The sequence below is a fragment of the Cygnus atratus genome, chromosome 4 (genome assembly GCF_013377495.2).
Source record: "Cygnus atratus isolate AKBS03 ecotype Queensland, Australia chromosome 4, CAtr_DNAZoo_HiC_assembly, whole genome shotgun sequence".
Classification (NCBI taxonomy): Eukaryota; Metazoa; Chordata; class Aves; order Anseriformes; family Anatidae; genus Cygnus; species Cygnus atratus.
Window position 1 is genome coordinate 22169699 of NC_066365.1, and position 144179 is coordinate 22313877.

Here is a 144179-nt window from a genome sequence, read left to right on the forward strand (position 1 = left end):
TCTATGTCAATGTGACAAATTGTAGAAGGTGTACTACAGAATTAAAGGGCAAATGAATTAACACAAATATTGGGAAGCAAAAGAAAATCCTGACGGATGTGTGTTCTTTCGAGGCATCAATGAGCAAATAAATATGACCGATCTGATGGATACCATCTGCTTCAATTTCCAATAGCAATAGCAAGTTTGGACCAAACTTGGATTAAACTACTTGGTTCAAAAGACTAGAGCCTTAAAGAAACTAGACTATCATAGGATAAGAATAAAGTTCCTCTCATGTATAAATAACTGGTTGAAAAAAAACCAGAAAAACAGAAGTTGTCAATCTTCTCAATAAGGAGAGAGACAACAGGCGAATACCAAAGAAACCTGTGCTGAAGCCTGTGACATTCAACATATTAAAGATTAACTACAGAATAAACAATTTACTCAAAGCAGCAAAGTTGAAAACCAGATACCAAAAAATGCATCAGGCCTGAATAAACAGACAATAAGATGGCAAAAGAAATTAGGCTGATAAAAACACAGTACCTGACATAGGGAAAAATATCTGAACTTTATATGAATAGGTTCTGGATGAGTTACTGCTTTTCAGGAGCAAGCTATTGGTGTTCCAATAGACAGTTTTTTATTCAAAATCTTGTCTGGAATACTGTGTGCAATAAAGTTCCCAACTCCAGAGGAACACAGTAAACTTGACAAGCTGGAAAGATATTAAAGTAGAATTATTTTTGTGTGAGGAACAAATGCAGGAGAAAAAGAGATGAAGCATAAGAAACACTGAAACACATAAGAAACATCAAAACACACAAGAAACACCGAAATACACTTGGGAAACAGATGTACCCTGTTCCGTTTCATCATCCTGATGAAACCATCAGGATTCCATCATAATGAAAAAAAAAATCACAATAGCCAAGTAATTATTTGCTATTATGTTAATAACAACACAGTTTATTACTACTTTGGCAAGCTTTTTCTTAATCAGGAATTCAACGTAGTTCCTGTCCCTAGATGGAAAACTGAAAGGACATGTTTACTTGTAGAGTGGGATTATTAGTGAATTCGGATGTTTGACTAAAAATAGTTTTTAATTCTTTCATGCCTTTGTTCTTTCATTTCACATACTTCTAAGAATTAGCTCTTATAGAACTAGTAGAATATTGAAGACAAATATCTAATGTAGCCCTTAACTTACAGATACATAGTGTGCTAAATTTTCATCGTATTGTGCTGTAACTAAATCTTGTGAGCACCAGACCATAAAATGGACATGAAGAAAGGAATAGATTGTGTCTTTGGTATTCATTCACTCCTAATCCTAATTCCTTCCTAATTCTTCACTCTCTTCACAACAGCTATTGGCAATGTTGTCTACCAATTCTCTGGCCTGAAGATATACAGTCCAGTTCTGAGTCATAGACACAGACTTGAGCACAATTTACTTCACTGTGATGAACTTCCAGCCATCAGAAATAGGTTCTAGGATTCTTAAGGGCCACGTGGTGTAAAAGCAACAAGATGTTTGCATCTATTACAACATCTGGAGTGAACACCACTTCAAAATACATAGCAAATCTCATTATGAAGCTAGGGAAAATGCATTGATTCTGCTACTACTTGGACTAGATCTCAATGACCAAAGGGCATGGGAAGCTATAAAAAAGCACCATGTGCCCAAGACTGGCCAGTAGTAGAAAGATTAAGTGGGTAAAACACACTTTAGACAATCGGTAATTACCTGACTGCAGCTCTGTCATGCTCCTCCTGCTTTCATCTTGGTTCTAAAACATACTTATTGTTGCTTTCTTCACACCAGTTTGTATTTGCTCCTTAAACAGAGTCTTTTACATAATTCACACATATATACAAGAAATAAATATTCCTCATTCTCATTGTTTACTGAAGTTTTGCTAGTACGGTCTCTGACAAGTAACACTCCCTCAGAACACTCCTAAGGAAGTCCAGAATTTAAAGACCATATCCTGGGAACCATATCCTATAAATATGCTAAGTGGAACTTACGTGCAGTATCTTCTCTGAGGGAAGATACAATGAAAGTTATGCATGGAAAAAGAAGTTTGAATTGCTGTCTTCGCACTGACTGTTTCACTGCTCGGCACTAATTTACTTCAGAACTCTACAATACTCAGATATACTACCAGATTGATTTCACATAATCCCAATAACTTGGTGAAGTGACCAGATGGAGGAAATGCTTGGTGGCAAGACTGGGAAGGGACAGAGTTCGGTAGCTGAGGTAGGACTGGAAAACCTGACTACTTTAAGCACTGCAATAAGAAACAAAACTGAAGGGTACAAGTGAATGGGAAGCACATTTCCCCCTTACCTTTACTTTCTTTCTGTTCCCCCAAATATACAGAAAGTGAACCTAAAAGTTGATGGTTCAGTGAAGAAGGGTCTAAAAATACACCCTCTCACTATGGAATCATGAAGGGAGGGTAAACCAACTTGCACTAAAATAATACCATTATGTTGTCCCTACCTCATGGAAACAACTAGAGAGAAAAACTTCCTTTTTTTTTTTTTTTTTTTTTTTCCCAGGAAGAAGCACTTGTCCCATCAAAAGAAGGTAGAAAGGTCTTGATGTTGTTTGTCTCACTCAAAGACAAGTTCAGGAACTTCTGTCATTTCTGATCACAAAGCAGAAGCAGAGTAACAGAGGAGTATATACAGACCCATGCCATACAGACCTACTACTGCTGCACTCTATCTGGAATCAAAGTGGCTGCTCTATTTTTTTTACCATGTGAGAAAGCAAAAAATAATTACCTTTACTAATAAAATTAACAGCTTTCCCTTACTATATTTGTACTGTAAGGACATATATGTGTATATTTGTACACAAATCTGTGTATCACACATCGATTGCCCTATGGATAAAACTATTTTTTATAAAATTTGAGACAGAGGAGGGAAGCTCCTCTCAGTGTTGAAGTGTATAGGTATCAATACTGATCTGGCTGGCTGGCAAGTAGCAGAGATCCTAGACAGTTCTTTCCACACTGAACTCCACTCTGATATAGGAGAGCATCCTACTAGGAAAATTTGATTACTGGACATTTCTCTTACCTTCTGTATTCTATTTTGTGCTATATTTTTAAATGATAGTAATGCAAAAATCCACATCAGGTCTCCATGAGAAAGAGCCAGTAATTTTTCTTTCAATTTTAGAATCATTCATTCGGTTCTGTGGAACATAAATTTTCTGCTTTTCTCATGTAAGATTTCACTTTACAGCAAAGACTTAACCATTTTGGTATTTAAAAACAACAGAACATAATCAGATTACTGAGAGTTAGGAAGTGCTTTCACATCCCATACTTTACATGCATTTTTAATAACCATTTGTTATTACTGTTCTGTAATATGGAAATCCATATTATTGTTAATATTGCACAAATTCACAGCTAATCACATTATAGTGCCAAAGGAACAATTATAGTATGTGAATGTGTATAAAGATTAATATACATATCCTAATAAATCTCAGCTGACCCATTAATGTGTAATGGGCCCAAAGGAGGCCTCATATCCTTAGTATATAAATGGCACATTTCTTTCCCCCTCCACTCCTCATTTTGATTTATATGTACAAACTGCCATAAAAAGGCAAATTAAGCCATACAAAAACATTCTCAAACATCAAGAGGCTAATCAAAAGCACAAACCACTTTCTTTTCTTATTATACTACAAGAATCACGTTAATATTTGACATACATGTACAATGAGCTTTTTTGCTTTTTCTTACTTCCCCTTTGGAGAATAAGGCTTCTGAAGTGGTGGGCAGGCATATGTTTCACATGCGCTCTACAACTTAAAGCTATTACAGGGGGGTTAAAGTAGGAACTTTCAGTTTTAATTGTAATTTATAGTGCCTATTTCTCAGTCTACGGCACACCTTCAGCTGTTTTAATTAAATCTTTTTTAGTTTAAAATGAAAGAAAAAAGAGACAAATGATCCTTTTTGTTATGTAATATATGCTTTACAATATTGCTACATAGTGACAATTCCTTGTCCTCCTGTCACATCCTGTCCCTTAGACCATGCTGCAGAAAAGCAATTTTCTGCCTCAAAAGCACTCTATTTTTTAAAAGTTTGTCTCTGGGCAATTTTCAGGTCTACTAGACCTGCACAACTGTATACAGATGAGAAAAACCCAAAATAGGGCAATTTATTTGATTCCTCCTCTTCAAAACATTTAGCTGAGATTGCATATCCAACAGAGAAAGCCCAACAAAAATATTCAGAGATGACCTGCAGTGACACACATCTTTTTTTTCAAAAAAATTTGCATTAAACATCTTCTCCAGACTCCTCAGATAGTCTAGATTTGCCTTTTGTTTAATATGACCTTTAACACAAATACCTCCCAGGATATTAACAGTTAATTTCCTTTTTAAAAGTGCTTGTAAAAACCGGTCAGTTAAATAAAACACTTAAGGAGTCTTTCAAAGGAAGAATAGTGGTTGTTTTTTTGGGGGTTGGTTGCCTTTTTTTTTTTTTTTGAGGTGTGCATTCATTTGAATCACTTTCTTTCTTGTCAGAAGCAAAGAACCACTTGGATGGGAAGATAAATTCTCCCAGTGTTCAGCTCCTGGTAACTTAGCATTTATCAATGCCTGAAGCTAGTATGACCTCAGTATTCTCCCGGTACACTTCTGCCCTAACACAGTAAGGACATTTCACAACGGAGCAAAGGCCTCCCCTTTATAACCATCCACATTTTGAAAATGAATTTACCTGCAATGGAACTCTTTCCGGAATTAAGATCGCTTCAGGCTTTGGACCTCAATTTGCTACAAATGTAACATTCAGTAAAGTATCATATGAATTAATAAAAATAAATAAATCACTTCATGCTATTTTTGAAAGTTCTCAAGTAACGAGGTGAATTTTCAAAACTGAAAACAAATCATAGACTCTTCAATGTCTAAAATCATTTTCAAATTGGCTATATGCACTTCTGAAAATTGTAAACCTGACTGATAGCTAGTTTAGCCCTGAAGATCTGTTTTATTTTTCCATTCCTGTTTTTCTCAATTGAAAGCTAAGTATGCTTAGTTTCAGAATTTCTTGCTATTATGCATATAAATTAAATTGTGACAAAAATCACTACTAACATTGACACCAGATTATAGTAAGACATAAAATATATTTATAGCCATACACACTTCTGATTAGGTCAGGCCGCACCAGCTAAAACTTTTTTTTTTTCCCCTGATGCAATAAGTACCTTTAGAACAAATGACTTTTGCATTTTTCTCTGACTGACATGTGAACTGGAAAGGGAAATGTCTTCTTTTTTTTTTAAAAAAAAAAAAGTGTATGAATATATGATCCTCCAGTTCAGCAGTGTATTTGCTGGATTAGCATAATTCACTCAATTAACCTTTGTGCCAAAAACGCTACCATGCTGCCAGAGGAGCACCTAAAAGATCATGCACTTGGCCCTGAATTTGCCTTTTATACTGGCCCACAAAGTCAGAACATACACACACAAACTCAGGCTGAGATAAGCCAAATCGAAAACCAGGATAATGGAGAATTTGACTTGAAGACAAATCAGATTTTCAGATAATGCTTAAATTCATGCTTTAAGTTAGCACTGAAGTACTTTGTTGGCATATACTGCTTTGGACATGCAAGGGAAAAAGACCTTTATGATTTAGCCCATTATGGCTGCAAGAGCTAGCATTCCTACAGTCAATTCCTAGAGCTGGAGTTGGAAAATCTGATAAGGAACACTTCAGCTGACACAAGAGATGGATAAAACTACATACCGTGTGAACTTTGAAAGTGGATGAAGTGGGACAGTAAAAGATTAAGCTATCTTCAACTCTCATGTCTGCTTTAGACTGCTCGAACATTTAGTTGTGCAAGAAACTTATTAATGTACCCCTCTATCATCTTGCTGGCTGGCAAACCTTCAGTTCGGTATCTGGTTGTTGTCAACTGGTCACAGCTCACTGACGATTCAAAAGTGTTAAGTGAAGACTGATGCTCTATTCGTTTAGTTTTCTTTAACAGGAATGCAGTGACTATGTCAATCAGAAGTTGCCAGGAATAAAAGCAGCAAACTGGTAATGAGAAAATACACTTGCCCCTAAATTCCACCTTTTCAGACAATTATTGTGTTCCATTTGTTTGTATATTTGCTCTGTTTCAGTAAGGTTTACTTGACTATGGAAGGTTTTACATTCAACATCAAGATAACATCATTTCAGCCAAGGAATCACAAGAGTTACTTCAAAGCAAAACCGACTATTGCCAGTGCTCTTTGATTAAATGCATGTTGTTTCTTTAACTAAGTCTTTAATAACCAAGGTTCTGGAACACCTTTTAATCATGCCTTTGCAAAGCAACCATAGAAAAGCATAAACAGAAAAGCTGTACACCTGACAGAATGAGCACTGAAAAAGAAATGCTGTCACTGGATTCAAGTGTAACAAAGTATAATATATAAAGGATATATATATATATATATATATTCTACCAGCTGAAACTCTTAAAAAGGTAATTTTGGAAAGCATATATGATTTGACAGGTTTGTATCAGTAAGATACAAAACCAAGTAAATTCTATTTCATGTATATTTTCAGTAACTTTTGTGAAGTCAAATATTATATGTTTGTAAGAAAACAAGATCTTAAGCTGAAACACGTTTTTTCAATGACTATTCAGTAAACAGTGCTGGAGTAGCCCTTAAGGCTGGGAATGGGATCCCTCTCTTCTCTGCAGAGACTACACAGACTACAAGACCACAATTGTTTTTCTTCTGCCCCTTCAATTTCCTTGCATTTTATAAAGTTTCTCAGTGCTATTGAGGAATAGAGGAGACTTCTGTGCAACTGATGTCTAGATTGTGTGTCTAGATGGAGCTCATTCAGAAGCTTCCCCCACAATCCTCATTATGGAAAGGCCTACGCATGCAGTCAGAGAGAGACAGACAGACTGACACAGCAAGGCTGGAAACTGAACATTTCGAGCAGTCTGTGAGCTGCAGCTTAAACTTAGATGTGAATATGGGCATCCTTACCTTCATGACCATTCTCGCAGTTACTCTGCTTCTATTTAGCTCCAACTCGTACACTGACAAAGATGCCTCCTTGTAGCCCAAGAACATAACACTTGCAGAATCTCTCTTTTCCCCACATTTTCTACTGACTAGTAGGCCTGACTCCGGACTCAATGTATCTTATGTTCAAATGCACCACTTGGTTCACAACCCATGACACAGAATTGGGTACAACTCCAAACAGCAGATGTTTGAAAGCTAAACAATGCCACTCTGTGATACTCATACAGAAGTCCCTTATTACAGTCACCATAAAATCTAAAAATTCAGTTTGTTATGTGCATAAAAGCAAAAGCAGAAACTGAAAAAAGAAAAAATAAAAAGCAGAAAACAAAATAATTTTCAGAAATAACCTTTCCTTTCTTCTCCTCTTGCAATAAGGTATTTGAAAAACAATAAAATACTTTATTTCAACTTAGCTGCATAACTGTAGAAAAGTAACAAAGAATAAGAATATGTTAGTATAGTAATAGTTGTTAAAGAACAAGAATATGTTAGTAATATGTTAGTAACAAGAATATGCATAATGACTTTGACCTGGATGTTTGAATAGGAGACAAGATAGTTCCTCACCTACTTGAAAGTGGTGCCACATGATCAGCCAGTGGTTTCTAAATGTTGTCACTCAAAATGTTTTTGGCACCTCCTCAGAGCCCTCTCATTTACTGCCTCTGCACAACCACTTTCCACACCTGGGCCTAGTTTGTCCCACTGCTTCACATAGGAAGTAGTACAATCATTCTCATGGTAAAATTTTTCTTGTATCCAACAAATAATCCTATCAAAACGCTTGAAGATGAAAAAATTACTTTCATGATTTCCACATGTAAATCTCATTTTTCCCCCATTTTTGTTTGCAATGTGCTAGAAGTAATTTTAATGACACATTTACCTGACGAATTGCTGGTATGTGTTATTCAAGAATTTAATAGCAATTTTGTGATTTTTATATCAATATTTTGATAACTCAGAATTTTTGAATTTGAGCTCTGAATATTTTATGTAACAATCACTGACTGGTATTCCATATTCTTATTCGTTAATTGGACTTATTCATGAGCAGTTTGGATGATTTAGCTAAACAATCACTGTAAAATCTCAAGCCACCATCAGTAATTCACTCTCATATATTTTCTAAGTTAAAAATCTTAAAAAGGTAGGAGGGGGGAAGGGAGGTGTTGATTTATCTGCTATTTGAACAAACAGAAGTTCAAATAAGGAGTTAAGAGTCATAAGTACAGTTAATCAAAATTTGCTTTTTAACTAACAGAGAAACATTAGTGGAAAAATTCTGTATCGTGTTGTCTCTTACTCCCAATGGGAGCACATGCAACCCAGCTACCTGTTAGATCTGTTTTAATGCCTGCACATTTCAGTCTCATCCAAGTCTGAAATCCCAGTCTGTATGTGTGTTCTATCTCTCTACCCGTACTCGGTAATTTTTCAGCTGGGTGATTGTCAAATGTTAACTAAATCAGTAAAGGGAAGTCTTAAAGATAATTAGGACCCTACAAGTTTCAGGGATGGAGATCCAAATTAACAACCCGAGGGAGCCAAGTTTAGGCAGAATTCAGGCACTCTGACAGGAGCAGGCTGGCCTGCTCAGCATTCTTGGAGCAGCACATGAAGCACAGCTCTTTTGTCTCTCAGCCAAAGAGGGCAATAGGAGACAAGAGGAATAGGGAAATTGGGGTTGCAGTTGAAATTGGTGACCTTACAGTACAAAGAAAACAAGATTTCCCCAGGAAATCTGGCTTTGTTAGTTCTAGCTCCTGAAGCATCATGTTTCTGCAGGTTGGCAGTTTGTGTGACTTTATTTAAAAAACAAGAGTGTTATGATTCCATTTCAATCAAATTTCTACAAGGTTAGAAAGGCGCAAGAAAATGAAATAAAAATGAAGAAAAACCCTACAGATAAAAAGAGAAACATAAGTTCTTTTATAACAGTGTTGTTCTCCCCTTTACTTAGGTGAAAATAACACTATTTAAGACTAATGGTAGTTTATACTTCTGGAAGTTAATGCAGTGTGCACAATCAATCGATATCTGAACCAGGCTGCAAGGAAGTGTCCTCATTAAGCCTTCATCTGTAGTTCAGAGCTACAGGCTTCAAAGGGGTAAACTTGCCTTTTAAGCTTTCAGTGTTAGAGCTTACACTGGATTTTTCACCAACCTCCTGAAAAAACAGTTACTTAAAAAAAAAAAAGTTAAATAACCAGATGTAGATTAATCCCATTCTGACACAATAGGGTAAAGCCAAGAATCCCACCTTCTTAACGTAAATTATAGTATGAAATTATTACTCTTATTATAGTAAGAATTATAAATAATTATGTAATATTTAATGAAGTTATTTCTCACTCTTTACCCCTCTTAATTTCCTTGAAGAAAGCTCCCTTACTCTTTCTAAAATGTCAAACTTGAACAAAATACCAAGTATGCAGAAAAGGCAAGGGAAGCAGCACGCTACTGAATATAGAACCATCTGGCAGATCACACTTGAATGCATGGTTGTTTCAAAGAGAAATTAAAACAGGAAAACATGGTACCAGAATTTATTGGCAAGTTCTGGCACTTCTTTCTAATGCCGGATGCAGCCAAAAGTAAAAAAGCCACCGTTTTCTGATCTACCAGGAATGTAACATCCTAGCCTCTACAAAGCTGCTTCGCTCCCTTAGGATGGATGAAGCAGTTGCTGTGGTCCTAACAGAGCTTATGATCATCTAGTTACGTATTATTAGTATACCAGTTGCTCTCATAAGACTTCCAAAAATGTCATTATAATTTAAAATAATGAGTTGTGATCTGTATGCCTATACTTGGAATCTTGCACGGAAAACAAGAAATGCTGAGCCTTTAACTGTTGGACTGTATATAGGTCTGTTTTATTCCTTTTTAAGGAAAGCAGCTACACGTGCTAAATATCACACTATGATCAAAGTGCAGGCTATTCCTTTCAGCTACTGTAAAACTATGCAACACTAACAGTAATCTGACAGACAACTTTAGAATAGAAGTACAATTAAAGAAGTCATTTCTCAGAAGTTGTACGCTCTGAAAATCTCCCCTCCCCTCGTGTTTTAAATGATGTGCAAACTTACCACCATACATCACTGAACTAGAAGTTTTAGAATGTGGTTATGATTAGCACAATATTACTAGATAAAGAGCTGTAAAAAAATGTATTTATTCAATTACAATATTTATTTATTCCTTCATTTTCTGAAACCATTATTACAATGATCTCTGACCCAGATGAAGACTTAAATCTTTAACCTTAACCTGACAACGATTTATCTGTGTACTCAAATGCTAACCCCAAAATATGTAACAAAGGGAGAGAAGGGAAGGAAGGGAAGAAGCCTGTTGATAAAGCACAGCCATTTATGCAATTCTGATGATTTTTTTGCCCTCTTTCTTCTCTTCTCCATACTGTCCCTGACAACTAAAAGCCAATGAAAGCAGTGACAATCCTAATGCATAGCTGAGGAACTTACCATGCTACTCCTCCTCGTTCGTTACACAAGATATACATACACTACATATACCAGCCTTTCCTTTTGCTGGAAGTGTTCCTTTGATGAAAAGGCATTATTTTGTTAGGCTGATGCCATGATAAATTTCCTATTAATACTTCTTTTGAAGTTTCTCAGATCCTTTTAATTGACATACTTCAAGTACACATGTGGTTAAGAAAAAAAATTAAAAAAAATCAAACATTACTTATCATATAGTCATAAATGATACATCACAGTTGTCTGGTTGTAGTCTGGATAGGATATAATTGCAATAATGTAGATAATACTGAAAGGCAGTTGGCTTAAATGACTCCTTTATGGAAATGTCTGTAGATTAAATATGTGTAATCCTTCAGAAAATTCCTACCTTAGATCCTGTTTGTATTTACAGCTTCCTAACTGTTCCAAGCCAGGTAAAGTATTTTTTGTATCTGAGTATATACCTTGTTGTGTTTTGTATTACAGTACTGTAAATATTCCTTACCCATGTGTGGCTTTTTCACTATCTACACATCTGTTTGCAACACTGAAAACCTCTTTAGGCATACTAGATGTCTTGAGCAGGATAAATCAACTGAGACAGCCTCAAACGACCTGAGAACTTTCTGAGTACTAAACTATGTAATTTAGATAGCCTTACAGAACTATTCCAGTTACCACAGCTTTCCTGGACTGCCCTGTGGGTATCAGAATTTCTGCAGTGCTGTGATTTCACTCTAGGCATGCTTCCCAAACCAGAAGGGTCCCAGAAAGCAGCCTCTGGCAATCTTCCTTAATTCCTCCACTTGGGAAAGTCTCATCTTGCCAGATTTGGGCATTATGATAAATTTATACCATTCCAGACAATTTAGCCAACAAAAAGCAACAGGAAGAGATGAGAGATTTTTGTTTTGCTGTCAGGAAGTATCTCTCTCTTAGAAACGGTACTGTTAAGAAATCTTTTCTACCGTTTTAGTAGGTAACACATGTTAGCATCCTACAAATGCTCATATGTCTAGAGAAATACATGTTGTTAAATACCTTACGTTATTATTAAACAGAAAAAAGAAAAAAAAAAAACACCACCAAACCACCTGCACATGCCTTTTTTTTTTTTTCCTTATACTTCGAAAAAATGGAAAACACTTAGGTCAACACAGCTTTTTGAAACAAGTTTCTTTGCACCAAGCAACTGCTTTCCCCATGTGGTCACTCACCAATATTTATAAGGGAAGGTCACTTTGAATGCCACCAGCAGATGAAAAAACAGGAGGGAAGCAGGGTTTTTGTGTCTTCACTGAGCTGGCTGATTCTGCCAAAGTGATGGCCGACATTGACATTACACAAGGGAAAGGTTGTCGTAGTCTCACAGTCCCAGCTCTGCTGCAGAAACAAAACAAAACAAAACCAGAAAGAAAATCATATGTGTAGACTTTTCAAATAAAAGTAATGCCAAAACATTAAAACTCTGATCTTTGGAATATAAATAAGGCTTTAATCTTGGCTTTGAAACAGTTATTACAAATCTACTTTAAAAATGAGATTTAAAAAGACCCCTAAGAAATTGAATATCCTTCTGTAAAATTAATCAATCACTGTGAGGGTTTAGTGGAAGGAAATGGCCATAAACATCTTATGTACTCAGTTGGTGGTAGAAGGCAGACAGAAATGACAATTCTGTTAAAAACAGGGAAAAGCTGAGATTTGAAGTGAAGATTGTATGCAGAGTATGTGGCAGGAAATGACAGGGAATTTTATCGGTGCACGTGGCCTAAGGAAAACTTAAGGGAAAGGTGAAGGATTAATGAGGGGTTCCTATTTATTTATTTATTTATTATATTTTTCTAGCATCTGTGTGAATTATTACCTATACACCTGATACGTCCTAAAAGAAAAAACTGTGATGAATAAATAAACAGCTCTAGAAATCTTCAATAGGGTCCTTTACCTTGCAGGGAATATTATCATTGGCTTTTGATACGATTTCTGCTGCAGGGAAAGACTTTCAAAGCTCAGAATGCTGAAGTATTGCCAGGCGCTCAAAGACCCCCTGCTGTGCGCGTCAAACTAAGAAATCTCTCTGAACTTGTCGAATTAAAAGTCATCTCTCTCTCTCTGCAACCCCTGCATGAGCTGGGAAGCTCTGTCCTCATTTTTTTAGGCCTTCCATGATAAACAAATGGAGCCTGGAGCATCTTTATTCTTTTCAGGCACATAATTAAAATTCTTTAAAAAATGTAATTGAAGACAATGAATTTCAAAAGGAGGTTCTAGTTAACAACGAGGCTAGAACAGTTTCAGGAGACCATATTGCTTTACCATTCAATTGTGTTTCAAAGGTAGAAGCAAAACAGCTTGTTAAGATTCTGGGTAAGTGTCTTTTATTTATTTATTTTGTTTGTACATCAAGAGGTTGCTCCAAACTTAAACATCTCAGCAGGATTTACGCTTTCTGGAATGTCATAAAACTTAATTACTGAAACAGCAAAGAGGAGTATACTATTAAAATATGAACAAAGAAAAAAGTATTCATGGTTTCTTAAAATCATTATTTATATATCCCCTAAAAAATTAAAGAATATATTTATTGAAGAATTTGTATTTTCTTGGCAAGACTCCTTCATTCATCCAAACCACTGTAAATATTCACAACCTTGCAAGTTTATGAATCTGATAATGCATAAAACACTAATTTTCTGTGATCGTTATTGCTGTGAAACATTGCAATGATTACTTCTACTAGGTATTTTTGATGTTGTCTAGAAAACAGCAAGTACTGCTAGAATGAAATTTCAAATTAATAAAAAAGGAATGGAAAAACACCACTCTGGATTTGGATACCAGGAATTACCGCACAACATTAACTAAAAGGTAGTAGAAGACAAGACTGTTTCAGAAGGTCATCTCTAAAGTCACTGCCTACAGAGTTTAAAATCTAAACCCAATGCTACTCAATATCTCTTTTAGGGTGACTTAGCACCCCTCTCTGCAGAAAGAATAAAAGGTTCATTTCACCTGTTCTTTTTTGTTTGTGTTTGTTTTATTTTTCCATACTGTGTTTTAAAGTGGTATTTATGGCTATAAATGACCACTGGAGATGTATTATTTTTAGGGATTTTCCCTAGAGAAACTGAAGATTGAGATCTTTTAAGAAAAACTACAATTCTTTTAGTGTTAAACCCAGAAAGGACCGCATAGCAAAGCAGCACCATTTCCATGACTTCTGAGCAGCACTCTACTTCTAGTTAGGGTGCCTCTGGGAGAGGTGAGACAGCACACCTGCTTTTTCACCCCTGGAGGCAGGGGCGGGGGGAAGTAGGAGGCAGATGGGTCAGCACCACACATATTCTGTGGGGTCAAGAATTGTTCTGACTGGCAGAAAGGTGCAAACAGGACCCAGGAAGCTCCACAGAGAGAGGCAATACCACTGGAGATCTAGTAGGAGCAAATGGTGGTTTTATCTACACTACCCAACAATAGCTCTGAAACAGTAAATTTTTCATCCACACTATTTAAGTCATTTATTTCCTAGGTTCTCTCTCTCTCTCTCTCTCTGTGTTTGTTGTTGTTGTTTTTGAGGAAAATCTGGTACAGCATAGGGAATAGCCCATTCCAGGACCACACTGAATAGGCAGTACAGAGTGCACCAACAGCACTACCAGTACGCCAAGTTTGGTCTTTATTTTCTGCAGTTGTCTAGCATTATCTCAGCAGGCTTTAGATGCTCAGATTCACGTGTGCCTTCACACCACACCTAGAATATGCAACATACAGCTGCACTGTTCTGCCACGCACACAGTACTTTCATAGACCGCACAGAGCCTACCCATTATGCTCTGAACTGGACAAAATACACAACCAGTAACGATCATATCTCAGACCCAGCCAGACACCACCTTGGCACACGCTGCGCAGTACGACCAAAGGCTATGTCGCGTGCTCCTACCGGTGAGCTGTCTACCAAGGTGCAGACTGCTCCTACAAACAGCCAAAAATTAAGGCAGTCCCCACTCTGCCTTTTTCTATCCCAGTATCACTACCGGGGGAAAAAAGTGAACTTCTTGGCCTTCCCTTTAGACATGCTAAGGGGATTTATGAAAGCATAACTATCAGTTCTAATTGTGTAACTATCTCAATTGCCATGAAAGCAACAAAAAGCATAGGCATAATTTACAACAGAACAAAAACATAAATCAGAAAAAAACAACAAAAAACATAAAGCAAACATACACAAATGAGTATCTTCAAGCTAATTTCTACTACAAAACTGAATTAATGAAAGTACTGTGATTATAAATAGACTGTAGAGATAGCCAAAGAGATTATAAAAATAATTTGTTCTCTTTAGAATGTGAAGGACACTAGACAAAAAGTACGATAACAAAGAGACTGCATCTGATGTTTTAAGAAAAAAATTCTGTAGCTCAGCATGAGTATTTAGTATCTGTTTGCAGAACAAGTAAAGGTTTCTTTAAGTTCACTGAGCACTCACTGTAAAGTTTAGGGAAGATCAGTAGCTTAGACAAAAGAGGCTAGTGAAATATGAGCCACATCTATGAACAAAACTGATCAAAGTCTACGTGGCTGCCAGAGTGTCTTCAGTTTATTCCACTGCCATACACATATTACTTGATTGAAAGGTGTGGAGATATAAAGCACCCAGGTTTCTCTCTACTGTCACTGGGCCTGAAATTCTCATTTGTTATGTCTGACTTCCCTTATTGATTTCTTTTTCCTAAGCATCAGTAACTGAAGTCATTTTTTTTTTCATGTTTGGGAACACATTTACATCAGAATAAATTCTTATTAATTCTCTTCTCCCCTCCAGGCTCAGATTATTATTTTAAAAGCTGCAATAACTGAAAATTATCTGTATTATTCAAAATTATCCAGTTATATGTTAATATCGTGACAGTCATGTTACACAGTCACGTGCATGTCATACACTCATACATATCTTGAGGATCTCAGACACTTTCCTTAGTAGATGGAGAAAAGAAATAATCTCTTTTCATACCACTGTCACATAAGAGGTTAACACGAATAATTTCACAGAACAATTCCTTTAAAAAACATTCTCTGCTTATAAACATCTACCTATTATACAACATGAAACTAGTATATAACTCAGGTCAAAAAAAAAAAAAAAAGATACTTATAGCAGAAGCCTCAAAGATACAGTTTTGATCCAGTAGTTCAGAATACTGTAGATAAAACTGTTGACAGGTGTTACCTTGATAATTTGACACAAAGTACTGCTATTTCAGAAGATGGCAGAAGAGGGAGTAAGTGAATGTAAACCCAGATTACATGCTCAAAGTGAAGTACAAGAGCAAGGCAATGCAGAGTATTTCAGCAGTTCTTCATCCTTTCCAGAAGAGCCTGGATTTCTCTTTACTATACTGTACAGAGTCAGGATATATCAGAATTTTAGATTTTTACAGACTGGAATGCTCCTCTTTAATATTCATGTGTCTTGATTACATAGATTAATACTTATTCATGTGTTTTGCACTGTGCTCTCAGATCATATATTCTGTAATTACAACAAAAAATAACTTACATATTTGATTTACTGTAGAGAGAAAACAGAACCAATGAGGCACAGAGGGAGGAACTCTTTAGTGAGGTTTGCTATGTGACGAGCTGTATAGACAGAATTAAAAATATTAAGTGGATTCTTAACCTCATTAACAGGTTCAGTCTCTCACATTAGTACCGACTTTAGTGTTTCATGTGAGGTTGTTATCAAAAAATAGCTCAAAAAAAGTTCTAAGAACTATTTCATGCTGCTATTGGCCCCCCACCCCCACGACTCTAGGCAATATGGCCCCCTCCCTAGAAATACTGAATATTAAAAATTATCTCAGGTGCTTGAAAATTTCACTTACCATATATTTTGACTGAGATATTAACAGATGGTTATGAGAAAAATAAATAATCAGTAAAATAGACACATCTGGTTCAATTTGAATGCTATTATGCTAATAATAATTATGCTAAATGCTAAATCCAGCTATTAGGCCCAAGGTTCTAGAACCAAGTTCAGAGTAGGAAAGGAAAAAAACTACTTCTTTTCTAGTAATTGTCCGTATATTGATATGGCAGTTACTAATAACATGAACTAAAACTGAATGAAATCTTTCTGATGATCTTTTTAGAGGACCTATTAAACTAGTACAGCATCATAAGCAGGTGCATATTAGAGACTCCAGCAAACCTGATCCCTTCTCTCCGCATAAGCAAAGAAAGGAATTGCTAAAGCTCGGCAGAAAAATATAACCCTATGCCAACAGGACTCATTCCCATACCCTGATGTACTGGCTGCTTTCACTGGGTTGCTATTCTTCCATGAATATCCCTTCCCTAACACCTGAGTAGGGGCCATGTGGTCCCTAGTTCCTCCTATTAAGTTTCCCTGCTCCAGATTTTGCTAAAATCCATGTATCAAGTCTCATTCTGTGCTCTTCCTGAAAACTAACAGCTGTCAGACCTTTAAAGAGCTTCGACAACAACTAACATTTCTGCTCAAGCAAAAGCACTCTGTATCACTTCGGTGATGTGAACGGTGCTGTTTGGATATGAAAGCAGAGAAGCCTGACAGGTATGTCTCTGTTTCATTTGTCATTTGCACGAGAAGGAAACCCACTTTACTAACAAGCTGTTTTCCGTTCTTAATAATGTTTGATGCTGTGGTTTTTTACTCTATTTAAGATGTTGTAGATCTAATGGGGCATATAACCTTCAAAACAGGTGAAGAAAAACAAAAAGCATGGAACAGCTGTACTGTAGCTAACTGCTTGCCTGTGGGGTGAGAAGGGACCCACGCCATCCTACCTACCCTCTATTTTCAAGGGTTTGTCTGTACAAAGCCCAGTGAACTCAGGCAGGCATCTTACTTGTTTGAAGTGCACCCGTTTGATAACGAAAGTTCTTAAAATGGTAAAAATCAATTACAAAAGGTTCTTACACACAGAGTCTTTACGCTGCTCTTCATTCTCATTCACAACATAGCGAATGGGAAGACAATTTATGGAGAAGGACTATAGAGATCTACCAAATACATATTTTTGTTTTTCTCTTTAAAATATGTTAACAACCAATGCTGTTCTTAAACAGTGGCATTTTTTCCCCGGATGTATTCTGCTATTTTTCCAGTCAACTTACAAGTTCTTTGAAACAAACTGCATTTGCAACCTCCCCTTTATACTGTTTGGAGTAAACCACTGATAGCACAGAGTGTATCTGTCAAACTCTGCTAAAGAACAGAACAGGAACCTGACATGGTTATGACAAGCAAACACTTCATACCAGGAAAGAACCTCATTTTGTTGATTAAGGCACACTGTTAGAATGGTGTGTTATGTCTTCATGTAAATAGGACCACGACAAAAATATTGATTTTGAAATATATTTGCAGACAGAATTAAGCCTGGAGGCAACTTAGAGAAAATGAAACACCTCTTAAAATAATCGCATGTTGCATTGCACTACTAATATCTGTATTTGAAAAAAAAATGGCATAAACAATTGTGCTAGAATTGTAAATAGTATTTTTTAATTTGAGTTTAAAATTATGCAACATGCTTATTTTGAATAACTGAAATTGATAGATCATACACTGCTTTCAGTGATGTCCTTTTATTTTAAAGGAGGTCAGTGTAATTTCCAGTTTTACAGAAGCTGAATCTCGGTTTCTCCAAATCATTATTTTCAAATATTACCTGGAGTTACTACACTGTAACTATTCTCATTTGTTAAAATCTGAGTTTCGTGGATTTAAGCAAATGCAGGGGGTTTAGAAGCATCCTCATAAACCATATTAATCCAAGAGAATAAACAAAGAAAAAATACCTATGTTCTAATCTTAAAGTTGCTGTAGAGTGCATCAATGACATTTATATGCTTCTTGGGTTTTAAGGATGGGAATTTACTATACTAAATATTTTGAACTAATTTACTAGATACACAGGATACACATTGATAATATCTCCTGTGCAACTACGGTTCTTAACATTTATTTCTTTCATCTCAGAGTATATTTCCTTTAATGTCAAACCAACATCTTAATAAAGTTCTCAGATCATTTAGTGCACTTTTCTTTTTTTTTTTTTTTTTTTAACATCAATTTTAAGCCATTCCTGGTAAGTATATGTAAAGCAGAACAATGTCTTTGTACCTGGTCATTAACAATCTGTAATTACATGATACTGTTTAGGGGCTTGGGATGACGGAACAGAGCTTACTGTTAATAAGCTTCCTAGACATTACAAATGTTAGACTAGCTGCAGTAGGGACTAACTAGTTAAGGTCACACGTTGAAATTGAGCATGGCACATGATAAATACAGTTTGTCCGAGCAGCTTTTGCTATCACATACGAATATTGTTTTTATCTAAACTTTGTGATGCAATGACAGCGCACTTGCAGTTTCACGTAACCATTCTTTTGCTAAATTCATATATTAATGAAGAATTCTCTCACAACTGAAATGACTTGCAGCATACCAATTGAAGTGTTTTATTCCTGGGTATTTTTCAGTTCTACCATGTCATCTCTAGAGAACAAAAAAAAGATTCAAGGAGACAATACTAAACTGTTTTTCACATCATGTGACTTGCTCTTATTTTCAGTAATTATTTCATGTTTGGATAATATTTCCATAACTAGCTCACGTTCACATACTGTAGATATGCTCATTGGTATTATTTTGGCATTCATTTTGGTTTCATTTCAGCTTGTCATTTTGTTTTAGGTATGTACATGCTCAATTTTATGGCAGTAAGTATATACTGACACTTCATAACTATAACATGCTTGTCATAACTCCACGTTGTGCTGTACGTGATAGTTTAGAAAATGAAGATTATACTGTCCTTTAGTCAGAACTCTGCTTGTGAGGACTGGAAAGGTTTCTGGGACCTGTGAGATACAGAGTGGTTGTTCTACAGAGCCTTCTGGACTCAACATGCATTGTACAGGTAGCAGTGAATGTGAGGACTAGCTTCAGAACCTCAGCTGATCTTCCTGTCATACATGCCTTTGGTTTGCATCTTGTTTTTTCACGTTCCATTCTTTGAAAATAATTTTCAATCTAGACGTGGCCTTTGTGTATTCCAAGATACTGGAATGTATGAGTGACAATGCCTACTGGCCCGTTGTTTCACTTCAAAGTAATACTGGCCAAAAAGAGTATGTGCTTGACTGTTTTTTATTAATACAATAAAAGATAAGGAATATAACAACATGTCTATTCGTTAGTTTAGTAGTACTCCCAGTTGTGCCTGAAAGCCTACTGAAGACAAAAGGCAACATTTTACCTACTGAGCTGAAGTCACATCTGCATTCACAGCATTCTATGCAAGCAGGACCGTGAACTTTTATTATAGAAATTAAGAATGTGTTTTAATTGTGTTGTTTTTACTTTAAAATAATGTAACGGGTAAATTTGCCATCTTCCCTCTTAATGTTCCGCTTCGATATCACAATCTTGTGAAACACTCATAGGTTCACACTGCTTAGCAGGAAAGAGAAAACAGTTCTAAAGAACATCACAAAACCGATTTGACTTGAAATGTAGTAATGAAACCAAAATTCTGTCTAAAACTTCCACTCACTTTACAGGAGGGTATGATAAACTCATGGATAAAATACATAACTCCATATAATAATTGTGGTTTGATTTGAAACACAGAAAAGGACTTCAGGACCATCAGGTATGGTTACTTGCTTCTATGGAAATTACAGCAGTTATAAACCTTTCATGAACTTCCATTTCAAGAGCAATTAGAGACAAACTAGTTTTTTGTTTGTTTTTCTCTGATCGGTTTGACTCCTGCTCCAGGAAGACAGAAGTTTTACATTGTTAGTTCGGTAGTATGGGACTAGTGATAACTGCTGAGAGTCATTTCCCTATGAAGGCAAGCCTGGGTAAAGTCAGAACATTGCCCTAATCTGGTGACCATGCAACAGCCACGAAATAGGCATGGTTATACTCAGGAAGCAATGACTGATTTTAAAAAGGATTATCTGAGCTTCAATATTTCCTCTTTGAGCGTGTTAATAAAATGTGAGGTAGAATTCCAGAGTCCCCAGTCTGCTACATCCCTTGTAGCTCACTATTTTTTTTAAACAGGGCTTCTGATTTTACATTCACAAAAGAATTAAATCTTCCAATAATGTTCATAGTCAAATGTCAGTGTTAATTTTAATTGTTGAGTCTAATCATAAACCATTTAAAATTAACTTTATATATATATTGTTATGCCTTGCCTAATCTTACAAACATTTCAGATTGTTACTTCTAAAAATAGAAACCTGAAGATAGTGAGGGTTCTCACTGAGGGTTTAGTGTTGTAATTTCTCATGTTCCACAGCTGCATGGGTCTACAAATGCTGCAAGCTAAGGAATCAATATGCTGGTGATACTAGTTTAGATAAACAGATGTTTTTCCAATGACAAAATAATCAGTGAAGTGTCCTAATATGTATTAATCTCCAGCTGGGAAAATATGGACCGGTTTGAAAGGGAAAGAGTGTTTACTTAGTGCCATCTCTGTGGGAGTAATTACATGTAGGCTATAAAAGAAATCATAATTAAAAGTACACCTGAAATATCCTATCGAGCCATTTTCAGAGAACAGGTCATTTTATGTAGTATTCCAAATGACTATTTGGAATTGTACACGTAGAATCATTCTTCCGTCACATTCCCTGGCACTTTCTGAAAAACAACACAGGCCCCATATGAAAGAACAAATGCAAATACATTTCTGTTTTCATCTTTGGGCTACTGTAGATAGTATGAAATATTTATATATTTTTTTTTAGTATTTTTTTTGTCATATTTGAAAAAAATAATTTGATATGTGTAGCTCAGAAGCCTGGAAGTACAAGTATGAATGATTTCTGACTAGAAACATCCAGCACCATTGCTTCAGAAATACTTCAAGTATTACAATTAGAAAGCTGCTACATAATGTCATTAGCCTTCTGATACTGCTTTACTAACAATTAAATGTTTCTCATGTAGTACTTGAGTGACCATACCACCAGTATTTACTCTAAATGTTAGAACAGTCCTATAGTGGTATAAATAGTAAGCACTCATCTACTTATTATATGCATGAAATTTAAGCATAAGAGAAATTTCAGCCCTGAAACAAAAATTCTGTGAAATTACAAGACACAAAGACATTTTAGTAACTAGAGAAATAGTACTATCCCTAATTAATTCTTATATTGTTCTTTTCAATCAAGAATTTCACAGCTTCATTAATAATATGTCTATGTTGCACAACACCTACTCTGTGATCATTTACTACTAGAAGAAATATTTGACGTACTTCCACTACCTGTATAAAGCTACCACAAAATGTGCTCAGTTTTTTTTCTCCTTTCTGGAGAGCATTTTGTTGTGGCCCTTAACTGAATGAACCAAAAGTAAGCATTTCTGAAAACTGTACCTTTAAAAAGCTCTGAAGAATACATAATATTAATTTTGATCCTTATTCACTGAGTTACTCGGGGCATATGTACATGATATAGTACAGTGCTGTGTTCAGGCACTGCAAAGTCAGTTCTGTGAGCACTGGTATATCTACATGGCAGAGAGCATGCCATGTCACCAGTTTTATTTTTTCATCATTTTAGCTTGGCACTGTATGCAGGCTAATTAGCATTGCCTTTTAGAGAAGGTAGCTCACCTGCATCAAAGCTGCACCCTGTTGCTGCAGCTGTACTGCTCCAGCTCCAGGAGCAGCTCCTTGTTAGCACTAAGGCTCTGCACGGTGTTTCATGTACAGCATGTCTTGGTCTCCACACCAAAACCAAGAGTTTCAGAAGAGCTTAGTCATACTGAAATTAAGTGCAATTCAAGCTACTAAACTGCCTTGGCCATTTCAAACATTCTTCCCAGGATATAATGGTTCTGTTTTTCTGTAAAAGCAAATTCTAAATCTACCTTTAGATTTAGCCAGCTAGCTAAATCTTAACATTAGAAACTGCACTCAGTCATTCAGCAGCTGGTGACTATTATCGACAAATAATCCTTCTACTTTTAACACTCTGTGTTGCTGTTAAAAAGATGATAGATGTAATGGTTGCATTAAGCTGGGCTAATTTATTCCCTCTCATAAAAGCGCAAAGGACGAACTGCTACCTCTCAATTAAACCTTCTCATTCAGCACAGCATATCCAGTGGAAGAGGCCATTTCAACTGATACAAAGTACTGTAAAATTACAAGTTTTGAACCACAAAAATGAGTCACAGAAGTGATTTTCAACATCCGTTTTTCTTTTGACCAACAACCACTTGAAGACTAACATCTCATTATTAAACTGACTATAAATAGTATTTTAAAGTAGCCTGTGCTGGTTTTGATTATCTGTCCTGAATTAGAGACAGCTAAAAGACGGTATCAATTCCTATTCAGAACACAACATTGAGGGATAATTAAAAGGAATTTTATCTCAACATAAAATCGTGTATTTTTGAAGCACTCTGTTCAACTGCTACTTACACACAGAACTCTAAGTGGGATCAGCGGTAGATTTGAATGAGCTTGATCAAGCTTTTTATTTATTTATTTCACACGGTAGCCATGAAAATTGATTTCCCATTTTAACAGAATAATTAATATACCAGTAGAAGCTTGGTTATATTGTACGGCCTTCTGGTATTCAATGAAGGGTGAAAACCTATTTACGTATGTTGAATCAGGACAATCCAGTCCAGAATGAAAGCTCAATATTTCAGAGCCAAATGTAAATGAGATACAAATCAAAATTATTTCCACAAATACTTTAACAAGTTATTTTGAATCATTACTGCATGCAAGAGAATTAAGAACCACTTAAATATTCTGTGGATGTTAATGGTAACATCAAAACTCATCACTATAAATTCTTCAGCCAGCTACACATATAGCTTAATCATTAGTTCTTGTCTGAGAAAACATTTTATAGTATTTTCAGAAGATGAGAATTTTCAAGCTATTTCTCGGGTCTTATTTTCTAAATGTGATACTTGATCACACACCTTTAATGTGCAACAGATGCATAGGCAATCCCTTGTAATGGCCGCACAGGGCATTCAAGGAATGGAACTCACCGGTTGTTCAGTGACTGAGATTAGCCATGAGTTCTCTTAGCCAAGTACAGAATCATTTGTTCTTGTTAGCACATGTGGAACTTGGATTCTTTCCCTCTTGCTGATGAACTCAGACTTAAAAAATACACCAGGCAATCTTCACCTATAAATGGGAACTTAATTTAAGGATGTGATCCATGCAAATTAATCTCATCATTTTCTATTATGAGATTATCAAAATTAACAGATACTAATTCAAAAGTAGTCTATGTATGTATCATATGGTACATATCCTTTAAGGGCAAAAAAAATGCAGGTATGTATTTCAAGCGTAACACATTCCATTTCATACAAAATCTTCACCTCTGCAACAGTTTTCTCTGGATTCTCTAGCCTACTCTTCTTCCTACAGACTACTTATGAGTACTGATAGTCAGAGAGACAGCGGTGAGATTTGCAACATAACCTATTCCACATTATCTCAGGAACAGTTTCCTCTGAAAGGTACTGTTGCACTGAAATGCAATCACAGCATATTCTGAAACATACTTTTAAACTTGCTTGCTCACTCACTAAGACAAATAAGGGCAGAAAATTATGATGGAACAGCTCTAATGACTTTTTCATAAGATTTAAATATATATAAATTGTAAGTTATTATTTTAATTGTCATTTACTCTGAATGCAATTTCTGATATGCATCCCTAAATATTATCACATAATCTTTTAAACTGTAAAAGAAGTATATTTCTAACAGCGAATCACAATCATTAAATACATCATTAGATTTAAAACAATTATTACATAGTGGAAATGTAATTCTTTGTTCTGGAAAGCTTTACAAAAGACAAGGAAGCGATACATTTCAAAAAGTGATGAAGTATGATACTACGTGTGTTCTCATGAGATGGTACCAAGTTTCAAAGCCAGCATATTAAAACACAAAATACAAAAATGCCTTCTTTATAAGTAGGTTAGAGGTTGTCTTTTTTAAAGTACTTTGTGATTTTTTTTTTAAAGGTAATTACAAAACACATTTCACATCCAACTCATATTTTTTCATGTATTTTCACATTTAAAAGAATGTTTAATTCCATTAATTCTTTTTACTATGACTGCTTAGTCAAAATTCAGAACAGAGTTTAAATGATCTTGTCATAGTTCTTTATGACAAATACTGCACTACTTGGGCATTTGGACTGTAGCGATGCTGTACAGCAAAGAAAGGGAAATGTCTCTGTAGTCTATTTTTTCTTCATATCTACAACCTGTTGGCAACTTTTTCCAATGTTTTTCCCCAGCAGAATATAGTTTCTGAAACCAAATCTTTCACAAGAAATTGTAATTTTGAGTAATTTCCTTTAAGTTGTCATTAGATGTGGATCCGGTAAAGCAGAAATATTTTGAGATTGCACTGATCCAGATCAGAATGTCTGATCTGCTGGACTGCTGAACATTTTGAAGTTCATCTTTATGGCCTCGACTACTATCATATGCTATTTGCAATTCAGATGCTGTATATCCCCTGCAAGCAAAATGCATCAGGCAGATTGGTTTGCTAGAACTCGTCAGCCTGGAAAATTTAAGGCTGGAATCTGCTTGACAGACATCTAGAAATTCATATGGGGTATGGAAAAAGTCACTTGGCAACAATTAATTCACTATCGCTTCTAATACAGAGATTAGAGGCTATTAAATTAAACGAGGTTATAAGAGGTTCAAAACAACAAAGGAGTTATACCTTCTCACACAAGTAATTAAGCCGTGAATGAACTAGACCTATCCATGTAAAGCGGATGGCAGTGGATTTGGAAGAGGATTCACTATGTGGAATTCGGCTGGGAGCTATCAATATATATTTGCCCTGTTTTTGTATTATTCCCTAGATATTCATAATTGATCAAAAACAATATTGTGCAAGACAGAGCTTTGATCTCCTCTCAGTTACTGGAAGTTTTTCATGTGTTTATGCTATACCTCAATTTTTCCTATAGCTAAACTGCAATGACAGTCCTACTAGTATCCTGACAGAACGTAAGAACATTTTTTACTGAGCCACTCTGTAGCTTTATTACAGCTCTATCTGCAGATACACAATGGCTCATTTGAACACAGTTTAACACCAGATGTGGCTCAAATGACATACTCGCAAATTCCAATTTTTCATGACCTCTAAAACAGAATATAACCCAATGAAAAGTTTTCAATTCCTGTTTCTCATTTCTTCCATACACAAGCTCTATCTCATAGCCCACAAAATATCGGAGTAACCTTATTATAAGGTTATATTATATGTTATATTGTCCTATTTCCTTTATTCGCACATTATTCAGTGGAGAAAGAGATGAAAAAATTACAAAATGGAGTGCCATTACCTTTTTTTTTTTTTCCATTTTTTTTTTTTAAAGTCTGTCTTTTGAATTATTGTGCTAACAGTTCCAGGCAAGAGGCAAGAGCAACATGGTGAAAAATTATACATTAACAAGTCTCATTATACATTACATTGTTTCAGGCGTTTCGTTGTAAACCAGACTGCCTCAATATATGTTTAACAATGTAAGCCTTCACAAAATATTAGGTCTAACAGCTATGAGTGATTAAGTCCTATTTTGTTCATAAGGAAGAGGAACTTTATTGATCGTTTGTTCATACTCCTTACTTCTTCCTATACATAACTATTTGCTAATTTTAAAAGGAATGATAATAGTTGAATTTGAACTACTGGACTAAGCTCAGTCTTAAATTGATATGTCACCTAAGGATACACAGAATTAAAGACTTATCAAAAGCAGAAAAAATAAATATATTCCTTAGTACTAGACACGCTGCATTTAAATCAGAAGATTCTGTGACAAACAGGCACAAATGATGACATGACATTTAAAAAAATGTTATGGGGAATATATATTTCAGGTAATCGCTTTTGATAATTATATATATATATATATATATATATATATATATATATCATAATATAGCACGTTCACATTTCAAGATGTGTAAAAACATTATGAATACCATTGTCTTTTATAAGTGTTACTGGTTTCCTTAGCTCTTTTGAAAATTGTCACTTACATGCTATTTAGAATAAATTATTTTGAAATTTGTTAAAAATACTTGTTAGCTCTGAAGAATTAGAAAAATACCTATATATTTAATTTATTCAGTAATCATAAATGAATCAGAACAAACACAGCACCTCATCAAGAACTTACTTCCATTAATCTGTATTTTTTATTTTGTATTATTATTGAACTTTCTCTTGAGAAAAAATGGTATCATGGGGCACTAACTCTTCATTTTTTTTTTCCTTATAAGTCCTTTAAGTTTGCTTCTGATGTAAAGCTATTGAAGTCCATCACAAAATCCCATTGATAACCAATGTAGTATCTTATTAGACCATACTATTCCTTGACTACCAAGAAAAGCAACATAAAGGGGATGTACTGTTTTACAGTGCTTCTCTGAATGAGACCTTTAGTGTGAAATAAAACAAAGATATATATTTTTTAAACTTGGCAAGTATTTGAAGGCACTTCTATGAATGAAAACACAAATGTACAGCACCTTAAGGGACTGTGGATCAAAACCCTCTTGGGGTTTGCCCTGAAGTTCTATGCCCAGCCATCTCTTTTAGTTGATCTTTTCAAATACTGGAAGATTTTTTTTAACCATCTAAAAAACCCTAACTTCAAAAGATCTGTAAAGACAATGTTATGTCTTCAAGTAATGAAAGAAGTTTGAAAAGGTTTCATCTAACAAAATGGTAACTTTTTTTTTTGTAATATTTTTGGTACAAGATTTGTAACACTCTTGTTGAGCACTCTCTTATAATCTTTGCTATGTACAAGACACATATATCATTGCTTACATTTGTAGGGACAATGACACCACTAAATGTTAAGATGAAATTTTTTTGATAAACATACTTCAAAGCAGAAATACCAGGAAAAATAATCCACTTAACCTATAAACATATATGTAGCTCTAACATTCCGAGCAGCAATTGTCTAAATAAAAACTGAAATAGAATTAAATAAAATTCAGAACATGCTAATTCAAAAGAAAATAGGTGTCAAGGTGATTCATTTGCTTTGTTCATACAACACTGAAAATATATACAATAGAACCCTTGTTTGCAAATGTTTACTCTATCAAAAACATCATTAGACTACACTTCCTAGACAGCATGCAGAGTAAACTAATACATACAGAGTCTGCAGGTGTTGATTGGACATCTCGGCTCAAAATGAGTAACACAAACAATGCTACATCTGAATTGTCCCCGTCATACTTTAGAACTAGAGTTAATGAATTCCAGAGGGACAAAGTACAGAAAATTTAAGATCTATTGAAAAAATACAGGCTGAAAAGCAAAGAAATGGAAACAAATAGACACTACACATAAGCTTATATATTTTTTGTCAGTCTGAATCAGTTAAGTTTCCCAAGGTATTTGCTGAAAGTACGAGCTCAAATAGCTTATACATAACACTATGTGAAACAAATGCACAGATTTACTGCCCCAGTTACAGCTCAATATCCAATATATTATCAATACAATGCTGCACAAGTCCCCATGTGTGGCTAGCAGAAATTCTTCGTTCTGCTTGGTGAACTAATGAAGATATTATTGACAATTAAAACCATTTGATCCTTATCAACATATAATGCTAAGAAGGCAATATTTTTCTCCACCTTTGACAAGACAGCCTCCTCTACACAGAGGAACCATAGAATGGCTTGGGTTGGAAGGGAAGTCAAAGATCATCTAGTTCCAACCCCCCCTGCTATAGGCAGGGCCGAGGAGGGTTCCTTCTTATTGTGCTACTATTTTGTAGCTGTCTGGAGACATCATCATACTATTTTTCTTTCCTGACACTTGGTTCTGGTCAAAAGCAAATACTTTGTGAGAATTTGCATCATACTTAGCAGAATTATGCCCATAGTATTTTTCATTGACCGAAAGCTTAGGCATGTGCCTTTAAAACATTGATCATAATCATGTTAAATTTACAGTTTCATTTACTATTATGTTAAATAGATCACTATGTTTCTTATTTTAATGACCACCTCATTCAATGGTGTCAGAAAAATCAGAAAAAAGTCCAATTGTAGCCTTTTTTCCAAGAATTTTCAAACAAATTATTCTGGATTTTAAAAATGATTATCTAGTAACATGCTTTAGAGACACGCCAAACCACACACACAATACAGTAACCGTTCTAAACTTCTTTAAATCTCAAAAATCTAAGAGGTTCCTAGTACTGAAAATGTGTGAACATGATTATTGTCAGTGCATGGAGCTAACAGAGGAAACGAGTGTGTGCCAGGAAATCTGCAGCTAATGTTCTCACATATTTTGGAGGATGCAGAAAACAGTCAAGTCCTAGTTTTGTGGGTGGAATAGTAATGCCTTTTCCACTACTGAATGAAGCAGCTGAAAGACAAATATATTTTGCATTAAGTAGTTTTCAGTCAGTCAGGATATTTCATGTGAAAAACAGTACACATACACACACACACACCGCAGTGAACACAAAAGGTTTGCTAAATTTCAACAGGATTCTTTGTTAGTCTTAACCTCTCTGATTTGATATCTTCCTGTGTCATAACTCAAAGAAATGCATTTGTTTATCTGGCTATTCAATTCAAAATAGCACATATATCCACCATTTTTAATACCCACTTGTGCATCAGGAAAATCTGCATGACTGCTGTAACAATGTCTTTTAGCATTTTAACACTATAGTATTACTGTAATGAATGCCTAAGAAACAAGGACTATTTCCCTTTTTAGTTGTGATTGGAAGAAATGCTCAAGTTGAACTACTCTGAAGGGTTTTTAGACATTTCACCTCCATTTTGGGGTCCACATTACCACATCAGCTGTCACAATAGTATGTGAATACTTCCCTGGTCTCACAGAAGTCCATTTTTATGCTGTTTTTTTACACATCCTCCTCAAACAGACACAAAGAAGATTGAATTGAGTCTCAGCTCGTCCTGTTTCCAGTTTGCCTCTGACAGTGGATATTATCTGATGTATATAAAAATATATGTACAGTAATTCTTCTCTGGTGCGTCTTTCAAGCTCCTGCCAACCCCCAGCACCCAAATTCCTGAGATACGAATTAGACTAATCCCCTTTTGAGCCCAGTTACGGTTTTGGCCTCCATAACATCAACTGACAATGTGTACTACAATTTAGTTATGTCATAGCATCTCAACCACAACTGCTATTCCTCTGGCTTAAAATTTCATTAGTTTCATTAATGGTCTGTCTCCTTTGAAAACCACAAACAAAGTATTTCAGAAGATCTGGATTGCTTTAACAAACCAGGTACTCCCATGTAATGCCTGACATCATCTGCCTGCTGTCACTTCTAGCACGTGTCATTACACTGCACACGAACCTCATACATCACTCAGGTCTCTTCCTCTTCTAACTTTACCTTTGCATGATTTAAGGTCAGGGATAACCCACGGCACACAAATAAAAAAAAATCATATATGTAATTCAACAGAATTAGAAATCATTAGACATGATCTCATAGCTGTACTAGAAACAGGAAAGAACAGAAGAGGAAGTGACCCAGTCTTATCTGTACTGAAGATAAAAACCACTGCCATTGTTCTGAGGCATTACTGTGAACAGGACTGAGTGTATTCCTGAAAGGGGTAAAGAGCACTGATGACCAGTAACGTTTATTCCCACTGCTACACTGCATATGAAGATAGAGGTGGCTAGAGGACCTAATTCCACTTCTTCAATAATCTCTGCAACTCTATTATTTAATATATGGAGATATAATGACTGAGCATGCTCCCCAAAGAGCCATAGGAGAAGCAGCATTATACAGTGCAGGCAGTGTATGAAACTGCTTCCTTGGCGTGTGAAACACCACCTACCCAAAATGAACACTGTGAATGTTACAACTCAATGACCACAACAAACAGGTATAAAATCACTGCCTGGACTTAAAAAGACAAGAAGGAAAAAAAAAAAGTCTAGAATTGAACTCGGTATTCGAAGGAAACTGGAAAGAAACATAGAAGAAACTTTACTTAGGAGGCAGGCTCCAACACATCTCACATCTGATAAAGGAATTTCTTATTCAATTTTTCATCTTTTTCTCTCATTTGAGTACTTGATGCAACAAATGTAGAGAAATTAGAAAGTACAGCAAGTAGTATGTTTATACAGAGGCAACCAGACAACCTAACACTGCAATTCACATCACTGGGGTGCAAAACAAAGACTTCGTAAATTTCTATCAAAGGGAACACCAAACAAGTGTGTCATCCAGTCAGTGAAATCCACCTTCTACTCAAACACTGAAATATGTTCTATCTGAAGCAATACTATCATCCCAAAGGCACCGACACTTCCAGAAAAATGTGAAAAATACCTCAACATAAATGCAGGTTTTTTTTTTTTTTTTTTTTTTTTTTTTAATCATCTCTACTCGAGAAACTGGGAGAAATCAACCTGTGTAAAAAGAGAAAGAAAAATGGCCAATACACATCCTGAGCTTCTCTTCTCAGTGGAACCTTTTTTTTTTTTCCAAACAAGAATGCAAATTCTTTCTTCCCTCCTACTGAAAACACACAATCTGAGGTTGTGATTTAATTATAACCACATAATAATCTCAATTTCTGAACAGCAACCAAACAGTTTTGCAGGATAATTCTGACTGAAAATTGCAAAGGAGTAGAAATTGTGCAGAGCCTAACAACGATGTTTCATGATATGAAGGATTCTTGTGTGAGGGAAAAGTAGAACCAAGGGGCCTTCTGCAATTTTGCATAGGGAAAAATAAAGGCAAAACACATTATCTCAATATTTAAATTTTTGAACTTCTGGAAAAAAAAAAGAAGAAAAGAAGTGTTAGGAGAGAGTTGCATACCATGTTTAATGGGATATTCTTGAGTCTCTTAGATGACTTACAAAGTATTACTGACTTTCATAATTCAATTGCTCTTTAAAAATTCTTATTGGGATTGCACCTGATTTGAAAATTTAAAAACTATTTCTCATAAGAAACACCACATTTTCTATAACTCTTCTAATAATTTAAGTAGTTCTAGTTGCAAACACAGCTATGGTAGAAATTATTAAAAATTTGCCATAGCAGTAGCTGTTTAAGCAGTTTATCAAATAAAAGAATAACTTTTCTTTTTATATAAGAAGTCCTAAGGCAAGAGCCTGACCTGGAAGGTGAAAGTTGAGAGTGGCTTCACTACTTTCATAATATTAAGGTGAAACTGAATCGAACTATGAAGTTTGCCATGGATTTTCTCTTCAGAAATGCAGAACAGAACCAAAATGCAGGATTTTCTCTTCATTTTGCTAACAAGAAATATGTCTATTCTGAGTCATCATTGTAACTGATTTCAGGATAAATGGCCCAAGACTTCCATTCTCACTCATGGTTCCTGTTTTCCTATTTTTACTAAAAACAGACAAACAAAAAAACTAATTTTCTCTAGGTTACTGACAGCAATAGACTGAGAAGGAACAATTCCAAGTGAGATATTCCCACCCCACAATAAAGATGTCTTAAGCTACAAAAGGCTACCTATGTCTACCATTACAGATATTATAAAAGTTCTACATGACTTTAGATAGTAAAGTGTTTGGAGGTAATTAAACATACAGAATTGTACCATAAACTACCAACTACTTAACTACCAACAGTTACTAACAAAATTTTTATGTTTCTTGTTTCTCATCAGAACTACTGACTGATTTCTGCTAGACTCAAGGCTAACCATGTTGTTGTTCTTGGTGAAAGAAGTGACATTAACAGCACCAAACATAATCTAATATATTTATTGAAATAAAATACATTTTCTCATTTCCACGCTTATACACAATTATGCTGAAGTAGATATGATGTAACTATTTAGGACATTCTTTCAACTGAATGCTGGATTTCCTTTGCTTGCTTCCTGTATATGCTACAAGTAAAAAATAAATCACCTTTTTGTTGAAGGCAAAAGCAAAAAATAATCTTTCTGAACCCTATCATATTTCAGATTTCACAGCTAAATTTTTTTGAGTTTGTTTACATATATGATATAAGCCAAGAGTGAGAGAAACAAATCACTTCAAAAAAAACATCCATCCTAATACTGCAATAGGTATCAGTCTATTGACTACTGATGGATGCCCTGGATGAATTACCTAGGAGAGGACAAAGGTGACATCTCTACTTTGCTGTTCAGGATGTCCACAGACTGCCTACTGCTAGGACAACTGATCTAACTTTTTAAAGTTATAACTAAGAAAACTGGTATAATTATTTTAGTGTAAACCTGTAATTAAAAATGTGTTTTGAAGAAAACTACATTATTAAAAACTACTGTTGGAAAAACACAAGACTCAATAAATATGCATTATAGACAGCATTTAGAAAGTAATTCCTCACTGGTTAAGAACATAGAATACCCTCAGAAGCAACCTTTACAACTGATAAATCACAGAAAGGTTTAAGGCCCTGCAAGACAGCCAGCGAATGTGAGTAGGTTATAGATTGAGGAACAAAAATTAAAGTCTGTGGCACAACTGTGAAGCATGAGTACTTTCTAATACTATACAATATCTGAAATGAGGGCTATATATTCCTTAAAGATTCATCCAGGGCTTTGAACAGTTCTTGGATCAGTGAATAGCTTACATAAAAAAAAAAAAAAAAATTAATCCAGCTTAATACAGGAAAGGGGAAAAAAAAGAGAGAAAGCATGTCATGACTTCCCTTATTAATCTGAAATTAATCTGAATAAATTTATTTTAATACAGGATTTGCTATTTGTGGTCTTGAGTGTTCTTTGAGATTTAGAGATTGATTCTTTTTCTTTCAGACTGTTTCCTGCACATAACTCTGCCTTTACAGAAGGCTAAAAGAAGTTTCAGCCATTGAATAGCCTCCTTCCAATTTCTATTAAAAACACCTTTCTCTGTTCAAAAATAAAGTTTGAAAGAGTGGTTCCTGATGTGTACTGGAATTATTGCCACTGGTGTCTGGTTTTCACCTTCAGATATCTACTGTTAATAAAGATATTTAAATTAAATTTCTATTAAAAAAAGACAACTTTCTAACATAGCATTTAAAAAAAATGTTCTCTTTTTCCAGAAAAGGAAACAGATGTCACGGTGGAGCCATGTTTTAATCAATGCAATTACAAAAGCTGTAGTAGAAATTGAAGTGTAACCCAAGACTCCTTTTTTTTTTAAAAAAAAAAAAAAAGGTCTGAAAATGGGAAGTGATTAAATAAGTATTTAACACAAATTATTAAAGTTCTTTTTTTTCCTGTAGAAAAAGTACTAATGCATTTTATCAATGTTTTTGGAAAAAATCAAGAATTTACTAAAGTTTAATTGCTTAATATTTTTAAAGGTAGAATTGTTGTATTGTTCAACTACATGCCTAGATATTTACTAAGCTATGAACATTTAAATAATATCTATTTTACAGTAGAAATTCAGCAGAAACAGTAGATAATCTTCTTATACTTATCTTTTCTATTTTTTTTTTTTCCTCCAAGAAGTGCAGATGCATTCAGAGGTTTAGGATACATCTATGATGTACTTGTGTTTTTCAGTAAGATTACTTCTTCCCTTTTTTATATTCACATAAAATTTTCATTTGGAGCTATTACCATAAAGGTATATTTTCATTTTGTTAGGGACTACATACTGATAATTTTTATTTCATTCAAGAATTCTAATAGAAAGGATTTAGACTATCCCTTCTAACCCCAAAACTAATCTTATTATTTGTGCAAATTCAAATCAGCATTTAAAATCAGCATGTTCAATATACAATAACTTTCTTGATTATTATCAAAGAATTTTGATCTACAGTCAAAGCTCTGGAGAACTTTCTCACTTTAACAGCAAAAGTTCTGCAGTTTCCAAACCACCAAGAAACATTTTTGCTCCTGATGTAAAACATTTTCTCTCTGGGAATGTGTAAAGTTGTAACACAAAAATAATATTAAGATTCAGATGTGCAGAATAATTCCCCAAAATGTACCCACACCGCACTATTCCAGATCATTGGGTATATGAAACTTTTCAAAGGCAGATATCAGAGCTGCCTCTCAAAATCAGCGTCTACCTGATTGCAATAAAAACTTCATTTCCTATTGTGATTTTACACTTTATAGGAAGAGATTCTGCTCCTTCTGTAAACTGTTTATTAGCTAAGAACTGTTAGCTAAACTGTTTAATAGCTGAAGAATTTCCAACTCCAAAATTGAAAAGGTAATTAAAAAGCTTTCAAAACCTTCGGAACTGTACTATTTACATCTCATCACAAAGATAGCTGTTTATTTTTTTCATCCACAATACAAGATCTTTTTGCTTGCAAAAATAAAAGATTGAATTCCCCCAAACAATCTTAACCTCAGGATCCATGGCCTAAATCCTACTACAAATAACAAGAATCTTCACTGTATCATGGTATCTATCACCACATTATTCAGGGGCCATTACAAATAAAGCTTTCCTTAATCAGTGTGTCAAATTATCATCTGCACTTACTTGGTTGCACTAAAACCTTTTGTACTATGACTAGAGATTTTATAATCTGCTGAAAATGATCCTTGTAACAAAGACTTCAACAGACTAGCTGCACAATTTAAAATTACATCTCCTCACTAAGTTTTACAATTTGTTATAATCCTTAATAGGAAAAAGTAGAAAAAATACAGAATCATCAACAGATCACTGAGGAGGTAATAAGTCCTGCAGGAGGACCAACTCAACAGGTTAGGGCCCTTCTGCCTAGAAGAATAGTACCTGAGATGGAGTGTAACAGAAATCTGGGAAATCAATAGTGGTATTCATTGTTTTTTCAGACAAAACTAACAAATATAAGTCAAAAAGAAGAAAAATACATAAAGATGTGCTTGTGCAAACAGGTCACAGTTAAACTGAGAAAAATCACAGTGGCTGTTACAGAAATCCAAAGTGTACAGAGGTTTGAAAGCCTATCAGAAATTCATGGGATAAAGCCTTCAGAATATAAGCTCCAGCTTGGGAAATCCCTGAGCTGTGGACTGCCACATGCCAGAAAGTTTCATTTTATGCTTGATCTGTTCTTATTTTTCCAAGGCACTTTTGACTGGCCACTATTAGAGACAGGACATCAGACTAGAGGGTGATTTGACTGAACTGAATTCAATGCCATTCTTTTGTTTGTATGTAAAAAAAAAAAATAATTAAGAGTTTGAACAGACTGATTTTTTTTAATGTCCATTTGCATATACTGTACAAAAGATCCATTTACAATGACTAAGGTACAAAACAATACACCCTCATTTCCTACTAACTGTTGCTTCAGCGAATACCAGTATTTCTTTAAATAGCTGATTGTTTTATTTCCTGCAATGCCAACAGAAATCTGATGTGGTATACAGCAATGAAGAAGTTAATTGTTCAGATTTTACTACTAGGAAAAATTCCTTTAGAGCAATTTACTACTACAAGTAACATCTTTGTCTTCTGAAAACAGAAGGAGGATTTGGGGAAAATATTGTTAATAAAGAAAGGAATAAAATGATTACAACTCAACAAACGTCCTTTAGGCACCATTAACACACAATTACTGCATCTAAACTGATTCACAGAAAAAGTTTTTTTGAAGTGAAACAAATGCTGTGACTTGGAGAAAACTGGGTTACCTCATGAAATATACCATTTACACAAAGTGGTAACTCCAATATCACCCTTTCACGTTAAATATAACCTACGTAATAGTGAAGAATTGGAAAACAATTTTGTCACTGCTCTCTCCACTCCCCTTTCCCTCTCCCTAGTTCTGACGACACACACCACTGTAATGGTAGGGTTAATTCCCTACAGCTTTACTAGCAGTTAGTGTGTGGCTTCAGCTGTGAACAATGGTTTCACTTGAGAAAGAAATGCAATACATGTACATTTAGAATTTATACTATATAGTATGTAAATCTAAAATGTATACTGTATGAAAACAATCAAATTATCTTTTCCCAATAGGAAAGGAACAATTGCTGCACTCAATTTGTTTTGCTGTGTTTCAGCTGGAATGTGCTATCATTCACAATTCTCTTTTTTTTTTTTTTTTTAAAGTGCAGTCTGAAGTCTAATGAAAAGCCATAGTAAGACCAAACACAGAATACCTGGAGCGACCTATCAGACCAGTTAGCTGCATAAATATCTAAGACTGCATGGTACAGATCTTATTTCCTTTACTCAGTTAATAAGCAGAAGTCTGCTACTACTATTCATCAGTGGAAGAGGAGACTATACATACATCCAGTTTTATTCTTGCCTACCATTTTAAAATTATTTCAAAAAGCTGAGTCTAAGCTAGTGTAGATGTCAGGGAAGCAGCAGCTTTCTTCCTTTCAACATCTCCTGGCTAATTTTCCATCAGGAAGTATTTTCCAAGTAAACCAATGACTTCTTTGCAGCTTAGCTGTGTGTGTTGGCAACAGCAGAGAAGCAAGCTGCTTTTATCTTCATAGTTATTTAAAGGACATACTTATATTTAATGACTTTGTTCTTGTCAGATGGACAACAGAGAAGGCTGGAAGCTCAGAGAACAGACTGAAAGAAGGGGTGGTCTTTAAGCTGCCCAGCTGCTCTATTTGCTATTAGCAATTTTCTCAGACTGACTACTTTCACTCCACTTTAAGGGAGCCGTGCAGTTGCCCTACTTAATCCTACTGATCTCGTATTGTGAAAAACGGGAAAACAATCGGCTGCATTCACCAATGGCACATTTCAGGGATGACCCCATCTTCCTTTCCCCCAGTGGCAGAAAATTGTGCAGAATACTACTCCATTCCCTCGCTGTAGGAGTGGAGAAGTATGCACCACATACTTTTCGTGATTCCTGACCAAAAGCAGTCACACCAGCAGAATTTCCCAATACAGTTTGTTTTATCAGCTGCACAGCTTACTTTGTAAAGATTGGGTTTAGCAAACCATTCTGAATACCTGTTTGCTGTTAGTTTATCCTATCAATCACTAACATTGCTATGTGCAGCCCAGTTGAGTTTATTTATAGAGGCAAGTTGATAGCAGAAGAAATTATGCAAATTCTTCTCAGAAAAATCAACAATCAAGTTTTCATGAGATTACCTACCACAAGTGATACTCATTTGAATTATAAATCTCCCCCACAATAAGTTAGGACAAAGGAGTCTTCCAAGAGTAACAAAGATCCCTTTTATTAAGCTTCAAGATGGTAGTGAATTGTAGTGTCTTCTTTCTTCAAGAGATACAAAGGGGTTACAAAACCAGCCACTAAATACTGCAGAACAGCCCCAGATTGATTTTGCAATTTTTAAATTGCCTCCCTCTCACCCCTACACTTTTTTCTATAACTAATTTGTGTGTGTGCTGGAAGCCTTGCTAGCAGAAGCCTTCTAAGGAAATGAAAAACTGTATTTGCAACAAGAAGATCTTCAACTGACATATGGTCAGAAAAATATAAGTAGAGGATACAGGTTTTCAAATTGTTAAGTATGCGAGTTATCTATAATATCATAGTTTAAAGCATTACTGCTGATTATGTGATATCATCAGTGCAAGGCTTCTAAAATATGCTATCATATTTACAATTTTCATATGGTCAAAATAGTGTTTTCATATGTGCAGAATGAGAGTGGTGCCACAGAAAGATCAATGGAACTTTAAATCAAGTGTTTGCAATAGTAATACATAGAACAAACTAATAAAGAACTGGTAATTATAACAAAGTAGGTGAAAACAGCAAAATTAATCTTAAAATGGCAATAATATTTAACAATGCTGGTACAGAGGTACCCAGTAATTTGGAAAAAAGCAAGATGACTGTTCTACAATAGTAATCTAAACAAAAACTGTTTTGCTCAATTTTATGATACCTAATACCACCTTACCACAATGATAGTCATTATGCTATAACAAATGCTGTGTTTCTACAAGGTAATTACATAATTATAAAGAAAAAGCCTTGGAAAAAAAATCCATGCAGATTTTTGTTTCATTAGGTATTATAAAGAGTAGCCAACCCTGTAATTTTCATTTGTATCAATATTATAATATTAGAAAAACAAATTTGGCAACATACTGGGGACTGTTGCTATGTAATAGCAGAGTACGTGTCAGCCTTGAATACTGCATCACTGGTGGACACTTGCACACCAAGTATGATGGTGATTTGCATCTGTAAAACTCACAGCAAACACAGAGGAATGCTACAGTGAATGTGCAGAGATCTGCCATGTTGAGAATGCATTGACACCTCTGTGCTATCATTCACTGCTGTCTCATACTACATGTTTCAAACATCATCCAATAGCAATCATTTGGACTTACTATTGTCTTTAACTGTCTGTGAATATTCAGCAGATATTCACAGACAGTTCATATGAAGCATTAGGTATTTGGTATTGCTAGGGACTTGGGTCTTTTACACAGCAAAACGCTTTGCCACATGCTTGACTTTTCATACATGAGTAGTCCTGCTGAGTTCCACTGAATGACTATTAGCCATCAGGCTTAAAAATTAGCACTAAGTTTAAAACTAAAACATATGCCTAAGTGATTTGTTGACTCAGTTGAGATGCTTTAAGGGAAGCATTTTACTGTGTGCTTGTATGTTAGTTTTGTCACTTCCAAAGTCATGCATATGTACCTGTTGGTACAAACTCGTTTTCTTAAGATTTTACAGGAACTAATATTGTATTAGTACATAGTATTCTCCCTGAAAATTCAATATAGAAGTCCATTAATATTCTAAAAGCTTTCCTCAGAGAAATACTTATTCAGATATCATCCATGGAATTGAATACCTCTTTTAACATTGCAAGAGATTAACAATGAATTTACTAATGGGTTCTGATATGAAGTTTCGCATTCCACTGCAGAACTGGAAAAAAAAAAAAAAAAAAGAAAAAAAGACAAAAAAAGCAAAGCAAATGAATTGTCTCAAAGATGTACAAGCACAATAGGTATTTATATATACACTGCACATCTGCATATTTCATGCATTTTAATTACTGTGTTATTTTTTAAAATGAAATGTATTTTCAAAGTGAATCTTATCTGTAGTGTATCCCAAAGTCAAAATGATCTTAACCAGGCAATGAACATTCCTAACTTCTGAGGTAAAGGAAGGGTTAATAGATTCTAACATGAAGGGAAGATCCAGAGAAGGAGAGCGCAATTTGTTTGCCACCAGTAATAATCAATGATCCTCTTAAAGTATTTTCATATTAAGTGTTGCAAATTCAATTCTCCTTGGGTTAGTAGAGTGTGTCTGTATGCACTGTTCCCAAAAATCTTTTCCCTGTGTAACTACACAGTGACAAATCATGAGTAATGCCAACCAGCCTTTGTAAAGGTTTTGGTAGCAAACATTTAAAAAAAAAAATAGCATGCCACTGAGGTTGTTTTGGTATTTTCTCTACCTAGTTCTTAGTTTAATGGAAGAAAATTGCCTCAGCTAGTCCCTGCCAAAATCTGCAGACATCTTCAGTCTCTAATCAAATCTCCTTTCCAAACGGTGTAACAAAGTATAAATTTTCAGATGTATTAGACACTTCTACATAGTGAACCAATCTAAAATACATAATTTAGCATTGACAGAGCAATGGTCCTAATAAACACGACATATAAGGGGACAAACTCCACAAGCTTCATGGTATACCTGGGCCTTTGGCTTTACTCCAGAATAATTCAGTATGTACAGGCTACTCCAAGAGCCAGAATAATCCATGATTCACTTATGGAACCTCAGTAAAACAGGATTTAAAAATGGTTTTGGCAACATTAAAACGATATAAAATGAATCTTTAACCTTACATTATGTTATAAACCTATCTCACTACATATTTGAAAAATCAAAAGACAATACTTAAGCAAGAAAACAAGTGACACAATGAGACATTTGTTATTCCAAACAGAATCCATTAATTTCCAGGAGGATTGAATTCACTTTTTCACATGACATTTAAGTTCAATGTAATGAATTTACCTCCGAACCTATTCCACTTAAAAATCAAATTGTTCTAGTTGAAAGTTTTCATCTACTACACACTTTTCTCTCTGAAAACAAAACAAAACAAAAAAATCCCAACTCAGCCACAGTGCTAACCCATGCTGATAAAACCACACCAACAACTACGATGAGATTCATGCTGAGGATTACTTTCAAACAGTTGGTTTCCTCATCAGTCCATTACAACTAATTAAGGAATCAATCGTGTAAATGAGATGTTCCATATTTTGGCTAACAAAGTGAGTTTCCTATATACCAGTAAAATAGCATTGATGTAAAATAATCTTAAAATCTGATGTCTGGAAGTTTAATATAGCTGTTATTGGATGGCTCTTCATCTACTAACGCAGCTAATCTAGATTTCTGTCCTTAACAAAAAAATATAAGCCAGATATCACTAAAAATGAACTCTTCCTAAAAAATTCCATTTTAACGAGACACTAACACATACATACACACACATATATATATATAAAACTTCCCTAATTTGGGATTTCACTTTCGAGTCTAAACTACAAAAAGCTAAAATAAATTTAATTTGGAATATTTATGGCACACTTAATGGTAGGAAAGTCTATGATGAAAGTGAAAACTGATTACAGCAGAAGCACTCCCATCAATGCCATTTAGCAGTAACCTCCACTGTTGTTTAGTCAATACACCTTCCAACCCTAATTCCTAGAATTCCTAGAACAGCTTTAGGGCAAGAAAGTTCCTGACACTGCTAAACTGGAACACTACTATCAAGGATCTGCCAAGAAAATGCAAAAGGATGCTGTACACAGGCAGCTGTAAGGTTTGGAGCTATATGTGTACCATATATATTTGAACTTTTAGATACTCCTACTGTCATTAAATACGTTAGTAATAAATTATCTGCGTAAAGCATACAAATGTTACAAAAATGAGAAAAAATGTTTACTTCTTTTTACAGAAATGTTTCACTATATACTTGCTCTTCTTAGAAAGTGCATAAACGCTTTAAGGATCTAAAATACATCTGTAATTTGGCACCGATCCTGCAGACTTCTTGACTTGCTCACCCTCACTCAAGTGAACAATCCCTTACACTCAGGGAGACTAAGTCTTCACAAAAGTTACCAAGTACATATTCATCTTGGTTGGGCTTTTGTGCAAGGTGGTCTACATATATATCAAGCTGTTCCAAACAAGCAGTAATTTGTGTAATATTTTCTGTTGTCAATGTAGACTCTGGAATTATGACTACAGAGTTCTTTAATCCCCTCCATTCCTCATGCTACATAGCTGTGGGCTTCATTTAAGTTGGTTCTTGCTACACCTGCATTTTGTAAAAAATGCTTTCCTTTCATCACTGAGATAAGATTACTGTCATAGACAACTGGAGTCACAGAGAAAAATCTCTATCATCATCTTCTCTGGTTTTAGAATCAAACTTCAGTCTTTCTATATAATGCCTCTGCCAAACTCTCCTATCTACAGAAACATATAGCCTCAGTGTTGCTCAGGACTACTGTCAATGACATTTTTTTCAGCTGCAAAATGCAGTAAAAGGACTCCTCATCTAGTGCTGTGGACAGACCAAAATTCTCTCCTGGGGAATGCATAAAATCTTGTGTAAATTATAAAATTCCAAACTACCACAAGTAACAATCTTCTACAGGCAGAAGGACTAGCAAAATAAACTTTTAAGTTTTTGCCATGATTATTTTTTGAAGTTGTATGCAAGCAGCTACTTCATTTTCTGCTCTTTTGTTTTGGAGTTATCTTACTTGAAGCAAATAAGAAGCAAACTGCTTCTGAAAAAAGAAAAAAAAAGTCGAGTAGGTTATTATGTACACTGATAGACAGGCTTCTTTCAGTGCACAACAGTATGAAAACAATTCCTCAAATCAAGACTGAATATGACCAGGAATTATTTTATCTACTTCTCATTAATGAGTGTTTTGAAATCAGATTTTCTGTGTATAAACGAACACATACTAATATATACTCAAACGTATATAATCATAAATACATAATGTAGTGTAAACATTCTAGAATCTCTAAACATGTTTGAGTAAAGGCCAAAAAGGAAAAATTACCCAAAAGGGATACAGGAAAAAATGCTGGATATAAGGAAAGGAATAATTTTAAACAGGCCACTAATATGCTGATATTGGAAGCTTGTTAATCAGCTATTCAGAAGCCTTCATGTTCTTGTTCTAATGAGTCACAGAGCAGAGGTGATCATAATAAGTTTTACTGGGATTGTGTGGCCAGTTTTTGCAGGCCATTACAGACACGGTTGGAAAGGATAGATACCTGGGGACTGGCATACAAAAATGTTCCACCAGACCTCTGTGCCTATGTTAAAAATACAAAGCTTGAACTTGCTTACCTCCAAAATTAACCACCATCTGCCCCAAACCAAGATATATCTATTATATATAAATTATAGTGTAAATAGTTAATATAGGTAATACAGATTTGCCAGCACTTTAGATAAAACCTTATCTGCTGGGGATTCTATTTACTTGACTTGTATGTGCACTCATTAAAAATGAACAGTAATGCTAACTTTGAGAAAGTAATGGGTGATGAATAATGAAGAAAAAACATCAAAAAGTGAATGAAAAACCTCAGAAAAAAAAACAAAAACAAAGCAAAAAACTGAAAAATTCATATTGCATCTGTAAAGAGTAAGTCTTTGAAAATTATTTGCTAAAATACATTTTGTGGTCTGTGTATTTCTCTTTATTACTCTTTACTGCACATATGTAACAGACAATACTGACAGATGCACATTTATTAAAAAATCCGTAACTTACTCATTTTTATCAAACTTCTTTCTTACTTCGTCTGTGAAAAGCTCAAGTACTATGATATGCTTTCTAACAAAACTTAGTGCATGTCAATGCTGGTTTAAGTTCAGTTAATGCAGCATCCAATAAGCCGCGTGTGATACGAAGTAGTGTTATATAAATGAAATGTATTTGTGCAAAGGCATGGGCCAAAAAAGACTTACGATGTGTGGACATATGAGAGAGAAACACCAGCCTTTTAGAGAGCTCTGACACGTGGAATCAATAGGATCTGTGACAAATGAGGGGAAACACTCCACTAACTTGGTATGTTAGCAAAAACTGCCATGTAATCAATTAGGCATGTATCTGCCAGCAGTTTTAACCCCTTAATAATGTATTTTTTGAGGTGAACATTCTAACTCAACTAAGTACTTTGGAAAGCTTAGCTTAAAAACAATGAAACTATGTTTACAATGGAAGAGTTCCCAACAAGTTTAAATAAAATCACCAAGAGTTGGGATGTAAAACAGTACTGCACAGTATCGAGGGGCACAGAGAAGCCTAAAGGACAAATTCCACAGCAATAGAGCCACCCGAACTGTTCATACCTGAATTTTGTCAATCAACTGAATTAAGATTTCACAATTCTATGACATATAAAGGTGGATGTGGCACAGAAAGGTTTACACAGGCCAGTATCTTGCCTCCAGCAGTGACCAGTGATGTGCTTTTACAGAAGAACATAAAACCAGGGCATGCATAAAGCGAGACCTCCCAGTCCAGTGTTGCATGGTGAACGGGTGACCTGTGCCTCAGGAATCTCCTCTGAGCCACACACAGTATCTCTTTCTTTAGTATGCACAGAGATGGCGTACTGCTGATGAGACGCCCACTTTCTTTGAACAGTTAACATTGTTCTTAGTAACTGTTTACATTGCCCTGGATGATCACTTATAAGACACCAAGCTTTTCTTTAAAAAAGCTTGCATGTAATTTATTCCAGCCTTCCAATATTTGTATGGAAAAACAAAACAAAACAAAAAAACTAAAAAAACAAGACAAAGACCCTAAGAATATTCCCCCAAAATAAGACTGAAAATGACACTTAATGTTATTAAAGGACTCTGAAAACTAACCAGAATCAACACTGAAAGGACCATCTTCAGCTTGTTTTATGATCATTTTCTGTGCATTCACATAGGAAAAAAAAATGAAAATGTCCAACCATGCAGGTGAACAAAACTATCCTGCTATTCCTAATTGCTACTTCATCTCACCACTTTTCAGCAAGGTAGAAGGTATTTTTCAAGTAACAGCATGTGGTTTCATGACAGACTCCACAGGAAGTTATGCTGTGAGTATTGGAGATTCCTTTATATTGGGATGCTGCTGTTGCTGCTGTGTTGGATTGTCATAACTGCTCAAACAGCATTTTCTTCTTATTTTTAGACATTGAATTCTAAAAGATGTTCTCTTGTTTATATATTTATATATACACACATGGAAAAATATAAAAGCCGTATATTATTCTTAAGCTCATGTACTATAGGAGATTAAATGTGTATATTACCAAACACAACCTACCATGCTAGCATAGGAAATTAATGTTATTCCTAATTATATTTTTAATATTGTAAAATGATCAAGCCAATGTGAATCTCCTGCTACATTTCAGTTTTCTTATTTTTTGTTTCCAGTTCTTTCATAATTTCTTATAAAACAGAATTCTGTAACTACATACTGATTTCATAAACATACACCTTTGTATTTTTTTAAGCTGAGACATAAAAATCACAAGTATGAAAGATCAGTAGCCACTTTTGATGCCTAATTTAACACGGTGTGCAATACATAAGTCATTTTGCTGAATATGGAATCAGAGTGTCAGCAGAGGTATGTGCCTGTTACAGTTCTCAACTGGTTATTGTATAAAAATCACATTTTACAATGACAATATTAAATGAATCAATGAAATCCTGAATAGACTGAAATAGAATTAGTCTAATTTTTATTTAGCAATATATATATATATATATATATATATATATATATATATGTATAATCCCGTTAATTTAAACAGAAGACCAAATGTCTGCAAAATCAGCCCTTCAATTTAGTGCTGAACCAGCAGAACACCTAAACCTAAAGGACTCTATAGTCTAACGATTTCTTACAGCTTAAAAACACACAAACAAATTAACAAACAAGCAAAAAAAAAAAGAAGCATTTTTTTCCTTGTCTTGCAAACACAAAAATACCAAATCAACCAAGCACAAACAGAAAATAAGTACATGGAAAAAGAAATTCCAGCACTGTGGGTCTGACTGAGACTGTAGATCCCCCTGGAGGTATTGGTTTTTAATGGAAATGCCAACACCATATACAGCACTGCTAGCAGACACTGTTTTAATGTAAGATATCTTCTCTGCTCCTCTTTTCCATTTCCAAATTGGCCCCAAGAGGCCCAAGATGAGTCTGTTGATCAGGTTTCTTGTCAACTAGCATTTTTAACTCGGTGTGGATTTTCAGACTGACAATATCATTCTGTGGCTCCTGTGTTTTTCTACTTATGTTTTAATTTATCACTTGAAGTAAGTGCACTATGTGGATATTTATCAACTCTCCATTTCCCTGGAGGGCTACAAAATACAATTTCCACGTTAGTTGTTGATGGCCTAAATACAGCACTCCTGAAACAACAAGGATGGGCTTCTTAATGTAGTGGGTAAGACGTCCATAAAAAAGGGGCTCTAGGGGTTGGACTAGAGGAATAAACAGAATAGATTTTACCTCAGTGGATTTGGATAATTTCTAGAAGATTTAGTGCAAGGAACTGGAACTTACCAACAATATCAGCACACAGAGTCTGTAAAAATATTTTATACCTGAAGGTCAGCAAAATATCTTGCTACATGTTAATACCTATTTTACAATACCTATTTTACATAGTCTTATCCCTTTTTAAAGCACATAATTTGGGAGAAGATTTTTTAAAAAAAATCCTTACACCTGGTTTAAAAAAAATAAACCAAAAGTTAAAAAGGTGTTTCTAGTAGGTTTGAACTAGGAAAGCTGTAACTACTGACAATGTAAACCACAGCACGTTTCCCCAGTGTTTGCAAAACTAAGTATTTCACAGGAGGAGCTATCTAACGTGACTTTAACTGAATGTCTTTAGTGAAAGACAGAAGCTTATCCTAGTCATTTTGACCCTCCAATTTGGATTAAGTAAAAATAATAAAGAAATTTAAACTTGAATTACTGGAACACAAGTATATTGTATTATTTTTTGAAACTTGAGTTGCTGGTATCAAAATGCATTTTTTTCTCTGTTGCATGTTTAATCTTCAGTGAGTTAAAGTTTCTGGCAGCTGTGGTCAGACATCAGACAACTGCACACAGAACAGGGGCAGACAAACATTCTGTACAGATTACACTGGTTCCCTACGTGCCTTCATCTCAAGGTTGAAAATCGAATGATCGACACAAAGTCCTCAGCTTCATATCTTATCTCAGATCTATCTTCAGCAACACTGCAACCCAAAGTCATGGGTACAGAACCAGCTCAATACTGACCAGATGGAAGAATGTCACTTGCTGAATTACAAATATTAATTCTCTACCAGCAAATGCTTTGGAAAATTCCCATCAAGATTCCATCATACATGAAGTAATTTCGTTTCCACAATTACTCTGTCAGTTACCTCAGTTACGGACAAAATCTATGGGAGAGATCACGAAAAGCATAAGCAAATTTACAAAATATAAAACTTCTGCCCTTCAGGACCTTTTCATATTTTGTTCTGCATTGCCTTTGGCATAGGAGAACCAGTGAGGGCACAGCAACATCTTTGTCTGCATACAGATGAAGAAAGGAAGACTTCAAAAGCACTGGGACCAAAATATCTTCGTAAGGGTAGAAAAATAGCGTAGCTGCTGGCTGTGGGGCAAGTTATCTGTAAGAAACTAGTATTTCCAACAGTTAAGAGCAGTTTAAACTTTTCTAAATATATTTACACGAATGGCCTTTCCAGTACCCATTTTGCAATCATTTTTCTCCATTGTTCTGCTAACAGTTGTTTCACGCTTACTATCTTGTTTGCATTTGAGTAAATTCATTTTCCTACTGCTATTTTCACTGAACTTATTTTTATCCACAGTAATGATGAAACTAAAGCTACCACAAAAGCATTAAGCGTACCACTCTGCAACCAATTCAGAGACTGTACTAAAGCCTTCATTCTGAGTTACCTCTTTAAACTCCAGAATTACACACCTACCCTGGAGATGGAAAGATTTAATCATTCTGCTCAAACCCTGCTAATGCTGAGGATTTTAGGTGCTCCATTATTTTACTAGACTCCAGAAAAGCAATGTCCATCTTATTTCAGGAACCTGGTTTGCTTCAACTGCGATATTACAGCCTCTTGGGCTCTTGCACAACATAATCACAGTTTCTCATTGAATTCCCACCACCATTTTTTGCTTCCTTTCTATCTCATTTACTTGAGGTCACTAACATAAGTAGTACCCGAGTTTGTCATGATTTTAAATTCTTCTTCAACTATCAATTCTACACTGGTAAAGACCTCGGTTATCTATATTCTGTAAGTGATTAACAGCTGTGCTGGGAGCTGAAGTCTGGTTGTAAACAGCAGGACAGAGAATTAAGCATAGTATGAACAGCTAAAACCTCAGCCCTAATAACCTACATCACCTGTCTCTGAGCCTCCTTTGGAGAAAATCTGTGATATGATTTTGACAACTCTGAGATACCTATTATGCTAGTAGATTTCTGTGAGACTTTAGAAAAGTCTGGTTATGATACTGATTGAACTGATGGACATACTTGTGTTCCATTCCCGATTAAACATTTGGTAAAGCTGCTTGACTTTTAAACCATTCCTAATAAGCTTTCTTTTACTCCTCATAACTGCAACTTAGCATATGTCCTTAAAAGCTCTCACAAAAACCATCACCCTAGATAAAATGAATTATAAATAAGAATTATAAATAACTCTGTAGTCATGTTATTCCATTTAAACCAATTTAGTAGAGATAAGAAAAAATGTATTAGTCCTTACTTGTCAGCTTATTCTTGAGAACATTTTAATATTCGATATTTCCATTTATAGTGGTCTTCTGGGGAATCTAGTTCTGTTTTATCAGGAGTTGATACACAGAAGAGAAACACTATTTTAAAATAACAGTTCAGAAGTAGTTATCTTTAATTTGGAAGGGAAATTAAATGTTATCCTTTTACTATATTAAATCAAATAATTGTATTTTACCAACTTATTTCCAGCTGTAGCAAGTTCCTGCCCATATCCTCAGATTTTTTTTTTTTTTTAATTTAGCATGACCGTATTTTCCTAAATATTAATTACACATGTGCAACTGCGGTAAGAGACTGCAAAAATAACCAATAACAAAAATAACCAAAATAACCAATGAAAATAATAAAAAATATATTGAAATAGGGGAAGTTGCACTGTGTAAATCCAATTTAAAATAATATACAATGAAAAGGAATGCCCCTCAAATGCTTCTAGGTCCATCCACATTTATTTATTTATTTATTTTTACAAGCAGGTTCTGTGCAGAAATTAAAACATGTCCTTTTTCACTTCTTTCTTCCTTTCTTCTTTCACTCAGTGATAGAATGTTTTCAGCATTAGACCTATCCTCTGATTAGGAAAAGACTGTGATACCTCTGCAGGTTCCCTACAGCAGAGCCTTACCAAAGCCCATAACTGATCCAGCAGCATTTGTCATCTCTGCAGTATACTTGCTGTAATTCCCCTCCTCTGGTTTTTCTTTAAAACTAGATCACACAATCTTTGAACAAAGTAAGAAAAACAAACTGTTTTAACTGAGGAAACATGACACATGGGTACTAAGCACTGCATATAATTAATTTGCCTTCCCCATGTCATTTAAAATTTTTATTCTGCATAAATGACCTTTGCTTTTTTTCTAATTTTTATTTAATACAGTTCTTCCACAATTGCTTTTTACTTCTTTAAAAATCACAAAACTCTTACAAGTATTTTCAAAATGGCTTTGCCAGATTTCTAGGTGACATTTTCTTTTGTACATTTATTGATAGTACACAGTTAAATTGAGGACAAAAATTTGCTCTGATGCTGAATGTTTTATTCACAGGTCTATCTTTTATTACAAAAGCCAGAAACAATGGTAGCACAGAATCCAGTCCACACTTAGCATAGAACTTAGCTTGAAACATTGAGTTGAGAAAGTCGTGAGTGTACAAGGGGCAGATTTAAATCTGGCACAAATAAACCCTCGGAAGTACTGAATTCTGAGATTTTAAGTAGATTGAATTGGCATCATGGTCCTGCCTGACCCACCTCTGATTCAAATGCTGCCTTGTGCTGGCTTGTTCATTTTAAATGTTATGGTACTTTAGATAGCTCTTTTTCACAAACATAAAACCAAAATTGTGGTGGGGGTATCAGCAGAATACATTTAAGTATTCATCTTTCATGGCAAGAGAAGATCACTAAATGAAAGAAGAAATTCAGGACATAATAATTATATCTTGTGACAAATTCCAGTTCTAACATAAATTTGATATTCTAAGTAGTAGAAAAACACTGAAAATAAAAGTACCAAAAGAGAACTAATTTTTTTAAATTTACATATTTCATTTGATTTGCAACCATATTATACTGCTTTATATCAGTTTTTGCATATTGTATCATAAGCTGTGCATTTATGTATGTGTTTATATATGAATGACATAAGCCCTTCATTTATTATTACTTTAAATAGGCATTTTAGATATACAGGGAATAAAAATATGAAGTATTAATCTCAGTACCAAAATTGTAATTTAAATTCAGTTTTATGTTACTATTAACATGCAAGTAATGTATTCAAAAAAAAAGAGGAATATCCTATACATATGCATTATAATTATATAACACTTTGAATTAAAACCTAAGTTGTAATGAATTACTACCTAAGTTATTACATCAAGTCCATTTTAATGCTTCAGTAAAGCGTTCATCCAGTAAGTTACTTTTAAAATATAAATCTCTCATTAAGAATGGTATTAAATATGGTTTGCATCACCTTTTTGTATCCTTGTTTCAAGATATTTTACCTGCATGGGAAAAAAAAAAAAAAAAAACAAAAAAACAAACCTTCCCAAAGATTGTCTCTTAAAATAATCCTTAAATACATACCTGACATAGCCTGTACAATTAAAAGAAGACCTGGAAATCACAGGTCTAGTGCAAACTAGTTGTGATAAGCACGACACAGTAGATGTAAGACACCGGAAAGAAACACTGTATTATTTTCCACTCTCTTACCAAATAGCAACTTAGTTTTCTAATATTAATTAATCTCAACAAAGTTATTTCACTTCAATTGCATGTTACTTCACTTCAGCTGTAATAAAAAAAAAAAGAAAAGAAAAAAAAGGAAACCAAAACAAACCTAAAAATATGGCTAATTATAATTACTTTTTTTTTTTCCCCATTGTGTTAGATCTATCTTCATTTCACTTCACAAAATATACGCTTAGGAGACTACTCATTATTTAAAACTTATAAGCTCAAAAATACAGGCGACTGAAATGGTTTGTATATGTAATTCTGTTTTAGAATTGCATACTCTATTTTAGAGCCTCTTCTGAAACCAAGATAGAATGTCAGAGACATTTGTAGCAGACTGTAAAGGGGATTTTAATTTTGTCTAGAAAGGAGGAAAGTACTGGAAATATTTACTGAGGTAATCTAAATAGTTAAATCATTTATTTCACCTAATATTCCCAAAATATGAGAATGATTCCCAGTGCAATTAAAGATGAGTTTTAGGGTTATTTCCCAGACAAGCAATAGTAGTTAAACTAACCAGAAAAAGCACTAACTTTTGTCGAAGTCTTAAAATATGTTTCAGCTTAAAAAGAACCCCCAAATGTTTAAAACCAAAAAAACTTAAAACATTGAATTAGAATTTATGAAGGAGAAATAGGAATGGGAAAGAGATACTGCTTCTGCCTGAGGTGCAAAGACCACATCAGATGCAAAGGACTAAGAAAGAAAACTGCTGGGTTTTGGATACCTCTAAAGAGAGAATTTTAACAAAGCAGAGTCTTTGCTCTGTTTCCCATAGGTTGTGGGTTAAAAAAGAAAAAAAAATGGTGAAAGGGAAAGAATCATTGTTCCCTGTGACAGGCAATAAGGATTTAATATGGCTTCTCATTATTCCATATCCCACTACAATATCCAAATTTCTGCTCTCCAACTATAATATCAAGTCTAGGAGTTTCTGGCAATTCCAATTCTATTCAGTCCAAATGTCTCCTTTAACCGAAGTTTTGACCTCTGTAAAGATTTAAGAGACAGTGTTCTCCCCCATCCTGATGCAGCCCGCAGATTGAAGCAAATACTTCAGAACTGAGATAATTTTGTTTAAATTTACAGCTCCTTATCTCATAATACTACTTCATGGTACGAGCATGTGGATCTATACAAACCATATGCTATGTATGAACTATGCAAAGAGAAAGTACACACACACCTGTGTCTCTGTGCGCACAGCATTTAACGTTGCTTAATTTAGACATAGTCTATAGTTACATCAATAGCACATATTTCACTGCTGAGTCTAAAGTACAGTATCTTCACAAAACACAAAAACCTCGTATGGGCCCTTCATTTTGCAATTTTAAAAACCTCAACTCTCAGTCCTTATTCTCAGACTTCTTATTTGTTGTGTATGCAATACAGTAATGGAAGCTTGCTTATGCCTTGTAGTATTACAATGTATGAGATTACTTCTAAAGTTATAAAACCAGTTGGGAGGGAACAAGAAGAGACTTGAGATTTAAGTGGAGACAGTTGACGGGAGGAGGATGTAAACTCTGAGGGAGAAAAAACATATAGAAAACCAACAACATATTAATAAGGTAAAAAAAAAAAAAAATCAAATTCTTCTCATTCTGTCATTCTTCTACTGAGGGACAGCAGCATATTTTTAGCTCTCAGATACAGTGGCAAGGGATGGTATGTGCACATACCAGTAAGAAGGTCAAAGGAGCCCACTCAAGTATTTCATCTTCTTATGCTCTCTTTGCTACTTGACAGGATGATGACTGCATCTACATATACCAGCTCCAAAGGGACTCTCCCTATAAGGATAAAAACTTTAGAGGAAATAAAACAGTGAAGGATATCCATAAACATGTGATAAACTTCAGGCACCTCTCTGAGGGGGATACACCTACTTGTCCTGACAGGCACTTCTAGTAGGCTCTGAAAAGCCTTTCTGATCATCTGTGTAACTTGGTCCAGGTTCCCTACTGGTCCTAGAAGAAGCTTTATCAACCAAAGATTAGCTTTCTCTTATGCCTGAGCCACGAATCACAGGCACTGATGTACGGTGCCTGCATAGCAGGTCTATTCCTAGAGCCAGCATCACTGTATACAGAACGGAGGAGAAGGTATTTACTTTGACATTGAAAAAATCCTTTAATTCCCAGTATACAGCATGGATGATTGAATTGATGTAACAATAAGTATTGACCCAGATAGGAAATACTGTTGCATGATGAAGAAGTGAATAGAAGGCACAATCTTATATTCTGCCATTGGCAAACTCAGTCCTCAACGTAAAAGGAAATGCAAAGCTTAGTTCAGCCAGAAGCAATGGAAGTGAACACAGCAGTGCAGATTATTGCTTTGAACAGCTCATGTGAACAAGCTGGTAGCAATAATACAACTGCTGCTATAGACAACAGTGACAAAGAAGTCTTTGCATGATAATCCAAGCACCCGCAGAATGAATGACAACGTGATTTGGTCTCTCTTCACCTTCAGCTGAGATGAAATGGTGTCAAGATTGCCTGGGCCTGGAAAGCCCAGGTTTTACAGTACAATCTAGATAAAGAGAGAAAGAATGTGGGCATCTAATCAGGAACATTCCTTCTCCTACAGTTACAGTTCTCCTACAGTTGAGTTGTCAGTTGTCAACTGTCAACTGAAAGATCAATACAGTACTGCAGGTGTCTGGTTCTGGTATCAGAAGAGACTAGTGTGGGTGCTAGTACAGAAAGCTCAGTTCTCCTCTCACCTTGCCTGAAGCTGGAACCACTAGCAGGATGATTTTGGCCATGGGACCCTAAAGCAGCACAGACACCCACAATATAGGCTGAAATGGGATGTAACTGTCCCAGCCAGCACAAGGCCAAAAAGAAGCCCTTAGCAAAGTCACTGTATGTCAAGGATGAAGGAAAGGCAGATGAACAGCAAGATACAGTAAAAATTGAAGGATTCTGTCTCAGTAAGATAGGGAAGCAGGCACTAGCTGAAGTATTTGTGATGTTACATTTTATACGCCAAACCCTGAGCATACAGAAAGAGCCAGCTGGAAAAACTCCTCTATGGATACTAAAAGGGAAATCTTTCTGGTCTCAAGTTGCAAGACAAGAGTGCTCACTGTAAGAATGTATTTGTGACTTACTTGAAGACCCTGCAGTATGTATTCACACTCACATATATGAGGTATAAAATATATCTTATTTTGTTAGCTTCTGTAAATATTTAGAAATATATAGAAACAAAGAAAATTAAGAGACTGCCCCAAACCTCACAACAGGGTTTAAGATACCTTTATCATCTCTAACTGTAAAGAGAAAAAAAAAAGATACTTGGCTTTTTATTATTATTGCAAGAGAATGGTAGCTTGCAGACAGGTTAACGATGAACATATACTTATTTTCATTTCTTGAAAACGTCTATAAACAATGACAGAATATTTGACTATTAAGTTGTACATAATACAGGATGTATTGTACATGTACAATAAAAACTCACAATCACCGTTATTCAATTTACTGGTATACACACTTAAATGAAACCTACATTTATTCATAATTGACACTATCCACTCTTAACATATACAACATTGTAATGTATGATTTCTCTTCAAACTTAACTAAGCAAGCCTACCTTTTTCAACTTTTAAATAATGTATGTCTTTGTAGGCTCACATGAAAAATCAACTGGAGAGAAACTGCCACAGAAGGGATGGCAGAAAAGAACTTTTGCTGCATCTTTTATTTGTTGAAACAAATCAACCACTTTCAGATTTATACCCCAGAAATGTTTTCAACACTCTTCATCATGTAATAATTTGATTAAATCTACATTAAAAGCCGCTCAGATAGCTACGTGGTACTATAAACTTTAGCAAGACCCACAGGCTTGCCAATGTTGCTGATTAAGCACAACCTGCAGGAAGACCCAGGTAGCTGAATCAACATATCATAAAATAGAAGTTGTTGAAATGCCAAGAAAAAATAAGAATTTTCTTTCAATTACAGCTCTTTGAAAACGTGTGTAATTTTAACCCCGATCATTTATCTCCCAAAGGAAAAGGGTGGAGCTTGTGAGAGGCACTAGAACTTCCTCTTGCCTTGTCTGCAGGGATGAAGCATATTGGATGTGTACTAAGACTTGGAATACCATAACCAAACCAACCCGCATGAAGAGTTCCAGGACTGCGTGCAGAATATGGAGCGGACAGCGGTGGAATGACCTGGCATATGACAAGCCCAGCTACCCTTCACTCCCTCACGCAGCCAGTCCCTGCCCCCACTCACCAGACAATAGCACCACCTGGAGAACCTTCCAGAAGCACGGGCTGACTGCTTACGCACAGCCACTTGCCAGGTGCTGTGAGGATTTCAGCCAATCAGGCGTGAGTATTCGCTACCTGCACCTGTAATGGTGGTGCTGGAGGCACCTGGCAGGGCCCCCAGCACTGAGGGGGATAATGGCGGCTATGGGGATAATGGCAGCTGAGGGAATAATTTCAGCTGAGGGGGAACAGCTGACTGTAGACCTCAAGAGTCCCTAAGAGTCTTTCACTAACTTCAGGCTTGAAGGGTTTTTAGCAGGAGGCTTAGTAAACCACAAACCATATCTTTTACTTTAAAGTGCAATCATAGAATCATAGAATCATTAAAGTTGGAAAAAGACCTCTGAGATCATGTGGTCCAACCATCTCCCTAGCATCAATATCACCCACTAAACCATGTCCCTAAGCACCACATCCAACCTTTCCTTAAACACCCCCAGGGACAGTCACTCCACCACCTCCCTGGGCAACCTGTTCCAATGCCTGACTACTCTTTCTGAGAAGAAATGTCTCCTAATTTCCAACCTAAACCTCCCCTGGTGCAACTAGAGGCCATTCCCTCTAGTCCTATCACTAGTTATCTGTGAGAAGAGGCTGACCCTCTGCTTCCCACAACCTTCCTTTCAGGTAGTTGTAGAGAAACAGTCCTGGGTCTGCAGGGCAGTGCCTGTCGTGCTGTTGTAAGTAGTCAGGTGTCTGAGTGCTGTGGCTGAGCAGTGCGCTCCTGTAAGCTGACAGACAGCTGGCCAGGCTGCCCTTTGAAACTTAGCACATTTTGGCATGTGCAGAAAAGTGATGTGCTGCCTTGAAGTATTTCATGTCTGATTAACTAACACGTGCATACCAAACACTGGCACTTGACTGGAGTTCACCTTTTTGAAGTTGAAAATGGCAGTTGGAAATGAAAAGAAAAAAGCATCTGCTGGGCAACAGCACTAACATAAAACACATTAAAATGTTAATCTTGGACAAAGAGAAAAAAAAAAATATATATGAGCTCAGAAAGTGAAGAGACAATCCACTTTCTGACTCTATTATTCTCCCATTATCAAATCTTACTCTGTTTCCCTCCCCTTGCTCTTGTTTTGTATCACCAAACCACTGAGGAACAATTCCTGGCAACTCTAAATTCAGTGTCAGTTTTTTTTTTTTTTCTTGAAAGACAAGAAGTGAAACAATACAATAACAAAAGCTGATTGACATTAAATTGTATTTGCAACACTACATTACAAGAAATGGATGGAAAAAGAAAAGAAAAGGTGAGGAAAAGCCAGAAATTAGAATTTTCATAGTGAATAAACAAGAAGTTTAGAAAATACAGTAGCAGCACGTATGCCCTAATTGCTATTATATAGTACTGTTCAAAATGAAGATTGAGTGACATGAAATAGGACAAGTCAAGAAAGAAATGTTTGTGGATGAAAAATGGAGTGATCATTCAGTCAAGGGTAATCAATCGTACCTCTGGAAATTTGATTTTCTGTAGCATTCAAATACACAGTGAAACCTGAGATCTGAATAGACTAGGAGCATAAAATGAAGTCTTAGTTTACAGTGGTTTACTCTTAGAGTCATTTGCTTTTCTTTATCTCAGAATGTTATATTTCTCAAAGGCTTGCATTTTGGGGCAAACCAGCTGCTAGATATGCATGACCATTACAGATAGAAGCAAATGGTTATTTATGTACACTAAATTAATTATCATGCATATAATTCTAAATATAAACATTTCTTTGAAGAACTAAATTTGAATACCCATGCCGAACACAATCTTCTAGACTTGGGAAAATAGAATATGCATAAAATGTTAGGAGTCAGTATTAATGAGATACTCTCAGAGAATATGTGTTTTGCCTTCATGTGATCATCACAAACATCATATGATTGTTTTTCCTCCAACTTTTTTACAAGAATGGGTGAATTTAAAAACCTCTTAGATGATTTAAGCAGATCTCTGTCTTTGCTGCTCACTATACTGAAAATTAAGCAAAGTTTAGAACACAATAAGGACTAAATCAGTATCTCTCAGTTTTAATTCTAATATCATGACAATGACAACTACAGAATTCAAATTCACATGTAATGTTGAGTAATCAAGCAAAGCCTGATTTATGTTCTCTGCACAGGATATTACTTGATGTAAAACAAATTCTGTTACATATTAATAGATACACACTACTAAATGCAAAACTATAAAGAATATACAGGCTGTGTGCTACACTATGAACACTTATCAGAAATCTCACTCTATAGAAACAGTATTTTCAGAAATTACCACAGTATAATATTCTACAAGATTAAGTTATTGATCAGAATACCTCTTTTAAAGATGATTCCTTAATGTATCTTTGACACGATGAATGTTTCAATAGAATTTCTTCTTTAGAATTTACTAAACAATGTTTGTAATTAAAATGAGTGCACATGGATTTTAAATATTAACAGTCTGTCTTTGTATTATGTGCCAAAGATGTTAAAAAGGAAATAATTTTTATTTTATTTTATTTTTTTGTATGCCACAAAGTTTTCTATTTATTTTCTTCAATATTTTTCAGTCTGGTATCTTTACACCTCAGTCATACAGTACATTAGATAGAAGACATCTCCTCTTGTATATGTGTTTTTTATTTCTATATCATTACAATTGCATACTGATATAGATATTGCTGGCATCTTTTATTATTTTCTTAGTAAGGTTGACATCAAATTTTACCCTGTGCTGCATAAAAGCCTGCAAATTCTTTAAGATCAAAGAGAATAATAATTAAAAAATAAAATAAAATTGTGTCCAGAGATAGGAGACCTCCATAATTTATTCTTATTCTTGAGACAGGACAGAAAGCAGCTCATAAGCAAGTTGTAAACAAACCTGAAAACAAATTCCATAATTATTATTTCCTTGTGTTTTGGGAAAAAGACATTATGGCATTCCTCTGGCCAATAATATATTCTTACTAACAAGGACAGTACAACCTTAATGATCTGAAACTCGTTTATCTGGGAGACATAAGATTCAGTCACATAAATGAGTTGTGGATAAACTAAGGTCACTGAGCAAAAGATCCTGCAGAGTCTATAAGCTCCACAGGATAGAAACTCTCTCCTGCAGAGCCTTTCTTCTGAGAAACAAGTAAACTCTGCAGGCTCAAACATTTCTGTACACAATATTTTAAACACACACACAAAAAAAGCAGATATATTGAAGCAGTCCTGACTGACACACCAAACTTTAAGATAACTATATGTTCTGGTTATCTCAATTTTCCAGTTATATCTGTGTGGGTTTTTTGTATTGTTGTTGTTTAATTCCAATGCTACTAGTTCGTTTCTAGAAGATTCCCGCTTACATTAAGGATTCTTCTTTGTTTTCTCCCACTTGGAAAATTCTCAGTTATATTAAGCTGAAAGGCAGAGGTCTAGAGTAAAATTTAGTATGCAATGTTAAATTTACTCTGAGGTAAAAAGAGGCAAGGATAAGTTACAGATTCAGACTTTTTCTGTATTCTCTATTGACTTCTCTGTGTGTTCCGTGGTTTTTATGAGAGAGGTAAAAAAACAGACAAGATCACCTGTGACAACAGGCACAAAATATCAGTAGCAACTGTAAATGAATGAAAATTCTTAGCAAAATAAGAAGTATACTACATGAGGATATTATTAAAAAAATGTTATACCCTAATAAGAATTTTTTTATCTATGATTTCAAAGTATTTACTTTTTAGTGGAAATAAGAGAATTTTCCTGCAGGGAATATCTGAATGTAGTGCCATCTACTATTCTAATACCCTATAATAACCAAGATAAGTGAGATTTAACAACTCTGCAGGACTGGAGTTTATATCCTGCTTGGAAATTATAAAGTACAGTAGCAGTCAGCCCTTTTTTCCTGTGGTTCCCGTGAAAGAGTTATGATGTTTATTACACACTGAGCCTTTTTACACCAACACAATACGTATCTGATATTGTTGACGATACATTTTAAGAATTCATGGATACTGAAAACAGAAAGGTTATTTTTGGATAGATTTAAATCAGAAGACGCAATGGGAAATAAGAAAAAATAATTAAAGATGTTTTGTACCCATAGATTGATTAAAACTGGCTAAAACAGGTAGCAAATATTTCAATTAAAATGGAAATTAAATGGATTTTTTTGGCATTTGTTTATTCACACTGAAAAAATCTCTCCTCACAGCTGACCTCTTGATTCTCATCAGTAGAAGAAAACTCCCCCACACAGATACTATTTCTAATATGCATTAAAAAATATAGAAGATTGTAGTGTGTTGCAGAGGAAGCTAAGGCAATCTGGTGAATTTCAGCACATCTGCCCAGCTATCCAGCCTCCACCTTCTTAATGAGCGCAGGAAGCAGGCACGGCTTTGTCCCCACTCCTTCCAACTGAAATGATTCCACATTACAGCTGTGGGGTCTGTTTGTTCATGTTAGTGCACGGGGGGGACAAGAAACACAAAAAGAAAGGTGGCACTCCCTGGCAGTGACAGAAGTGAGGGGAAGGTTGGAGTGAGCAGAATGAAAGCTTAGGTGGGGCAGTCCAACATTAGCAAGGCATAAATAGGCACTTTTGGTAGGCCTAGAGGCAGAGCTCATATAGAGGTGGACTGGACCAGGCTGATTGGGAATTTTGGGGATGGGAATAAATAATTGCTGGGCAAAGCATCAGAGGATGCTGGAGATTTTGTAAAAGATCAAACCTGACAGTTCTACATGCTTTTGGATGAGCACTGCTCTTCATGCATGCATACATACATACCTGCACATGTCAACAGATGCATCTATCTTGCAATTCATTTTTTTTTTAAATGATGGTAATTTTTAGGTCAGTCTTCCCTTGAATTTTGAAACCCTGCTGCTGACTATACTACAACTATACCTGTATCAGGGAAGATCTCAGTCTGATGCATTTTATCTGAAAATCTGTAATTCTGCACAGAAACTACTGGTATGGAAATGGCCTTAGTTTTACCACAACTCTTAATACTGGCAAAGCTAAATATTGGTATGAAATGCTACTTTTATCATTCTGTAACTTTACATATGATTTGTTAGTAAGGGAAAAACGGGGAAAAACAAAACTCAGGTTGATTGTTACTTTATTTTATTTGCAAATAAATGGAGAAAATATACTACCTAGTAGTATAGGGTTACCCACACGCTTCAGCTCAGGACTGCATTTGCAGTTAATTCACTGGTGACACGCATTCATATTGTGGCACAGTAGAGCTAACGATCTCACCAATATGGCTTCTCACTGAGAAACAGTCCTGTAATGCCCTATAGGCATATTGCTCTTCTTCAGGCCCAGAAGCACTGGTAGAATAAAATGATAAAATTTCTACTTTGGTCACTTTCAAATCTAGTGAAAAGCAAGTGCATTTGGACAGAAAGCCATTACAGAGTGCTGTAGAGAGACACATTGTTAACAGAACTTGGCTTGGTCCTTGTAAGTTTTAAAAGTGGTTTTCAGGAGAAGAGATTACAGGCACAAAGCCTGAATATGAATATAGGTTACCTCTAACCCCAGAGTTGAATATAGGTTATTGCTATTTGAGAAATTGTTTACTTGAAGACTGAGCAGCTCTGTCAAAGTAATTGAATATATTTATAGTCTTCCCCTGTTCCATCAGATCTTGCAAATTTTATTTTCACTTTATGTCTAAGAGTCTGCTGGAAGTGACTCTGGATAGTGGGTTTCCTCCCTGTTTGCATCTGAAAAATGATGTGTGCTGTGCCGATACAACAACACTGAGCAATTACAGTAACGACCCAATGCTTGAAAAGTTTTGTTACTGTCATCTGAGTTGGGAACTGCTTGAGATCAAAATACACGTGTCTACATTTATGCAAAGTTTCGCTTTGAATAGAAGTTTAAAATAAATTGATCACATGTCAAAATCAGTGGTGCTTCCTGCAGTCAGACAAAACAGGTGAGTGGAAGGATATACCAACTAGGAAATGTGTTTTGCAGAGCTTCAGATTATGATATCTAGATCAGAAATGATGAACTATAAAGATCCCTGCAAGGTTTTGTACTGCCAGAGATTTGCGCAGGTGCTGACGATGCTTCACAAAATTAATTTGCTACTGGCCTCTGGAACAATTTGTTGTAGATGACCTTTACTGCTAAAGATGAAGACAAAGAAAGGACAAGAGATAAAGATGTGGAAATCAAAACTAAGGTCAAATGAAACTTGCTGAGCATTAGACTTTCAGGTCAGTGATAGGCCAGGAGTTGTTTTGTAGATAACAGTATATAACCACATGAATCTGTGTATGGAATTAGATGGGCCTAGTAATTGTTCTAGTATTTGTCCTGCAAATTTGTTAACACAGTTGCTAAAGCAAATTTACATGTAATGCAAGTTATGTAAAAAGATCATCATTTTTCTACAGTGTTTCTTTTTAAACTCAAACATGCATGAGGTTATTAGATATACTGAAATTTTCCCTTTTCCCTGCCTGGTTCATACATGTAAATTGTCAAATGTAAGGGGACTGGCACTCATTTCTAACAGTGTTTTAGCCATCTGCAGCAAGAGTAATATAATAATAATATAGATTATTTGCTTTTTTTTTTTTTTCCAGTCATGGGTCACTTGAGTTATTTTTAAAACTGTACATTAAAGTCAAGGTTTATTCACAATTAATTAGGCATTAGAAAAAAAAAAAAACATGGATGGGTATGCACTGAGTTAAACATGTTTAAATAATCCCTTGCAGGTGAATGGGAACAGGCTGAATAAAACTTTAAAACTAACTCTCCGTGAAGGTGTACTCTCAGCTTCTCAGCATTGTACATTATTACATCTCAGTCAAAACAAAAATTTCACCAAGCTTTTTGCTATTGCACAGGAGAATCAGGTTAATTTTTAGAAACGATAGCAGATTTTCTGGCATTTAAACAAACAACAACTTTGGGTGTGGATTGCACTACAGCAACTTGTGGTATAGCAATTTATGTTCAAGAACATGAGGGAAAACTGTTTAAGAAAGCATTTTGTATATCTTCTGTAAAAAAAGAACATCCTAGATATTATTTCATCACTAGTAGCTTTACTCATTAAGATGAAGCAGGTAAATTGCTACCTGTGGCTAAAGCATCTTAAACCAAAAATCTATTATATATGTATTTGACTTTGTAAGAAGTAAGCTTCAGACTGCATTTGTCTTTTTTATCTCCATTAAACAGCAGTAGATGTGTGAACAGAATCTAGAATCCTCCCCCAGCAGAAAACAAACCAACCAACCAGCTTTTTCTACACAGAAAAATACCTACACGTTTTGCACTAGTTTTAATGTAACTGTATGAGGAAAAAAAAAAAAAGCCCTCAGATTTACAAGACAAGGAGTTTTACTTTTATTATGTGTTGTTATTGCTTTAATAGTCTCAGACTTTAGTGGCTGAATAAAATATGATTAATAAGGTATAACTGAAGTTCCCTCATCTGTTAAATCTATCTGCTTCTTTGCTGCCTATCAGAAGCAAATATTTTCAGTGATGGTCATGAAATTTAATCCTTTTTCTTCCTATCCTCTGAAATCTGGCTTAGAAGGCAATAGAGGGCAATAGTCTGTTATTACTACAATGCTGAATACAGTATACAACTGTACACACTCTCTCTTAAGAGACTTTCATTGATAAATTAATAGTAATTAATAATAATGCATTGCTCTATCTGCAAGTATCTAGGGATATTTAACTATAATGTTCCATACATTTCTGTGGGCCTATAACTGAATACTCTTTGACATCTAAATACCAGAATTAACTGATCACTTTTGGTAGAAACATATTAATATGATTGCTGGAAGTATCAGCATATAATAAAATGAGTTTCAGATGTTCATCTTACTGAATTAAGGAATTAAAGTTTACTGTGAAAAACAGAGAAGACCTGAAAACTTTGCTCCACAGACCAGAAATTACTCTAGGTAATTTACTCTAAGTAATTTCTGCTTTGGGCCAAACACATCACCTCTCTAGCACACAGATCAAGAAGGAAATCCACACTGCTGCTTCTCAAGGGCATCAGATGTACTACCTGTCCTCTGCCCAGATTCTACATCTGAGACTTTCCCTAAAGTACAATTATGATGATCTGAAATTCCTACAACAATGGTTAAAAAATTTGACAAAGGTATAAAATGAGTTTAAATATTTCAAGAACATGAAATTACATACCAAATGAAAAAGATTAAGGTGGCATAGAGATTTGAAAATATGGATAAGGATACACTATTATATCAATCTGGTGTGGTATATTAACATTTTCTGAGAGACCAGAGGAAATTATGTAATATGATTTGTAGTTTATGGAGATGTATAAGTGACCCTTGCTATGATTCATTGACCCTTGCTTTGATTCATCCAGAATCAAAGTTAAAATACAATGGAACTTATTTTAATGTATCTGCATATTTTTCTAACCTTATAAACGCTATCTAGACTATAATAGCCTTTTTTTTTTTTTTTTTTTGCCAGAGAAGTGACTATTGCAAATTATGAATTTGTAAGAATGAATTTTGTAAGAAATAAAATTTGATTTGCTAGAAGGCAAGCTAATCCTGAATTGATGTCTTGCATTATAAAATAAATGTCTAGCAGTTTTCTGGGGTGAACATTAGGTAGCGAATTAATAACAACAACAACGTCTGCTTTCCTTTTTTTTTTAAAATACGACCATTTAGAGAAATGTCAAGAAGGAAAGATAAACATTTCTGTATAAGATAGACATGTGCTAACCTGTGAAAGATAATTTGAGTAGTCAGCAAATCCCTACTGGCACAAACATGAGGAGACACTGGCCAGAAAAATCCATCTGGTTTTCAGTATGTATAACACTTCTCTTATCAGGGAAATAAAAGTGTCTCTCACTAAAATCTCAGCTGTCACATTAGCATTACATCAGTGCCTGCTAGCAACCATGGTAAAAGACTGTTAAAGGTTTCCATTGTAAATACTATTTTTCTGAGAGCTTCAACAACGCTATAAAAAGTGACTCTGGGCAACAATACGGTGTATTACGTATCTGTTAGACCGCATGTCTTCAGGCACTTATTTCTTAATTCCTCTGCTTAGATAGGCCTAAATACTAATCTTGAAAAGCAAAGCTTAAGTGAAAGGGGACAGAACCCTCAAGTCCTTGAGCACCGGGCACACAATGTGCAACTTGCGATCTGATCCTCTTGCTGGGATGCAAGCCAGAAAATGTAGTATCTCTGAATTCAAATTCCTTTGAATTCAGTTGATTTAAGCAAACCATAGTTTAAAGACAATGTTTATTTGGATTCATAGCTGATTTCATATACTTCAGTAAGAAAACTGTTCATGAGTACTCCTCCATGGTCATTTCTCCAGCTTTCTTTCATGTTCAAGAACAAGAACAAGCTGTACCACTGAGAGACTGATCTAACTGAAATATTAACTGAAAAGGGGAACACGACTGAAGGCCTTAAGAAGCCATAAAGAAGCTGGAAGAAAAAAACACCAATAGGACAAGTGTATATGGACTGAGATACAAAAATGATGATGTCTGGAAACAGGGCAATATGTAATATGGAATGTGGAATAAAGAAAGAAGAGAAAAGGGAAATGGGAAAAGGGAAAGGAGAAAGGGGAAATTGCATGGCAAATATGGATAAACATACCAGATTAAAAAGGAGGAGGAATAACCTACTGTCTATCCAAACTTGTCCAAACCAGGAGGGTAGGAGTGAGCCTAATCTGCTTTTTGATTGGTAGTGCCAAAGAAGCAGGCATTAAAAATCTCATTTAGTATGTCTCCAAAGTACATGCCAAACACAAATAATAACATTGTTCCTAAAGACTGATATTTTTTTTCCAGACGGAATTGAAATGCCATTTCATTGAATTTGCCATTGAACCTTTTAAACATTTTTGCCAGCTCTGTAGACAGTTAGAATTAATCCTTCACAACAAAGGGCAAAATAGTGATCGTAGTTTTACATTTTGTTGTTTAGAAAAAGGAAATATATCATCCAAAAAAAACAAAAAACACAACAAAACAGACAACATTAACCATCTGTGTGCATTAGTAACTATTGGTGTTGCTTCTGCAAGTATTTTGAATCAGCATCTAGCTTTCATTTCCACCAAAGCTGTTGGAGTTCAGTAGTTCAGTATCTCTGCAAACAGGATCATAAATCACTACTAGTAACTAATAACTATTAAAAAAAGAAAGAAAGGAAAAAAAAAGGAAAAGGAAAAGGAAAAGGAAAAGGAAAAGGAAAAGGAAAAGGAAAAGAAAAAAAAAGAAAAAGAAAAAGAAAAAGAAAAAGAAAAAGAAAAAGAAAAAGAAAAAGAAAAAGAAAAAAAGAAAAAGAAAAAGAAAAAGAAAAAGAAAAAGAAAAAGAAAAAGAAAAAACAAAAGAAAATGAAAAAGATTTCTCTTGGCATAGTATGCAGCAATATTAAGGTGGACAAGACTGTGCTCACCTAAGTGTCACTAGCCTGTAAGAAATAATTGGTAGAAGCCTTCCACAGAGCCCTAAGTATGGCTGAAGAAAAGTGCACTTTTAAAGTTTAATGCTTTGGTCTCATCTATACAGAAGCAGGAAGCTAGTGACTGGATGAATGAATTTTGCCTGAGAAAGGGAGAAGGACACTTAAACGCTAACAAGACAGAGAAGATTCTCATGAAAGAAGAGGACAAAAAATTCATTAACATTTCAGAAGTGGTAAATGCTTAGCTCAATAAGAAGCAATACTTCCAGTGAGCAAGCCGGTCTGCTTTAATCTACCATATCACCACCCTGGAATTTATTTCCATTATTTCTCAGTAATTAATATATAAGATATAGATGAAATTAATCTTGAATTTCTGTGTATACATTTATGCAACTTAAAACCACAATAAAGACTAAGGAGCAGAACAAATGCCTTGCATGCATTAATCATAAAAAGGACATTAAAAAAAAAAAAAAAAGTAGGGAAATTTAGCATCTACTGTACCAAAAAAATTTTGCTTTTCTCTTTTATTTTTCCTGAAGTAACCAAGAACTGCTTTTAAATTTAGGGCAGTTCCAATTAGTTTCCAACTCTCTCTCTCATATTAATAACAATTTCATAACTGTTAAAAGGTATTCTATTTTATCCACTATTCTATTCCAAAACTTAATTCAATTCAGTGTGAAAATTAGCTAAGAATACCTAGCATACATATAATCTATAAAGCTCAGCAGTTTTAAAGGGAACACTAATTCCATTCTTCCCATTTTAAGAAGGGAAACAATAAAGAAACACAGAGGTTAAGTGATTTGCCCAAGGTCAAATATATCAACAGAAGAGAAGTCAGAAGTTCATAGATTAGTGGACTTTGTATTAATTAGCATTACATTGACATATTTTGTAAAACTGCAGGTAAAGATTGCTTGCTGTGTAATAATGTATCCTAATAACTCTCTGTGGGAATATCCACTTGAAGGAGAAAGGAAGTGATGAGAAAAGGAATAGTAACAAATCATTAGAATACGATAGTGTTCACTGAAGAGTTGTTAGACAATTCACAGGTGGAACAGTTTATTGACTGGTGGTGGTGCATTCTCTTCACCTAAAATTGCAAAGGTACGGTGAGCTAGAGGATGTAAAACGCAGTGCAAATACATATGAATAAGTTCAATCCGAGATGTAAAAAATCACAGTCTTTGAGATTGATGTGCATATTAGGCAAGTTAGTATAAACTGTAAAGATCTCAAGAGTGGATCTTGAATAAATATGAAGTACTTCGCAAGAGTAAAGATGGCTTTTTTAAAGGCAATTTCTGCTTTGGAGACCTACAGAAATACTTTGAATTGTTGAACAGACATATGAATGCAAGTGATTTGGTTGGCTGGAGTTACTCATTTGGAGTTTACCTTGGATCAGCAAAAGGTGTTTGGTAAAATTTCTCAGCAAAGGCTATTAAAAATCAACAGTAAGGGGGTACAAACGAAGGCATGTGTAACCGATAGCTCAAAGGCTAAATACAAGAGCGTAGGAATAATTGTCCAGTTCCTGCAATCAAGAGACATTTCCACAGGACTTTTGCAAAGTCCAGTGCTGGATCAACATTCATAACTGATCTGGGAAAGGGAATGAAAGTTGGAGAGAAATGGTCCTTGTCACAGAGTTGTTTGGGGCTGCAAGGACAGAGACGGACAGTAAGAATTCCAGAAACAACTTAGAAGACTGAGTGACAAGGCCATACAATGGCAGATTAAATGCCATGTAAATAAATGTAAGGTGATACCCAAGGTGAAAAAACATACATTCGTACATTGCCTACAACATAGTGGCTTGGAGCTTTTAAGTACCATGCAGAAATGAGCCAATAGTTCCATAAGAGTTCAACATTAGTAGTCAGTAAGAAACTGAGAAGAAATGCAGGAGAAATCATTTTGAAATGGTATAAACCTAAGAACCCCTCACACTTTGAAACCCATATCTAGCTTACAAGTAGCAGAGTAGTATACTTCTCTTGACGAGATCTCCTAGGAGGGATATAGTTGATGCTCACAAATCAGTGGTGGCATAGAGGGAATGGATAGACATTAACTGTTTACTGTTCTTCCAGTTCAAAACAATCCAATACAATGCAGATTCATGTGAAGCTAGACAAAACTGTATTAAAAATAAATAAAGATTGGTTCTTTATGCACACATGGAAGAGTGTAGCAGACCTGTGCAACTTACTGTCAAAGGACACCATTTTGAAGTTTACAGAGGTTTATGGGAATAGATTTGTGGAAGAGAAAACCAACAACATCCTAATCTCTTATAAACAACCTTCATCTAATGGAATTTCTTCAGCTAGAGATGTTGGAGGCTGGGGGAGTGTCTGGAGAAGTATCATGTAATTCTTACTCTTACTTTTTTCTAGGAATACACTTATCACTGCCCAGAGACAGGATGCATAGCCAGATGATTCTTGGCAGTTCTTTTCCTACATGTTTACTACTCATTATTTTTGTGCAACTCCCTGACCCAGGCATGGATGCCGTTCAGGCATCTGGGTTTTCTTGATGAGTGACATATGGGAAATACTTGTTTCTCAGTTTTGGGTTCCTCTTGGAGGGTCTAAGGGAAGAATGATCATAAAATACAGGTGTTGCAGTACTTCACTTATAAACAGATGCCTCCTTTATTGAATAAGGTATGGAAAGTCAGAAAATATATTTTATTTTATTTTTAGGATTGTTAGATGCTTTTTGCATTATCATGGCCATGAAGAATCTTGCTTCACATGCTAAATTATACGTGGATCAGGAGACAAGTGCAAACATGGAATCTCTGTGAAAAGTTAACAAGAGTCTCCCAATGTGAATTGCCCTTTGCCATTGCAGAATACCTCTTGGCAACAATCAGAATACCAATCAGATCAAACACAACCTGCTCTAAAGCTTTTCAAATGAAACAACATGGCTTTATAATAGCGTTGAGTAGTAACACTTATTTAATATGTACATTAATTATTGCTGAATTATAATGGAGTCCCTAAAAAGATGTATAATGTTCACATTAATACTAAATGAATTCATTATGATCAGTGTAATTACAATGAATACTAACTAAATTAATGGCAGTTAGACAAGTTAGAAAAAGTGTCACCCATTTACTTGACATGTTCCAGCCTGAATATATTTTGGCATTGCATGTATAATAGTAGTGTGAATAATAAAACAGTGTGTTTAGCACAGTTTTTTAGTACCATTGAACAACTAATTATTTTATTGTATGTTGTTTTTATGAGCATATATATATATATATATACACACAAAACACATCTATATTATCTGAAATACATAAAGATAGCAAAGCTTCAAGTCAGTCCTATGCTTCTGCTTAGATTTAGCTCCAGGCGCTGTATATACATATAAAGTCCTAGATACATATGCAGAAAATTGGGTAGTCAGGAATTAGACTACGTGCTGCTGTGCCCCAGTTCTGCTCTTCAGTGTTCATTCTGGTGTGGGCTCCACAGATCATCCAGTAGAATATAGAATTTCCAGGCAAAGCCTGATGTCAGGTGGTATGTTTAGCATGTTTCTGCATTTATATTTCTTGACCTGTTGGCCTAAGCCTCACATAAGCTATTCCTGCCTATGGCAAAAGAAATCTTTCCTGGGGATTCTATCTGTAGACACATGCCAGATGTCTCATGGGCTCTTATAGAGTATTAACTGCGCACCAGTTTTCAAGGAAGTAGTACTGGAACCCAGTTTTGTCCATAGAAACAGCAAAGAAATGAAATTTTAGCAATTTCAGGAAAATAAAATAAAATGTGAAACCTAATTCGAGAGGAGGAATAAAAAGAGTTACTTACAATGCACTTTTCAATCAACAGAATGTAATTTTGCTGCCATCTGTAAGAGCAAACAAAACAAAAGAAATATGATTTCACAAAGCTCACAGAAATAAGGAAATTTTATATACAACTCCACAGAGTATAATTAGATGTTACATTACTATCAGGCTAATAAAATATTGGCATACTTTTTCTTCCACTACTCTGATGCATGGGTAACATCATCAGCTGGATACATTCCGTTGCATTCTGTTATCTTACACGGCATAAACTGTAAAAATCATTCATTTTTTTGTCAATGGAAGAGGGAATTGGTGGATTAGTAGGGCAAACGAGGACTGAAAAAGCTGCCAAACACTTAACAAACCATCAAAAAATAGCTTGAGTCTTTGTTCACTCAACAGAAGATATGAAGAAAAATCCTATCACCCTTCAACTTTTCTTGTACTTTTTTGCATTGTATTTCAGAGGAAGATGAACTGTAGCCTTCCGGCAATCACTAATGCAGTGTTTGTATTCTGTGTTGGGATTATCCACTTGGGTGCTGCACTGAAGCTTCATGGGCTATTTTGACACTGCATCCAGATGCTCCAATTTTGCTTCAGTGACTCAGAGCACAGCCAAAACACCTTAAAGCAATGTTCAAAGGTTTAGGTCTTGATGAACCATTAAAGTACTCAGAAGTGTTTCTAAACATCTCTGGAGCTGAAGTGACTTATGTGGGCTTGGTGTGACACCCAGGCAGGGAATAATTAATAGAAAGATTAAGTTCCTCTATAGGTAGCTGTGCTTCAGGTGAATGTCGATTTTACCTCATTTTTTGTGAGAAAATAAAGAATAAAGTGTAAGTACAAAAGAGAAAACACCTTGATTTTACTGGCAGCATATCAATTCTACAAAGAACAAACCTTTTCTCTGCTTTGGATAAACCAAGTGGAAAGATCTAGGGAGAAATATTTGATTAAAAGTTGCACTTGTCATATTTACTGCTTTGAGACCTAATCAATTTACTGTTTTGAGACCTAATCAATTTACTGTTTCAGCAGGAATACAGAACCAGACTTTTATTTATTATTTTTTTCTCTGAATGAAGGGACCTCCTGTAGAATCTAAATATAGTTTGACCCAAAATATGTATCAACATAGCTGAGTGGTACATACCTGAACAGAAAATAGTTGTAGTTTTATGGACTGAGAAAGTCCAGAATTATAGAGAATCATATGTGTTTAGTTAAAAATAGAATTCAGGATGTTTTACGGACAATAGTTTCAATAGCACAGTGAACTATAAAAATCCAACATACTATATATCCTTTGGCAAAAAAGTCAACAAACAACAAATTAATAATTGGCAAATACAACTGACTCCTCCAGCAAGAATGTTGATTTCTTTAGAGTTTCTGGTTAGAAGGTCTTTCAGAAAAAAATTACTGCATTATTTTGGGAGAACTGGAATGCATAAGAACAACTCATGAGAATAATGGTCCCTGTTAGCACTTAATAAAAGAGCATCAGAAACGCAACCGCTCTGTTAGATATTTCAGGAAAATCTGGTTTACATGTAGGGCATCAGAGATGCCTAAAATACCTACTGTGGCACAACCACCTTCCACAGTAGATCTAGGGTACCAAGTTTCCTTCCCTCATGAAAAGTGTAGTGGATCTTTGTGAGTATGTATAATCAGAAAAGGAAAGGCTTTCTTCATTTTCTGAGGTAAACTTCTTAAAGGGAAAAGAAATGCAGTCATGAAGCTTTAGTATGTTTGGCTTTGTTCTTTGGATTATGACTTGATCTTTCTTGTTTGTTCTTGAAGAGGGAAGTGTATATGTTCTTGACCATTCATTCACTGCTGTAAAGAAAAAGCTTGGGAATTCAAGAAATAAAGCCTTTTTCTTAGCAGAGTTAGCTGAAAGTTTCCAAAGTTAGTGGATGGCACGTTTCACCATTTTTATTCCTTCACCACACCCCTAAAGGAGGGCAATCATTCACTGAATTAAGCCTCAGAAAGTCTGGGTTTCATAACTGGTCTGAGCAGATTTTCTCTGTGACTTTGGACACATTTGCAATATTGAACAACTATTTCTGTAACTGCAGACTGCTCCTGAAAGATTTTCTTGCAAGTGGTCAATATATGACCTTTGCCTAAAAGATTTTGCTGGCTCATTTTTTTCCCCCCATTAAAAATATAGCTATACTTTTTGGGACTTTTTCTCATATTCTGTGGCAATTTACACTGTAAAGAAAGATGTCTCAGGGTTAATAAACAGGCAGCGCTTTTTTTTTTTTTTCTTGTTTGTATCTGAGCTTAAATTAGCACACTCATGTAGACAGCAGCTTCTACTAAACCCTCTTAATGACAGCACGTTAGTTTAGTACAGGTCCTTGTATGTATGAAATGTTAGGGAATACAGAAGCATATGCAGCAGAACTTGGTGTATGAATTTTTTTTTTCAGTTAGATGTTTTAATAAAAACAGGTATTGAAAGATCATTCTTTCCCTCCTAAACCACCCCCTTCTAACTTAACTAATATTTTGCCAAATAAAAACATTCTTTAATTTCATTATGGACTGACTAAGAAATAATCTGGAAATATTTAGGGGAAAAAAATGTGGAGAATTATCATCACCGTTCTTAAAAACAGTATTTTTGTCCAATAAGCAATACATATGCTTGCCAGAGACACAGGGAACTCTGCAGAAGCCATTTAAACACAAAACCAAAGAACTGGAAATGAAAGATTGGGTTTACACACACTTTGTAAATCATTCATGGAAGTAAAGGGAATCCCCCCTCTCTTCATTTATTCAATAGCTCCGTGGTTAGGGCCTCATCTGATATACAATGTGGGACAATCAGGTTCAAGTCCCTCTTTGTTCATGTGTTCTTGAACCCACATTTTCACTTTCCCAGAAGAGTTCTTAAACCAGTGAGAAATCTGTAATTGGCTTCTCTTGATCCCCATGGAAAAGCTGTTCTGCATGGATTATTTAAATATTGAGTCAAAGAGCGAGAATGACTCTTTGGTCTGGCGGTTAAAGCATTCACTTGGGAGGCACACAGCTAGGTCAAAGTAGCAGTTCAAATAGCTCAGGTGAGAGCATACGACTGCAGAATATCCAGTGCCTGGGTGATTCCCCTGGAAGGTGGGAAATAAGGGTTTAAATCTCAGTCAGGGGAAAGAAGTTGAAACCTAGTCTCCTATATATAGGAGTCACTGCATTAAAAACATATGGTGGGTTCTGCAGCTTTGTGGGGGCAGAGGTGAGCGGGTGGAAAGGGGAAGAAGATGAAAAAGAGAAACAGTTGTTGTCTCCTCCCTGAAGTTTTGTGATTCTATTTCCTTTTCTAAAAAGGAAAATAAAAGTCATTTCAAATTCAATCTACATTTTGAAAAAAAATTTAGACTGTTCTGTTTATTTATTTATTAAATTTTAGCAATCCCTTTATTCACCAAACACGTATTCAGATATATGACGTAAAAACACATTGTCCGCAATGCAGGCTCAGATTAGATTAATGGTTTGGATTGAAGATTTTTGCATGCATAAATCCCCTTCCCTTCCCACTGGTGGGTTGTTTTTTTTTTTTGTTTTTTGTTTTGGCTCTTTAGTTGGAGATTTCTCTTAATATATGTATGTAATAAACACTAATAACCCATGGGGAGCTAGGATTGACTGCCATTTAAGAACTGTATTACAAATGACATTCTCAGAACTAGCAGAGTGAGAGGGTGATACTACACTGGAAAGCATATTAAAGTTAAGTTTTCAGATTGTGCAGAGTATATTCATACTTTTTAGCATATGAGAAAGAAATGGTCATAGTTTTTCTTTTTTGAGATAGCATCTGGACACAGAGAAATCAGTATAGTTCATCTGGCAATATGAGCTTTGAATTTCTATGATATCATCGTTGTAAGCCTCCTATTTGAATGCAGTATTTTATATTTAATTTATTATATACTGCCTGAAGCACATATAAGTCTGTTTTATGAGGAAATAAATCACTACACCGAGTAACAGAAAAGTATACCTGAATTCCTGACTACTAGCCTTCAGCTCTGACTTGAGAATTCATTTGCTTTCCTGAAGATTAGATACAGATTTTTGTTGTTGTTGTTTAAATTTGAACAAGGCATAATTCACTTACAGTATTTAAATCTTATTTTTCTTTCACTGTCACTATTTCACTCCTAAAAGCTTTGTGTTTTTCTGACAGCATTCAGAAGCTCCAGGGATATCAATGACAAGTTAACTGGATGTAAATCTTTCAAACAAAAAGTGGGTTTCAACAGCAAAAGGCTGGTAAAGCTGAAATGTTAAGCTGGAAATACAACATGGCTTTAGTTAAAGGAACATTTTCAGCTTTGTACAATTGCATCAATAACTTAACTTGATGGTTATATGAAAGTTACATATTCAAAAATATTCAGTCTTAGGCCAACATTTTACAATATTACTCCTTGCTGGTGTGCATGTGTATATAACACATACAAGTCACTATGTATTTCTGAACAAAAACATTAGAACATGCTGCTGCATTCACATAGCACTTATTTTTCCTTTTTATTTTATTTTTTTTTAATAGCTGTGCATGGAAAAATAACATTTTTTTTTCCATTTGCCTCTTAGTAACAAGCGAAAATTATTTTATTTATTTTTTTCAGTCTAGCTTTCTACCAATGAAGATGCCCATTTGGATAAGTTGTGCTTCTTATAGGAAGTCATAATTCCTAAGTTTCCAGTGTTCCATTCCTCCCCACACCCCCTCCGAATACAAAACAACATTTTCACTTGAGAAAACTCAAGCACTTTTCAATTAAAACTTCTCAGTCTGGGCAGGGGAGGAGGAAGTTGGTGTGGGTAATTGCTAATTTTTAACTGACTCCAATAAAAATAGTCAGTTGACTCAATAAGAAGAGCCAGTTGACTGACTGCTTAATATAATTCTGCTTTGATGTGACAAATTAAGATCTGAAATGGAAAACGAAGACATTGATAAATGGTGTAAATCAAGTCTCTATTCATAAAATGTATGTTGTTTCTATCTCAAAGATGTTCATAGGATATTCAGTGAAAAAGAGTAGGTACTAGGGGAAAGTTTTTCCTTGTGACTAAGAAGTGTAGCAAGTGTCACTATCAAAATCTGTGGAACTTTTTTTTTTTTAGGTTTTATTGGTTATTGTAACAGGCGACTGAGTATTGATAGGCACACAGTTTAGAGGTGCTTTCACATAAACAGTAACTTGGCACGTTTGTAGAATTTTGCCTTTCAATTATATAACAAATATTTCACAAAAGAAGAATATGGCCAAAGGGCATTTAACTACTTTTTAAGCATGCTATGGATTAAAATGTAGGAAAGAAATCTTATGATGTTATTCAGAAATACACATAAAATGAAAAGATGCTAATGTTGGCAAGCAAACTGGAAAAAGAATCAGGATTCCCTAAGTACTTTTGTAAAACATTTCTATGGCTATGCATCAGTTACAATTTAAAATGTAAAACATATAGATAGATATAGATATATATAGATATAGATAAAATGTAAATATATAGATCTTTCAGTTCAGAATTGTGTTAGTTTAATATACAGATGTAATATCTCCAGAACTGCTGTATGATATTCTTAACCTGCTCAGTTGGTAATTTACCTTAACTTGCTTTAATTTCAGCATCACTGGGAAGAAAACGTTAATAGAAAACTCGAGTGCCAATGCCAGTGTAAAGAAGAAAGCTTACCACTGAATCCTCTATGATCAGGATTGGACACATGAAATGATCAGGAGTAAAACTATTTATATAACCACATCTACATGTCTGATGTAGACTATTTCCATCATATAACACAACAAAATACATATTGCTTTTGTTGTTTTTTAAACTTTGAAAAAGAAAAGTACGAAGTAAAAATTTATGTCTCGGTATTAAGGAGTGCAGTTTTTTTGCAGAATTTGGGTCAGAATCAAGAGAGTGATTCTTAGTAACTAAAAAATAATTAGAGAAAAAATAATTAAGTCAAAGCTAATATGATAAGTAGCTTGGTGCTATACTACACCCTGTTCTTGTCCAAAATTGTTCACTAATTTACGTAAGAACAGAAAAGTAACTAAATTGTTTCTGGGTTATTGGTCTTTTAATCTTGTACATTAATTCAGGTAATGTACCACTACAACTAGTTTCCATTTAATTATTTTTATTTATGTACCATTAAGCTCAATTTTCCTTATTTCTTTTGTAGAGAAAAAAAAAGAGGATGAATCCACTGTATTTGTGTTGTCATCTCATTTCCAGTCCTCATAAGGCCTTTTTTCCATACTGATGAGAGAATCTTTCACATTCTTTAAACTCAATTTTTATTTCTTTAATTAGGAGCTTCTATAAGGACCTTTTCAGTGAACTCTTCACATTTTCATATACTTCTGCTTCACTACTCTAGCTGATTGTTTTGGAGTTTGTGCAGAACACATGCCTGATCTGCAAGAAAGCCACTTTCAAAGTCTTTCATATTCTGCCATAATCCCCCGGTAATTACAAAGGCTCTCTTTGCAACAATAAGCAAATCTGAGAGGAGTTCTATGGCTCTGCATCACACATTAAATTGCACTTGGACATTTCAGCTGAATTTTCTTCCCTTGAGCCTGAAACTTGCATATAAAAACTGCAAGATGCCAAAACACAAGAACTGAAAGGTTATGATGATGGTAACTGTGTCTATACAAAGCATTGATTAAATGAAATACAAAATACAGCTTGGATAAAGGCTTTACTTTAGCAGCAGTTAAGTCCTCATTAGAAAAGCAAAGTTGACAGAGCTTAAAAACACTTATTTTATAGCTGATAACCATTAATCATCTTTACTGACTTTTTTTCTCCCCTAGGATTTTAACAGTGCTTTTCATTGCTCCTCAGTAATTACTCATACTTATAAAATTTTTATTTTTAGGGAAAATGGGTCTTTCTATCAAAGAGAAAGATCTTGCTAGATTTGTGACTTATCTGCAGCTATTACTTGAGGTATATGATCCATGAGCTCTCAGAAGTCAGCTTTCCAGTTACTGTGCATACATAAAGGAAAAAAGTACAATACCTATCTTCACAAATAAAAACCTTGTTTGCTCTATTATCTTTTTCTTTCTTGGAGTTTCCTCTGCCTATTGCATATTGATCAAGAATATACTTGTGTTTTCTTTTTGCATTTTCAAAGGGTTACACCAACCTCCATCTATAGCTCAAAAGAAAAACAGTAAGGGTCCATGGTAAAGTAAACCACTCCCATACCTCTGATCTCACCTTGTCCTAAAAAGCTGTAAAAAAGAAGAAACAGCTTTATGCAGTTTGCTGCCAATATAACTGTGTTAAATGATGTGGTGGGATGAGAATACTCTAGTGCGAAAATGGTCTGATAATGATCTCTACTTTTGGGAGGGTACCCATAATCAATCTTCTTTAACAGGCTGTGACACTGTTTTCTGGTGCTGGGTCAGTATACAAAATGCCTTCTTTTGCCCTGTTACCATAACTTGTCCTGCTTAATACATTATTCCGTGTTTCTCACGGTGTAGAGGAATACTCCCTGCAAACAACACGGGAAGCCAGTATCAACTGGCAAAAAAGAAACCAGACTACTGAATGGCGCAAAGGAGTTTCCACTAATTTCATCAGTGAACTACAACTTAAAGAAAATCAAACAAACACTTTTTTCCTCAATTTTTTCACTGACCTGGAAAACTTAACACAGCTGTCATTCACAGAAACAAGGAGAAAGATATTGATAAGCTGTTCCTCACTCTTTTTGCTTAATAACAAGTTCTTCAAGCAATCATCTACTATATGGAAATCTCAAGTTCTGCTCTACCTGAAAATTATTTGGCCTCTATCGTCCCCAGAACTCCCCAGTCTCTTGGGGAGATTACTGGTAAGTATCTTTCTGTCTCTCCTGATGAAACTTTTTAATACTTTCAATAAATATTCACATACTCAATAAGCCAGAGACAGTAAAAATAATTATATTCCCTGTTTGTTGAAACAATTTACATGGGGAACCCAAGTTCTAATTACTATACTATTGTAATAGTACGTACACAATATATTGTATATATATTGAGTACAAAGTGGAGCTATGTCAACAAAGAAGATGTCTGAAAGTGCTGTGATTAAGGTACTTGCAGGAAAGGAAAGGAGATGCAGGTTTAAGTGAGCCTCATCTTCCCCTTTGCCACATGAGCTGATTATTTTAATAGCTTTCGCATTGAATGAAATCAGCCTGATTCAATTCTGTGAATTCACCTCGAAAACTAATTTCAGAGTTAAGTATTTGGTTCTTTTCATCGAAATTTACTGTTTCTAAATTAACTGTAATCACATATTTATGGTTAGTACCTCCAGCTAGACGCACCTTCCACAAACCGCGAGTGAGTGCACGTCATGCGCTTTGAAAGAGTTTTTTCTCCGTGCTTCTGGAGACAAGCATAGGCAAGAGGAACTACGAGATGTGCACGTTTTCCTTTGATAACATTTTACCAGCAGCTGCCACCTTAAGGGTCTGTCTCCAGTCACAGTCACTACAAATTTATTTTAAACAAAGAAAGGTCTTAACGACCAAATACTAAATTACTTCATGCTTTGTTGGTCACAAGCAACGTCTTATTCTCTAGCACCCAGGAAGTCAGTACATGTTAATGTACAGCTCTACAAGGCTCTTTATGAAGCACTGCTTAATAAATAAAATAAATATCATGGTGGTAATTTATGGCTCTGTCAGTATGGCCTCTGCAGAATACATTATGATACCGTAATAAGAATACAAAATGATCAAGCAGGGATGACAATAATGAGGACTGTATGAGAAGAGGGAAACTACCCCTGCCCTAGAATGCATGAATGGGAAATGATGGGAGTTAGGGAGTACCCCAACTACGTAGAAACGATGATTGAATGAGCCTCTCGTGTGAATAATTAAACAATTGCCCATAGGCTGTATTCTTCTAATAGTGAGGGTGCAAATATTTGCCTGCTATAATAAAACACCTACTGGGGGTTTTTTGTTTTATTTTTCGAATTTCCCCCATCCATCTGCTAATAAAGTAACATTTAAAGCCTTGAAAAAATTCCTAGTGATGATTGTAAACATATATAGTATGCATGTACATTTTATGTCCAAATATTCTGGTAATATTTTCCTCTGAATTCTGTATCAATATCCTCAAGTCAGTACTTGAAGATACTCACCACAAGATTAAAAACCAAACGAACAGCCCAAAATGGAAGATCTGATTAGGATCAAAACAAAGAAACAGTGTTCAGAGAAGCCTGTCTCAGCACCTAAGAACTTTTTCTTTCACTTGGCACAGAAAAGAAAATGGAAGATAGCCTCACAAAGTACAATAGAAATGGTAAAGCTGAATTAGCACAGAAAGAAACTACAGAATGAATTTCTATAACTGATGAAAAGTGACAACTAAATGTGGAAAACAAACAATTTGTAATAGAATATTCCAACTTGCTTTATTACAGTGTTACTCTGTGTTGGCTTGTATTCAGTAAAGGCAAGAGACCAACAGTCCCTACAAGGAAATAGCTCACTGAGAAAAGAAATGTTTTGGAACCAAAGGCTACAATTTGTGTCCTAGTTCTCACAAACACACAAAATTGTGCCTGTTTGCTACACATATGTTGCCTAGCTGACAGAAGTTGGTACCGTACCGACTGCTGAAATTAATATAGCAAAGATTAGCTTGTTAAATTCATGCACCCCCGCCCCCCTTTTTTTTAAATCAAATTTCTGTGATAGGCTACCTGTAACAGTTTCACATTAGTTTTCAGCTGGGTCTTGGGCAGTAGCAATAACCACTAGCAACAGGAATAGCCTGCAGTAGGAAAAGTAATTCTAGATAGCTGATCCTACTTGTGAAGATTTATCAATTGTATTCTTTATGGAAAAATATATTGTATTAGGATTTTATGTGTTTTGTTTGTAAATGAGTCTTAATGTACAGAAATCTTACAGTACAATTTAGGGAACATTTTTCTTCACATGGATTTTATTTGTATGATTTGATAGTAGAGGTTAGGTAATACTTCATATTATGTAATTTCTTATTTTTATATTAGTTATCTTCATTGTTATGCACATTTTTGAAGCATGGCATCCTGCGAGAGACTAAAAAAGGAGAAGCCCAAAGAGAGACTGTGCATGGGTACAAACTTCCCTTTTTAGCAATGGAGACGATATGACTTTTTTAAAGTACAGGTGCCTGGAAATCACATTATCAGGACAGAGACAATACCAAATACTTCCTTAAATGGCTCGTCTTGTACCTCAGCAGCATATCCTGACTAAAATATATTGCATGAGGGAATTAATATGGGGACATTGTGTGTAGTTTAAAAGCTAGTTCTGTTTCAAACAATATGCATATTTATCATAAATAATTAATTACTGCAGCTAATTTTTCAGCTTAACATTTATTCAGTATAGGAAAAGTACCTGGCAGAATTCCTTGTAATGGCATTTTGTGCACATACTTCAAATTTTCTGCAGTTTTAACCAGATGTCGTTTTCAAAGAATGTATTTATTAGACAAAAAAAATGAAGTTGGAAATTATGAGACAAAAATGCACAAAAAAAAAAATTGCTGTGTGTAGCATTATAGCAGCTCTTTATCTGCAACATGGAGATAAAATTATGTTACACACCCAAACCACAGACAACCACAAATTTCAGATGGGGTATGAAGCTCGGAAGAATCATTAGATATTCCTTAGACACCCACTTGGTATTTCATAGAAAAAAGATAATTTACACACTGAAAGCTTTTGTAACTCCAGTTTTGTCAGTATTCCAGACATAGCTTATTATTAATAAGAAAAAATAATAATTATACTGAAAATAATTGATTAATGATTAAGATCTTTCTCTCTGGTGCTTAAAATCATCTTTGTACCTCAGTGAAAAGTCAGAACTAATGCTACGTGGGATGGGAGAACCTTACACACTGTTGCAGTAGTGTAATTTGTATTGATACTAGAATATGTTTTAGTGTGTGTTTTTTTTTCCAAGTAATTTTTCCTTTCCCTTCCCATCTTTTATCACTTTTATTTCCCTGTAAATTTCTGTTCTTCTAAAGAGATTAAATGGTTGTATGTTTGCTGTGTTTATTTTCTGTATATTCACACACCCCAGAAAACTGTATTATCTATCCGCTAAACTAAAAAAGTAAAATCAATGACAGCCTGGTAATTTTTACCCCTTAGTGTCCTATCAAAATGCAGCAGATGATTTTTCACAAAATAATCAATGACTTTTAGTCTTTCAACTCAAACATACTTAAAAAACAAACAAACAAAATCTACAATTTAAGGAGATTTATCTTCAAGTATTGTACTAAGTGGTGTCTCTTGTGGTCTAGTTATGGGTAAGAGAAAAAGAGTTCAGGTTCTTATAATTTAAACAGTTATATGTGAAATGAAATAACTGTCTTTATACACACAACATATAACTATTATCCCTACTTATCTTACATTCAGATCAGACATATAAATAGAGACTCCTGGATTAATGTGTAAAGATCTGTCTAGAAGAATTTACAAATTGCTACTTTATTTATTTCTATTACTGTGTCTGTGATGTTATTTCTAATTTTCTTTGCTCCTGTGAAGCAGCATACTGAAATCTTGAGGGAAAAGAAAACATACAAATGCTATTACAGTACACATTTCTAACCAGCAGGAAGCCTGTAGTAAGTGTCAGAGATTGATCAGGATTTTATTCCATATATAAACAGCCGCTATCAGATGTAGTGTGCCAAAAGGTCATGCATCACCCATGCTGTATGTTTGACCACCTCAGACTTCCAGTAAGGTAGCAGTGAGCTTAAATTACTCAAAACAAACTGAAATTATTGAAATCTTTTCAATGCCAGTTAATGTCTATAAACACAATGCCAACAGAATTTGTATATATTTCCAATGGGAATGGAATGGTGAGCTGAATAAATTAAAATGCATGCGAACTGCTGAAACTAAGTGCATTTACAAAAACCATTACGATACGCATGCATGTATCCCTGCCTTAATGCACAGAAGAAAGCAATGCATGTATGCCACAGATTTCAGACATGCACCATAGAGCCCAAGAGCATGTTTTTAACCATTAAAATGTATGAGGGGGTTACTAGCAAGAATTCTGTGAAAGAGATTCATTTACAGACTGCCAAAATTGCATGAAAACTCCTGGAACCTTTCAGAATTTACACTGCAAGTATTCTATACACCTTAGTTATTTTGTATTCAGTACAGAGGGTAATTAATTGATTAATAACCGCTGTAAGTATGAAAGCACCAAATTCATATGAATGTGGGACACTTCTAAATTATAATAATAAACTCCTTAGTCTAGAGTATCACTGTTTCTGAGATCAGCTAGGGATCTTGAACTAAAGACAGCCACTGCATGGTGCCAGGCTTGCAGGAAGTGACTTTGTACAGAAAAGCTTCACTGCAGAAAATAAGGAATTTAGAGTAATTATAGAATCCTATTAAGATACTGTGAATTGAAAGGATATGGATACAGCAATTCCACTACCTTTTCAACAAAACGAAGTCCTCTGAGTCAGAGATTTTTTCTCCCTCAACTCATTTAAACATGTAACTGCACCTGAAAGCAGTATCACGCATGCAATGGCTGTTACAAAGGCATACTTCTGAGACTGCCTCACAAATCAGGTGAGAATTTGTCTTTCTGATACAAAGCTTGTCACTGACGATTACCTTGATGCCTCCTCAGTATTCAGAATAGCAGTAATATTTCAACACACATCCTGAAATGCACAATTTTGAGGAATAATCTTAAGACTGCAATCATGTGATCCCAGATGTCTTTCAGCTAGATGTAAAATCTTAAGATTTGGTGAATTTCATCTCAATTAGACAGGCGTACAACTAATATTATACAAACATGCACAGCCTGCTGTTCAGCACCACAGAAAATGTCTCAGTGCTTAATAAAATTATAGTAAGTTGGCTTTCACATACATTACAAACCGCAGTCATAAAGATCTTTTGGCTAATCATTTTTTTAAGCTTAAAAACTATTTTGAAAAGTCTTTGACCACGGTACTTGTCATTATGAATATGGTTAGGCAACAAAGAATTTTTTGCCAACCTCTTTGATTGTTTTGTAGTACACATAAACAATTACTATTTGTGATTTAAATCTTGAATTACATCAGCCTTTTTTCCATCCTTATTCACAGTTGACTAGTTTTTTTTTTCTTAAAAGAGCTCCTTTACAAAAAAATATTCCCAATTAAGTGCCAATAACATCTTTTAAAAGTACTGGAGATCAGCATACTTCTCTTAAATTTGTATTGTCCTTTCTTGCCCTTGTTGGAGAAAAGAACCTGTCTAACTAGTAGAAAGAAACAAGCAAAGAAGTCAGGTAGTGGAGTTCTGCTGTATACAGAGAGTTTAATTATGAAAATGCCATATAGTTATCTTCACTCAAATATTCTCAAAGCTCTAAAATCTTTCTCATAATACTCACTAGTGAAATCAGAGATGATGATATTCATAAAAGAGTTAAATTCAATATAAGCATTACCTTCCAGCAACTGTTTTTCCCTACTGTAGTAAACAGACGACATAAATTTAACCAAACCAAATATTCAATAGACAGGTTTTAAAAATGATAGCCTTCTCTGCTTGAAGCATGTTCATAACCCCATTAATATGAATGAAAGTTAACCATGCACAGGAGGGAAAGAATACATTTTCTCTGTGTATACGTGCTCTTCAGAATCTTTGAATATTTCATTTTAATAAATATATTTTAGAAAGATGTCTAGTTTATCAGAACAAAGGCTTTGGTTTCTGTTTTAAAATTACTGAGGCGCAAGATAAGACCAGAAAAGTTCACCCGGCCATGTATATTTTACTGCAAACATGTCATTTTCGACATCTTTCAAAGATGTATCTGGAACTGAAAAGCAAGCCTACTGAGGTATTGTTTGCCACTGCTCATTGACATATTCATGTAATGTAAAATTAATCAAAACCAAAAGCCCTTAAATATAAACCCCAAACTGAACTCACAAAGCTATGTACTTGATATGAAAATACGTGACTGCATCATTTTGTTTTTCTAGAATTTCTTTGTTTAGAAAGAAAGTTGAGTAACCAAATTTATGTAGTAATTATGTGAATATTTAAACTACTTCAACAGTATCAGATTATAAACAACTCATTTATTTGGGAACTCTTCTATTTAGATAGAGGAGTAAGTGAAGCTATGAAATGAAGCTGTCTAATTACGTAACAACAAGAAAGTAGTGTAAGCTTAGGAATTAAAGCTAAACCTCCTAAAGGGTTACATGAAAGAGAAGTTCTGTTTTGCAGAAGGGATGACTCTCGGGTTCCTAAATATCTTTTGTAACCTAGGGTAAACAAAGCCCTCTACATATTTTCAAATCGACACTCTTAAATCTTTTTAAGTTTTATATCACTTACATAAACAACTATTTTACCAAAAGGGAAATGAGAGGATCATAGAATGTTTGAGGTTGGAGGGGAAATCTGGAGGTCTTCTGGTCCAAACGACTTACGCAAAGTGGAGCCAACTTAGGTCAGGTTGCTCAAGAATCCTTGTGAACAACCATGACTAGGTTCTGAATATCTCCAAGGTTGGAAATTTAACAGCCTGCCTGGGCAGCCTGCTGCAATGCTTGGCCATACTCATTGTGGAACTGGTTTTCTTAAGACTGTACTGGGATTTGCATTGTTGAAAGTAGGAGTCATTGCATCTCATCCTTTTACGCTTCAGTAAGTACTATGAGAACATTCCAGCTCGACCTTGTTTCTACCTTCTTACTTGAAGACAGCAGTAAGAATCCCTCTTAGCTTGATCATGCTATGTAACTGGAAACTGTGGCAAAGAAAACCTATCATTTTGTTATTCATGTCAATTTCATACATTTAAATTTAGTACTCAGATATTTTTGCATCCAGTCTTTGCTATAATTGCAACTAATTGAACAAACATCAAAATTTAAAATAACACGCAGAATTTGTAAAATATGTACACAGTTGCAATTTCTGCTGGAAGACAATGAGGATGATGTTTAAAGCAAATACTAGAATTAAAAATTACATACAGAAGTGCCAATCAAATCAGATTCAGAACATTTCCAGTGGCACCTGAAACTTTGTATCTATCATATCAAAGTTGCACATACATTTTTATTTTGTTCCTTTCTTTTTAAACATCTGCTAGCAGATCAAATCCAACAATATTTTGGCAGCCTAAAATTATACTCTTCTGACCTTGACATTAGTATTCAACAGCACTGATGAAAGAATGACAGCTTCTCCATCCTACTGGGTGATCTTGCAAGCTTTTACCTTCATGACTATGGAGTTTCTGTCAATTGTGCTTCCAGCTGAATGATCACATTCTTTTGAATTATGAAGTGACTGAAAACTGTGCTAATTGGGTCCATATTGATGTCACTCATAAAGATTAAGTAGTCTTAATAGCCTTCAAAATATATAAATACTTATTTTACTGCATGTTAGCTGTATAGCATGTCATTTGGCTTGAATGAATCATCTGCAATATCTAGAGAACACATGCAAATCATTACTTAAAAATATTTAGTAGTATTAATATATTAAAATTAGAAGTCAAAATTTCCAAAAGAAAGAAAAAAATGCAATTAAATATATATGTATTTTAAAATTATTAGGAAATACACACATAAGCTCTTATGCACAGTGCTACTAAATTAAATAGAAATTAAGAAATCAGGTAGTTACTAAATTCAGTAGAATTACACATCAGAAAGACTGACTGAAAAAAGTAACTGCAAAAAAAAATAAAATAAAAAAAAACACTGCAGGATTACCCTGTGATAGTCTCACTTCAGCCACTATGACTAACTTCAGAGCAGTGCACTGCCAGCTCTCAGAATTAAGAACAATAAATGTTAGAAGAGAAGCATCCTATTTTGTCATGGACAGAGACCTTCAGTCTTTTAGGGTTCAGCAATCTGCTTGAACTACCCAGAACCTGTATGTAAGTATTGCCAAATCCTTAGCAAGAGTTATATACTGGATTCTTCTGTCATATTCAGGGATAACATAACTTTTGATAATGAAATGAAGTTTCAAAAGGAAAAAAAAAACAACCAAATGTGCTATCTTTGAAGTTATACTGAGCTGTCAGAACTACCAGCTGAGCTATTCTCTAATTTGCCCCTGTACTTTACCCAACGTTTGGCACTGCCTGCAGAATTCCTGAAGACACAACTTTCCTGCTTTAATTGCTTAGGTGACATTAAGCCATTTTGACCAGGCATTTTCAACACCTTGTTCACTGTATACCTTAAACAGAGTGCCTTATACCTCTTTCCTTGGCTTTGAGTACTGTCCTGGGCTAGGAACTGGAATATCCTACGGTATAGATGATACTTTGTCCCCTCTTTCTCTTTATCCTTGAAGCTACCTAAGACTTCTATTAGGTAGCTTAACATAGTTCTAATTTTAGATAATTGCACTTTTTTAAACTGATACGCCATACATATCTTTGAATATAACAGAAAGTATGACACACACATGATTTATTTTACAGTAGTGTATCTGCAATTGGTTTAATCTCTACGGTTTATAGAGGTTCTTACAGTGCTCATTAAATTGTATGAAGCTCTAAAGCGTATACACACAAGTAGTTGCAGTCAATTCCGCTCAAGTGTCTTAGTGATAACAAGTATCTTATTCCAAAACAGCCAACCTAAAATTGCACTTCTTTAGTACTTTTGTATTAAAATGCTTACGTTCCTCTATGACTATTGCTTTACACAATATATACAATTTTGATTTTTTAGAACATTTTAAGTTGCATGCACAAAGTGAACAGTACCTACACTAATCCTATGAGTACTTTAGATTACTGGGTGGGTGTGTAGAAGAGAACTTCAACTGTGTAAAAGTTATATCATAAATCTTGACTACTCTACGGTTTATTATAAGTAGAATTAATACCCTTTTTTCTATTACATCACGTTACTATGTTTTGAGGTAACTTTTTACATAATTTTTCATAACTTTGCATCTTACACCCTAGAAGGTGAAGAAAATGTGTTTTCTCATTAAAAAAATGCCACCTTTTCTGGAACAAAATAATACTGCTTTGTCTATTAATTATTGAGTGGCATAGCCAAGTTGCTGGCAAAAAAGTTAGGGCAGAAAACTTTTTATATTTCTTTAAGAAAAGAGAGCAAAATAGTTAGAGATAAAATATTAAATATTTCTGTCTCATTCAGGGAGATTCTCCCACTGATACAAGTATCTCAGGAGTTATCATCATCTTAGCAAAAGAATACGCCTGGAATTTTTGTTTGTATTTTTTAAAAAATGAAAAAAATCATGGAGGAGAAGACAAAAATGAAAAAGCTGAAAGGTCAACTTGGCTCTTTAGCTTATTTCTAGGACAGCAACCACAATGGTGATTCAATTTCTTCACTTTCTTAAAAACATTAGTATTTAACAATTATGCTAGGAGCCACATCGAACAGTAGAATTAGGGGCACATTAACTCCTCCAGCCTTGATCTTGTAGATACCTGACTACAGATGCAATCCAAAAGCTCGACATGGTACCTCTGTCCACGTGCAGGTGGTAAAGCTGGACACTTCTGTACAGGACACAAGAGAAGAGCACCCAAAATGACGAGGGGAGGAGCTGCCTTAAGAAGAGCCACCAAGAACTAGCCCAGGGGTACTTGTGGGGACAGACACCAACTGCAACTCCCGCTTCTTAAGAGCGTTATTCTGGATTTTAGGGACACACATTCACTTGGAATCTAATCTCTCCAATGCTCGCATGCCTGTACTCTCATCTTTTATTGCACTGAGCCAGGCTTATTTTCCTCATTTACAACATGGGTACTTCCAGTGGAGGTGCTGACCTTTAGAATAGCAGCTGGAACATTACTCACAGTGGAAGAGAAAATAACTGAAAGGCTTAAATCCACAGATTCTATCTCCTTGGAGGGCATCATATCCAGGTTTTCAGATGGTTGGGGACAGATTTATGGATAATTGAGAAATGGAAGAGGAAAAAACCTACTAAGACCCCAGTGAAAATGCGCTGTTGGGTGATGCCCCTCCCCACAAGACAACTAACCTTCCCAAGTCCTTCAAGATTCGCTCACCAGAAAGAAAAAAAAGCCTAAGAAACCTCATGCTCCTTAGCTGCCCTTTAGGCATGCAGGATCCAAGGCAAGCGCCTGCCCTAACAGTGTTTAGTGTAACACAGACCAGTGGCTCAGAGCTCAGTAGCTACAGCTTTCCACAGCAGGTGCCCGATTCTGCATGCCCAAGCAGCTTGTAAATAAAAATAATAGCTGCCAGGCAATAGCTATCTAGGGGTTTTCAGGAGAGAAATTTGAGATTTAGATTCTTATAGTCAACCTAAATCTTCACTTAGGTAACAAAATAAGGTCTCTGTATCTTGCTCTTAAAATCCATCACGAGGTATGGCACCTGACTCCCAGCACCACTATAGCTCTAAAGGTTAACTCCGCAGAGCTCACCTCAATTAATGACATGTTCTTCCCATAATAGACACATCTCTTTTTCTAGACACGTCTCTTTTTCTATACGATCATCAGCTTTCATTTTTTTCTGTATTATCTCTATGAGACAGCTTGATAACTTGGTAATTCGTTAATGACATAATTGCTTCTTATAAAATCTATCGTGTCTACTAACCTCTAATTGTTACTCTCTGCAGCTGATTTTGAAACTGAACTCTTAAGAGATTATATTGATTATGGGAAAAGAGCCAGATGTTGTTTCCCTTGAAACTGTGGAGGGAAAAGGCACTGATGAAAACCTAGCTCAGCTAACAAAATATGCCAATGGTTTATTTTACAGAGAGTTTTTTTGTAACAATAAATCTAAAAGCAAAATTTGATTTGAATGTAGACAACTAAAGATTCTAAAATATTTGCAGATGTGTTCCAAGACTGAGGTTAATTAGTTTTGTGGGTTTATTATGACTTTTTATTTAAAAGATAGATATAATTGTGAAGAAAATAGCAAAACACACACTAAAATTGTAGAAATCACTGGAAACTGGTTTGACATGACACAATAAATTTCAGTGTTAACTTGCCTGTGCTTATATGAAGGAAATTGGTTATTTATTCTAGCAGCAGGTAGTTTATATCTCTCAGTTTGTTGATATGATATAGTATCTAAGTGCCTCACTCCAGTTAACGTATCATATGCTACTGTGCTATATTCAGTTAACGTCCAGCCACAGTAGGACTTGACATTATGAACTACATTTTTCATCTCTACAGCTAATGATGAGCTCCCTTACAATCCTTTCTCCTTTTAAGTAGTGTAAATGATAAGATTATTAGTTCAAAATCTTCTTATTGGTAGCCTTTAGAATAAAATCACATGGTAATTACTGCCGCATTCAAAGGCTAGCTTTTTTTCATTCTTTTTTATCAAAAAAAAAAAAAAAAGAAGGAAAAGAAACAAAATAAAAAGACAGGCTTTTATAAGTAGCAGCAATTACATCTTGAAGCAAAGTAACAGACACTGCCAAGGGTTCATAGTACAAATTAAAATCACAATATACCTTCAATAATTTTGTAGTAACAATCTGCTAGAGAGGGTACCACCAGAATTTGTGTAAGCAGAACCAAGTGACATAGAATGTTTCTTTTTACAGTATTTGGCCTCAAATTACTTTAGTCTAAAACCAGCTGTATTCTTAAAATACAGGGAGACTATACATCTTGTCCACAATGTAATTTGGTCTCAAAATAATGTGCTTATAAATTATTCACAAATATATAAAGAAATCTGATTCTGAACAGTATTTTGGCAGCTAAAATAATCGTGAGATTTCAAGTGTCTGCAAGTATGTTGACCTAGGTATTTTCAGGCAAAACTTAATTTGTTATTTGATCTCTGATAAATTGCTGTAAATACACTGCCGTGGAATAAGACCTAATAATGTCCAGAAAGAACACAATACGTTCTGATTCTCATCAGTATCTCATTATGTTTCCAAAGGAGAAAACTTTCAAAAATGATGTAATTTTAAACACTGTTGTCAGCTATCAGAATGCTTAGTTGCAAGGAGGTGTTGGGTGTTGACCATGAATGTATCCGGACAACAAGCAAGTGGACAACAACAAATAGACTGAAAGAAGGGAATATGGGATCCAACCATGTCAGAAAGAACTAACTTGGAACCTCTGGTACAATATCCAAGTCATATCATTTCCTAATTATTAGCCCTTGGAGTTGTTCACGCTTTTAACTTCTAATCACACAATAGAAAAAATCTGATCATCAAAGCAAATCTTAGCTTATAAAGCCAAAAAGTGTTATTATGATTGTCTCATTTGTCTTCAAACACAAACTACAGAATTTACGTTTTCTGCACTAACACGATGCCTTCTATGAATATCTTCAAAATGACAACTAACGCTGGTTTCTGGACTCCAGGTGATATTTTTACCACATTCCTTAATAATCTGCTGGAGTAGTTCCACCTTTAAAAAAATATGACATTTTCCAACCTGCCTGTTTAAATCACTTTCTCTTGTCACTGTAGCCAAATATTATGTTGCCCCCTGAACCAGAAGCATTACATAGGAAACTGGTCTTCAGGCTGTAAATTCTAGCTAAGTTTTTTCCTGTGCAATGACTTGAGCATATTGTCCTCCCATCCTATGCGTGCCTTTTTCCTTGGTTGTACTTGGTTCTTAATATTTTACTCCGATTTTAATAGAAATAAAGACAATGATACAGCAAAATTTTGCTGTTTAATGAGCTCTGAGCTGTGACTTAGACTTGTCAAGCTGCAGCCGGTCCTGTCCACAGTATCTCAGCATTTTGACACATCCTAGTAAATTCTTTATGGCTACAGAGAACTACAAGCCAAATTCTACCAATGGAAAATTCCTTATAGCTCAGTTTGGAGCTGGTTCTACTGTGTTTTATTAACCTGAAACAAACATAAAAGTTACACCCCAAAATATGCATAATACATTTAATTTTATATTTCTACATATAAAACATAGAATGATCTTTCTGGATGTTTTTTAGATTATGCAGGAAGCTTTTCTCTTTTCAAGTTGCACAAAAATGACAAACAGCAATTTTTATTCACATTAAATAAATAAATTTATAACCCGCAAATCCTGTGATGTCACCTTCTATACTCTATGCTAGGAGTCCTGGGCATTTATTTGTGCTCTCATGGCAATATACCTTGAGCATTACTGAAATGTATGCCTTTATCTCATAGCAAATTATGAAACTACAAGTGAAAACAGACAACATTTATTATTGTTCATGAAATCAGAATGAATTTAACTTGTGCTACAGAAAACCCTTCCAATGAAACAAACAGAATTAAGATCTCATGTGCACCATCAGTGTCTTAATCATAGGACTGTGATAAAATTGAACGTTAAAGAGTAAGAAGAACTTCTTCCATATGCAAAAAATATTTTATCTGCACATTCAGACCTTGAAATTTCATTTGATGTATTAAACAACCCCCACACCCCCCCAAAAAAGCCCAAATCAAATTGCAAAGGATTCAGACAACAGAAAATATATGGGTTTCCCAGCACTGGACAAAAGAAACAAGGTGCCTATTTGTCATGGTACTTAAGCAGCTCCTCACTTCAGCCAGATCTTCCTGACATATCTCTGCCTTGAGTCTACAAGATTCTCCCTAGGCTACGTAGCGCTGTAATTCCAGCTGAGTTTTGCAAAACACCCACCTTTTCACTCCACCCCTGCAAAGGGGATAGAAATATCAACCATGTTTTTCCCAGCTGTTAGTTTATTTTGTTCTCTGGTTTTGTTCAACTGCTTGCAATCTTTACAGCCCCTATTTTATTAGTGGTAGAAGGTCTTCATAAGCAAAAGTTGTCATTGATATAAAATGAGGTGAGTAGTGATTAAGGCTAAGTGGATCTGTTAATTCAGCAACACTTAGAATGACTGAACATGAATAAAATGGTAAATTACAATTACATTCCTAAGAGAGTACATATGAAATCCATATTAATACCACATTAGTTCATCATGACTAACATTATTATAGCTAATACTAAATGATAAAATAATGACTACCTACTTATAGAATTACCATTTCTAATCTTCCTACTGGAAGGAATATAATTACGCCTCTCTAGAAAGAATGCAAAGTTTTTCCTTTTTAAGTGATTACTTAGGCATATAACGTGGCTTTCAGCTGACTCAGCATGCATTGCCTCATATATGATTTTCTGAGATAAACAACAAAACCTAATGAAGACTTAAGATAGCAATCAAGCACACAAGCAGCTGAAGCTTGCAGACCGCATTTGGGGATGCTGACCTTCTGCCTACTTAAAATTTTAGGTTTGGTTTCAAAATGGAATCTGCAGATTGTTTGAGGGGGCTGGAAAAGTGAACTTGGGATCTTCTGAGCCCCAAAGCCAATCACAAAATTGGCCTTCTATAAAGTTTACATAGCTTACATCATGGAACTGACAGTCTTATGTGAGTGAGCTACAAGGACAAGTGACATTATTGATAGTTTTAGCAAAGCGATTTTTGTAGTAAGAACCCATGACCAAAATGAAGAAAATGTAAAAGAGAAGGGGAAATGGGGAAAGGCTCCACTGAGCGGGATGCTGCAGGAAAGCTGAGTTCCTGTGGGAGGCCTGACTGGGAGGAAGCTCTCACGCAAGCAGTTGGGAGACTATAATTTTGTGTAATTTCTGAAGGAGTTAGTAGAATAATTAAGAAGAGGAGAGAAAACACAAAAGTAAAAGGTAAATTTAAAACAAGACACAACTTCTGTCTGGGCAAATTGTTAATGTATCAATTAAAAGATGACAACAATGTAAAGATCAATCTGTCAATATGACAACCAGCAGTTTCAGCTAGTTTATTTTTCATACTAAAGTAGAGATGTGTTTAAATTGTTAAAAGGAAAAAATATTTGAGCTTTGCACAACAGTTAATGATTGTGATTTGCAATGTCTTCGTGTGATATATTTGTTCTCGTGACATATTTGGGTCAGGAGCACTGAGGAACACAGCCTACTGTTTGGTAAACAATTTAAAGTAATGCAGTCTATAAAGTTTCATGGGGTTTACTTTATTTGAGAGAGGAATTAACAGAATGGTAGACCCATTTTTTGAGCCTGCCCAGCCTTTCAGTGGCATGGAGTAACAACTGCCAATGTACAACTAAGTTAGGTATGGAGCTTCTATTACCAGCATAATTGTTTTTTGTTTTTTTTTTTTTTATGCTGTGTTGGAAATAAAACTAGAATCAGCATGTGAATTGTTAATTTGCTATCTGAAACCTAAGAAGTTTCAAACCTCCAACACAAGAAGTTTATTTCGTATGACAAAAGCTAATTTATGCAAAACATTTTAAAATTTACTTTGAACACCGTAAAACAAGGGAATGTTACAACCTTTTAACCTTTTTACTAAACTTGCTGAGCACAAACCTTCTGCACAAGACAGTTAAATTCAAATTAGCAAAGATTTTATATATGTATATATAGACAGGTATTTTTTAATATGATACAAACATTAGACAAAGCTAGTTGCTGCTAAAACAGAATAGGGAATCAAAAGGATGGAATCAAATATTTTAAAATATATGTAATTTTTCTTGCAAAAAATTCAAACAATGCAAAAAAGACAACCAGGAAGAGGACATTTATATTTGCACAAAAAGACAGTGTGAAGGCAATGCATCACTTAAAGCTCTGCGCAAGTTTTCACTCTTGCAAACAGTGAAAAACTCACAGGTGGAGAAACACGGTGAACATTTCCACGGGTTGCCTTGAGTCTGCTAGTTTTCCTGAATCACCATCTAGATGAAGAGTTTAGCAACTGCTTCCGCAGTAAATAAATGATAACAATTGCTGTCAAGAGTTTCAGGAGATGTACGGGGGAACTGGAGTGAGCCCTCCCACCACCACCCCAACAAATTCCCATTGAGTTGTTAATCAGAAGGATGCAAACAGCCTGGTGTTGCTCTGCTTCCTGCAGAGCATTCCTGTGATATTCCTGCAGTGTTAATACCAGCTCACTGCACTGCAAGAAGAAGATCTTACCAGGACAAGCTGCTGCCAAAATTCTGCTGGGGACTCCAAACACTGTGTGAGCCTTACTTGCTGTATTAGTCATCCCTTAGTGAGCTCTGGCTTTCTGGAGCTGTACTGCTAACAGCTCTGATTTTATTCAGGCTTTTCTAAGAAAGTCTAATGGCCTTGAAAAATGTTGTGTTCTCAGACCAGTGATAAACACTCTCAGCATGCACTTTATTTACTGCACTGTTCACTTTACAAATTTACCAATTATCTTTTACAAAGGAGTATTTTCTAATGAATCTCTGCTGTACGCGCTACTTTCTTAGTACTTTCATTACATTTTGCTAACTTAAAAAAAAAAAAGGAAAAAGGAAAAAGACCTAAAAATGTAATGAAAATGAGTACCATGCGTTATTAGCTGAAATACAGGTACTAAGCTGATTCTTAGAAAACAAATGTTCATTGTTTAGACCCCAATGTTCATACTGAGAATTGTGTTCTCTAATCCATCCACTTCCACACATGCATTTCACAATTAATTTCTTGTGAATCAAAAGTAAGAATTATAGACCGCCATGTGAAATACATGAAGTTTCTGTACTCATTTTGCTTTGGCTATTTTCTCCCATCCTAAGAACAAATCACTGATCACTTCTTTAAGCTTCTCTCACCTGCAATTAAGCCACAAGTTTTACTGATTCTGAGCAAGCTGTTTGCTTATTCAACATATTAGTTAAATACTCAACAGTCAGAGCAAATGGCTTTGTACCAAAGCTGTCTGAGAGTTTAGAAACGGGGTCTCAAATTTGTGTTTGGTTGTGCTGAAAGCCTATATACACCTACAGTCTTTGCAAACCCCCAGAAGACAGTTACCAAGTAAAATTTGCATGTACTTTAACTAGGTGTTTTAATTAGTTTTCAATTGGCATGATAGTGAAGGCAGATGCCCACAAGAACTGGGAAAGGATGAAAGAAAACACACAAACTAATAGTCAAAAGCAAAGGTAAAGGAGTTCACACAGAGAAAGGAATAAGAAGTGAAAGAAACCATTGGTGGAGCTCTTAAAATGTTGAAAGATGCAAAGGAGACTGTTATGAAGCAATTTAACAGTACCAGTGGGAAATCTGTAATTCTACCTTTGTACAGTACTGTGGAATTAGAAGCCAGAATGAGCAGGTATGAAAGTGATGAGTTCTGATTGCTCTCCCCTCCTCAAGAGTGCATGTGTACAGCCTTGCCAAAGATGAATAAAAACGGTAGTGAAAAAATATAAACAGAAAAGGCCCTCAAACTTAATTAAAGTACATTTTTAAAAATCTTTTCCTCCCACTGCCACGTCTCAAGGAATCACAGTACTTCAGAATGACAAATGTTACCCAGGCTCTCTAACAGGAAAGAACAAGCACTAGCTGTTCTCAAATGCCACATAGAAGCCAGGTATTCATATAATGGATGTTTAAAATATATTCACAGTAGATTATAAAGATATTAAAGTATACTTTTGCTCTGTCCCTTCCTTGATCAGTAGCTACACAGTTAAGCAACGTTATTTGTCAGTAGTTACTCACTGCAGCTGTCAGTTAGAAAATGAAAGCAAAAGAAATGAGTATTCCAGTTTAGTCACTAGGAGAAATGATTTTTCCATCCAAACTGTAAATCCTTATTATGTGTACCTGTACGAATATTCAGTGAATAAACAGACATAATTACCTAATAAAGGTAATATCCCTACATATGGGATGCAAATTGGTTCCAAGAAGGGAACTGCTCAACATCTGAACGTACGCATAAATCTTGCAAATGATCGTATTCCGTCTAATTGGCTGAAACAAGTATCTATAACCTGGACCATCAATGAACTTGGACTCATATCCTCAAACATATGTGGGTAGGAGTTTGGTGACTAAATACCTTGCAGGAGCAGAAGGCCTCTGTGTGCTGTATCTAAATAAAAGTAGAAGGGGAAGGTTGATTTGTTTTTCACAAATCTGTCATCACTTTACTCCCAACTGGCTGCATAACAAAGTACATAAGTATTTCTTATTCACAGACCCTTCAACTTTATTCAAATAGGATGATTACTGCTCTATCAGCTGTCAGAAAGCAATCTAACTAGGAGAGTCCTGTTTAATCTCTAAAAAGTTTTATTTTTAAAAGAGCATACAACTTGTATTTTATACCCCTGAGATTAGAGAGATGAAATATATATATATATTAAATGAATTACTACTGTTACAAGTTTTTTGTTTTTGTTTTTTAAAAAAAGGAAAGAAATCCATTAGAACAAGGGCTATTGTATTGAATGCACCAGCTGCCCAAAGGCAGTGCTTGCAGGAAAGGTAAGGCCATTTATTGTTTTGGTAGAATTTGTGTTGATCTTTTACATTGAAAGGAAAAAAAAAAAAAGAAAAGAAAAAAAAAAAAAGGCCACAAGTTAAAAAGCAAAGAAAAACACAAACAACCAGCCAAAAAAAAAAAAGGAAACAGAAACTGGGGAAACTGGGGAGAGGAAGAAGCAAACTTTCATTGTGGATACTGTCCTTGCCATGTGATGGTTAAGAATGAAACAACAACGTTAATTATGGGCTCTTCTTCAGAGGTAGTCACAGTGAACTTTAAATTATAAATGGTCTCTATAATTTGAAGGAGGAGATGAATAAGGGGTTTGTGGAGGATGTAAAAAATAATAATAATAAAAAAAAAAAAAACACAAAAAAAACAAACCAGATGCAGCACTTTGGCAAGCAAAACAGCTAAGGATGCTCTATTTGATCAAAGTGGGAAAAACACTTATGCCAAAATGTCTGCTTTGTTTATGGTCATTGTCATTCTCTCACATCACCTGCCTTTTTGCATTATCGTACTGTCTACATTTTTTATTTACTGTTGAATGATCAGTGAATCAGTGTCCAGTGTATTTTTCTATGGCAGATTAATTTAAATTTATTGAAATCTCTAGCATTCTGCTTAGAGCAACTAATATAATCTCTTAATGAACCCAAGTTCCTTTGCTCATAACCAAAAGTGGACAGCAAATGAAGACAAACAAAACTTTGAGCTATGAAAAGGATTATGAGAATTCTGTGTCAAAATGGACACAAAAAACCTGGCATTATGCTGTAAAAAAATAATGGTATTTCTGTCTCTTGGATAGGGAGAAATAACTTTTCCACCACATAAATTTATTAGCCTTCCTGACCTCATCATTCCCACCTTAAGTTAGATATAGCATCAAAGACAAAAACATCTGTTTGACAGACATATTTTCAAATTCAAGCCTGTTAACATGGATATTATGACATTATGAGATCGAAATTTATTGCTTGAGCACCACCTCGTGGAAATTGCTATAATTGCTAAATCTTGAAATTTACTGATAAGTGTATATATATGCCCGAAAAAGGCAAGTGTATGTATATATGTAAGCAAATAACAACATGCTATATTCATTTTAAATAACACCATTATTTAATCAATATGAATATAAATATCTATTTACAAACAAGCAGTATTAGTTCTTCGAATTAATTCTCTGAACTATTTTCTAAATACACAATTATACATTCTCTCTTTATTTCATAAGAAATGTTGTGCTCTAAATGTCTGCAGTATACAATAATTACTAATTTTTCCAGGTATTCCTAATTGTTAGAACTGTATACACTTTAACACAGTTACTTACTGTTGTCATGTTTATTCCCCCCATAAATAGGCTTTACATTTTTTATTACAGAAACTAGTCTTCTCTCATTATTATCATCTCTTTATTACTGAATCTCCTCTTCTCTCATTATTTTTACAATAGCCCCTGCATATTTCAAATAAGAAAAACTTACAGATTTCAATCTATTAAAGAATTTTTGGAGCATTTTTTTATTCCTTCTATTAAGTAATTAAAATATTTGGACCTCAAACAGTCTAGAACCTACTATTAAAGTAACTACATCATCCAAGGATGTCTGAGATAAAGCAGTTTATAAAGCTCAGGATTAAACAAATTTGAGCTAAAAATAAAACACTTAGAACACGGGGGTTATACACATACAGAGGGTGATCTTTTTCAGGATATGTTTTAGAAATAGAAAAAATACTTCTAATTTGGACCAATACAAAATAAATACTTTACAGTCAAAGGCAGCCTATTTTAATCCAACAACTAAGGGCAATGCATCCATGACTTACTTTACTGATGTTACATTGCAGTGATCTGTCTTTCTTAGAAGCTTCTAAATTCTGTGGTTATGCATATTCTAGGAAAGCACCCAAACAATTCAGCTTCTGAAGAGTAAAGGCTGATAATAGATTTAAGTTTAACCTTTTTCAATTTCCTTTTAATCACTGTTTGTCTCTCACTTATATCCCGAGTTTAAAATCTGATTGACTAAAGTTGAGCACTGCAGCCCATCCTTCCAGAAAGACTGGTCATAGGGAGCACAAAGGGATCGCTTCTGGGTCTTTTTTTGATTACAGGTCTTAAGACAGCTTTTGAGGGATATCTTGAAGATGCTCACTGTATTTATAATAAAGTAATCACTAGAATAAGCACTGTTATATATGGAATATATATGTTGGTCAAGAACATGTGAAAAGAGGTAAATGTTTGTAATGCAACAGACTTCTCTGCTACTTTTCAATAGTAAACTCTTCAATATCACTTCAGCTGGACTCACACAAAAACAGTTTTGTCCTCAGATATATTACTGAAAATGCACAGGAAATACTATAATCTTACTATCAACACAAATCAATCTAAATATTGAACATTTAATACAAATCCATGAAAATTTTTAATGTAATTAAATTAAATAATTGTCTTCTAGACCACTAAAATGATTTTTAAATGTCTACACTATTTATTTATACCATTGAAAATAAGAAAAACAATTAGCCTAACTAAATATTCAAGGCAGATAATCAGATAGATAATACCTCTGTTGGTCCAGGTTTTGTAACCTCCACTGCCTGTTCCCCCATGACCATGAAAGACAGATCTAGGGATCCTCAATTCCCTTCTCAGTCCTTAATTATTTACTAATAATCATCCTAGCCACCTCTGTAATCAACTAAGTAACACATTTAGAAAACAAAACAACAACAACAACAAGAACTAGCAGACTTTTTCAAATGTTTGGTCAAAGTCACACAAGACACATCAACATGGAGAGATGCAAACAGCTGCTCAATGCTGCTTTCAAATCAGTTGTCACTTCTCCATACTTAGTATTTCTCCCGGCATCATTCCAGTATATCGGTATATAAAAGGTACTTGAAATACATATACATGCATGTATATCTATAGCACAAAGGACTCAATTTGCATATATGTATTATTGGTGCAAATTTAACACTGCCTTTCTTCAGATTTCAGAGCTATGTCTCCACAAAAGGCTGTATCGGTAACTGTTTTATTACCAGGTTCATATTTATAAACATACAGACAACTATTTGTGAAAAGCGGGTTACAAAGCCCTTCAAAATCCCTCCCTTGCCTAGATGTGTACAGGTTTCTGTGTCAGAATGCAAGAAGGCACAGGCCTTACTGAAGATCAATTTATATGAGATCAATTCATAACTAGAGCAATCAACAGGGCGGATAAATATGAGTTTACAGCACTGCTGGCAAAGTCATTACAGAGGGAAGGACAGGAGCACTGCTCCAGGCTGAGCGCCTGCTGATCAGTCACAGGTCAGACAGGCATTATAACCAGCACACCCAAGACATTCCTCATAAAGTTTTTTGCATGAGGCACTTCTGAAACATCTTGCAACTTCCAGAAAGCATAGTTGAAGGCAATAACCTTTACATAGCAACTGCTAAATTAGTTCGGTAAGCAACAGATGAAGTGCAAAGTCATGAGAATGTACTCTATGTTTTAGGCTTATGCCACCTAATTTTCCAGGCTTTATTCTGTGTGGATGGATTATACCTTCTGTAAAACATTTCCCTAAGCCATTTCGGCTTTAAAACAAATCAAGTCATAAAACTGCTGGTCAGCAACTTCCTTTATAGTTTGCTTCAAATACTTTTAAAGCATAGACTGTATTTGGAAAGAAAGAAACACTATTAGAACCTTGCATGCCTATGTCCACAGCCTAACAGCACTGACATATATTAAAACAATTTTGAAGCTCTACCATCTTCCAAACAACACTAACCTTGCTCCTTTTCTTTCCCAGCCACAGACAGAAATACTGACCCTCCTTATAAGCAAGACAGCACCACTAAAGGGACAGATAAGTGAAGAGTGACCCACAGACAAGCGTGACCTGTCACCAACAGGTGTCAAACATTTTTTTTCCTTTGCTCTGCAAGGACAAACGTGCTGCTGGATGGCTGTTGAGGTGGCCCCCGGTCCCGCTGTCTCCCGGCTGTGCTTCTACGCTGTGCCCTGCAGGAGCCAGCTGCCCCTGTGGTGGAGCAGGTCAGCCCAGAGTCACGCTAAGGATCCAGAGGTTTGATACCACAGCCTGTCCTGCACTGGCACAGGTGCTCACCACCTCTCGATCCACTTGTAAAGAGCCAGCTGAGCTGAATGCACAAAGCTGGCTCCACATGGCACCAGTCAGAACCCCTCACTGCACAGAGCCCCACAGCACCAGCTAGGGAAATTGTTTCTGAGAGCCGTGCCTACCCCATGAGCTGCAAAGCATTAATGCTCAAGACAAAACTACGATACCTGAATGTTGTGAGCTTTCCAAGCGCAGGTGCCAGTTTGTGGTCTTTCACCCTGCTGACAAGTCTTATTTATATTTTCAGGCTGAGCGGAATGGGTACTCTTTGATTTTCGCCACCTTTAACAAGAAATGGATTCCAGCACACAGGAGTACGCTGCATGCCTGCAAAGTTATTTGCTACCAACCACAGAGGCATCACACAATGGTATGGATAAGTTTGTTTTATCCCTTACTAACTAATCACCACCCACAAGTGTTGCTTTAAGCTTGGTGTGCACTGCCTGTTTATCAGAACACAAACCCTGTTGTGACTACTAAATATGGAGAATTAAGTTATTTACCATAATCTCTAAGGGTATCTGCTATAGTTCTGTTTTCTACCGGAGAAGAAATGGTCTTCTGGAGCAGCAGAGCTGGTCATGTTGTGATGAAGTACAGGCAGCTTCATATAAAGGCTAGTGTTTTCTTCCACTCATTTCTCGGCCTCTCACACAGATTTGGATAGGTATCCCTAAACAAGTGCCAGCTCAAGTGTCTACCTAGCAGCCAAGACATTTAGTTCATTTAGTTGTGACAAATACTTGCAAATAAATGATACTGACTGGTATAAAGACACATCTTTGTACATTAAGCCAGGGATTGTTGTAGCAGACACAGGGCTACCTCCTGCTGAATGGAGTAACCGAGTGGGTCCAGATGAGCGTTAGATCATTGGCTAACCTGTAATTATGTGCAGCTTCTGCTGATAACTCAAAGGTACTAGGAGCTAAATAGGCACATAATTTTTACGCATTCCAATGAGATAGTGTTTGCATTGCACAAGAAAGTTATGAAGTACTAATACAATACCATCTCTCTGGCCTTTAGCTGAAGGTGCCGTTTTCCAGTTTTACAAGCAGTGAATTCCCTCAAACTGCCCTGCAGTCAGATCTTTTTTCTTTTTTTCTTTACATTTTTAAATCTCATCTGAGAAAATTATGTTGTACCAGTGCTAATAGAAGTTTTATAATATTCAAACAGCTCGAATGGAAAAAAAAGGCTGCTAGTGGACTCTTCTTTCGATGCCTGATTAAGTTTTTGAAAAACAAAAAACAACCAACCAACCAACAACAAAATGGCTGCATTAGAGTTTCAACACGTTTATTCTCTTCAAGACTTCTATTTCAAATCAAATACTTATTTTACATGCCTGAACATGCTCATTGTTGCAGATATTTTAATAGGCTGGCTCACTTTCTTTTCTCTTGGTCCAATATACATTTTCCCAAAGTAATGATTAGATGTATTTTTTTCCCATCATGCTAAAAAATCATTTAGCCCACAGTATTAGATGTGTGAAGCAACATTAAGGGAATTTTATTGCTGTAATGTCTTTGTGCAGCTCATATCCTCCTGCTCACATTTGAATGAGCCTGCAACTTAAATCATCTGGGCATACCATTGAATAAACTATATATATATATATATTATCTAGACCCTCTTTGGTCTTTGATTATCCCTATGTATTTGAGAAAAAGGCCAGGTTTTCCATCTACTTTCAACAGAATGTGAAAGACTGGCCAGCAGTATTTGTGTCGACTGCCCTAGCTTTATTGTCGCACTTTGCTGAGGACCATCTAAGACCACTTCCAACTACACTTTGACTGCTAATAGGATGCTCATCTGGACACATGTGAATTGTCAACCTATGCAGAATTCTCTGTTAGAAATAGTAAAGAAACCATATTATACTCACCTGTTTTATGATCAGAAAATATTCCTTTAAATTTTTATATAGTATACATATATATTATGCCCTATTTTAACAGGGCTAACAAATGGCAAGAGTAGAAAGCGAAAGGAAATCAGCCACTTTCAAAGGGATATTATTTTATACTTTTCTCCTTGGCCCCATGACTAATGAACTACTCCATAATTAAGAAAAGGGAAAGTATGCTTTAGAGGCTCCCTGACGCATTTTTCTTCCCTCAGCCTGTTTATGCAGACACTATTAACTCAGTAAGCTAAAACTTATGATGACCCTTTCTGAGTACACCTGTCCTCCATGATCAACTTTGTAGGATCATCTTGTTTCAAAGAAGCATATTCTAGTTGCAAACACATGATTTATCCAAAATTGTACTGAACTGATGTAGTCTGGCACCTTCACAGTCTATCAAATATGGGTGTCCTAACACCAGGATTTAGACATATGAGCAAGAAAGATTAGTAACCTTATTAGCAGGTACTAAGACACCAAGAGTTGTGTGTTTGTGATCAGGAGATACAAACACTTGCAACCTTATGATGCTAATAAGAAATAAAAGCACTGGGACAATACTAAGATGAGCAAAAACTGCCTTCCAGGTTAGTTAAAAATAAATAACAGTAGCTAGTAAAAGTGCTGTTGTGATCTAAAATCATATGTTCACTGTGTGTTCACGTAGCTTGCGCTCATATAACAGGAATTTGTCAAAACCCCACCATATATTTAAAAAGGAGACACTTCCCAGTCAGTGCAATGTATTTTAAGATCTTTAACAATGTGTAGTTGCTGCATTCTTAATCCTCTAGATAATGGAAAACATGCAGAATATTATTATCAGAAAGCCCCTGCAACTAGTTTGAGGCACCTCAGGAAAATACAGTACTAACATTTACATTCACATTCAGTCATGAAAGGGTCTGGTAAATTAATTCAGTTTTACACAAAATGATGGAAAACAAAATGCTGTTTTGTGCTCTAATTTATGCATGTATTTTCCAAACAGTTGTTCTGCAGTTTTTTCCTAGAGTTACATTAGTATAAACTATAACAATGTGAGCATCAGAATGAAGTCTCTGTACATTTAGGACGCAGTGCTGCATGTAAACCAAACTGAATACTTTATAAAATTATGTACCTGATTTGTGTTTACAAGATACATGTATACATCACCAAGCAGTAAATATATAATTAAAATTCAGTGCTTCTTATTTACGAAAACAGTGTTGCCTTTTAAGATAATTTACATTAACATGACTAATAATTGAATTTCATTGTTCTTGGCTAGAATCTACCTGCATTTTAAGTTTTCAGCTGCCAGGCACTTCTGCTGGAAGAATGCGTACTCCACATAAGGACAAAAAATGCAAAACATTTAGACACAATATGATGACAAAAGTCACAAAATGCAATTCCTAGAGAGGAGTGTTCCAACTAAGCGTAGGTAATTAATTAACAGATAGCGTACCAGCAAGTAGTGCTTATGAGTATGTATTCTGTATTTATTGTAGTAATATTACGTATCACCAAGGGAAATTACACAGTGATGAACACCTGTTTTACGCAGGAAGCCACTAAGATCTGTGTTAATCTGTCCCAGGTTTCTTCTCAGAAAAAAAAAAAAACCACAACACTGTTTGAAGAGACAATACCTTAACCCCTTTTAGGAAGCTCCATTTCAAGAGAGCTTCTTTGAATGTTTGCATCGCAGAAGTTGCCTGGAAGATACACCCAGGGAAAGAAGCCAGAGAGCTCAGGGAACCAGAGATCCTTACTGACTTTCAGGGTTTCTTTCATTAGCAGTAACTTTGGAAACAAACTTGAAAGCAGGGAGGTTTCCTGGTATTATTTATTTACATTTTTATTTATTGGGAGCGTGGTGGGTTTGTTTGCTTTAAACTTCACCTTTTCCCTCTGTGGAAAAGCCTTCTGATATGAAGTCCCAAAAATGCTTAATGCTAGACAAAATTCTCTTATTTTTCTTCATTAGGAAAAATTAGTAACAGGTCAGCATATTTTCCATTTAAAGTGACTATGTGCTCTTTTCTTCCCCTTCTCATTTTCAAGAAATATTGGCAGAGAAGATTAACATAATTTCAGATGTGAACATTTCAAAATTGGGTCCACACCATTGCCACCTGAAGGTTAACAGTGCATAATATAATTGGAATACCTGAAAACTGCAGTCGTAGCAGAATAATAACAAAGACAATGACCGATGATCTTTTACTGCAGCAGCTTAGTTTTTAATAACTTTTCATAGAAAAAGAAGCATTTTTTTAAGATTTTATCTATTCAGTATATCTATAAAAGTACTGTACTTTGAGTATATCTATAAAAGTACTTCAACTTGGAGAAAAATTCAATTGTGAATAGAAAAAGAGCAAATAGTTGTTACACAAAGGATTTAAAGCCAAGTCATAGCGAGCTAAGGCACAGCTGGACACCTCCCTGGTTATAATATAGATGTAATTATTCATAAAGTATCCAAAAGTCCGCACTCCTCTCCCCTCCTCCATGGCTGTTCTGCTCCTAGCTAGATGACAGGCTTTGGTGCAAATCACCCCATCAAACCATCTAGCAGCACATGCTGCAGTTATGCTCCAGAAACTAAGAACACACAAAATCTACTTCTTTGACTAGCCACTGCAGCAAACTGCATCTTTTGCTATTCCGGTATACATACTTCAGGAATTTTAATTTATTAACAGCTTTTTTTTTTCTTTTTTTTTTTTTTTTTTTACACCCTCCCCCCAAACCCAACAGCTAATTTCTCTTCCTCTTCACTGGCTTATAAAGTGCTGTATGAAATGTTTTCTTCCAGATGTCAACATATCGAAATTGCACTACATTTTATCTTTTCAAGTTATTTTTCCTCTTAAATGGATACTAAGAGATTTTCAAGGTTTTACATCTTATATACATCTAGAAGCTGCAGGGCTGACTTAACTTTATCAGCTGATGAATCATGTATGCGTATATTTTCAATAGATTTCTTTAATTTCTTAGTTCTTTCATTGAGTACATTACAAAAAGAGAAAGAAACCACTTCTGAAGTGTGGCCTAACCTATTCCAGAAGCACGTGCCGAAAACAAGTTTGTGTAAGATCAAGGAGCCGGGGCATTTCGACTAAGTTGGAATCAGCCCACCGTCCATCACCTACAATGCCCTCCTCACAGGATCCACTTGGGTCGATGGGCGTCGCAAACACAGGTTTGGCCCTCAGCCCCTGAGATCATCACTAACACTGCTGCCAGTTTTCATTTATTAGAGCCATAACACATTCGGTGTTGTTTCTTCACGTTGCAATTCCCCAAACCACTGTAATCAATACAAAAAACTGGAATAGAAATTTATGGGGAAAACACAATCAGCCTACCACATTTCAAAGCTGATGCACAATGGTCTTTTAAAAAAATGTAATAATATTTTAAAATGATCTAGCTGATTAAAATTGGTTTTGTAGGGTTTTTTATATATATAATGAGGAACAGTGAGCAGATTAAAGTTTTTAAAAATTCTTCTAAATAGGCAGATATTTCTTTTAAGTTATGATTTCTTAGTGCATACAAAACATTCAAGACAGTAATAAGTGCGTATTACTAATTATAACATTACCAAAATATGAAGTCAATAAAGACTGAAGGGAAGGATGAGAAGAGATGATAAAGACTGCCCATAGCGATGGAAGTTAAAGAAAAAAATGTGGAAAAAGAAGCATACAAAACAGTATGAATATCACATTCTCATGTATTTGAATCATATAAGAAAAAAAAAAAGAACAAATACAAACAGAGTTACACTTGTTATTTAGAGCAGAGAAAGGAGATCTGGAAAAGAAAAAAAAAATCAGTAGTGACTTGCTACAACTAAAATGTAAATATTCATTAATGTTTTATTTTTGTTTGAACTAAAGCCCTCTTAAGACACCTGTCAAATTAGTGAAATCATTTTGAAGCTTGATTAAATCATAATTCTATGTTTGTACAGATATAATAAGGATAGGCGCAATTAGAGTTTTGCATTTTTTTTGCCAGTTTTGGTAACATTTGATGGTGCAGACATCAAAATGACAATAGAAGGGCTCACAGTATTATCCTGAAGGTAAAAGAAAAAACAAGTCCTCAGTGTATTTTCTTGGCTTCTGTTTTCTACATAGTTTGGAAACTATTCCAGCTAGTTGCACTTGGTAACTGGGGGGATCAGTGGCAGTAACATGCCTAATATGCACGCAATTTATAAAACAACGACCAAGACTGTCCATGCACATAAATGAGCTTACATAAAACACAACACTTAAGGAATCAGCAATTCTGTCTTTTTTTTGAAGGCAAAAGGCTGGTTGTAGTGAAAATAAAGAACACTACCTTTTTCTTGTTATCTTTGTTCATATTCCTGAAACTAAAACAAGTATTTCCATAGACCATCTCAAAAATTCAATCTCTGCAAAAGTAGTCAAGTATTACACCCCACTCCCTGTACACATCTCAGAAGACAAAAAGCACACACTTTAACGTTTCACAGAGGTGCTATGTGAATTGAAATCCTGTCTTTTTTTTTTTTTCTTCCCCAAAAACATTAAAGATTTTAACTGTGCTTCTGTTCTCTAAGCCCTGAAAGGTACTTCCGATTCCTTTCCTGGTAGAAGCGCAGCATAACTGCATCTTCTAAATGAGAGTGATCTCTGTAGGAACAGCAGCTGGAGTTACGGCAGTTTTTCAATAGCGGTAATGCCTCCTACATATTGAAACAGTAATACCAAATATTAATCACTGTTAACATATAAGCTTGCAGGCTCATAATTTTCCCAGCACTACCCCATGCTGTTAGCAGGTGCTTACCCTGCTGAGAAGAGGTTAAGTGGATACTGCTGATTCACCGAGGCAGGTGGATTGCTACCTCTGCGCATGAAAGGGGGAAGGAGTGGCTTCCCCAGGGAACGGCAGGATTTCAAGATTAGAACAACCGTTCCTACCTGAGAAGCCGAGGGACAGTCTGGCCCGGGGAAAGTCTTCAGATGCATTTTGCTGATAATCTGTCAACAGTGACTAATCTCTAGCAACAGATTTTACGCTACAAACTTTGCTGGTTTTGCTTTAAAATCTGCTCGCACAGGCTGTTAGGTAATAGCCATTGGAAAAATATGTACAATTCACTAAAATCAATTTCCAAAATAAGTTTACAGGAGGAACAATAACCATCTAGACCTCTGGGACTCACAGTAAAATAAATGTATGTATTTTCAGCTGATCTGTATTTGAAAAATAGCTAGAACCATGAATGCCGTATGATTGATACAACTATTTATAGTCCTGGAGTTATAATGATGTGTTAGGGCAGCATGGAAAGCAAAAGATGGACAGGTGTGAACAAAAATGGGAGGCAGGGTTTCAAGATACATCTGAAATCGAGTTAGCAGGTATGACTCATGGGGGTAGGCATCAACTGTGGCCATTTCCTAGTTGGCTTGCTAGTAAACGCTGAGAAAAAGTGGCAGCACAGGAGATGGCATGCTGCCCCACCAAGGAATGGTGGGACAGTATTAGAATTAAAAGGGAGCTGAAACCCTCTGCTGTATCCATTATGGCATGTATTAACTACAGCAGGGCTGGCATCTGACTAAACGTGCCACAACAGCATACTAACTGTATGTAGATATCTGTAGTTGCAAACATATCAGGAAAAGTGGAAGAGAATATGATAAGAAGCAAGTCTCAAGACATCCACTAAAACCCCGGAAAAGACAAATATATATGCATTATTCTTTATCAAGTATTGTGAATACATCTCTGGCACCACTCAATAATAGATAAACGAAATAAGCAAAGATGAAACTAGTCTTCTTAAAACAGCATATAATTACAGATATCAATGCTCCTAATAGAGGTATTATAACCATTACATGCAAATATATATATATATTATTTGGAAAGGCCAGGGTACACATACACTTGAGAATAAAAGCAAATTATGAATGGGCTAACTCAAAAGAAGAATAAACATACTGTAAAAAACATGCATACGTGATACAAACATTTGTCCTATGTTTACATACTTCAGTAGTATAGGAATAACATCTGGAATAACATCTAGGCAAACACTGGAAAACTAATTATGATGTTTTATTTTTAATTTTTTTTAACTATTCAAACCCTCACCCGTTTAGTTTCTTTCAAACTTTGTGTAGTGTTTCTTTTTCCCATTTGCCTGTTTTGCATAAACAGTATACGAGGAAGCTCTGTACAATAAATGCTCAATAGCTCCTGGCCTCGAACAGCTTATTCGTCTAATTGTGCATCCCTTGTGGATTTTTCATAATACTTTACAGATCTAATTTAAATACTTTTACAGATTCATCAAATACATTCTCTGAGGCACATTTATTCAGCTTACTTTAAAAACTTCTAATGAATTCTCTCGATATGTATTCTATATTCAGCATCATGATTTGAATTAAACATTATTGAACAAGGTGTTCATTATTGGATATGAATTATAATTAGACCAATAGTAATCTTTTCTATGATAACAGTTTTATTCCCTTCTCTTTGGAGCTTTATCTCCTATCTGTGTAAAGACCTTCCACCTGAAAATTTACCTTAAATGTGAGACAGAAATTAAGCTTTATCAGTCCCCACTGTACAGAGGCTGGAAATAAATTTAGATCTTTCCTTGAAAAAATAAACATGTCCTCCTGCTGTTGTGCCACCAATCAGCAATAGAAAGGTGGTTAACTTAACACACACAGTATAAGACATGCTGATACTATGATGAGGCCTAGATTTTCGAGGTACCGCATATTAATTTCAAAAGTGATTGCTCTACTGATGTATTTATCATCAGCTCTGAAAAGAGAAATCAGATGCTGAAAAAATTATGAAACAGATCCTCTTGGAATTCATTTCTTAACACATGAGGGACAAGAAGATATCAGGAGCAGTCAACATACGCTTAACCAAAGGCACAGACATGCACCACCAACCTGACTGCCTCGTATGGTGAAATGATTGGCTATATGGTCGATGGTAGAGCTACACAAGTAATATTCCTTGACTTTAGTACGGTTTTTGATACTGTGGCTACAGCATTCTCATTTGGTAGCTGAGGAAATACTGGAGGAACGGACTGCTAGATGCACTGAAAAATGGCAGGAGCGCCAGGCCTCACATGGGCCTGGCAGCAAGCGAAATGTAGGGCACCCCAGCAGTTGATCCTGAGGCATCATCCAGTATCCTTATAATAAGTGACCTAGATGATGAACCAAAATGCACCTCGAGCAAATTTCCAAACAGTACCAAATTAGGGAAAGTGGTTAACATCTAAAAGAACTTTGATCCACTGTTCTCAAGATCTCAGCTAGGAGAAACTTCATGGAATTCTGCAAGAAGTGGAAATTTCTGCACCTGGAGTGAAATAGCCTCGTGTATCTATCTGCTCAGGCTGTGAAGCGACACACTGAATAGTTGAAGTAATTAAAAAAAAAAAAGTTTTCTACAAGCACTTCAAGGACATATACAAAGATGATGAAGCTAAACTCTTCATGGTAGAAACAGATGAAATAAGGGATGGTAGCCACAGCAGCTCAGGAGATTCAGAAAGGACATTAGGAAATGGTTCTTCTGTGACTCTTCACAAGCTTCACAAGAGTAGGAGGTTGTGGAATCTCCACCCTTAGAAGTCTGATAGGCTTGATTAGACAAGCTATAGCCATTGTGGCCTAATGTTGGCAATAGTCCTTCTCCCAGTAGGGGCTGGACAGAATGCCTTGTGTTCTGACATCCCTTACAACCAACATCTCTAAGATACTGTGAAACAATGGGAAAATATATATATATATAGTGAAAACAAAACCCACTGACAAACTCTCCCTCCAAAATTTAAATTCCAGAAATATATTATGCTACAATACAAAAGTAATGTATAATATAATGTTAATATATAGGGCTTTCATCCTTTTGGATAGAACAATAACTCAAATACTATCAAAAGTATGTCATAGACCATAACCAGCAGCACATCTCTGCATGTGGACACCTGCAGACACATGCATGTATGTGTGCTGTCAGTGTACAGTGGTACACAAATATGAGCAAACCTGTCCAACACTCATCCTAGATACATCTAATTTGTATTATGGTATGAAAAAGGAATAAAAGATACAGGAAGTTCAGCTACGAAAGAAAAAAAAAAGCTATTTTAAAAATTGCACACAATGTTATTCATGCTGACATCCAGCTTATAAATTACGATGCATCTTCCTCTGAAGCAATGAAAAATACTTTTCATATGTCCAACCCACAACAATCTACAGTAAATTCCTTGTATAATTACTGTACAGTCACCTTTTTGAATTCTGCTCAGTTATTCAAATAAAGCTAGCAGCTCCAAATACTTAGGTCACTTGACTAATGTGAACGTTAACTGACTATAAACAGTTTGCAGCCAGATTTGGAAACTGTTGTACTAAAACCTTGGGCCTTGACGTTACCCACCCTTAAGACCCTCCAATTGCTGCCATGCCTTATACTGCTGCATTACACAGAAACTTCCCCTTTTGATTAATTTCTAGATATTAGAAATGATAATTCTATTTCAGATAAATAAAACCATAATTGTTTGTGCTCTAATTTGAGCTTTAAAATAAGGCTCACCCTCCATGACCCTTCGCTGCCCCCCCAAAAAACCCAACAACAAACACAAGAGAAACAGCACATCATCCACATTGTAAATAACATGGTAGTAAGCAGAAGCTACTCTCATCACTTTTTAGTTCCAAGAGCAATCACATTAGATATCAAAACCTGATTTTTAAAAGCAATTTATTGTTAGAAAAGCACTTTATCTTTTTAAATGAACTTGAGCACTCAAAAAGAAACAGACTGGGAGCTGTAGAGAATAATATCCTGTTTAGCCTCCAAATAGGAATAGCACAGACAACGCTAACATTCAATTATTATGGTGATGAGAGGCATGACAGTTACTTGCAAAAAGAAAATTTATTGCAGTGCCCTACTGCTATTCCATAGTGACATTTTGAAGGCCGAACTTTTAGAAGCACAATGACTGGCTTGCACCAGTTGGCTTAAGGGTTTGGTTGCTTGTGATATAAAGCCTAAATCTTATATGGCACAACTGCAAGAAATGTCATGGTGAGAGATAATTAAAAATAAATAAATAAATAAAATAAAAGGAGAATGAAAAAAAAAATGGTACCAGCTCTAGGATTCAGGAAGGAAATTACTGACATAAAAAGATATAAAGCCCTAAGCAAAAAAGCAGAGAACGGTAAGCCAGCAACCTGGCAGGGCTAAAAATTAGCCCCAGTCCAAAGGAGCAGAGAGCCTGGCACTTCCCCACCTGACAGATAACTGCCTGGCCAGCAGGCGCTCATACAGAGCCGTGAGCTTTTCTTATTGTTTAGCCAAGCAGCTCATTTTCTCTACCTATTGTTATGTATGAGCCCAGTAAATGATTGCTTTACACTATTAAGTCCTGTTATATCCTGATCATGAGGTCTATACCAAAGTGACCCAGTAAAGAAGGGGTACAAAGTCTTTTTCTGTTGTCATAAAAAATGACATTTATAAAAATTTTTGGGTGCCTAAAGATTGGCAGGTACTTTACTAGATATTTGAAAGTGATAATGCAAGTCAGTCCATTTTGAACATGTCATTGAAAAGTGATCTACCTCTTTAGCTGCAGTCTTTCTGAAAACTCTGATTTTTTGTCCTTGATTTATAACAGATTTTTAATGGTGCTGAGAACTGTTACATGAAAAGTTTTTTGTTTGCTTGTTTTGGTTTGGTTATTGAGATACCTATTTCTATTAGGATCCCCTAATTTTTGATTGAATTTTGTTTTCATTATATGTTAGTTAAGCTACAGTTAAAGTGACTGTGGTCTGACAAGCCCAATCTAGGATGCCTAGTCTTCCAGGTTTTCCTTGTTTCCCTTGCACAAATTTCTCCTGGAAGCACTGTATAAAGAACTGAAATGACACTGGTCTCAATGGATGTGTGCTCAATCCAGAATTCAGCCTTAGAATCGTTAAGAAAAATGGTAACTTGAACTGATGACTGTAGCAAAAAAAAGTTTACGTTATGAAAGTGTACATTCTCCTTCTTACCCCTGAATTATATCTGGCAGTAACAATTATACAGAAAATAAAAATAAAAGTAACTATTGGCTCACTTTTATTATAAAATAATTTATGAAGATTGGGATGTGTACATGAATTCAATTACATTTTACTATATGAAAAGTTTGAAATCTCTCATTTATTCTATTTAGATCATTTGGTCTAAGAATCTATGGTGACTGATGCTAGATTTGAAAAGCACTCATTGTAATTACTTTAAAGTTTGAATTATTTTTACTTCTTACCTTAACTTTGGAAGGACTTAGTTTGTTCCAAAACCCAAAATTGATTTTCCTTCTTTCTCTTGTTCTTTAGTGGGAATGGAAGGAGAGAAGTTGGGTTTCAAACTACAAAAAGTATTTCCTGCTCAAGTCCAGATCAGAGAAACAGGACAAAAATTTACAGTCTTTGCAGATAAGTCTGCAAGATTAGTGGAAAATGTACAGTGCTGCTCTGAACAGTCACATCAGGGGAAAAAAAAAAAAAAAAGAAAAAAAAATATTATAACTTATTTTTAAAAACATAATTAGTAAATTATCTTGGTTTGGAATATTCACTTTGGAATAGACTTCTATTTATAATTGCATTACTGGAAATTAGCCAGCAGCATTTGGAATAATAATCATACACATTATAAGGTCCGAACTAAATTTTCTTTCTATACCTGCAACAGTGGATTAACAGGTAGAATTACAATGATAACTCTACATGACATTCACAGATTTTGATTTTCCCTGTCTTTGTGTCCAAATTGTCCTCTTATGTCCCTCTCCTTTTTGCCCAACTATAAAAACATATCCTTTAAAAAAATACACATTGGTTCCTGATAAAGCAAATGAATCAACAACTTCTTATCTGTTGAAGAAATGAGAGGTTATCCTATCAGTGGTCTGTATAATCATGTTCTTAAAAATTATTAATGAAAAATGATTTTTTTTTTAATTATCCTGATTCTTCCTTTGTATTTGATAGCTGATCATTCTTCATTTACTCTCCTCTGCACCATAAGCCCTGCACATTTTAAACACTATAATAGAGAAAAACTACACAAAAATGTTACCCACTATTAGTCATAACTGTGGCAACATGGAGCTGCCACACGATGTTTCATATTAACAGACTTTGCTCTTAAGGTCAAAAGAATTATAAATTTCACCCTAAAGAGTGAACATGCAAATTACACACAGTTAAATTATTTCTAAAACAAAGGTCCATGGAGGTCAACACTTTGATAAAAACTGAAGTGTTCTAGTGCTGTTAAACATCTCCTAACCTTCTAACAAGCCCAAGCAAAAGCACTACAGTTCACAAACACTAATTTACTTCAGCTATTTCACACTAATAACCAAGTTTGAAGATGAGTCAAACCGAAATGGAATACTGAACAATTAAGATTCTCCCCATAAGCCCATCTCTATCATTTTATTAAAGGCAACTGGGAGAACCCATACTGAATAACTAATTCAAAATTATATTTGTAGAAAACAAATTAATGTAATAATTTTCTTTCTGAAATTAATTTAAATCTCTGTGGATGCTCCAGCAAATTTACTCTTTACTATGCATACAGAAAGTTATGAAAAGCCTTACAACACTGCTTTAGGCACAGATTCATTGCCTCACTGTTGATTGTAATGGCTATTCCCATCCAGCAGATATTTGCTTTAAAGCAAATATATTTTTGCTCCTACATTTATATCAGAAATTCTGAATATTGCTCTGCTGTCTTGCTAGACTATAAAATGAGATGATTTCTAAGCCTAATTAATGAGCATGAGTAAATCATATATGAAGTTCCAGTTTTGTATCTTTTACAGTCTTTTCCAATTTCATCCAATCAAATGGTTGGCTCCTTACATTTTCTACTTTTTCCTGTGTTTTACAAGACTAAATTTTTCCATCCAACCTGACGTTTACTTAAAACTCTTATAACCTAGTGTTCTGAACCTGTATCTCTAGACCCTTCAAAAAAAAAAAATCTTTTAGGCAGAGTAAGTAGAAAAAGTAATTCTTTTACAAGGACTACTCTGTGTTCTGTTATGTGTTTCAAAGGCTTTCATCTACACACCAAAGAGAAGGAGCTATTAAAAATTACTGTTCTACGGATGAAAAAGACCCAGATGATGCAAAAAAACAAAATTATCCAATGTAACAGATGACATAAAAGCATATACTTCAAGAAAAGTTATGAAAAAAATTACAGATTCATTATCTGCCAACATTCAGATCTACATTAATAAATACTATTTATTAGTGTAAGCACAAGTATTCATCAATTCCTCTTGAATTATGAGGTAATGTACTATAACCATCTGAACAGAAACACACAGCTTGCTTCACAAGACAAGGGACTGATCTTGAGCAATGAAAAAAGAACTTCCCAAATCATTAATATATTAAAATTACCATGACATAATTAGGCATTAATCTGATATAAAACAGCTACTGTGGATGACAGCTGCTGATTATCTATCATTAAACTGAATTTTCTAAATGTATCAGACTTTTAAAATGGACCTAAACCCAAACTGCAGCCTGAAATTATAGGCTCAATTTGAATAGTCAAATGCAGCATGGAAAGAAATCAGCAGTTGCATGATAAAGCTGAACACTAAGAGTTCTGCTAGTGTTTCATTTCATATATAAAGTTTGTTTCAAGTTAGCTTTAAAGATGATGAAGTCAGATTCTTTTGTTACTATTAACAGTTGCTGGTTGTTAAATTATTCAAATCAAGCCAACATGCTAATCTTCATTCAGATGGAAAGGCTGATAATAGAAAAATAGAAGGCTCCAATAAGAAATAATCACCCTTTGAAGATGGAGAGCTGTCTCTTTGAGGTGCATGAGGCTTACCTCAGCTTTTAAGAATTAGAATGTTGATAAAGGTGAAAAACAATCATTAGACCCAAACTGGACCCTCTGAGATACTTTTATTCATTAGACTCCTGGGGGTATCTAAGAAGAAATAGTATTTCTGATAGTAATCACTTTTTAAATTACTGCTAATATGAAATACACTAGTTTCCAATGCTGCTTTTAGCTATTACATGCTTATTAATATTGGGTAAAAATGTACGAATAAAAAGTCAGAAGATAGTTAAACTTGAGAAATTCACAGATGAGGCCAAACAGCAATCTTATATTTATCCAGGTCAATATGCATTTGCCTACAAGCTCGTTTGGCCGGTTGGGAGTTGGTTTTCTCGATTCTTTATGAGGTGGGAATAAATTGGAATAAAATTCCTTGGGTGTTCTTGGATAGGCACCCATTAGTACAACAGTGTGGATTAATCTATGCACAGATTAAAAAGTGGAAGAAGTTAAAAGACTATAACAGGGACAATATCAAAGTATTCAAAAACGTTTGTTAGCACCGTTTGTCACATTGGAGTAATTCAGTCTTAGAAGAGAAGCAGGAGTGTAGTTACACACTTATGCTTGTTCTCAGAGACACTCCAAATGATGCAGCAAACAGACAATGTGAATAGTAAGAAAGAAGAAAAGTCAGAAGATAGTTGCTCTGTTTTCTCTCTTAATTTTCTTTATTAATTAGGAAGAAGTACTTAATTACTTTCCTACCTGAATGTCAAGTAATGGTAAACAAAACCAAAAGGTATTCTTGTTTAAACCAGAAAAAGTAGCTACCCCAGCACTCTTCTTCTACTATGTTAGCTCTTATACTGATGCTTTTATTTGTTGTGTCTTTTCAGATATTTCTGTCTGTCTACTAAAACGTGGCCTTTATGTAGGACTAGCACAGCCAGGCTTCCTGTTATGAGATAAATTCCATAAGCAATAGCAAAACAATAAAGATTTTCGTTCAGAGAACTTAACACCTAAACAGAGTTGTAGCAAGGACAGCAAGGAAAATTGCCTTTGCTTTTCTATCACTAAACTCATTTATTCTGGGGACAAAATCCAGCACACCGTAAGGTCAGCTCCTAAGCAGACAACCCCGCTTAGTAGGAACAGAGAAAAATATGCCTTAGTTACCTCTTTCCCTGTGCACACCAAGAAAGCAGAGAGATTGACATCCTGTCCCAGACACCAAAAGGCTTCAATATGGCTCTCAATGCACGAGCTTGGTATTATGAAGTTGTAGATATGAGCTTAATTTTTGCACAAAACAATCCACAGTAAGGCCAAAAGAACTTCTGTAAACAGCAAACCTATGCTCTGACTGCGCAAATGGATACCACATACTTTTCCTTCCTCGTGTAGTCTTCAGCAGCTCTAAGATCTGTTAAACTCAAATTTCTTGCAAATGCCACAACAGAAAGCAAAAGCACCTATGTCCCATAAACATTCTTTAGAACAATATTGACTCCTGAAATCTGTCTCAGTAAGATCATGTTCACACAACATCCAGATTTACTGTTATCTTTCATATACTTCAGTGTTCAGCAGTGAAACATGATTAATTGGTTTTCAGAAGTCTAATGCTACAGAAACAACCAAAAAAACCCCACACATTTGATAGTCAGCCTTAATAACAAGATTAGCAGACATTGGAAAGTTATAGAAATGAAAGCAAGCATATTTAATATGTTGATAAAAGTCTTTTGGTAAGAATGCAATCTTCTTCATGTAAGACGTGGGCCTATGCACTCATTTTTTTCAAAACAGTATTTAATGTTTTTCACTCATATCATTGTTATCACAATAGCAGAACAGATGGATTTAATTATTTAACTAAAATGCACCAATGAGTTCGGAAGGTATTCAGAATAGTCCATCATAGGCAAGATGATATTTTTTCAATGCTATTTTATGCATGACAAATTCTTCAGGGTTGAAACTCTGTATTAAACAGAGATGCCTTTCTTATGTGTTACGTATGACAGACTACAAAAATAATTTTTAACCTTAGAGATTAGCTGCTCCAAAAAATGTTCTCTTGTCTTAGAATGTACTTCATTGGGAAAAAGACAGTCAGATAGTAAACCCATTGCAATTTGTTATTCAGGAGAACTGTTTCAGTTCACATGAAATCTCATTATCTGTGTTTGCAGGACAGTTTCACAACAGTTTCCTAGATCCTTGGATTGGTGCCCGAACAGCAAGCACCATTACATATACATGAACGTGTTAATCCAGCTGAATGCATGCTTCATATTGCTTATTAGACTCTATATAGCAAACTTCCTCATCTCACACAAACACCCCTGTATACCTATTACTGACAGACCAAATAGCTCACAAAGGCTTTGTAAATTTTTAATTAAAGTAAATGAACAGACTTACAATAACAGTTCATTATGGCCTGTCAGAATTCTGCACTTAAGCGCTTTGACTCCTCCAACTGATAGATGCTCAGCCTGGCCTACAGAGCAGTGTCTCGGTATCTAACTTGGTGGGACTGTGGAAGAACTTGCTGCATTACAATGCTGACACCAGACATGAAATATAATTCAAAATACAAAGTTAAAAATATCTTAAATATGCAAAAAAATGCAGAAAGGAACTCTAAGATTATTATATACTAAAACATTAATAGGGCCTACTGACAAGAACTAAAACACATTTTCAACCCGAAAGGCAGTTGTTTCCTTCAACTGAAACAAATAGCAGTAACAGACAAATAATATGAGTACTTACAAAGTAGGGTTGATTATGCATGTTTATTATAAAATGATTAAATATGGATTTAAATTGAACTGTTTGTGGGATGGAATTTCACAGTGGCATGGGAGATCAAGGAGTCTCTGATATTTTGCTCATGGGAGAGAATAAGCCATTGCCTTTTGCTTTGAAGAGCTAACACTGAAAAATCCTCATTTAGTTTCTTTTAGCTAATGGTTCAGTTCACGTTAGCGACACAGGAATATTTTCCATGATTGAAACTTTTCAGGATTAATTCTCATATGACTCTAGGATTTAAAGGTGTCAAATAGTAGCAGTCATTAGAAAAATAAAAATAATAAGAAAAAGAAATTGTAAAAGTTAAGTCATTAGTCTACATATTTTGAAAAGGTTTAAAAAACACATGGAACTACATTAAAATATGTCTGAGATCTTTTATTCAGTGTAAGAATCACATAATTGCTTTCAGGATCTCAATTTCTAGCACAGAATATTATCATTTTAATAATAATTAACTGTTTGAGGGGAACTAAAATCCATTTTAAAAGCTATAAGAATTCTTTTTACATAACTTAGGAACCAAAGAGGTGAAAATGTTAATAAAGTGATAAGATGAGCAGCGATTGCTAAGGCTAAAAACCTACAGCTCACTCTGTGGTGGCCTAGAGGAAGCCTAACTGAAATTCTTAAGTGTGCTGTCATTTAGAAATAGCTTCTAAGACTTTGGTTTTAGAGTCCAATGTACAAATCATTAATTGATAATGTTATGCAGTGAATTCCACCTGCCCACAAAAAGGAAGAGATATTCAGCTGTAACTGGACAAATTAATTTGAAAAGAAAAAAAAAAAGGGGAACTGGAAAACAATCCCATGTCTGGCACTTGCTCTATTAAAACCCTGAAAATAAACTCTAAGCATAGTGAAAAGTGCATTTCAGCCACGAGGGAGAGCTTGAACACCTTTAGTGTGAGGAAGGTTCAAAAGGGTCACTAAATGGATTCCTGGCGCCTCTGTTGTTCAGCACAGACAATCAAAAATCTAATATTCTCCTCTAACGCTCAGCAGCTGAACCTCTTTGTGAAGAAGTCTGAAACTTAGCATGGGGAAAATTAAACACCGGTGCTCATCTAGATTTCTTTTTAATGTTTTCCAGACAAGAGGGGAGAGTGATGCAGGAGCCAAAAGGTGCTCTGCACTAACCATGATATTATGCAGGTTTGAAAGCAAGTAATTGCTTTTCCATCATTCTATTTTTATTTTTATTTATATATAAATATATACATATATATAGTTTACTGCTTTAGACACTTATCTCATGATCCAGAGTACAGTATATAGAGCCATTTACATATCAGGCAGGCAATTTGGGATTTAAAAGATATGTCCTCAACTAAAAACTAAAATATTTAGAAAGACTACAAAGAATGCATTAAAAATACTAAAAGAACTACTGAATAATGAAAGAGAAAATTAACATTATTCTCAATTACATATCAATACTTTACAATGCATGTCTTTCCTTTTCCTGTTCCTGTATAACACCTTATAAAGATTTTCTGATAAATTACTTAAGAAAATTTATCATGATTTGTGAATTCTCATTAGATTTGGTGAATCTCATTACCAAATGACAAGTGGCAGTACAAAACAATGTATAAAAGAAAACAAACAACAACAACAAAAAAAAAAACTTGCTGTTGTAAGTTAGAAAAGTTTCTCCTTATAATAACAAAATGCACTGTGATTGGGAAATTACGTATATGAAAAGAATGCTAATTATCAAATCCTAAGAAAATGAAAAATTACAGAGAAAATGAAAGGCCATATCTAAATCTCTTACAACTTCCATACTGCCAAACATATGTGGAAACTAAAATGTCTAAGCACACTCAACTCATTATCAAAAATATTCAGTATATTGAAAGCTGAGAAAAAAAGACACTGACTGGTATAAATAATGTTTAAATAGTAAGCTGTATCTGTAGAGTTAATATAGCCTACCAAATTGTATTTTCCATTGAAATACAATTATAACTGGTGGAATGGAAAAGTAATATTTTCTGTTTTTTTGTTTGTTTGTTTGTTTCCCTTGAATTTAGTGATGTTTGACCTATCCTTCTACAATATTAGCCTTACAGAAAAAACCTTAAACTGCAGGAAGAACCAGTGAACCAAACTACAATGCAGGAGGAAGATGAAGGGAGGTTAAAACTTCATTAACCATGGTTAAATTCACCCTTAGAATGGAAATAAATTTTTGCTGTCCTCTCTCCTGAGCTACCAAAAATACTTTTAATTACTTTAGTCATTTAAATGTCTTTACATTTTTTTTTCCTTTTTATTACAAAAATAAGTGCATTACAAAATGACAGGATAACATACAAACAGGAAATTGGGCCAGAAAGGATTAGAAGTCAATCTGGTAACCTCCATCTCTCCTAAAGGCAGATACCATCTAACTAGAAGGCAGGTCCTATCTAACCTTTCTGAAAACACCTTGTTTCCCAACCAGTTTGGCACCTACCTTATGTTGATTTTATCTAAACTACAGTCTCCTGGCTTGCTTATATAAACATCATCTCAGACAGTATCAACAACTTTAATAAATTTAACACACATGACATCCACCACTTCATTTCAATCCACAAAGCCCATTAACTCTAACAAAATCAACAACAATTGGTTTGGTATGAATTATTCTTGATAAAACTATGCTGGCTGTTATTCATATCTTAATTTTCTGACAGGGTACAACAGTTGAGTTTTTTCCCCTCCTCAATTATTTATTTCATTAAAACTGACTGATTTGTAATTGCATTTTTTTTTTTACTTTTAAAACTATCCATTCTGTGACTTTCAGAAGCACCATCCATCTTTTCTAAATTATAGACAACTAATGGTTCCCTCACATATATTACTTTTTAATTTAAAAGAGGTTTCTTTCCACACAAGATCTTTTTTCAACATATCTATTCACTATAAATTCTGGGAGAAAAAATTGAGCTCAGTAAGAATAAATCTTTTAAGGGCTGTTTGGGTCTTTTACATTTTTTTGGGAGCTGGACCAAAAATCTATTATTTGCATAGCTTCAGTCATACATCTTTGTATATATTTTTATAAATAAATAAAAAAGTTTATATATGAATTTTTGTGTGTATACTAAATGCAGCAAATAAAAATTAATATTGCTGTAATTTCTATTATTCTGTGAGAAATTCTATTCTATTACAGACTTTCAGAAAAGTGTTTGAAATGATCATTTCCTTTTAGACAGTCTCTCAAAGCGTTTCTAAAATTGTATCAGCAGTACCTCTGGATACAGCTATTATGGACCTGACAGTAAACATACATAGCTTCAGGAATGATCCATAGGAGCTTTAGATGATAAACAGCTCTGAAAAAACATGGGACCACTTTTTGCACTGTTATTTAGCACAAAGCCTTGACTAGTGAAATCTACTTTATCTTGGGAAATGAGTATGATTAAGAAAATAGGATGAGAACAAAATGTATCTCCTTCCAGAATCTCTGAAACGTGCAATTTGTTCTCTTCTGTTTCCTTCATTTAAAAATGCCCCTTAAACACAATTTTCCATAGATTAGCTTTTAATTTTCAGATGGTAAGTTTACCTACTGTGGACATTAATGCTGAAAGTAAATTGTGATTCTGATGAAATGTTATGGTCATATTTCATACTGAGATCTCTTCTGAAGTTATTTTTATATCCTTTCTGTTTACCCTGGCTTAGCAGGGAATCCAGTATTAGCAACATACATGATATCATTTACAAGATTTCTTGTACTCTGAAGAAATCTTTTGCTGTGATATCAAATAGCACTCTGAGTTGCTGTTTGCACTGTACAACCCCATGCACCATTTACTTGGAATGAAACAAAATCCTTTGCCTGCAGACTTTGCAATTGGCAGAAGAAATTTCAGCTTCCTTCCGCAAGTACCCGTGTTACAGTGCTTAGTGATAAGGGCAAAATATATTTTCTTTTTCAGGTCAGCAGAAATGAAGAGTCAATGTGTGTTAAGCATTCTAAATGTAAACGCTGAGGGTGTTGTCAATTCAAGTCACTATCCAGTGAGAGAAGTGGGCTCTTTAAAAAAGTATTGCGAAATGAATTGAATAGAAATCTGAGATTTTCCCCAGGTACATCTGCAAGTGTCCACAGCAGCCAGCATTGTGGCTATGCTGTAAGCATACCCAATACACTGAAAACTATCTAGATTACAATTCACACTACAAACTGTTGTTCAAAAGACAATCTCAGCAGATCTTCCCAAACGCTCCATCCTCTGTATCAGCACTGACCCTTTCCTGAACTGGTCCCAGTTCAGGACCCTAAACCAATAAAAACTAACTCCTCCTCCCCACCACCTTCTTTTTCCCCTTCTCTATTGTTTTCTTCCTTTTGTTTTGCCTTTTTGTTTAGTTGACTTTCCGATTCAGGTAATACGGATGCAGTGTGCACTAGTGTAAGAAGCATATGAAGCTGCAGGCAGGAGCAGGAGGGCTCCATAACCTGTTTCGACAGCTGATGGAACTGCAATCAGCTTCGGGGTATGTCAGTTCTGCGGCCGGCACTTTCACCTTGTAGTCAGCAATGTCATTAAACATAGACTTGAGATGTGTTAACTATACAAATATTTACTGCTTCTTAGCTGGCTTTTGCAACTTACAAGAAATTCTGTAGTTCTCTGGCTGGCAAATGCCTGTAAATAATTTTTAATTGACTACTTTGTCATTTAATAATGATGTTACCATACACGCTTTTCATCAGCATCTGAGAGATACACCCTCAACGCCTATCCCTAAATAAGTCAAGACATAGTTGTAGTAATGTACAGATACTGTTAGCTACAAATATTGCAAATCTCAGTCACTAAACACAGGGGATTTTTTTTTTTAAATCCTGGCTTATGTTCTTTATTTTGGATATTATCAACTATTTTAACATTGGATTATATGGGTCCAGGGGAAAAAAAAATCAAATAGTTCCAAGGTCCTAAGTTCTGCATTTTGGTCAATGGTGTGAATGAAATATGTACACACTGCCTCTAATTTTCATTTCGTATTAAAACAAACATGTTGCTCCAAATTGCAATTATTGCCTTAATTACAAATGCCTTTGCTGAGTTATGCACATGCTCAGCTCCTGAAATGCTTGAAGTTTAAGGTCAATCCTCCAATCACTGAAAAAATCTTCAGATCTGCGGACACATGCGTATTGTTGCTCCTCTGAAGTCAATGCCCGGCACAGCACTATTCCCTTCAAAGCAGGCCCTCAAGGGGAACAATGGAAAAACAAACAGGGTGTTTGCCCAAGGCACCAAAGTTTGGGAAATCTGAGCAGTGTTTGTCCGTTTTATTCAGTCAGCTACAGCTCTCTCCGCTGTGTTCCAGGCTGCCTCAAGACTTCAAGCTTTGAGGCTGCGTCATGGTATCTTGACACAGGCTGGAAGCAGGATGCCTCGGGGTAGCCTTGAAGCAGAGCAAAGGCAGTTGTGGATAAATGAATTTAACGGACACAAACATTTAACGGACACAAACTAACAGCAAGTGAGCAGTGGGCTGAAGAGAGCAAGGTGATTCTTAATGGTATCAGAGGTAAAGCTTATGTGGATGGGGCAGAATTTGGACTTGCCTGCAGAAATATCAAATCTGAGGCCATCCTTAGCCTGACTGCTGTAACATCTCCCTTCTGAAGTACAGGGCTGAAATCAATTTATCTTTCAATCTGCTAGTGTACACTGAATTTTTCCATCCCACATGAAGTCACCTTTGCCTATAACAGACTGCACTTAAAATCAAGATTGTGCTAAAAGTTGTTTCATCCGATTCACTGGATTCACCTAGTGAAATCACGAACAGCATCCTGCAAGCACCACTCCAAGGCTCCCCTGGGAGCTGGACCACCCGTGCCCAGCAGGAGAAGTACAATCCTTTCTCAGATCTGCATGGGTTTGGACCCAGAAGCCCCTCTCCCGCTATGGAGAGGGTCAGTCCTATCTAATTATCTGTAGCTTAGTTCTCAACACAGAGCCTGCTGATATTTCTGGCAACACTATATGATTACAATGTCAGAATGTCTAAAAACGTTGTGGAAAATAGAAAAAAAACGTAATCATTGAAATTAGCTAACTAAAAGATAGTTCTAGTAAATGGTAGGATTGAAAAGAAAGACAATTAATGAATGTGTTACTCTAGGTTTTTAATGTATCAGACCATTGTTTGGTAAGCTTTCTTGCTTCAGCACTGATCTACATCTGCTGCTTTCCTTAATTAACACACTGCATAAAGTCACAAATTTAGAAGTGGAAAAATCCATTCATAAATATTGGAGGAAAAAAAAAAAGTGGGTGATGAGATCACAATAATCTTAAGGGAAAAAATGAACCAACAGTTCTTTCATTACTGTTTGCAACTGCCTTTGCAAACAGTAATGCCAAACTATCATCCAGCTACACACAGCAGCAACTACAGTAGCTAAGCATGTTGGAAAAAAGAGACCAGAAGAAATTTCCTGAATGACAGAAGAGTCCCAAGGTACCATCATATAGCTGATATTGTCTGTTGGATAAGTTTGTATAATTCGTGGAGCACCTTTGCCTGCAGTGTAGCATCACAGCTTCAGTTCTGACATCCCAACTGGAGCAGGGGAGCAAAGCCTCCCTCTGAAGAAACCCTCTGGTAGGTTAGGGATAGTAGAAGTTGTGGCTGATGGGATACACTAAATGCAGTATCTTGTGATCTGAGGTGCAATTTATATGCTGATTTGCTGGCAGAAAGGCAGTCTGTCAGCTTTATCACCCACAGATTTCACAAAAGACACAGAGCAGTGTGAGAGACAGGCAGTTTCTGTCCGTATCCCCAAAATCTTCCAGTAGCTCAGGACAAGACTGGAGCGAATGCAATCAGGTGCTGTTACACACGGGTCACTGGTGGGAAATAGAAGGCTTTGCCTAGTTTTAGGAATGCTGAACAGCAACTACATCTAGTCATAAGCACTGAACGAGCAAGTAAGGAAGACTGTTGGCCGCCTGGGCTCCAGCCCTGTGGATGGCATGGCTGGGAATGTGAAGTGGAAGTTGTCAAATATATAATAAAGAGTCAATCCTGGTTACTGCAGGAAAAACAGAGAAAAAAATAAAGAAAAAAAAAACAATAGAGAAAGAACATAGAAAAAGAAATTGAGAAGAAAACTAAAGACATGGGGACAAAATGATGTAAAGATACAGCTTCAGAATTTTTTTAGTTACACACTACCATTTTACATACATATGGTTGTATTAGTTCAGAAAGTGGGAGGACTGAATGTTGAAGTCATTCTGAAGGTGAGGAACTCATATTTAGCATGGAATGGAGGAGGAAAATGAGACTGAGTTACAAGTAAGGGGAACAAAAAGGGAAAGAGAATCATGGTATGAGGGTGGGTTGAAGTAAGACTGAGACAAAGGCCAGACCTCTAATGAAACTGAATAAGGATCTCTCCTAAAATGTTTATTCATGAATTGAAATCATTCAATTCAAGACTTGAAACATTTGTGGAGAAACCATTCATGTCAAAGTCAAGCGTAAAAAGAGAACCCCCAAGACAACTGCAATTTAGCTTTGTTTATGATACTTCATCACTTAATGACTGTGAATGCATTCATACATGTTGGAAAACTAAACATACCGCATGCAAGCATGCACATAAATATATGCAATGATGTGTACAGAAGCATAAGAGGCTGAAAAGCAAGACCATTTATCTAGAAAGTTGACTACATATGAAAATGCATCTGGAGAAACAATGTACAAAAATGCCCTTTGCAGGTATCACAAAGGGAACTATTACATTCAAGGTAGTTTTTTCTACTTTTACACCTAGTTCGTCCAATATTCCTTGGGAAAAAAAAATGTTCCTGCCACAAATACGCATTGTGTTAGTTGTAAGCTCTTCTAGGCAGGGACTTTGCTTTCCCATTTTAATTTTTTTTTTGACAAGAGTAATGCAATACTGTATATATTAATTGCTAATATTAATAAGTAATTGAGCTTGCTATTTCAATAATCTACATCTTGACAAAAAAGGTTTCTGTCAAGAATATATACAGAAAATGATAAAAAACAAAAATCTGCTGCACGAGCTGGAAATTACCAGACTAGTTATCAGAAATTGATAAGCACTGACTATGGACTATTCCTTTTTTTTTTTTTTTTAAATAAAAAAAAAGTAATTAAACACACTATAAAAAGCCAGTATACAAAACTAAAATTCACACACTAGTTAATAATTTCTGAATAACTGTAAGTCTACTCGATACACAGCTAAAAAAGAAAAAAAATGTAACCAAAGATTTTTTCTCAATTCAAATTAAAAAAAAAAAAAAGGTATTTAGTGTAGCTGTCTGCAAGGAGAAGAATAGATACCAAAAGCTGGTGCTCACAAAAGGAAGCACTAGAAAGGAGTCTCTGAAAGTAACTAATGGTTTAGAGGTTTCATCCCAGATCTGCAGAATTTAAAAGGGTTGTCTCTGTACACCTCGATGCTCTTTGGTGCATGTAGGGAACATCCTGCATGGGACACCAAACGTAATTGAAGCACATTTACATGACTAAACACAGGAAAACACAACTGCTCAGATGAAATCAAGATATATGTAGTAATACAGTAATGTGGGAATTCGGCAACTGCATTTACTACTTGCTGAGAGTTTCCTCATGTTTCTTGCCTGCAGGGATTTGACCCAAAATACCTATCAGAACACAGTATTATTCACAGCAGCAAAATAAGCACAAAACAATCAACAGAAAAACACCTTCATCTGTTGGGAACTTCTAAAGCCTATCTAAATCTCCCAAGGTGGAAAAAACACAATTTTATTTTCTTTATTCAAACTTATTCTAGATTTAAGTGCTGTCATGGTGTTAAGGGGGCTTATTAGCTACTATAGAAGTGAAAGCTATTTATTCCACATATTTGTTATGATTATACTTTAAATTAAACTGCCCCCTTTAACTGAAAAAGTAATAACTATACGAAGGAATTTGTTACTGCTTTTTTTCTCTGAAGTTAAGATCTGTCTCTCTTGTTATTTACTCTTTCATTGTCACTACAGAAAGGAATATAAAAAGATAATAAATTGGAAACTTATGAGTTCTCATGAATTAAGGAATATGAGATATAAGGTTTCTAAGGACATTATGATTACTCTTAATATAATGGTCTTGGAAATCCACAGTTTTTAAAAACATTTCATTCAATTTTCTCCCTGTCAGTTTAGAAAAACAACACATCAAACACAGCTCCCCAGCACATCTTTTATTTTATCCAGGATTGAACCTCATACTAAGAAAACTACCAAATAATTTTGGGGAGTTTTTGGATCATTAATTGGATTCACCTCGTGTTTTTTTAGGTGGTAATGTTCTCCTGGTTCAGCCTATGCTCTTTGGTCCATTTCTTTTCTTATTACTGTATTATAGTATTTATTAATGATTCCTGCAGGCCAACCCATATTTCATTGAATCAATTCAGCCTTCGCTTTGGAAGCCTTCCATTTACTCGCTAGAACCAAGGTAAGCTTAAAAAACAGACAGAGAGAACACCCTGAGACAGCCTTTTTAGCTTAGTAAAAGACACTGACTCCAAACACATTTTATAGTAAATACAAAGTTTCAAATCACATGCTCAAAAACTGATGAAAAACTGAGAAATAAACAAGTTGCAGAAAGACTTACTTAAAAATACAATTTTCAGACTGATACCTATCCTATGTGCTGATCAGACAGCTTGTCAGACAATGCCCTTGTAAGATTTGTATGAGCATTTTGTCTATGTTACTTGGGTTACGAATCAGCAAAAATTCTAACACAAGTGGAAAGTGGAAACGTCTTATACACAAGTCTTATTTAGCTAAATGCAGCAGTTTCACATCAAACTCAGAGTTTCTCAGTGAACAAGTTAAAATATTTTAGTTTTACAATTGAAGCTGTATATGGCTATTTTGCTATGGGATCCTAGTGTCCCCCTGACCTTTTAACCAAACATCCAAGTATCATCAACTAACAATACAAAATCACTTTTCAACTAACTGACCCACTTAACTTACTATCTTATGTACTCGAGAGCTACAGTACACAATACTTATCTACAATAAGCAGATGATTTTGTCCTTTTGCTAAGTCTTTGCTAATTCCCGTTGACCATTTCCAATGCATTGTTACAAACCCCAGGCACCTTCCCTCACAGGTTTCTTCTTTAGTCTACCCCATGGACTTCTATACCACCTATAAAATCCTTGTGACTGCTAGTAACAACAGCCAAAGTTTTAAAAATGTTGGATGCGATTAGCTGGGAGGGATGTTTGCTTCCAACACAAAGGAAATTGCAGACAAGAATTTGCAAGGATCTCTACAATAATTTCAAAATAACAAAACCAGTTGGTGTTTAATAGCATTCATATATGAAAGACAAAATCTGCTCGCTGCTTATATTATGCATACGGGAGTTCTGTTTGCTCTCTAACATCCAAATGCATCTTGCAAATTCCTGTCACTCTTGAACTTCCCATAAAAAGGATTGTTAATAAGCTGGCTTGCTCAGCATGCCAACAGGAAGGAAACAACAACAAAAAACCCTTAGAAGAAACCCTCAGAACTCTCGCTCGCCATTTGATACCAGCAACCATAAAAATATTCACAGTGCTGATGATCCCTCTTTCAGCAAGGCTCAGCTCCACTACGGTGCTAGAGAAGGCAGGGCAACAACTGGATTTTTCGCTACCTCTGATTGTATTTCTAGTCCTGCCCCTCTCTGCTTCCCCCCTGCCTGCTTTGCCTTTCAAGACCAGCATCAGGTTTACATATCGAGCTGTTCTGTCTTCACATACTGATTAGTCAGGCTGCCAAGATGTTTCTAGCAGAGGTAATAAACTTACATTTGATAAGGTTGATTTTCTCCTGGCACACAAGACACATCCAAGGTGCCCACAGTTTTCCCAACGTGATTATAAACATGCACTTAGGCAGTTGTGAAGGTGAGAGAAAAAATAAAATAAAAATGCCCTATAGAAGCTAACATTATTTATAGCCATTCTTCTCCTTTTTGTGCAAAGGTATTTCATCAAAATCCAGCTGTTTTTAAAAGAAATTTTAACAAAAAAAAGAGAAAGAAAGAAAGAAAAAGAAAGAAGCAAAGAAAAGAAAGCTTCATTTGGTACACAAGGCAAGTACAAAGTTAACAAAAAGTAGGAAAGAAGATGGCAAAACAACTGATTAAACAAAAGTAGAAAGAGCTAGACTTTAAAAGGTAAACTATTTTCTAAAATCTGAAATTAACTTCCTGAGATTACTTAAAGATAACCTGTCCTTAGGGCATGCTGATGACACATTTGATAGAATAAATTATAAAGTACCATGCCTTAGCAGAAAACCAAATAGAAGACAATATCAATCTGTTCAAGCTCTAAACTTCACTCAGTTTCTGTTTACAATTTCTTCACACACATTACAAATTGCAATGTTAAAGGCATACAAGAAAAGTTTTTAGCGGCTAAATATGATAGTATAAAATAATGTTATCTTTTGTGGTCACTTTTGAACTATTGCTGATAATCAATTTCTCTTGCAATTTTAAATTATTTCATGTGCTTTTTCCTGGCACTTTCCTTCCAATAAAACTATATGTTTTCTGATACTGTTTAAATCACACATTACCATGTCATGATAAAGGGCAGGTTTCTATCGGATTAAAGAGAGTTAAGGTATTTTAGGAAATTGCTGGCAGGAACTATTATTTTTCTGGAAAAGAAACAAGTCACTGTGTTCACAGTTCAATAACTATATATTGAATATAAAACGTTGGATAAATACAAAGGAATGATGTTGTTACAGTAGATTCCAACTAACTAGTAAATGGTTTATTATTAAACAGTATTTTGAAATAGAATTTTACAGTTTTGAGATAGCATTTTGAAAAGTTTAAGAGAAAAATAAAAAAGAAATTTTGAAAGGATATGATTTAACATTAGTAGTCTTGGGTAAGCCTTCCTGACAAGACAAAGAGACACGTCCATATTTTTTCCAGGTGAGAAACTTGTTTGGTGTGTCCTTCTTCAAGAAACAAGACAGACTTGATAAATCATGGTAGAGTCCCATTTATTCAAAGAAGGAAGCTATGATTTGCCATAGTCACACAGAATTTAACAGGATGTAACTCTGACAGAAACAATGCATCAAAAGTCTACTTTACACTTGTAATCGTGGCTAACAGCTTTTTAAAAAGCAATATAAGAAGAGGTTTTCTTAATAACTGCATCCAGGAACAAAAATGCCTGTAAGGTGTCAAACTGGGCAGTTTCACTCCAGTTATTAAGGAGTTTCTTGGGGTTTATGAATACCTGTTTGACCCTTAATTCCGTATTTCTTTGAGCTTCTAAAATGCCTTTTTTCCTTTTTTTTTTTTTTTTTTTTAATATTACAAGACATTTCTTTACAAGCTACAGCAGTATCTTGGCTGTCTAATCCAACCTTTTCCATTCTGAAACTAAAATACTGATCCATAACTTTGATGCCTGGGATCCTAACCTTTCCCATTATAAAAATGCCCTTTTTGGTTAATACGTATAGTTTGTAGATAAACTATCTATGAAATTCCTATGCAATATTAAAAAATATAGGATAAACTTAATGTCCCTTCTAACGAGATAACTGGTGGACTAACATATGACCTTTTTAATGGCAAATTATTATTTTAGCTGAATCTAAGACAGAAGTACGAAAGACTAGATTTAGAAATTGCTGGGAAAAAGAAGTTTAGAGATTGTTTTTTTCATAAAAGAAGCAAGGTTTGAGTAAAATATATTATTTCATAATTCTGAATTCTTTTTTATTCTGCATTACATATCGACAGTTCCATGATTTTTTAGTGTTAGTCATATTTTTGCAATCTCTACAAACAACATGTTTTCTAAAATAAATTTTAGTTGAGGTTACACTGTAGCATCCCTTGAGATAGGAGAAAATACCTTCTTTAAAAGTAATCTCAGGAATGAGGATTAAAAAGATAAGTTAAAGCTTCATTTTTTTTAGTCTTATCACATCTTTGCTCCCTCATAGGAAAAGAAGTGATAACTACTGTAGAAAAGAAAAACACGCTGCAGACAGATATCAAGGCTGCACCCTTTTAGATCAGTTGATGGAGATCCAGGAAGGAGGAACTGTATTCTACTGATTTTTAACTACCGTGTTTCCCCTAGTGGAAATGTTTGTAAGCAAACACTACATGATTAGAAAGTAAAGACATATAGAACAGAACAGAGAGGGGCACTGAATGTTGGTAAGAAGTATGTATAGAACGTATACATAGGGTAAGGATGATAAGATATGGTAAGATGTCATATGGTAAGGATGGAACTGGAGAAATGAGGACAAAGAACTCATTTTGCAATGGAGCTCGAAGAATTTCTGAAGAATTATATGGTATGTGTTGGCAGTGGGATGAGTGACCCAGACACATGTGATTTTAGGCATATGTCAAAGAAGATGTCCTGTCACACATCTAAGTCATACAGTGCAGCAAGTCTGTGAAGTTCTCTTTATTGAATATAAATAATTTCCTCCATGTTGTGTGAATATTTGCAAAGAATAAATTAATAAAATATATTTTCCTACATGTCTCATTTCATTACAGCCACAAGATATTGTGGATGAAAATAATTACCGAAAGTATTTGTAATTTTCTTTTGTTTAAACAAATTTATCACTAAGATATCTTTTAATATTTGTTTCAACTGTTCCAAAAGAACTGGAAGTGTGAGGGTCATGCTATGTTAGTCATTTCTTATTGAATTGTGGATTAGTAGAATGTAATTATCTGCAATGTAATGTGTTTATCAATATGAGCAAAGGTTTCACAAGCTGATGATTCACAGAAAGAAATATGTTCCATTTTTACCGTAGCTGTATCTACTCTGTGTGCCCTGGTAACTATACTAGAACTAATAAATATCATTTCTAGTATCTTGCAAAATAGAAACCATATTGCATTTAATTGGCTTTGAAAATTGTATTAGTCTATATGAAAAGCAACCTAAATTTTGTATAATGTTTGACACAATAACCTAGTTGGTATTTCAGCACAGAACCAGAGTAATTCTAAAGGCCGAATATAACAGGATATTATAGCAGTCATGAATAACAAAAGGTAAAACCTGTCAATTTTTAATTGAATTTTTTATTTAATAATTTGACCCCAACCTGATTTGACCATTAGGTCAAAGGTGATCCTTCCCCACTACTCAGCACTGGTAAGGACACACCTGGAGTGTCATGTTCTGGGCTCCCCAGTACAAGACAGACATGGATAAACAGGAGAGAATCCAATGAAGGGCCATGAAAATAGAGAGCGGACTGGAGCATCTCTCCTATGAGGAAAGGCTAAGAGAACTTGAAGAGGGAGCAGTCTTACCAATGTATGTATTTATGTATCAGTGTATATAAATACCTGAAGGAAAGGTGCAATGAAGATGGAGCCAGGCCCCTTTCAGTGCCAGGACAAGAAGGAATGGGCACAAACTGGACCACAAGATTTCATCTAAACACCAGGAAACACTTCTTTACTGTGAAGGTGACAGGGCACTGGCACAGGTTGCCCAGAGAGGCTGTGGAGTCTCCCTCCTTGGAGATTTCCCAAAGCTGCCTGGACATGGTCCTGGGCAACCTGCTCACGTAGAAGGGTTGGACAGGATGACCTCCAGAGGTCCCTTTAAACCTCAACTATTCTGTAATACTACCTTTAAAAATGAAGATGATGAGTTTGTTCATCTAAGAATTTAATGATTTAAAGAAAAAGATACTCTTGCACAAATAATAACATTAAATTGTGCATGTCATAATGTAAAATTGTTACATAAGATTAGTCTTAGGACAACCTATTAGGTATATTCAGATAGATACAGACACATTAAGTGACTGATAACATTTGTCAGAAGTCAGACCCATATTTTCTAGTGCAACCTGTTAAAATCATTCAAGCCATCTTATAAATTCCATTTTTCTTTGCATTTTGAAATACTGCTACTCCATATACCCAGGCACATTCACTTGAAGGTGATGATCCATGGAAAGGGCTTTCCTCTGGAAAGAAGTTTCCTCAGAAGCTAAAATTTTCATACATAATAAGCATCTGTTTGATACCATATATTCCAATATAAATTATGGAATTCAAGTATTACACATACATTTAATGTACAGAAAAATCCTCATAGTACCTTTATAAAGGAGAGAAATTTTAAGAGTCACTTTAATCTTCTTAATTTTGTCATTAAAAATAGAAAATTAGAGTCGGTATGTATATAGTATTTTTAATGTGATAATGAATTAAACTTTCTTCAGGGTCAAAATAAAAATCTTTTGTGAATGGCTTTTCCTCTTGGAGAAAAACCATCCAAACAAACACACACACATGCTGTCTGACAGGCAGGATTTCTGAATCTCATACTGTCTTAAGTTTGAAATAAATATATTTTACTTAAAACAAAAAGAAAACAGAAACAAATCCACATTTACAGAGATACAGTATACAAACAGATTTGGAAAACAAATGAAGGATGAGCAATAGAGCAAGAAAATATAACCGGATTAAATTCTTCTTCTGTCTGTAAAATGACATTTTGTCTCTAAATATTAAGTACTATACCAAGAATTCTAAATTATATCAAAGGCAAAAATATCAAAGATAAACTCATGCAGTGCTCATTTTTCTGTCGTCTTTTAGGCATATGATTATTTACCACCCAACAGGTAATTATCCACTTTTCCTTTATTCTAAGCATCTATTCACTCCTCCAGAGAATGTTATTTGCATAAAGGCGATCTCCTGGGAGTTTTGGCTCTATCTTAAAAATCACGATCAATTTCTGTGTAATCCAGCTGGATATGAAGCGAGATATGGCACATAGACGAATGGAAATGCAAGAAGCACCAAAGCGTGAAAGAAAGTCACCTTGAAGGGCTGATGCTGCAGCATATTTTGCCTAAGGTTTCACAGCTTCATTACACATGCATGTTCAAATACACACTACTTAAGCATAAACTATACAAACAATCACCTAATAGAGCACCTGAACATTACCAAAATGTATATTCTAGCAAGTTTAGGGTCTGGAGTAAATTATGCCTTATTGATAATTTTTCTCCAATTAAGTTGACAAACAAACTCCTGCAGACAGCTTAGATAAATCTGGATAAAACTGGTTCCTTTCAGCAAAGGGGCTCTGTATCTCATTCGCCATACAAAGTCTACAGCGTACGGAGTATCTTTCTGAACCAAGAAGAAAAGGTACAAGGTTATCACTTTTGATTAATAGCTTTAAACCTCAAGATGATGTTGTCCTGGAATGGTAATCTGTCCTCCTGTTTTGGGCATTAATGTTATCCCAGCACTTTGCTGGTTCCCCCTGAATCCCCCAGCCTCCCTACCCCTCTCCAGGAGGCCTGGTAGGTCAGCCCATTCCGAGAATAACATTAGATTTGTTTAAAATATATTTTCTCAGGAAAAAAAGAAAAAATCAGTACAAAACTCACCATACAAACTAAGCCTAGGTATGGATTACACTTTAAAAAAAAAAAAGTTTCAATGACCAGAGGTCCAGACTCTCCCTTTAGATTTATACAGCTGCAAAATGCCTTTACACCTTTCTGAGCAGCACATTTCTGAAACTTGGTCAGCAGGGAACTAATTCTGAGTATTTAAAGGGACCCACTGTCAGCAGGGAAGGAGAAAAGGAGATTGAAACCTTGATATAAACCTTTTTACTGGGACTGTCATAGAGATGTCAACCCACAGCTAATGGTGGGAAAGGGAGATGAAACCCTCAACATCTCAACAAAACCTCTAATCTTTCTAATGATTAATCCCAATGCAAGAAGATGCTTTAATAAAAACCTAATGGCTTGAGCATGTTTTAGTATTTGTTGTAAAGGCATATTGATAACATTGACTATATAGATCATAGAATCACCATAAATGATCAAAATTGGCAGTTTAATTGTAAGTTGTGCTTAAGTTGTGTACCCACCCGTACATTTTTACAGATTCATTCTAGAGTAACACGGATTTTCCTTCTTTCCTGTTGAAAGAACGAGGTAAGGTATGCATTGGCTAAAATCAAAATTTTCAAACTCCAGCACAGAAAAATTCAGCGTAGCTCTGTGCCTAACCCGGTGGACTATTTGTCCTCTCCTTCCCTCACAGATATGCTCAGCTCCCTGAGACAATCTGTATTAAAAGTCTTCAAGGATATTGTGCTAAAAATGCCACAAAAACAAAATCAAGAGCGCGTTGGACTACAGCATTGAACATCAACCCAAATGAGAAATCACACATTGCTAGCAATTTAGTCAGTGGTATTAGCAGAATAAAGGAACAGAATTTGAGAGATTATTGTTGAATGAGATAAAATGTGAAATTTTAAAGCCCTTTAAATAATGAGTTTCTTGCTGCTAAAATTTGCTACAGCTAGATAGCAAAACAATTACTTTGTGACGGATTGTGGGGAAAATGGCAAGTTTATTTAAAGGCTAGACAAATTTAATACAGTCATTTCTTTCTTTATTTTCTCCTTTGTATTGTGCGTTCTGAGTGAGTGGCTGTCAGGGACTTCTATGGACGATAACAATACAGTAACAAGTGACTACAAAACACACTGTTTCTATAAGTGAACTACCAGTGGACATGCACAATGGTTCTGCTTCTTTTATAGAATTTCTGTTAAGAGTTGGTCAGGAAATAACATTTTTCCTTTTGAAAAGGAAATAAAACGCACAAATGATTCTGCTGTTCTTGTAAGTCACTGTTTAGGGCATGCTGTTTCTTTTCTTCCTACCTGTGCAACAGTAGCTAGGGATTTTTACTTTCTCAGAAAAGGTACTCATCATTTTATGAATCCTTGGTCTAATTGAAAAAAAAAAACATAATGGAAAAGTTTGATGGTTTTAATGGTATTTAGTAGCAACTATCTCTGTGGCTTGGAAGTGAATTCCTTAGCTGCCCAAAGAATCTTGCACCAGCAATTTATTTGTTTTTTTTTTTTTTTTTCCTGCTGAAACCACAGGGATTTTTAACTTGTTTGCTACACAACACAAAAGGCTTGTAGCATTTTGAAGTGGTACAACTGAATTAGAGCAGTAATTAGTTTCCTTGATTCTTTGTTTCAACTGGAAGTCTTGGATGAGACTCCTGTGAGAATGAGTTGATGGTCCTGTCCTTTAGGTGGTCTTCATAACAGCTACATGAAGGTATGTTAACTGTCATTCCTAACCAAACTCTAAAAACTCTTTTACTGAAGGAAGGCATTCTAGAAGGGGAAAGCAGAAGAATGATTCCTAGCTGTACGCACAGGGCAGGGCAGAAGGAACTTAGAGTGCGGAACCAAGAGAGAGTGTGAAGTAGCTGAAAGAGCTCCAGAGGGTTTTATCAGGCCCAGGAACTTGAGCTTACACAAACCTGCAAGCTGTTCCTTTCTGTTTCTTATAATCACAAAGTGGAGGTCTCAGCTGCACTCAGATGGCCATCTATTATACAAAGAGAAAGTCTTCAGTTACAAAACTAACTATGCATAAAAAATATTTTAGTGCCTTTCTGTATTTTCTTCCTGGAAATAAGTTTAAGGAAAAACTCGAGATACTTGAAATCAGGCTACGTCATGGCCCAGCATTCGTAGGGTGTGTGAAGAACAGAAAGGAAATGTGGATAAAACAGCAGTGAAGAATTATACAAAAATGAACATTTCTATATGTCAGGAGAACAAAAACAACCCAAAAAGAAGAAGCAAGTTATACATTCATAAGCCAAACGTGACTTGAAGGAAGTTGCACATTTGTGTCCACACTGATGTTAAGAGTCACGAGACCTTATGGAATCAGGAGCACTGGGCATGGATTTTGGTAGCCCAGGGGTTGGAACTGCTCAGCACGAGCTGGTCATAACTAGCTTAATAGATGGAGTAAAGGAAATCATACTTTTGTTGTTGTTACACAGATATATTTCACTCCTCACTGAAACCTCTATGACAAGAAAAGTTAATTTCAGAAGAGTTTAATTAAATTATAAGATGACAAATTGTGGTCTACTTGAAAAAAACAATAGTACATTTCATTATTATTTTAAAACAATTTGTAAATACGTTATTTTAGAATACTTTCTCGTGCTATCTTCGCATATTTTAAATGTTAAAAATTATCACATGCAGTACAAGTTGAAGTGCTGGACGTATGTGGAAAAACAAAATTAACAATTGATTTTGATCAATTCTGCGATAACCTTTATCTAGAACTACCTTAGCAAATGCAATTAGGTTCATTTTCTTTCACTGTGGTTAAATGTGATAATTGTGCCTTTGTAAGTTATTTTCTCTCCTTTACACTTGAATATGAAAAAACACTAACACGAAACACTTAGAAATCACGCTAGTGGGTGTAATTAAGGTATATGTTGAACATGGAAGAATATTTCAGATTTAAAACTATTAAACATTTTTCCTCCACAATACAATTTTATAAAAATTGTCAGATTAGAAGAGATTTCGTAATGCAACTGCAGTCTTTCAATCCTGGGCATTTAGCAGCCAGTGTCTCCAAGGGTGTCTTTTTTTATTTTTATTTTTTATTAAATCTCCAAGCCCTTTCAATTATATAACGTCTGATCTCCAAAAACAGCATACTAGACCGAAGAATTTCTCAGACTTTGATGACTACATGGGACCTGGTACCTGTTCCTTATGCTTTTATTAACAGGATGCAGCAGCAGAACAGCCCACACTTTCACTGAATTGTTTCAAACAAATTGTGTTAAGACCCTAACATTATAAAATAACATTAAATAGAAATGCCCCTTCAAAATAACTACATAGTTGTTTTTTTAAACTTGCTTTGTACTTTGGCATTCTCCCTTTCCACCCTTGAAATAGATTGCTTTAAAAGAAATCATGCACTTTTATAGCTGATTTGCTGATATGGCTGATTCTTTGACGCTATGTGTAAGTAAGAGTAGTTACGTGGACTTTAAAAGAACATGGGATATAGAAGTTGCCCACTAAGAATATTTTCAATAAGTGAGATTTCCACTTGATGCCTTATATATCTATCACTCCATTTTTTGAGTGACTGTTATCTTTAACCTTTTTTTTTTTTTTTTTTTAAAATTCTCCATCTGTAAGTTCCTTCTGTTTGGTACTTTGAAAGCTCCTCTAATAGCTTCCTATGGGGTTAGTCTTTTTTTCTTTTCCACCAGTTTTATCCATGACTTCAACATCTTTTACTAATGTTTCTTGGAGCATTTGACACTAAATGCTTTTCCTGTATACTTATAATAAATTCCAGAAATCCTACAGAACACCCTCTGAACTTTAATGAGAACATTCAAGTCAATCTGATGCACAGAATGACTCTGAACATCTTGCCACAGTAAGGAATGACTGTGTTTAGAAACAGTTCTTCTCTATTAACAGCCAACAAGTTGATAAGCTCATATAAGCACTGTTTGTAAATAAATTCAAAAATCCCATTTTCGCTCAGAAATGTTATGGCATAATGTTAAGAGATAGTTAATAACATGTTATAAAGATCAGAGGATGTTACTATGCCTGGGACACACATCATGATACTGTTAGTGCCTAGAACTTCGGGAGGTGGTTTACTTTGGCTTCCTCTGCAGGCGATGAGAAATAATACACCTTCTCCAAAGAAAGATAACCGTAGTTGTCCAAAATGACCTCTTGGAGCAGCCTCTGTCTCTCCAAAAGTCCAATCCTATGAAGCAACTAGACCTTGTAATGCTCTGGCTCTGCTATCATTTAGGAGGCATAGCTCTCAGGTCAGAAAAAGGAGCGAGAAATCCTGCTTCAAGAAGATGAGCTGTAGGTGTAACCTCTAACCTCCTCCCACTGAGTGCATTTTAGTCAAAATGTCAGTAGGTTTTAACAGACATGCAGCTAACAACTATCTAGTTCAGCACGCATCACAGAAACAAGTTTTTAAGGGGAGATCTAAAGAGGAACAATGGAGCAGCTGAGCATGTTTACAGACAAACCTTCCCAAGGGTCCAGGTAGCATCAAAAAAATGCTTTAAAGGACTTGTCTGAAAAATGAAACAAGTGAACTGATACCACACAACGATCAGTTCTGTGTGCTGGTTTGACCATGAAGGGAGGATTAGCTCTGAGTAGAAGCCAAGTAGCTTGCGTACAGTTGGTAAGCCAGAGAAGAGAAGCCAAATGAATGCTGACAGCGGGCTACAAAAACACAGCACTGTGACAGGCTATATGGAGGGAAAAAATCACATTTGCCATAACCATCAGGAATGGAAGTTGCAAAGCCTGGGATGCCAGATGATCAGGGGTAATTCAGCTGTGTTGAGAGAAAGGACATATTATTCAGAAAAAATCATTGGAACGAGGATGTACTTTGCATAGGAGAACTGTGAGCAATCTGAATTAACTGGCCTAGGAACACGCGAGAGAGTGATATTCTAAGTAGTAATTGAACAAAAAGAAAACAACCTTTGCAAGTAATTCCTGCCAACTTCTCATCATTAGTCACCATTATATGTTGGATTAATTTTTTTATTGTTAAAAAACAATTGAAATAGTTCAGAATTCCTGTACTAGAAGGAAGGCACAAAACTAGGTTCAATGTCTGGCAGCTGATGTCAGATAAAAAGCAGACTAATAGCAAAGTATATATAGTGAGAATTTCTTATTTTTCTCCTTAGCTATCTTGAATTGTTCTGAGCTCTCTGTAAACCTGTGGTGAGTTTCTAAAAGATATTCTCCCACAGAATTCTGAACCTCAAAGAAGAATCAACTCCTGTAACTTCTTAGCCTTCATGTACATATTCTATAGGATGATAGTGTTTCTTGATTTCCGTGGTTATTTCAGATGATAATTTTTTTTTTTTTTGACATGAGCTCGCTGAATTTTATTAATTGAGTACTATGACCTGCTCTGAACTGCCCAGTATAAGAGACGTACTAGAGGAAATCCAACCACAGGCTACCAGGATGTATGACATACAAAAAGCTGAGAAAAACAGATCTGTTTAGACCTAAGAAGGGGATATTTGCAACTACGTAATGGGAGGCTATAAAGAAGATTAGCTCTTCTCAGAGATGCACAGCAGAAGCATGAGAGGCAACGGACACAAGTTGGAACACAGGAAATTTTATCCCAAAGAGGAAAAAAAAAGTTCACATTGAGGGCAGTTATTCTTGGAACAGGGACTGAAGACAATGCCCATTATCCATCCTCTGAGATACCTGAAAACCCAACAAAGGCATGAGCAACCAACTGTGATTGGCCCTTCTATACGTAGGAGATTAGACTAGATGACTTCCACAACGTCCATTCTAACCTGGATGTATAGAATCATAAAATCGTATAACGGGCTCACTGAAAATGTTGCCACACAATTAACTGGTCTAACTGAAAATACTGCTACACAATGGGAGAGCTTACAGTGTAAACATTTATATAAGAAGATTTGCAAGAAAGCAGTAATAAAAACATTAAGATAGTTTGAAATTCTAATTTTAAGTCAGCTCTGAAGGTCTAACCAATGAAAGTTTTGTTGTTACTTCGTTTGTTGCTATGTTTCACTTTTTTAAAGGCTGAGATGCATTTCTTCAAATTGAAGTTTTTCAAACTGATAGCCTTGAAAACTAGTACTTACAGAGCTGAGGCTGGCAGAGCATGAAAAAAAAATTCTATTTTCTTCTTCCTTTCTAGGAAAAGATTTATATATAAACCATCCCAATAAACTGAAGAGTAACTTTCAATGAAATCATTAGTAATTCAAAACCTTTTCAACGTATGACTTTCAAAAAAGAAAGTATGAGTGATTTTTTTTTAATCTTATCTATAGTTCACGGAGTAAAGATTAGGAAACTCATCTTTTCAATACAAAATAATCTGATTATAGAAGCTGATGCAAATTAAATTTAAAGCTTTTTATAGCTTCGTTTACTATTCATACATCAAGGCAAGAGTTCAAGTAATCAGCATACGAAATATAAAGTGAAAGTAGTAGAAGTAAATCATTTAAAGACTACTTAAGACAGCAAAAGCACCTTAGAAAGAAATTGGGAATACATCTGAAAATCTCAAAAATTACATCTTAAAAGCTAGAAAATTACCATATGATAAGGTCAAGAGTGGTAAAGTAGATAACACTTGTTCAATAAGAACTGTGGTTAATGCACAGCTGGATTTTTAACAATTCTTTAAAGTTAAAGATATGGGGTAAGAATTCTTCTGATGTGGGGGTATTTAGTTTGCTTCAAAATATGATATGGTAATCAATACGAAAGTTGATTTGAGAGTCAATATGCAGTATTCAAACTCATACCTAGAATGAATCCCTCTGAATAAAAACACTACATATTACAGTTTTATGATTCATTTCTTGCTGAAGACCTATAAATTACTGAGCTTCTTTAAAAGTCTGCATTATCCTATTGTAATTATAGATGTCTAATCTTTCTTCATCTCCACTTTATAGCTTCCTCATCTTCACACCTCTTCAAACAATGCTTTGATTTCTACATAAAGATTTATCTGGAGCCCCCAGCTATCTATGAAAACACAACTGAAAAGTATTTGAAAAAGTTTATGTCTGTATTATTTGCGTCCATGGTTTGCAGTTTGCAGGTATTCACAAATAACACAGTGAATTTATAGTCCAAGTAAGTGGCTTGAAGTTTCAGGCTGTAGTTACCTATTTAACATCTATCTCACCCAAGTCTGAAAGAGCCCTGCAGAAAAGTTAGGTTAGGAGAAAGGAAGAGAAGAAAAGTTTAAAGTGTTATGTTTATGTGTGTGCATATATTTTATATACATACATAAAATTCCATCTCAGGTAAGCAGAACACAGTTCTTGTTATGGGAAGAAAATGAATTTCATGTAAGAATGGTTGCTGTGGGCAAAGCAGATACAATGGAATGGAAGAAAAGGAACATACTGCTAGGAGTGTTTGTCTGTGGTGAGAATAGAGGAAACAGGTTAGCAACAGAAAGGACAGTCTGGAAAGTGGCCTCTTCACCGGGTTGGATGAACTCCATTCCTTCGGAAGCGGTTGGCAATTTGAAGTCTGCTGGCTGTCACCCTCCAAGAGTCAGTATCTAAGGTAGCCTGAGTGAGAATAGAAATGCTGAAACAGTTAAGTACCTAGGATCATATGCTGTGCCAATGCAGACCCATCCAAATTACACAAAGTCACCTCTTAATTCTCATTATAGGCCACCTGTTGCCTTCTATCCTTCTAATGCTGCCAGTATTTTGAAAAACAAGTAAACAGTAGGTAAACACGTGCACTGTCAGGCTTGTATTGGCCAGTGAGCAAGCCACCGCTGAGCCAAAACCTCCATAAGAAACACACCTGCTCATTTGTAAGCAATACACTTAATAAAGCAAACAAGACCTGTAGCAACAGCTATCACAGAACCTAATTGATCTCAGTATAAAGGGAAAAAACTGGTTTTTTCAGATATTGGTTTACTCCAATGATAAACTCCCTATATGTTTTACGTTACTTAGGACGATAAATCCTACAGTTCAGTTTATAATTTTATCTGAGAAAAAATACCTAATGACACACTTTCACATTCCTGTCATTAAACCTTAGAGAATCCCTCAACTTTCACATTCCCCAGTGCAAGATCAGTCTCTTGCCACTGAAGAAAATACTTGCCTGTAAAACAAAACCATTGATCACGCAAACCCAGGGAGTGGCAAAAGAAGGAACCACTTTACCTCTTTTCATCCCATTTGCTCTTAACCCCAAACAAGGTTTGAAGAGAATTTGACTGCAGCTGGGGAGAGTTTTCTGCTAGAGGCAGAATGGCAGTAAAAAGGTGTACCAGAAAGTCGATATTCCTATTAATTACCACATGCACTGAATGAGACAGAAGGGGAAAACACTACTCGATCATGTAATTAAGCATTGTATCAAAATGCATGTGCTGTTTTGCCAACAGCATCACAAACGCTGTTTCCTACTTGAGCTGCCTTCAGCCAAAAACAGAAAATGAAGACAAGATTTAAGAAGATAGTTCCCTCTTCTTTCCAACTCAGATATTCTATGCTTCTTTCCTAAATGGGACTGACACTTCTCGGTATATGTCATTCATTACAAGTATGTAAGGCAGGAATGTTATTTAGTGGCAAAATGCCGTTAAGAGTGCCCACACCAGAGGAAGCATAGTGACGGAGCACTAAGAAAATTAATCCCTAGATGGCACCATTACTCTGTCATTTTTACTGTGTAAATGCTTCCTTAGACTGGGAAGGAATAGGGTTGGTGGTTTTCCCATACAATTTCTTAATGGATCTGTGGCAGGCAGTGTAAGAATAAGTTCACTGTCCTTATTGCTTTATTCAGCTCACAAATCCAAACCCATATACATCTCCCATCTGCTGCTTACAAGAGGGTTGCCTGCATATACCTGCATATTGTCACGGTTGTCACAAACCAGTGGATGTGACAACTGTTTGCATTTTTAAAAAAATACTAAAGTATCACTGACTCCAAAAGAAACCCTAGTTTTCTGAGTTTGCTAATGCTTAGAATAAATGCTTTTATAACCTAATTGAAAGATGATCTGAAGAACAAAAATCCCCTACAGCTCAGGAAGTGAAACAGACTCTTTCTAAGCGGGATGTTTTTTTATTTCACCATAATACAGTCTCTCCACTACTGTACTGGATTTCAGCACCACCTGCTGACACACACACAAATAACAACAGAGCAAGTTCATTTCAGTGTTTTATGATTGCACTTTCTGCTTGCCATATGTTCTTCTACTGTTGAAACATGGATGAACAATTCCACCCCCGCCAATACTTGAAATGTTTAATTTACAAAAATAAAAACAACAACAACAACAATAATAAAAAAATAATAATAATCAACCAAACAAAAAACATTAAATGAGCTGGTATTTCTTTTACCAAAACTGTTCTCTACTTTTGAAATGATTTCTCATTGGAATTACACGGCTTCTAGATACAGAACAATGCAGGAGTATCAAAATACCCAATAGCTAAGGAGCAGAGGGGGTGACATTTGAGATGACAGCATTTGTCTTCTCAAGAAACCATTATACATAACAAGTCCTGCTCTCCTGGAGTGGCTGACACCAGCCTGCCGATGGGAAGCAGAGAATGGATCCTGCTTTGGCTTTGCTTGTGTGTGGCTTTTGCTTTCCTTCGTGAACTGTCCTTTATCTCAATCCATGCTCTCACACTTCTACCTTCCCAATTCCCTCCCCAGACCATGTGGGGGGAGTGAGCAAACAGCCGACTGGTGCTGAGCTGCCTGCAGGGTTAAACCACAACACCTCCCTACGAA